The 116,974-nt window shown below is 46.6% G+C and overlaps 3 protein-coding genes across 5 annotated transcripts; 1 reads left to right on the top strand and 2 right to left on the bottom strand.

The window, feature by feature from the left end:
* Positions 1-4,736: 4,736 nt before the first annotated feature.
* Positions 4,737-15,952, bottom strand: LOC139233077 (torsin-1A-like). Its single transcript, XM_070863597.1, has 4 exons — positions 15,820-15,952; positions 13,653-13,897; positions 12,951-13,126; positions 4,737-7,027 (listed from the first exon to the last, which is right to left on the bottom strand). The coding sequence occupies exons 1-4, from the start codon at positions 15,950-15,952 to the stop codon at positions 6,757-6,759; spliced, it is 825 nt and encodes a 274-aa protein (XP_070719698.1). The 3' UTR covers positions 4,737-6,756.
* Positions 15,953-19,342: 3,390 nt separating this feature from the next.
* Positions 19,343-57,741, top strand: LOC139233155 (torsin-1A-like). Its single transcript, XM_070863733.1, has 5 exons — positions 19,343-19,536; positions 35,905-36,170; positions 38,338-38,513; positions 39,759-39,886; positions 57,402-57,741. Exons 1-5 carry the CDS (start codon positions 19,356-19,358, stop codon positions 57,662-57,664), a joined length of 1,014 nt encoding a protein of 337 aa, XP_070719834.1. The 5' UTR covers positions 19,343-19,355; the 3' UTR covers positions 57,665-57,741.
* Positions 57,742-77,636: 19,895 nt separating this feature from the next.
* Positions 77,637-106,922, bottom strand: LOC139233154 (torsin-1A-like). Of its 3 annotated transcripts, none has more exons than XM_070863729.1 (6): positions 106,867-106,922; positions 103,814-103,971; positions 101,537-101,802; positions 92,446-92,621; positions 88,570-88,697; positions 77,637-84,134 (listed from the first exon to the last, which is right to left on the bottom strand). In XM_070863729.1, the coding sequence occupies exons 2-6, from the start codon at positions 103,935-103,937 to the stop codon at positions 83,890-83,892; spliced, it is 939 nt and encodes a 312-aa protein (XP_070719830.1). In that variant the 5' UTR covers positions 103,938-103,971; positions 106,867-106,922; the 3' UTR covers positions 77,637-83,889. The 3 variants fall into 3 exon arrangements, with proteins under 3 accessions (XP_070719830.1, XP_070719832.1, XP_070719831.1); XM_070863731.1 differs by having other exon boundaries at positions 103,856-103,971; XM_070863730.1 differs by having other exon boundaries at positions 106,863-106,871.
* Between the last annotated feature and the right edge of the window lie 10,052 nt (positions 106,923-116,974).

Here is a 116,974-nt window from a genome sequence, read left to right as displayed (position 1 = left end):
CCCCTGATCCCTGTACCTGGCCCCTGATCCCTGTACCAGGCCCCTGAGCCCTCTACCCTGATCCCTGTACTTGGTTCCTGGCCCTGCACCTGGCCCCTGATCCCTGTACCTAGTTCCTGATCCTGTAGCTGGCCCCAGATCCCTGTACCAGGCCCCTGAGCCCTCTACCCTGAACCTGGTCCCTAACCCTGTACGTGGCTCCTGACCCTGTACCTGATCCCGTACCTGGCCCCTGACCCAGTACCTGGCCCCTGACCCTGTGCCTGGTCCCAGACCCTGTGCCTGGCTCCTGATCTCTGAACCTGACCCTGTACCCAGCTCCTAATACCTGATCCCTGTACCTGGCTCCTGCTCCTGTACGTGGCTCCCAACCCTGTACCTGGCTCATGATCCCTGTCCACTAGACCCTGGTCTCTGTACCTGGCCCCTGACCCTGTCCCTGGCCCCTGTACCTGGCTCATGATCCCTGTCCACTAGCCCCTGATCTCTGTACCTGGCCCCTGACCCTGTACCTGATCCTGTACCTGGCCCCTGACCCTGTACCTGGCTCATGATCCCTGTCCACTAGCCCCTGGTCTCTGTACCTGGCCCCTGACCCTGTGCCTGATCCTGTACCTTGACCCTGTGCCTGGTCCCAGACCCTGTGCCTGGCTCCTAACCCCTGTACCTGACCCCTGATCTCTGAACCTGACCCCTGTACCCAGCTCCTAATACCTGATCCCTGAACCTGACCCCTTTGCCTGACCCCAGTACCTGATCCCTGCCCCTTGCCCCTGTCACATTCAGCGGGATCCAGTCCTCGGTGCAGCATTCCTTTGGTCGAGATTTTAAACGTTCATCGGCAGCGGAGGCAATTCCGGCAAAGAAACCGAACGGGGGGAGGGGCGGAAGTCGAGCGCGGCGGCCAGCGGCGGGGTGAGGGTGAGGGTGAGGCCCAGGGCCAGGCCCAGCAGGAGGCGGCGGCCAATCTCCACCTGACAGCGGCCGGCCCGTAACCCGGCAACACACCGGGCGCTTCACAGAAGTGTTATAAAACAAAACAAAATTTTACCACCGAGCATCAATAAAAGAAACTCCGCTAAAAAGCTCCCGGAATGTGCCCCAAGCAGAATTGGGAACCGCACCATCGAGGCCTGAGCCGCGACCCCGCCCCCCCTCATTGCATATGCAGATATGGAAATACTGACTCCGCCCCCGCGGTTGACCAATGAGCGGGGAGGCTGGCTGCGGGCGGATGTGGGGTGTTGCCGGGTTACGGGCCGGCCGCTGTCAGATGGAGATTGGCCGCCGCCTCCTGCTGGGTCTGGCCCTGGGCCTCACCCTCACCCTCACCCTCATCCCGCCGCTGGCCGCCGCGCTCGACCCCTTCGGTTTCTTTGTCGGAATTGCCTCCGCTGTCTATGAACGTTTAAAATCTCGACTAAAGGAATGCTGCACCGAGGACTGGATCCCGCTGGATGTGACAGGTACAGGATCAGGGGCCGGGGACTGGGATCAGGGGTCAGGGATCAGGAGCCGGGGACAGGGATCAGATGCCGGGGTTAGGGATCAGGAGCCGGAGTCAGGGATTAGATGCCAGGGTCAGGGATCAGGAGCCAGGGCATGGATTGGGGTCAGGGATCAGGAGCCGGGGGCAGGGATCAGATGCCAGGGTCAGGGATCAGGAGCCAGGGTCAGGGATCAGGAGCCAGAGTCAGGGATCAGGAGCCAGGGCATGGATTGGGGTCAGGGATCAGGAGCCGGGGTCAGGGATCAATGCCGGGGTTAGGGATCAGGAACCGGAGTCAGGGATTAGATGCCAGGGTCAGGGGTCAGGAGCCAGGGCATGGATTGGGGTCAGGGATCAGGAGCCGGTGGCAAGGATCAGATGCCAGGGTCAGGGATCAGGAGCCAGAGTCAGGGATCAGGAGCCAGGGTCAGGGATCAGGAGCCAGGGATCAGGAGCCGGGGTCAGGGATCAGGAGCCGGGGTCAGGGATCAGGAGCCAGGGTCAGTGATCAGGAGCCAGGATCGGGGCCAGGGATCAGGAGCCAGGGTCAGGGATCAGGAGCTAGGGTCAGGAGCCAGGTACAGGGCCAAGGGTCAGGAGCCAGGTACAGGGATCAGCAGCCAGTGGATAGGGATCATGAGCCAGGGTCAGAGGTCAGTACCATGGATAAGGTCAGGACCAGATACAGGGTTTGGATCGGGTGGGCTACGCACATCTGCAAACTCTGCCCTGGCTGTGGTCAGGATCGCTGTTGGTATTTAATATTCCTTAAGGCTGGCTGTTTTTGGTGCATCTCAGTTTGGCCATTCTTGGAAAATCACTATGTAATGTTTGAGATAACATTTGTAAAAGGTCAATTTTAAACCAAAAGATTTTGAAAATTAAAGTTTTTATCATTTCCTCCCATTTTCTCTCTATTGTACATTATTTTTTCCACTAATCCTTACACTACACACATTTTAATTTTAATTTTTTTTTCTTATATTTAAAGTTTAAGTGATATTGCCGGATTTTTTTGCTGACCTTTTTCCGTCAGAAAACCCCCTCCCCAACAAACATTCTGTCTCTCATGTACTTTGAAACTGGACCAAGTTGTCGGCAGGTGATGTGAGTGCGGATTCACTGCCAGCGTTTAAAAGGGAGCTGGACGAGTTCTAGAGATTGTCCACCGTAACTGCTTATAGAAAGTAGGTGGGTCATTGGGGGATGTGTCACCCATTCCCCAAGGTCTCCTCGAAATTGGTTGCACACCTTTTGGGGTCGGAGAGGAATTTTCCAGAGTTTTTTTCCAAAATTGATCTAAAGTATTTTTTTGCTTCTCCCAGGAGATTGCTGGTCTGGTGGGGTTGGGGAATAATGGCATGTAGATGTTCCACCGTGACCGTATAGGACATGCTTGATGGGCCAGCTGCTCTTTACCTGATCTGTGTCGTATGTTCAAAGCACCTTGGCAATGTAAAGCAACAATAATGAGATTATTTGAGGTGGGTGGGGTGGCTTGACCCATCCACCTCCACGGAGGTGTGTGGGGGGCCTGACCCATCCACCTCCATGGCACGAACCTGGTATTGCAGTACTTCCAGGAACGGTGCAGTGGCTCTAGGCCTTTTGGCTAAGAGCATTGGCGCAGAGTGATCCTTGATGTGTGCAAGGTGACCTCTGTGATTTGACAAAGAATTGGAAAGATTGGCTACGAATTTAAAAAAAAATGAGATTACCAGAAGTGCTTACCCGCTTCAAGGAAATGTTGGGCGGGGCAGGAAAATAAACATTTCTTGTGCAGGTATTTAAAAAAATTTATTATCAGATGTGGGTATGGCCGGCATTTATTGCCCATCCCTAATTGCCCTTGAGAAGGTGGTGGTGAGCCACATTCTTGAACAGCCGCGCTGAAGGTTTCTTTGCATACTTCTTTGTAGCCATTTGGTACTATTTGATCGCTAATTTCAGGTGACAGTTAATCCAGACCGGGTAAGGACAGCAAATTCCCCAAAGGCCATTATAGAATCATAGAAATTTACAGCACAGGAGGAGGCCATTTTGGCCCATTGTGTCTGTGCCAGCCGAAAAAGAGCTATCCCACTTTCCAGCTCTTGGTTGTAAGCCCTGTAGGTTACAGCACTTCAGGTGCACATCCAAGTACTTTTTAAATGTGGTGCGAGTTTCTGCCTCTACCACCCTTTCAAGCAGTGAGTTCCAGACCCCCACCACCCTCTGGGTGAAAAAATTTCCACTCAAATCCCCTCTAAATCTCCTAGCAATTACTTTAAATCTATGCCCTCTGGTTATTGAACCCTCTGCTAAGAGAAATAGATCCTTCCTATCCACTATCTAGGTCCCTCATAATTTTATACACCTCTATAAGGTCTCCACTCAGGCTCCTCCATTCCAAAAAAAACAAACCCAGCCTATCCAATCTTTCCTCATAACTAAAATTCTCCACTCCAGGCAACATCCTCGTAAATCTCCTCTGTATCCTTTTTAGTGCAATCACATCTTTCCTGTAATGTGGTGACCAGAACTGCACGCAATAATTAGCTGTGACCTAACGACTGTTTTATACAGTTCAAGCATAACCTCCCTGCTCTTGTATTCTATGCCACGGGTAATAAAGGCAAGTATTCCGCATGCCTCCTTAACCACCTTATCTACTTGGTCTGCTACCTTCAGGGATCTGTGGTCCTGCGCTCCAAGGTCCCTTTGTTCCTCTACACTTCTCAGTGCCCTACCATTTAATGTGTATCCCCTTGTCTTGTTAGCCCTCCCCAAATGCATTATCTCACACTTCTCCGATTGAATTCCATTTGCCACTGTTCTGCCCACCTGACCAGTTCACTGATATTTTCCTGCAGTTTACAGCGTTCTTCTTCATTATCAACTATATGGCCAATTTTAGTATCATCTGCAAACTTCTTAATGATACCCCCTATATTCAAGTCTAGATCATTGATATATACCACAAAAAGCAAGGGATCTAGTATTGAGTCCTGAAGAACCCCACTGGAAACAGCCGTCCAGTCACAAAAATACCCATCAACCATTACTCTTGGCTTCCTGCCTATGAGCCAATTTTGGATCCAACTTGCCACTTTGCCCTGGATCCCATGGGCTTTTACTTTCGTGACCATTCTGCCATGTGGGACCTTATCAAAAGCCTTGCTGAAATCCATACATACTACATCAAACACAGTATGTCGAAATCTCGACCTCCGAAAAGAATGACTCCGACACTTACAGCTCCGGCAAGGGGCAGGTCACACTCAGTCAAGGGCTAAGTGAACACCTCCGAAATGGTACAGTTTCACAAGATATTTATACAGTAAAACCCAAGTTATGGCCTCTCCCTGTGTATTGCTCTGTCTCACAGTCAGTGAATACAGATTACTATATCCTGGTCCTGACATGGTTTACAGATATTTCCTTTTGTCAGGGTTATCAGTTGGCCAGCCGGCCATTACTCCATGAGTCATAGGTAATGGGCTATCACCTGTCTTGTATTGTGTCAGGATTGTTCAATTTCCTGGTCAGTTTATCGTTTACATCAAAAGGATGAGATCTCTACAAGAGATAGTGGCTGGTGGAATGGAGTACATAGGAAAGGGTGGGGTGACATGGAACTCTTGTCGTGTAGACAATAGGAGAGCACCATGGGGGGGGTACTTGTCTCAGCATGACTTGTCTCCTAGCTGTCTGATGGCCATCAGCCATCTCAAACCAGGTTTAGCTGTTTATGCAAGCTGACTGCTAAAATGCAGAAAGTTCTGGAAAGACCAGGACTCCATTTTGATATATATATATTGCAATGGGCACACAAATACCGTATGGTATCACTTAGATAAAAATACATTTCCACATTCCCCCATTTTGTCCTTCACAAGGACAACTCAATCCATTCTGATCTTGTACAGTCTCTCCATTTCCATTTCCACACAAGAGCCTTCAGCAGTTGTTGCTACCATAACTCTAGCCGTGGTCTCGGTAGGTAACATAGTTTCTCCCACCCTGGCACAGCAACACTTAATGACAACAAATAATAGATACAGGGCGAAGACTATCAGCAGGAATATGATCAAACCCTGTACCACAGATTTCCCCAGGGCTCCCAACCATTCTGATGCCCAACCCCACAAGGTGATACCGTCCTGGCCAACTGTCTGTTTATACTCTATTACCTTTTTCCTGATGTTTTCAGCTAGACTGCCGATATCTTCTGAGTTATCTGGGATGTACGTACAGCATTCTTCACCTATTAATGCGCATGTCCCTCCCTCCTTGGCTAGGAGATAATCTAAGGCCATACGATTTTGGAGAGCCACTGTTCGAATAGCTACCATTTCATCATTTACCCCTTCAAAGGCTTGGGAAGTTGCGTTGGCTACTGATTCGACTAAGTTAGCCAGTTCCCGTAACTGCCATTCGGTCGATGCTATTCCATAGGGTGGCACCATTACCTTGAATATTCCGTTTAGCCACGTCAAATCCCGTTTAAATCTGTGACTTCCATAGGCCTCCCTTAGAGTCTTTACTGATCTGATAAGGGGTACCACATATCCTAAGTAACAGGACCCTGTCCAGTTGGCTGGAAACCATGGGTAGGCTTTATGGCCACAAATAAAGTAGGTGCAATTATAGGACGTCAGCTCCTGGTCCTTTCGCACTATCCCTACTCAAGTGGTCTCATCTTCCCCTGGGGCTTTGTTATGGACCATTGTCCAGCCAACGGTTGCTATCTTTCTCTCAGTGGGATTAGTTGTGGCTTGCCATTTAATCATTTGGGAACACTTGCTGCGTCCCATTTCTGGTCCTTTAGTCTCATTACTCACTAGACATATTATACCTTCAGGATTTCCTATTCTGGGAGTAATGCTTAGGAAGGGAGGCTGATGGTTATTATCATAATTGGGCTGGTACCATCCCTGGAAGGCTGTAAGTTTATACCCTGCCGACCTCCATTCTGTTTGCTCCTTCGTTTCTGGCCCCTTAGTTAGGTTTGTCCTATTTTGCACTGTCAACCATTCTACCATTTCTGATTCGTTAAAGGGGACAGATCTCGGGAATACCCCCTTTGGAGTGGACAGGCACATGGGAACATATCCAACAACTTGACCAGTTTCTTTCTTGAGCATACCTATGACTCAGTGCCATAAATACGTTTACGTGCAATTCCCTTCGGTGGCGGGTCTGTACCCCTGGTGTAATCAATAATGCGAAGTAAAACCCTGTCAAGCCCAGCACCATCAGTCCCCATAGTTCATACAGTTCCTTATTCAGACTTCCTTTTTCTGTTCCTCTGATTCCTTCTTCCCTTCCTCCTGGTCGGGTGCCCTTTTGCAATGGGATGCGTAGATCCATGTTGGTCTTTCCTTTACCTTGATTGCAGTATTGGTCGCCAGCAAGACCTGGTATGGTCCTTCGAATCTTGGCTGCAGACTGCTTTTTCTTTTAAAAATCTTGATGTAAACGAATTCCCCTGGCTCCAGGTTATGACACTTCCCTTCCGCTGGCTTGACTTGGGCTTCCTTTACCTGTGAATGAAAGCTGGAAATACATTTGGTTAATGCAATAGTTAGGCCCAAGTTTCCACGAGAAAAAAAACGGCGCCCCTCCGAGCTGGGCGCCCGTTTTTCGCACCTAAAACGGCGCCTAAAAAAATCCTCGGTATTCTCCACCTACCTGTAGGTCCTCTGGCCCTCGGCGCAGCCAGCACGAGCTGTGTGGGGGGGGCGGAGCCAGGTCCCGGCGCTGAAAACAGTGCCGGGACCTCTGCACATGCGCGCTATAGTCGGCACGCAAGTGCAGTAGCTCCAGGCGCCGAACTGTGTGGGAGGGGCCTGAAGCACGCAGCCCCTAGCCCTGGCTGAATGGCCTCACTGGGACTGCGTGAATGAGGCTCCCCCCCCCCCCCGACCAGACCCGACACTCGCTCCCACCCCCCCCCCCCCCGCCACCCCGACCCGACACCCGCTCCGCCCCCCCCCCCCCGCCCCGACCCGACACCCGCTTCCCCCCCCGACTGACCCGACCCGCGCTCCTGTCCCCCCCCCGCGCTCTCTCTCTCTCCCACCCTCCTCGCTCTCCCTCCCTCCCTCTCTCTCCCACCCTCCTCTCTCTCCCTCCCACCCTCCTCTCTCTCTCTCTCTCTCTCTCTCTCTCTCTCCCTCCCTCCCTCCCTCCCTCCCTCCCTCCCTCCCTCCCTCCCTCCCTCCCTCCCTCCCTCCCTCCCTCCCTCCCTCCCTCCCTCCCCTCCCTCTCTCTCTCTCTCTCTCTCTCTCTCCCTCCCTCCCCCCCCCCCCCTCTCTCTCTCTCTCTCTCTCTCTCTCTCCCCTTCCCGCTCAGCGGCACGAACGGCTGCAGAATTCTCCCTGGCTGAAGCACTTTCACACAGGTAGTAAGATGGTTTATTTAATCTTTTCTTGGCTTATAAATGTTTATTCAGGTTGGATTTATTTGTATAATATTTGTAGAAGTATAAATAAGGATTTATTGTAGAATTTAATGAGTTCCCTTCCCCCCCCACCCCCCAATCCCCCCCACCTCGTTCTGGACGCCTAATTTGTAACCTGCGCCTGATTTTTTAATGTGTAGAACAGGTTTTTTCAGTTCTACAAAAATCTTCACTGGCTCCATTCTACTTTAGTTTGGAGTACGTTTTCACTGTGGAAACTTTCAAATCAGGCGTCAGTGGCCGGACACGCCCCCTTTTGAAGAAAAAATTCTGTTCTAAACTAGAACTGTTCTACCTGACTAGAACTGCAGAAAAAAAAATGTGGAGAATTGCGATTTCTAAAATAGTCTGTTCTCCACCAGTTGCTCCTAAAAATCAGGCGCGAATCATGTGGAAACTTGGGCCCAATAATTCAACATATTTTCCTCCATTTTGTGGATGTCCATCTGTTTTGCAGTAAATGGTGCTGTAAAAGGTAGTCGTTGGGGACGTCCCATAACTATCTCATGCGGTGACAGGCCTGTTGTTCTGTTGGTTGCAGATCGCATTACCATCAAAGCTAAGGGCAGCAGTTCTGTCCATTTCAGTCCAGTGTCATTGCATAGTTTTGCCAGCTTATTTTTAAGCATTCCATTATATCTTTCAACAAGTCCAGCTGATTGTGGATGATAACTGCAATGAAAACGTTGATTAATCTGCAAAGCTTTACACATTTCTCTTATAACAGTTCCCGTGAAATGTGACCCGTTATCACTAGAAAGCTTAGCAGGGATTCCGAAGTGCGGTACAATTTCCTTTAACAAACATTTAGCAACAGTAGTGGCATCGGCCTTTTTACATGGAAAGACTTCAATCCATCTAGAGAACACATCTACAATAACTAATACATACTTGAATCCCATACACATAGGTAATTCAATAAAATCCATTTGTAAATGTACAAAAGGCCCGACTGGGTTTGGGTGGGAGGCAGATTCTACTTTTTCCGTCTTACCCAGATTCATTGTCTGACAGGTATCACAATTTCCACCGATTTGTTTTGCAATTGCCGAAATACCTGGTGCATACCAAGTTGCCAAAATATAATCTGCCAATCCCTCTTTGCCTGCATGTGTGAATGTATGAACACATCGGGCAATCCATGGAAGTAAGGATCTGGGGGCCACCAAGCAGCCGTCGTGGTGAACCCATATTCCTTCTGGATTTTTATAACATTGATCCTTCGTCCAGGTCACCACCTCCTCCGTACTGGCCTGTGTCTGAAAGGTCAGCACGTCATTAATAGTGGGTGGTGGGTCTGAGCAATTATTTTTCCTTAGTGGGAACAATGACACCTGCATCCCCCCTTTTGACAGAGCTGCTGACTTAGCTGCATTATCAGCTCTGGCATTCCCAAGTGCCACTTCATTCGACTGGCCTGTATGTGCTTGGCATTTGATAATGGCGAGTTTCAAGGGGCATTGAATGGCTCGCAGGAGATTTTCCACTTGTTCTGCATTTTTGATAGGGGTTCCTGAAGAAGTCAGGTACCCGTGAATCTTCCAAATTTGTCCATAGTCATTTGATACCCCAAAAGCATACCTGGAGTCAGTGTAGATATTAACTGTTTGTCCTTCAGCCAGAATACAGGCTCGAGTTAACGCAAACAATTCGGCTTGTTGGGCTGAAAAGGAGTCTGGAAGAGAGGCTGTTTCAACAACATTAAACTGAGTTACAATTGCATAAGCCACTCTAGGTTGGCCCCTATCATTTCATAGGGCTGATCCATCAACATAGTACACTAGATCAGGGTTACACATTGGTACATCTGTTAGATTGATACGTGGTTTAGTCACTAATTCGGTTACCATTTCACATGAATGGGGTTCGCCGTCTTCTTCCGTGGGGAGTAGAGTGGCTGGATTTAAGGTAGTGCATCTTTTGATAAGGTTCGGATTTGATAACAGTTCGACTTCATATTTAGTGGTTCTTGCAGAGGTTAGGTGTTGGGTGGCACATTTAGTAAGTAAAATCTCGACAGAGTGTGGGATATACAAAATGGTCTGATGATTTAGGGTTATTGCCTGAGCCTGTCGCATAGCATAATAAGCTGCTGCCAGCGAAGGAGGACATCCTGGTAGTCTGCATGCCACTGGGTCTAGTTGGGTACTGAAATACGCTACCGGTCGCTGCCTGTCCCCATGTAACTGAGTCAAAACAGATTGTGCAAAACCCGACTTGTGATGCACAAATAAGTTGAATAGCTTAGTGTAATCTGGTAATCCCAAGGCTGGTGCTGAAGTGAGGGATTGCTTAAGACTCTGGAAAGCATTCCGGGATACTTCATTCCACATCCTTCTTTAAGCATTGTGAGAATATAGTAGATTCATTCACAGCTCGTAGAGCAGCAAATATGTAGGCAAATTGCCATGAAGTCCAAAAACCATAGGGTAGAAAATAGTAGGGGAATTTAACTATCCTAATTAATTGGGCCAAATTTAGTGTGAAGGGTATAGAGGGTGCGGAATTCTTGAAATGCATTCAAGAGAATTTTTTTAGTCAGTGTGTAGCAAGCCCAACAAAAGAGGGGGCGGCCTTGGATTTAGTTTTGGGGAATGAAGTGGGGCAGGTTGAAGGGGTATTAGTGGGAGAACACTTGGGTACCAGTGACCATAATTCAGTCAGATTCAAATTGGTTATGGATAAGGACAAGAATAAGCCTGGAATAAAAGTTCCGAATTGGGGAAAAGCTAATTTTGCTAAGTTAAGGAGTGATTTGGCCATAGTGGACTGGAAACAGTTACTTGCGGGTAAATCAGTGTCGGAACAGTAGGAGGAGATCTGGAAGGCTCAGGCCAAACATGTGCCCTTAAAGAAAAAGAACATAAGAAATAGGAACATACGGCCCCTCGAGCCTGCCCGCCATTCAATAAGATCATGGCTGATCTGATCATTGACTCAGCTCCACTTCCTCGCCCGCTCCCCACAACCCCTAATCCCCTTATCATTTAAGAAACTGTCTATTTCTGTCAAATTTATTCAATGTTCCAGCTTCCACAGCTCTGAGGCAGTGAATTCTACAGATTCACAACCCTCTGAGAGAAGAAATTTCTCCTCATCTGTTTTAAATGAGCAGCCCCTTATTCTAAGATCATGCCCTCTAGTTCTAGTCTCCCCCATCAGTGGAAACATCCTCTCTGCATCCACCTTTTCAAGCCCCCTAATAATTTTATACGTTTCGATAAGATCACCTCTCATTCTTCTGAATTCCAATGAGTAGAAGCCCAACCTACTCAACCTTTCCTCATAAGTCAGCCCCCTCATCCCCAGAATCAGCCTAGTGAACCTTCTCTGAACTGCCTCCAAAGCTGTGGAAGCTGGAACCAAAACTGCACGCAGTATTCCAGGTGTGGCCTCACCAATACCTTATATAGCTGTAGGAAGAATTCCCTGCTTTTATAATCCATCCCCTTTGCAATAAAGGCCAAGATACCATTGGCCTTCCTGATCACTTGCTGTACCTGCATACAATTCTTTTGTGTTTCATGCACAAGTACCCCCAGGTCCCGCTGTAAGACTGGGAAAAATAATTCTAGAGCCTCCTGGATGTCTAGGGACTTACAAGGGAGGATTAAGAAAAAAAGGCACGCTTATGTCATATACCAACGGCTAAATACTTTAGAATCTTTAGAGAAATATAGAAAGTTAAAAGGCAAAATTAAAAAGGATGTTAGGAATGCTAAGAGAGAGCAAGAGAAATTCTTGGCCTGTAAAATTAAGGAAAACCCTATGATGTTCTATAAATATATTAAGAGTGAGAGGGTAACTAAAGAAAGGGTAGGGCCTATTGGAGACCATGAGGGTAATCTTTGTGTGGAGGCGGGAGATGTTGGTAGGGTTCTTAACGAATACTTTGCATCCGTTTTCACAAAGGAAAAGGGTAATGCAGATACTGTTATCGAGGAGAAGTGTGATATTCTGGATGAAATAAATATAGTGAGAGAGGAAATATTAAGGGGTTTAGCAGCTTTGAAAGCAGATAACTCCCCAGTATCGGATGAAATGCATCCCAGACTGTTGAGCGAAGTAAAAGAGGAAATAGCTGGGGATACTCCCTATATTCAAATCTAAATCGTTGATATATACCACAAAAAGCAAGGGACCCAGTACTGAGCCCTGTGGAACCCCACTGGAAACATCCTTCCAGTCACAAAAACATCCATCAATCATTACCCTTTGCTTCCTACCTCCAAGCCAATTTTGGATCCAACTTGCCACTTTTCCCTGTATTCCATGGGCTTTAACCTTCATGACCAGTCTACCATGTGGGACCTTATCAAAAGCCTTGCTAAAGTCCATATATACTACATCATACGCACTACCCTCATCAACCCTCTTGGTTACCTCCTCACAATATTCAATCAGGTTAGTTAAACCACGATCTTCCTTTAACAAATCCGTGCTGACTGTCCCTAATTAATCCTTACCTTTCCAAATGCAGATTTATCCTGTCTTTCAGGATTTTTTCCAATAATTTTCCCACCACTGAGGTTAGGCTGACAGGCCTGTAATTACTCGGCTTATTCCTTTCTCCCTTCTTAAACAAGGGTGCTACATTAGCAGTCCTCCAATCCTCCAGCACCATGCCCAAATCCAAAGAGGACTGGAAAATGATGGTCAAGTTGCAGACAACACTAAAATTGGCTGTGTGGTTAATAATGAAGAGGAAAGTCATGTGTCCATCAGGCAACTCTTGTCCACTTCTTGGCAGCTGGGCAAGATCACCAGAAAAACATAAGAACAGAAGAACTTCAGAATTAGGAGCAGAAAGAGGTCATTCGTCCCCTCAAGCATGCTCCACTATTCAATAAGATCTCAACTCCACCTCCTCCTACTATCTCCAGATCCCTCGATTCCCCTAGAGTCCAGAAATCTATCGATCTCAGTATTCAGGAGCAGGCTGCATGGCCCGCCCAATCAGACAAAAAAGGCCCACACCTCACAGGTGCTACAGACCCAAAATCAGCTCACACTTACCTCAGGAAGATGAATATGGCCTTTCGATAGCTCACTCCATCGAGGTGTTTGTAATTACCCAGGAACGGTATAATGGAGTCAATGACGTCTGGGTGCATTTTGTCCATTTCGTCAAAAATAAACATGGACCGCTCACATGCGCTAACATTTCCATGAATCCCCTCCTGCAACTGTTGCTGAATTCATGAATGGAGGAAAAAATATTTTTGAATGCATGCCAAGCCCTCTTTTTAAAAAAATATCAATTCTATTGACAACAGGGTTCTTTGTGGTTCTAACTTTGGCACTATTTCCTTTAAGGTTCTTGCAGACAATATTCTTTACAATAGGCAAATAATTCACATTTGCAAATGCAAATATTTGTTTCCACATGCAAATATTTGTTTCCACAATTAAGGGAATTCAGGGAGCTTTACCTTGTATCTAACCCGTGCTGTACCTGCCCTGGGAGTGTTTGATAGGACAGTGTAGAGGGAGCTTGACTCTGTATCTAACCTGTGCTGTACCTACCCTGGGAGCTTTTGTTCTAATCTTGAATCGTATATAAGGGACACACTACTCCTACAGAGAAGAGCAAGAGGCTGATAATTACCTTGTACTGGCTGGTATGTTGAACATTGGGAAAGTGATAAGCAGCCACAAAGAGATGGACGTATTTGCTGTCCATTCCCTCCTTATAAAGGCTTTTAGCTATTATTTTACTGATAAAGATTTTGCCAGTACCACTCCAGCCATAGATAGGGTGAAAGCCTTCTGCGGTTCAGAGTTACTCAAGAAACCTTTAATCACCTTCGGAATCACATCGATTGCAATGTGCTTTCCAAACAGATTCTTCCTCAAGTCTGTTTCTAATCCTATTTTAAAACCGAACAAAAAAGTCTGGTAATTATACAAGCAGGACACTGTCGATATAAGCAATTGTATCACAACAGTATAAGGGATCAAGCCTCAGAATTCTATCCGATATTTGCTGAAAACCTAAAACATTGGAGAAGTTGTTCCGGGACACCCGGCAGGCAAGTTACACAGTCCCCTCGGCCTAATTAGGATTTCCAACCCTCCAGGATTGGCTCGGAGACTCCAGGAATGCTCTACTACACTGCGGTGAGCAACACCAGGAGAAAAAGCATTACGTCAAAAAAAATTGTGTTTTAAAAAAGAATTCTTTGAACACCAGAAATGGGGGAGACGGTGGGGGTTGGGGAAAACTGTTTGGGGTAATGGAGAGTCTATTTGCTTTTCCATTGGCTGTGGGCGACCAATGGCAACAAAGTATGGGCTGATTGGGCGATCGATGGCGGGAGTGTGGGGCGGGGCGGTTGAAGGCAGGACGTCATGTGATGACTCCTCCAGCAATACATCCAATCAGAGTTGGCCGTCCTAGGCCTAATGCGTGTCCCAGCAAGAGGCAAAAAAACTTTGGGGGTTTTGCTTTTACAGAAAAATTGGACATAATCATAGAATACAATCCTCAAAACATCAGTAAAAGATCCTGGAAACGAACTCACATTCTAACTCGCTGCAGAAAGTCAAGTCTGCTAATTAAGAGCGTAAGCAGCCTTATACCATTGTGATAATTGTCAATGCAAGGCCAATTAACCTCTCTGGCCCAGAAAGGGAAAAACGTCGTACTTCCAGCAAGTGATGGCACGTTAAAAATTTCCAGCTGAAGGATGCAGAACAAAGTCGAACTAACTCTGTTGTGCCGCTCCGGCAATATCTGGCCCAATGATGAGGGTTTAATGTCTCATCCAAAAGACAGCACCTCCAACAGTGCAGCACTCCCTCAGTACTGCACTGAATTGTCAGCTGAGATTGTTATGTTGATCCCTCAATCATATGCTCGTTGCAACAGGGATAAGCTCATTCATACCAACAATGCTCGGGTAAATGGGGCCGAGGCTACCCTTCGCATACACCACAGTCGCCAAGTGTACATGCTCTTATCTATAGCACAGATGTAGGCAAATTTCTGAGCAGTGCAAAAACTATAAGGCAGCAATAGTAGGGGATTTCAACGACCCGAATATTCAGTGGGATAGAATTAGTGTGATATGTATAGAGGGTGCAGAATTCCTAAAATGCATTCAGGAGAACTTTTTTAACCAGTATGCAGCAAGCCCAACAGGGGAGGGGGCAGTTCTGGACTTAGTTTTAGGGAATGAAGCTGGGCAGGTGGAAAGGGTATCAGTGGAAGAGCAGCTTGGTGTTAGTGATCATAATTGAGTTAAATTTAGGGTAGTTATGGAAAAGGACAAAGATAGACTAGGAATAAAAGTTCTCAATTCGGGGAAAGCCAATTTTACTGAGCTGAGACTTGATTTAATCAAAATGGACTGGAAACAGCTACTTGAAGATAAATCAGTGTCAGAGCAGTGGGAGGCATTCAAGGAGGAGATCCTGAGGGTTCAGAGCAAGTATGTTCCCTTAAAGGAAAAGAGTGGGCCGAACAAATCTAGAGTTCCCTGAATGTCAAGGGGCATACTGTGTGTATGGAGTCAGAAGACATGGGTATGGTTCTTAATGAATACTTTGCGTCTGTTTTCACAAAAGAGAGGGATGATCCAGACATTACAATCAGGGGGAGTGGAGTGTGAAATATTAGATGGAATAAACATAGTGAGAGAGGAAGTTTAGCAGCTTTGAAAGTGGATAAATGCCCAGGCCCGGATTAAATGTATCACAGGCTGTTAAGAGAAGCAAAAGAGGAAATATCAGAGACTCTGACCAACATTTTCCAATCCTCTCTGGCTACCGGTGTGGTGCCGGAGGACTGCTAATGTTGTGCCTTTGTTAAAAAAGGGAGAAAGGGATAGACTGTGTAATTCCAGCGGGATCCAGTTCTCGGTGCAGCATGCCTGGTGTCGACAGTTGAAATAATCATAGACAGAGGACAGCAGTCTGGCCACGACGGAGGCGGCACTGAGGGGCTCGAGCACGGCGGCCTGCGGCGGGGCGACGGTGAGGCCCAGGTCCAGTGGGCGGCGGCGGGCAATCTCCATCTGACAGCGGCCGGCCCGTAACCCGGCAACACACCGGGCGCTTCACAGGAGTGTTATAAAACAAAATAACAGACTCCAGCATTTTCCCAAACGAAAGATGTTCAGCTAACTGGCCTATAGTTTCCTGCTTTCTGTCTGCCTCCTTTTTTAAATAAATGATTATTTTCCTGCCCCGCACAACATTTTCCTGAAGCGGGTAAGCACTTCTGATAATCTCATTCTTGTTGCTTTACATTGTCAAGGTCTTTTGAACGTACAACACAGATCAGGTAATGAGCAGCTGGCCCATCAAACTTGTCCTATACTGTCACGGTGGAACATCTACATGCCATTATTCCCCAACCCCACCAAACCAGCAATCTCCTGGGAGAAGCAAAAAAGAAACGTTAGATCAATTTAGGAAAAAAACTCTGGAAAATTCCTCTCCGACCCCAAAAGCTGTTCAAACGAGTTCGAGGAGACCTCGGGGAACGGATGACACATCCCCCAATGACCCACCTACTTTTTATATGCAGTTGCCCATGGTCGGCGCATGGCAAAAAGGGGCCACGGACAGCGTGGCGGCCCCGACCTGCGAGAGACCAACAGCGGCAGGTCGGGGCCATAAAAGGAGCGGCGATCCTGGGCATCGTGGTGGTGTGCCACGGCAAGGTACAGCGCGAGCTGGTCCAGGGGGGGGGGGCGACGGCAGCGAAGATGGATGTCATCAAGGCTCAGGTCGGTGATTGGAGCGTGGGCAGGTAGAGTAGGAGCGGCGAGGTCGGGGCGAAGGGGCGGTGAGAGATTGTAGAGCGACGTGATCGGGGCCCAGGATAGGCACGAGTTCGGGGCCAGAAGAGGCGAGGGCCCCAAGGGCAGTATGGGCCAGCCCACACTGCGATATGTGCACGCACTAGGTCCGTGCAGCAGAGCTGGTCTCCAGTCGACTTGGTTAACCCTTGCCACTGGACCAAGACCTAGCTCTGTCAAACCCATGTGATGGCTGGTGTGCAACGGCCACCCCGCGTTAAAAAAGTCCACGCACAGGCATCTTCCACCCTACACTATGTAGCTCAGGACCTGGAATATTAGGTCCTTCATTGAAATACCTGTGAACTCATCTCTTTTTTGGCGTGGAAGCAAGTCATCCTCGTTTCAAGGGACTGCCTATGATGATGATGAAGATGATGATGTGCAGTTACGGTGAGCACTCTCTGGAATCCGTCCAGCTCCCTTTTAAACGCTGGCAGTGAATCTGCACTCACATCACCTGCCGACAACTTGGTCAAATTTCAATGTAAGTGAAGGACAGAATGTTTGTTGGGGAGGAGGAATGCAGGCGGGAAACGGTCAGCAAATAAATCTGACAATATCACTTAAACTTTAAATGTAAGAAAGAAAAATGAAAATTAAAATGTGTAGTGTAAGGATTAGTGGAAAAAATAATGTACAATAGAGAGAGAGAAAATGGGAGGAAATGATTGAAAAATAACGTTTTTTAAACTTTTGGTTTAAAATTGACCTTTTACAAATGTTATCTCAAACATTACATGAGGAATTTCTAAGGATGTCCGAACTGAGATGTATCAAAAACAGACAGCCATAAGGAATATTAAATACCGACAGCGATCCTGACCACAGCCAGGGCAGAGTTTGCAGCTGTGTGTAGCTACCCAGATCCTGACCCTGTACCTGGCTCCTGACCCTGTACCTGGCCCCTGATCCCTGTACCTGGCCCCTGATCCCTGTACCTGGCCCCTGATCCCTGTACCTGGCCCCTGATCCCTGTACCTGGCCCCTGATCCCTGTACCAGGCCCCTGAGCCCTCTACCCTGATCCCTGTACTTGGTTCCTGGCCCTGCACCTGGCCCCTGATCCCTGTACCTAGTTCCTGATCCTGTAGCTGGCCCCAGATCCCTGTACCAGGCCCCTGAGCCCTCTACCCTGAACCTGGCTCCTGCCCCTGTACGTGGCTCCTGACCCTGTACCTGATCCCTGTCCACTAGTCCCTGATCTCTGTACCTGGTCCCTAACCCTGTACCTGGTCCCAGACCCTGTACCTGATCCTGTACCTGGCCCCTGACCCAGTACCTGGCCCCTGACCCTGTGCCTGGTCCCAGACCCTGTGCCTGGCTCCTGATCTCTGAACCTGACCCTGTACCCAGCTCCTAATACCTGATCCCTGTACCTGGCTCCTGCTCCTGTACGTGGCTCCCGACCCTGTACCTGGCTCATGATCCCTGTCCACTAGCCCCTGATCTCTGTACCTGGCCCCTGACCCTGTACCTGGCTCATGATCCCTGTCCACTAGACCCTGGTCTCTGTACCTGGCCCCTGACCCTGTGCCTGGCCCCTGTACCTGGCTCATGATCCCTGTCCACTAGCCCCTGATCTCTGTACCTGGCCCCTGACCCTGTACCTGATCCTGCACCTGGCCCCTGACCCTGTACCTGGCTCATGATCCCTGTCCACGAGCCCCTGATCTCTGTACCTGGCCCCTGACCCTGTACCTGTACCTGGCTCATGATCCCTGTCCACTAGACCCTGGTCTCTGTACCTGGCCCCTGACCCTGTACCTGGCCCCTGTACCTGGCTCATGATCCCTGTCCACTAGCCCCTGATCTCTGTACCTGGCCCCTGACCCTGTACCTGGCCCCTGTACCTGGCTCATGATCCCTGTCCACTAGACCCTGGTCTCTGTACCTGGCCCCTGACCCTGTACCTGGCCCCTGTACCTGGCTCATGATCCCTGTCCACTAGCCCCTGATCTCTGTACCTGGCCCCTGACCCTGTGCCTGGCTCCTAACCCCTGTACCTGACCCCTGATCTCTGAACCTGACCCCTGTACCCAGCTCCTAATACCTGATCCCTGAACCTGACCCCAGTACCTGATCCCTGCCCCTTGCCCCTGTCACATTCAGCGGGATCCAGTCCTCGGTGCAGCATTCCTTTGGTCGAGATTTTAAACGTTCATCGGCAGCGGAGGCAATTCCGGCAAAGAAACCGAAGGGGGGGGGGGGGTCGAGCGCGGCGGCCAGCGGCGGGGTGAGGGTGAGGGTGAGGCCCAGGGCCAGACCCAGCAGGAGGCGGCGGCCAATCTCCACCTGACAGCGGCCGGCCCGTAACCCGGCAACACACCGGGCGCTTCACAGAAGTGTTATAAAACAAAACAACATTTTACCACCGAGCATCAATAAAAGAAACTCCGCTAAAAAGCTCCCGGAATGTGCCCCAAGCAGAATTGGGAACCGCACCATCGAGGCCTGAGCCGCGACCCCGCCCCCCCTCATTGCATATGCAGATATGGAAATACTGACTCCGCCCCCGCGGTTGACCAATGAGCGGGGAGGCTGGCTGCGGGCGGATGTGCAGATGTGCGAGGCGGATGTGGGGTGTTGCCGGGTTACGGGCCGGCCGCTGTCAGATGGAGATTGGCCGCCGCCTCCTGCTGGGTCTGGCCCTGGGCCTCACCCTCACCCCGCCGCTGGCCGCCGCGCTCGACCCCTTCGGTTTCTTTGCCGGAATTGCCTCCGCTGTCTATGAACGTTTAAAATCTCGACTAAAGGAATGCTGCACCGAGGACTGGATCCCGCTGGATGTGACAGGTACAGGATCAGGGGCCGGGGACTGGGATCAGGGGTCAAGGATCAGGAGCCGGGGTCAGGGATCAGATGCCAGGGTCAGGGATCAGGAGCCAGGGCATGGATTGGGGTCAGGGATCAGGAGCCGGGGTCAGGGATTAGATGCCAGGGTCAGGGATCAGGAGCCAGGGCATGGATTGGGGTCAGGGATCAGGTGCCGGGGGCAGGGATCAGATGCCAGGGTCAGGGATCAGGAGCCAGAGTCAGGGATCAGGAGCAGGGGTCAGGGATCAGGAGCCAGGGTCAGGGATCAGGAGCCAGAGTCAGGGATCAGGAGCCAGGATCAGGGATCAGGAGCCGGGGTCAGGGATCAGGAGCCAGGGTCAGTGATCAGGAGCTAGGGTCAGGAGCCAGGTACAGGGCCAAGGGTCAGGAGCCAGGTACAGGGGTCAGCAGCCAGTGGATAGGGATCATGAGCCAGGGCCTTTTGGCTAAGATCTGCATAACTAACCTGACCAGCCACCATGACGTCCGGGTGGTTCCTCCCTGGTCAGGAAGGTATATGCTTACATTTTTGTAAACAGGAGGTGGGTGGGATTGGTGACCCATCCACCTCCACGGAGGTGTGTGGGGGACCTGACCCATCCACCTCCATGGCACGAACCTGGTATTGCAGTACTTCCAGGAACGGTGCAGTGGCTCTAGGCCTTTTGGCTAAGAGCATTGGCGCAGAGTGATCCTTGACTGGTGCAGGGTGACCTCTGGCGTTTGACAAAGAATTGTAACGATTGGATAACGATTGGACATGAATTTAAAAAAAAAAAAAAAAAAAAGAGATTACCAGAAGTGCTTACCCGCTTCAAGGAAATGTTGGGCGGGGCAGGAAAATAAACATTTCTTGTGCAGGTATTTAAAACATTTTATTATCAGATGTGGGTATGGCCGGCATTTATTGCCCATCCCTAATTGCCCTTGAGAAGGTGGTGGTGAGCCACATTCTTGAACAGCCGCGCTGAAGGTTTCTTTGCATACTTCTTTGTAGCCATTTGGTACTATTTGATCGCTAATTTCAGGTGACAGTTAATCCAGACCGGGTAAGGACAGCAAATTCCCCAAAGGCCATTATAGAATCATAGAAATTTACAGCACAGGAGGAGGCCATTTTGGCCCATTGTGTCTGTGCCAGCCGAAAAAGAGCTATCCCACTTTCCAGCTCTTGGTTGTAAGCCCTGTAGGTTACAGCACTTCAGGTGCACATCCAAGTACTGCACCGAGGACTGGATCCCGCTGGATGTGACAGGTACAGGATCAGGGGCCGGGGACTGGGATCAGGGATCAGGAGCCGGGGTCAGGGATCAGATGCCGGGGTTAGGGATCAGGAGCCGGAGTCAGGGATTAGATGCCAGGGTCAGGGATCAGGAGCCAGGGCATGGATTGGGGTCAGGGATCAGGAGCCGGGGTCAGGGATCAGATGCCGGGGTTAGGGATCAGGAACCGGAGTCAGGGATTAGATGCCAGGGTCAGGGGTCAGGAGCCAGGGCATGGATTGGGGTCAGGGATCAGGAGCCGGGGGCAGGGATCAGATGCCAGGGTCAGGGATCAGGAGCCAGAGTCAGGGATCAGGAGCCGGGGTCAGGGATCAGGAGCCAGGGTCAGGGATCAGGAGCCAGAGTCAGGGATCAGGAGCCAGGATCAGGGATCAGGAGCCGGGGTCAGGGATCAGGAGCCAGGGTCAGTGATCAGGAGCCAGGATCGGGGTCAGGGATCAGGAGCCAGGGTCAGTGATCAGGAGCTAGGGTCAGGAGCCAGGTACAGGGCCAAGGGTCAGGAGCCAGGTACAGGGATCAGCGGCCAGTGGATAGGGATCATGAGCCAGGGTCAGAGGTCGGTACCAGATACAGGGTTGGGATCGGGTGGGCTACGCACAGCTGCAAACTCTGCCCTGGCTGTGGTCAGGATCGCTGTTGGTATTTAATATTCCTTAAGGCTGGCTGTTTTTGGTGCATCTCAGTTTGGCCATTCTTGGAAAATCACTATGTAATGTTTGAGATAACATTTGTAAAAGGTCAATTTTAAACCAAAAGATTTTGAAAATTAAAGTTTTTATCATTTCCTCCCATTTTCTCTCTATTGTACATTATTTTTTCCACTAATCCTTACACTACACACATTTTAATTTAAATTTTTTTTCTTATATTTAAAGTTTAAGTGATATTGCCGGATTTTTTTGCTGACCTTTTTCCGTCAGAAAACCCCCTCCCCAACAAACATTCTGTCTCTCATGTACTTTGAAACTGGACCAAGTTGTCGGCAGGTGATGTGAGTGCGGATTCACTGCCAGCGTTTAAAAGGGAGCTGGACGGGTTCTAGAGATTGTCCACCGTAACTGCTTATAGAAAGTAGGTGGGTCATTGGGGGATGTGTCACCCATTCCCCAAGGTCTCCTCGAAATTGGTTGGACACCTTTTGGGGTCGGAGAGGAATTTTCCAGAGTTTTTTTCCAAAATTGATCTAAAGTATTTTTTTGCTTCTCCCAGGAGATTGCTGGTCTGGTGGGGTTGGGGAATAATGGCATGTAGATGTTCCACCGTGACCGTATAGGACATGCTTGATGGGCCAGCTGCTCTTTACCTGATCTGTGTCGTATGTTCAAATCACCTTGGCAATGTAAAGCAACAATAATGAGATTACCAGAAGTGCTTACCCGCTTCAAGGAAATGTTGGGCGGGGCAGGAAAATAAACATTTCTTGTGCAGGTATTTAAAACATTTTATTATCAGATGTGGGTATGGCCGACATTTATTGCCCATCCCTAATTGCCCTTGAGAAGGTGGTGGTGAGCCACATTCTTGAACAGCCGCGCTGAAGGTTTCTTTGCATACTTCTTTGTAGCCATTTGGTACTATTTGATCGCTAATTTCAGGTGACAGTTAATCCAGACCGGGTAAGGACAGCAAATTCCCCAAAGGCCTTTATAGAATCATAGAAATTTACAGCACAGGAGGAGGCCATTTTGGCCCATTGTGTCTGTGCCAGCCGAAAAAGAGCTATCCCACTTTCCAGCTCTTGGTTGTAAGCCCTGTAGGTTACAGCACTTCAGGTGCACATCCAAGTACTTTTTAAATGTGGTGCGAGTTTCTGCCTCTACCACCCTTTCAGGCAGTGAGTTCCAGACCCCCACCACCCTCTGGGTGAAGAAATTTCCACTCAAATCCCCTCTAAATCTCCTAGCAATTACTTTAAATCTATGCCCTCTGGTTATTGAACCCTCTGCTAAGAGAAATAGATCCTTCCTATCCACTATCTAGGTCCCTCATAATTTTATACACCTCTATAAGTCTCCACTCAGGCTCCTCCATTCCAAAAAAAACAAACCCAGCCTATCCAATCTTTCCTCATAACTAAAATTCTCCACTCCAGGCAACATCCTCGTAAATCTCCTCTGTATCCTTTTTAGTGCAATCACATCTTTCCTGTAATGTGGTGACCAGAACTGCACGCAATAATTAGCTGTGACCTAACGACTGTTTTATACAGTTCAAGCATAACCTCCCTGCTCTTGTATTCTATGCCACGGGTAATAAAGGCAAGTATTCCGCATGCCTCCTTAACCACCTTATCTACTTGGTCTGCTACCTTCAGGGATCTGTGGACCTGCGCTTCAAGGTCCCTTTGTTCCTCTACACTTCTCAGTGCCCTACCATTTAATGTGTATCCCCTTGTCTTGTTAGCCCTCCCCAAATGCATTATCTCACACTTCTCTGATTGAATTCCATTTGCCACTGTTCTGCCCACCTGACCAGTTCACTGATATTTTCCTGCAGTTTACAGTGTTCTTCTTCATTATCAACTATATGGCCAATTTTAGTATCATCTGCAAACTTCTTAATGCTACCCCCTATATTCAAGTCTAGATCATTGATATATACCACAAAAAGCAAGGGATCTAGTATTGAGTCCTGAAGAACCCCACTGGAAACAGCCGTCCAGTCACAAAAATACCCATCAACCATTACTCTTGGCTTCCTGCCTATGAGCCAATTTTGGATCCAACTTGCCACTTTGCCCTGGATCCCATGGGCTTTTACTTTCGTGACCATTCTGCCATGTGGGACCTTATCAAAAGCCTTGCTGAAATCCATATATACTACATCAAACACAGTATGTCGAAATCTCGACCTCCGAAAAGAATGACTCCGACACTTACAGCTCCGGCAAGGGGCAGGTCACACTCAGTCAAGGGCTAAGTGAACACCTCCGAAATGGTACAGTTTCACAAGATATTTATACAGTAAAACCCAAGTTATGGCCTCTCCCTGTGTATTGCTCTGTCTCACAGTCAGTGAATACAGATTACTATATCCTGGTCCTGACATGGTTTACAGATATTTCCTTTTGTCAGGGTTATCAGTTGGCCAGCCGGCCATTACTCCATGAGTCATAGGTAATGGGCTATCACCTGTCTTGTATTGTGTCAGGATTGTTCAATTTCCTGGTCAGTTTATCGTTTACATCAAAAGGATGAGATCTCTACAAGAGATAGTGGCTGGTGGAATGGAGTACATAGGAAAGGGTGGGGTGACATGGAACTCTTGTCGTGTAGACAATAGGAGAGCACCATGGGGTGGGTACTTGTCTCAGCATGACTTGTCTCCTAGCTGTCTGATGGCCATCAGCCATCTCAAACCAGGTTTAGCTGTTTATGCAAGCTGACTGCTAAAATGCAGAAAGTTCTGGAAAGACCAGGACTCCATTTTGATATATATATATTGCAATGGGCACACAAATACCGTATGGTATCAGCTTAGATAAAAATACATTTCCACATTCCCCCATTTTGTCCTTCACAAGGACAACTCAATCCATTCTGATCTTGTACAGTCTCTCCATTTCCATTTCCACACAAGAGCCTTCAGCAGTTGTTGCTACCATAACTCTAGCCGTGGTCTCGGTAGGTAACATAGTTTCTCCCACCCTGGCACTGCAACACTTAATGACGACAAATAATAGATACAGGGCGAAGACTATCAGCAGGAATATGATCAAACCCTGTACCACAGATTTCCCCAGGGCTCCCAACCATTCTGATGCCCAACCCCACAAGGTGATACCGTCCTGGCCAACTGTCTGTTTATACTCTATTACCTTTTTCCTGATGTTTTCAGCTAGACTGCCGATATCTTCTGAGTTATCTGGGATGTACGTACAGCATTCTTCACCTATTAATGCGCATGTCCCTCCCTCCTTGGCTAGGAGATAATCTAAGGCCATACGATTTTGGAGAGCCACTGTTCGAATAGCTACCATTTCATCATTTACCCCTTCAAAGGCTTGGGAAGTTGCGTTGGCTACTGATTCGACTAAGTTAGCCAGTTCCCGTAACTGCCATTCGGTCGATGCTATTCCATAGGGTGGCACCATTACCTTGAATATTCCGTTTAGCCACGTCAAATCCCGTTTAAATCTGTGACTTCCATAGGCCTCCCTTAGAGTCTTTACTGATCTGATAAGGGGTACCACATATCCTAAGTAACAGGACCCTGTCCAGTTGGCTGGAAACCATGGGTAGGCTTTATGGCCACAAATAAAGTAGGTGCAATTATAGGACGTCAGCTCCTGGTCCTTTCGCACTATCCCTACTCAAGTGGTCTCACCTTCCCACCCTTTACCTGGGGCTTTGTTATGGACCATTGTCCAGCCAACGGTTGCTATCTTTCTCTCAGTGGGATTAGTTGTGGCTTGCCATTTAATCATTTGGGAACACTTGCTGTGTCCCATTTCTGGTCCTTTAGTCTCATTACTCACTAGGCATATTATACCTTCAGGATTTCCTATTCTGGGAGTAATGCTTAGGAAGGGAGGCTGATGGTTATTATCATAATTGGGCTGGTACCATCCCTGGAAGGCTGTAAGTTTATACCCTGCCGACCTCCATTCTGTTTGCTCCTTCGTTTCTGGCCCCTTAGTTAGGTTTGTCCTATTTTGCACTGTCAACCATTCTACCATTTCTGATTCGTTAAAGGGGACAGATCTCGGGAATACCCCCTTTGGAGTGGACAGGCACATGGGAACATATCCAACAACTTGACCAGTTTCTTTCTTGAGCATACCTATGACTCAGTGCCATAAATACGTTTACGTGCAATTCCCTTCGGTGGCGGGTCTGTACCCCTGGTGTAATCAATAATGCGAAGTAAAACCCTGTCAAGCCCAGCACCATCAGTCCCCATAGTTCATACAGTTCCTTATTCAGACTTCCTTTTTCTGTTCCTCTGATTCCTTCTTCCCTTCCTCCTGGTCGGGTACCCGTTTGCAATAGGATGCGTGGATTCATGTTGGTCTTTCCTTTACCTTGATTGCAGTATTGGTCGCCAGCAAGACCTGGTATGGCCCTTCGAATCTTGGCTGTAGACTGCTTTTTCTTTTAAAAATCTTGATGTAAACGAATTCCTCTGGCTCCAGGTTATGACACTTCCCTTCCGCTGGCTTGACTTGGGCTTCCTTTACCTGTGAATGAAAGCTGGAAATACATTTGGTTAATGCAATAGTTAGGCCCAAGTTTCCACGAGAAAAAAAACGGGCGCCCCTCCGAGCTGGGCGCCCGTTTTTCGCGCCTAAAACGGCGCCTAAAAAAATCCTCGGTATTCTCCACCTACCTGTAGGTCCTCTGGCCCTCGGCGCAGCCAGCACGAACTGTGTGGGGGGGCGGAGCCAGGTCCCGGCGCTGAAAACAGTGCCGGGACCTCTGCACATGCGCGCTATAGTCGGCACGCAAGTGCAGTAGCTCCAGGCACCGAACTGTGTGGGAGGGGCCTGAAGCATGCAGCCCCTAGCCCTGGCTGAATGGCCTCACTGGGACTGCGTGAATGAGGCTCCTCCCACGGCCAGCTCCTGCTCCCCCCCCCCGACCAGACCCGACACTCGCTCCCACCCCCCCCCCGCCGCCGACCCGACCCGACACCCGCTCCTCCCCCCCCCCACCACCCCGACCCGACACCCGCTCCGCCCCCCCCCCCCCCGCCCCGACCCGACACCCGCTTCCCCCCCCGACTGACCCGACCCGCGCTCCTGTCCCCCCCCCCGCGCTCTCTCTCTCTCCCACCCTCCTCTCTCTCTCTCTCCCTCCCTCCCTCTCCCTCCCTCCCTCTCTCCCTCCCTCTCTCTCTCTCCCTCCCTCCCTCCCTCTCTCTCTCTCCCTCCCTCCCTCTCTCTCTCTCTCTCTCTCTCTCTCTCTCTCTCTCTCTCTCTCTCTCTCTCTCCCTCTCTCCCTCCCTCCCCTCTCTCTCTCTCTCTCTCCCTCCCTCCCTCCCCCCCCCTCTCTCTCTCTCTCTCTCTCTCTCCCCCTCCCCCCCCCCTCTCTCTCTCTCTCTATCTCTCTCTCCCCTTCCCGCTCAGCGGCACGAACGGCTGCAGAATTCTCCCTGGCTGAAGCACTTTCACACAGGTAGGAAGATGGTTTATTTAATCTTTTCTTGGCTTATAAATGTTTATTCAGGTTTGATTTATTTGTATAATATTTGTAGAAGTATAAATAAGGATTTATTGTAGAATTTAATGAGTTCCCTTCCCCCCCCACCCTCTCCCCCCACCTCGTTCTGGACGCCTAATTTGTAACCTGCGCCTGATTTTTTAATGTGTAGAACAGGTTTTTTCAGTTCTAGAAAAATCTTCACTGGCTCCATTCTACTTTAGTTTGGAGTACGTTTTCACTGTGGAAACTTTCAAATCAGGCATCAGTGGCCGGACACGCCCCCTTTTGAAGAAAAAATTCTGTTCTAAACTAGAACTGTTCTACCTGACTCGAACTGCAGAAAGAAAAATGTGGAGAATTGCGATTTCTAAAATAGTCTGTTCTCCACCAGTTGCTCCTAAAAATCAGGCGTGAATCATGTGGAAACTTGGGCCCAATAATTCAACATATTTTCCTCCATTTTGTGGATGTCCATCTGTTTTGCAGTAAATGGTGCTGTAAAAGGTAGTTGTTGGGGACGTCCCATAACTATCTCATGCGGTGACAGGCCTGTTGTTCTGTTGGTTGCAGATCGCATTACCATCAAAGCTAAGGGCAGCAGTTCTGTCCATTTCAGTCCAGTGTCATTGCATAGTTTTGCCAGCTTATTTTTAAGCATTCCATTATATCTTTCAACAAGTCCAGCTGATTGTGGATGATAACTGCAATGAAAACGTTGATTAATCTGCAAAGCTTTACACATTTCTCTTATAACAGTTCCCGTGAAATGTGACCCGTTATCACTAGAAAGCTTAACAGGGATTCCGAAGTGCGGTACAATTTCCTTTAACAAACATTTAGCAACAGTAGTGGCATCGGCCTTTTTACATGGAAAGACTTCAATCCATCTAGAGAACACATCTACAATAACTAATACATACTTGAATCCCATACACATAGGTAATTCAATAAAATCCATTTGTAAATGTACAAAAGGCCCGACTGGGTTTGGGTGGGAGGCAGATTCTACTTTTTCCGTCTTACCCAGATTCATTGTCTGACAGGTATCACAATTTTCACAGATTTGTTTTGCAATTGCCGAAATACCTGGTGCATACCAAGTTGCCAAAATATAATCTGCCAATCCCTCTTTGCCTGCATGTGTGAATGTATGAACACATCGGACAATCCATGGAAGTAAGGATCTGGGGGCCACCAAGCAGCCGTCGTGGTGAACCCATATTCCTTCTGGATTTTTATAACATTGATCCTTCGTCCAGGTCACCACCTCCTCCGTACTGGCCTGTGTCTGAAAGGTCAGCACGTCATTAATAGTGGGTGGCGGGTCTGAGCAATTATTTTTCCTTAGTTGGAACAATGACACCTGCATCCCCCCCTTTTGACAGAGCTGCTGACTTAGCTTCATTATCAGCTCTGGCATTCCCAAGTGCCACTTCATTCGACTGGCCTGTATGTGCTTGGCATTTGATAATGGCGAGTTTCAAGGGGCATTGAATGGCTCGCAGGAGATTTTCCACTTGTTCTGCATTTTTGATAGGGGTTCCTGAAGAAGTCAGGTACCCGTGAATCTTCCAAATTTGTCCATAGTCATGTGATACCCGAAAAGCATACCTGGAGTCAGTGTAGATATTAACTGTTTGTCCTTCAGCCAGAATACAGGCTCGAGTTAACGCAAACAATTCGGCTTGTTGAGCTGAAAAGCAGTCTGGAAGAGAGGCTGTTTCAACAACATTAAACTGAGTTACAATTGCATAAACTGCTCTAGGTTGGCCCCTATCATTTCATAGGGCTGATCCATCAACATAGTACACTAGATCAGGGTTACACATTGGTACATCTGTTAGATTGATACGTGGTTTAGTCACTAATTCGGTTACCATTTCACATGAATGGGGTTCGCCGTCTTCTTCCGTGGGGAGTAGAGTGGCTGGATTTAAGGTAGTGCATCTTTTGATAAGGTTCGGATTTGATAACAGTTCGACTTCATATTTAGTGGTTCTTGCAGAGGTTAGGTGTTGGGTGGCACATTTAGTAAGTAAAATCTCGACAGAGTGTGGGATATACAAAATGGTCTGATGATTTAGGGTTATTGCCTGAGCCTGTCGCATAGCATAATAAGCTGCTGCCAGCGAAGGAGGACATCCTGGTAGTCCGCATGCCACTGGGTCTAGTTGGGTACTGAAATACGCTACCGGTCGCTGCCTGTCCCCATGTAACTGAGTCAAAACAGATTGTGCAAAACCCGACTTGTGATGCACAAATAAGTTGAATAGCTTAGTGTAATCTGGTAATCCCAAGGCTGGTGCTGAAGTGAGGGATTGCTTAAGACTCTGGAAAGCATTCCGGGATACTTCATTCCACATCCTTCTTTAAGCATTGTGAGAATATAGTAGATTCATTCACAGCTCGTAGGTCATGGACAAACCTCCATTTGTATGGGCTTCTGAACTGGACAAATCTGTGTGTTACACGGACTTCTCATTTATGCTTATAGTGATTCACAGATCACAGAATGTAAAGTACTTGTTTTCTAATCTTATTAAAAGGCTTCCAAACCCAAGATTTTTCCAATACACCCAAAATGTTGATCAAGGAGATCACATGAAATATCTCAAAATCCCAATTCAACTATTGTACTGCCACTCTTTATCTAAAAAAAAATCCTCTTACTGAGCTAGAAGCTTTTGTACCAAGATTTTACACCAAGGACAATGAGAGTGTACTCCCCCAGCCTGCACCTCGAGAGACCCACAGAGGCTTTTTAAAAAAAAAGGCATTACAACTTCCCAAGGCATTACAACTTTTAACCATCGGGACCATGTCTCAACAAACCTATCCTTTGTGCATTTCCTAGCTCCGTAACTTCTCATCCGAATAAATCCACACCTGCGCTTCTAACTTAAAATGTCTTAAACTTCCCACATACAGGACAACACTATGAAGGGTTAAAAAACTTCACTTTGTTTGAAAAAGTGGGTGGAGCTAAAACAAACAGGCAGCTCCACAACCTTTCCAAACAGGTTACCAGACACAAGGAAAAAACACAGAAGCACTCTCATTCAAAGACAAGACATTCACAAAAGTCTCTCTCCATTCAATAAAGCTTTTTTTTTTGGCTAGCTTTATTTTTTTTGAATCCATAAGTCACTTTCAGGTTCTCTTTTTTTTATTTTACATTTTATTTACTTCCTCTGTTAATTTTACATGGGCTTGAAGAATCGGAACCCAGGCCTTTTCTATTACTTTCCTTTTTTTTTCTCTTCTACCTGGATCTCTGTTTATAAGACACTCCTCTAGACATGTTGTTCTCTCTAAATTAAATGAACCATTGGGTGGAAATGGCCTGTTTTCACCCTTAGTCCACTTTACCGTTTTTATTTCTTTGGTCAATTGAAGACTGACCACAATTCTGGAGCATGACATAGGCTGGTGTGCCTTTTGTGGTGTTTTAACTTGCTCCGGCACCCATTCTGGATGATTAAGATTTTCCAGTTTCTGATCTCACAATCCTTTCGGCCAACCGAGTTCTCTACGCCCACCTCTCCTGGCCGTTACGTGGCCTGAAAAGGCTCTTAATTCGGGCTCAGTCTGGGTGTGTGAGATATGTTGGCACGAACCAACCGTAGTTGATCAATCAGTTACTGTTTCTTTTCTTAATCACAATTTTCCCTAGTGACTCTTCCCGTTTCTCTAATGGCAATCTCTCACAAAGGTATTGCACACAACAGTATAACAAGGACAACAAACAATATTCCCGCGAGTACACAAATCATAACCTTACACCTTATCTAAACAAATTCTCAGTCTGCGTTGTACGCCACTACAGACCGAGTCCTTAACTTATCCTAATAAAAAAACTGATAAAACTTATGGTTCCATACCCAAACTCTTATCACATAAGAACCTTTGATCGATTGCGCTTTCTTTTTTTTTCTACTCTTATCACATAAGAACCCCTTCCGAATTAAAAACATTAAAAATCTTATCACATAAGAACCTTCGATCGATTAGCGCTTTTCCCTTTAAAGCAATAAAAATCTTATCATATAAGAACCTTCAGGAACCTTTTTCGATCGACTAGCGCTCCCTTACCTACTGAAACCTTCCCCGGGCTGTTTTGAGATTTTTTCCAGAACCTGTTCTCTTCTGCTGGCGAGCTGAGAAAGAAATGGTTATAAAACAATAACTTTAGCTTTTAAATGTCGAGTCTTGTAGATTGCAGTACCTCCCCTGTGGACAACAGATTACATATGCGATTCAACAGTGAAGAAACCTCTTGTGAGCAAAAGGCTCACCTTGTTTTGGCCACTGAAGCCTTTCACTGGAGAGGCACTATGCCTGTATCCGTTTTACTCACAGGACAGAGAGTATGCAATCTCGGTGGAACCTCCAAGAAGTAACTGTCGAAATCTCGACCTCCGAAAAGAATGACTCCGACACTTACACCTCCGGCAGAAGTTTCTTTAATTCGCTTGCTAGCAAGGGGCAGGTCACACTCAGTCAAGGGCTAAGTGAACACCTCCGAAATGGTACAGTTTCACAAGATATTTATACAGTAAAACCCAAGTTATGGCATCTCCCTGTGTATTGCTCTGTCTCACAGTCAGTGAATACAGATAAAGAGTTAATTACTATATCCTGGTCCTGACATGGTTTACAGATATTTCCTTTTGTCAGGGTTATCAGTTGGCCAGCCGGCCATTACTCCATGAGTCATAGGTAATGGGTTATCACCTGTCTTGTATTGTGTCAGGATTGTTCAATTTCCTGGTCAGTTTATCGTTTACATCAAAAGGATGAGGTCTCTACAAGAGATAGTGGCTGGTGGAATGGAGCACATAGGAAAGGGTGGGGTGACATGGAACTCTTGTCGTGTAGACAATAGGAGAGCACCATGGGGGGGGTACTTGTCTCAGCATGACTTGTCTCCTAGCTGTCTGATGGCCATCAGCCATCTCAAACCAGGTTTAGCTGTTTATGCAAGCTGACTGCTAAAATGCAGAAAGTTCTGGAAAGACCAGGACTCCATTTTGATATATATATATTGCAATGGGCACACAAATACTGTATGGTATCAGCTTAGATAAAAATACATTTCCACAACTACCCTCATTGACCCTCCTTGTTACATCATCAAAAAACTCAATCAAGTTAGTTAGACACGACTTTCCCTTAACAAATCCATGCTGACTGTCCTTGATTAACCTGTGTCTTTCTAAAGGAAGATTTATCCTGTCCCTCAGAATTTTCTCCTATAATTTTCCCACCACCGAGGTTAGGCTGATTGTCCTGTAATTACACGGTCAATCCCTTTCGCCATTTTTAAACAAAGTTACAACATTGGCATTTCTCCAGCACCGCACCTGTAGCCAGAGAGGATTGGAAAATGTTGGTCAGAGCAACTGCTATTTCCTCTTTTGCTTCTCTTAACAGCCTGGGATACATTTAATCCTAAATCCTCTTTCAAAGCTGCTAAACCCCATAATACTTCCTCACTCACTATTTTATTTAATCTAATATTTCACACTCCCCCTCTCTGATTGCAATGCCTGCTTGTCCTTCTCTTTTGTGAAAACAGACGCAAAGTATTGATGAAGAACTATACCCATGTCTTCTGCCTCCACACACAGATTACTGTGATGGTCTCTAATAGGCTCTACTCTTTCTTTAGTTATCCTCTTGCTCTTAATGTATTTATCAAACATCTTTGGGTTTTCCTTGATTTTACTTGCCAATTTTCTTTCATGCTCTCTCTTTGCTTTCCTAATTTTCTTTTTAATTTCACCCCTGCACTTCAAATACTCCTTTCAAGCTTCCTACAGTATTGAGCTCTCGGTATCTGTCATAAGCATCCCTTTTTTCCTTTATCCTACACTGCATGCCCCATGCCATCCAGGGAGCTCTAGATTTATTAGTCTCACCCTTTTTCTTTAAGGGAATATACTTGCTCTGAACCCTCAGGATCTCCTCCTTGAATGCCTCCCACTGCTCTGACATTGATTTACTTTCAAGTAGCTGTTTCCAGTCCACTTTGATTAAATCACGTCTCAGCTTAGTAAAATTGGCTTTCCCCAAATTGAGAACTTTTATTCCTGGTCTATCTTTGTCCTTTTCCATAACTACCCTAAATCTAACTGAATTATGATCACTAGCACTAAGATGCTCTCCCACTGATACCCCTTCCACCTGCCCAGCTTCATTCCCTAAAACTAAGTCCAGAACCACCCCCTCGCTTGTTGGGCTTGCTGCATACTGGCTACAAAAGTTCTCCTGAATGCATTTTAGCAATTCTGCACCCTCTATGCTTGTCACACTAATTCTATCCCACTTAATATTAAAGTAGTTGAAATCCCCTATTATTTGCTGCCTTATAGTTTTTGCACTTCTCAGAAATTTGCCTACGTTAGTGAACCAGATGGGTTTTTATGACAATCCAGCAGTTTCATGGTCACCATTATCAATACTAGCTTTTTATTCAAGATTTATTTAATTTACTGAATTTAAATTCCCCAGCTGCCATGGTGGGATTTGAACCCATGTCTCCAGATCACTCGTCTATTCCTCTGGATTACTAGTCCAGTAACATAACCACTATTCTACATTAGCTGTTGTATGCACATTGGAAGATGAAAGACCATGTAACGTGTACAGTGCAGATGGAATTAAATTATGTTGATTAAAGGTTATGCTGAAAGAGTTAGATGAAGTAGTGGTTGGAGGAGGCTCGTGTGGAGCATAAACGCCAGTATAGACCAGTTGAGCCTGTTCCTGTGCTGTACACTCAACGTAACTTTATGATTGTGTCACAAGTGGTTTGTTTTCTATAATCCTAAATTGGCTTTCATTACAGGGCATTTACTTAAGATTTCTAGTTGTGTTTGTTTTCTGTCTTGTGTAGAGGTAGGGGCAGCTGGCCCCTTGATATTAGTCAGGTTGTTTTTAACTAGGATGATTAAATCCTTCCTTCACAGTGGGGAGCTCCCAGATTGGGCAGAATGGAGATCGAGGAAAGATGAGCAGGGAATGAAAGAGAGAGAGGGGCAGACTATTGGAGTACCCTGAGGGGGTAAGTCAATTGATGGGTTAGCCGGAAAGGACCGTGTGATAATGAATTATGGAATAGTTCCCAGAGTTACAGGTACAATCCATGGAGAACAACCCAGTGCTGTCATGCCTATCTGTGCTATAGATAAGAGCATGTACACATGGCGACTGTGGTGTATGGGAAGGGTAGCCTCGGCATCATTTACCCGAGCATTGTTGGTATGAATGAGCTTATCCCTGTTGCAACGAGCATATGATTGAGGGATCAACATAAAAATCTAAGCTGACAATCCAGTGCAGTACAGAGGGAGTGCTGCACTGTTAGAGGTGCTGTCTTTTGGATGAGACATTAAACCCTCATCATTGGGCCAGATATTGCCGGAGACTTTGTTGAGCATCCTTCAGCTGGAAAATTTTAACGTGCCATCACATGCTGGAAGAGCGACTTTTTTCCCTTTCTGGGCCAGAGAGGTTGATTGGCCTTGCATTCACAATGATCACAATGTTATAAGGCTGCTCACTCTCTTAATTAGCGACTTGACTTTCTGCGGCAGGTTAGAATGTGAAATAGTTTCCAGGATCTTTTACTGGTGTTTTGAGGATTGTATTCCAAGATTATGTCCATTTTTTATCTGTTTAAAAAAAAACAAATTTGATTGCCTCATGCTGGGACACGCATTAGGCCTCGTGTGGACAATTCTGATTGGATGTATTCCTGGAGGTATCATCACATGACCTCCTGCCTTCAACCGCCCCGCCCCACATTCCCGCCATTGGTCGCCTAACACACCCATACTTTCCCACCATTGGTCACCTAACACGCCCATACTTTCCCACCATTGGTCACCTAACACACCCATACTTTCCCACCATTGGTCACTTAACACGCCCATACTTTCCCACCATTGGTCACCTAACACACCCATACTTTCCCACCATTGGTCACCTAACACACCCATACTTTCCCACCATTGGTCACCTAACACACCCATACTTTCCCACCATTGGTCACCTAACACACCCATACTTTCCCACCATTGGTCACCTAACACACCCATACTTTCCCACCATTGGTCACCTAACACACCCATACTTTCCCACCATTGGTCACCTAACACACCCATACTTTCCCACCATTGATCACTTAACACGCCCATACTTTCCCACCATTGGTCACCTAACACACCCATACTTTCCCACCATTGATCACCTAACACGCCCATACTTTCCCACCATTGGTCACCTAACACACCCATACTTTCCCGCCGTTGGTCGCTTAACACGCCCATCCTTTCCCGACATTGGTCGCCTAATACGGCCATCCTTTCCCACCATTGGTCGCCTAACAGACCCATCCTTTCCCACCATTGGTTGCCCAACACACCCATCCTTTACCGCCATTGGTCGCCCAACACTCCCTTTCCACATCCAATAGCAAAGCGAATAGACTCTCCATTACCCCATTGGATAATTCTTGACTCAGTCAAACAGCCTTCCCCCGCCGCCCCTCGCCACCTCCCCCCGCCCCACCCATCCCCCATGTCTGGTGTTCAACAAATTATTTTTTTTTTACAGAATTTTTATTGCCCTAATTTTTTCTTCTGGCTGTTGCTCACCCAGGGTACAGCAGTGTACTGCAGAATTCTTGGAGACTCCAGTACAATCCTGGAGTGTTGGAAATCCTAATTGGGCCGAGGGGACTGTGTAACTTGCCTGCCAAGTGTCCCAGAACAACTTCTCCAATGCTTTCTGTTCCTTTCAGCAAATACTGGATAGAATTCTGAGGCGCTGTCCCGTATACTGTTGTGATACAATTGCTTATATCGACAATGTCCTGCTTGTATAATTACCAGACTTTCTGTTCGATTTTAAAATAGGATTAAAAGCAAACTTGAGGAAGAATCTGTTTGGACAGCACATTGCAATTGATGTGATACCGAAGGCGATTGAAGGTTTCTTGAGTAACTCTGAACCGGAGAAGTCTCTCACCTTATCTATACATGGCTGGACTGGTACTGGCAAAAACTTTGTCAGTAAAATAATAGCTGAAAGCCTTTATAAAGAAGGAATGGACAGCAAATACGTTCATCTCTTTGTGGCTTCTTTGCACTTTCCCAATGCTCAACATACCAGCCAGTACAAGGTAATTACCAGCCTCTTGCTCTTCTCTGTAGTAGTCGTGTGTCCCTCATAAAAGATTAGAACAAACACTCCCAGGGCAGTTACGGCATGGGTTAGATTAGAGTAAAGCTCCCTCTACACTGTCCCATTAAACACTCTCAGGGCAGTTACGGCATGGGTTAGATTAGACTAAAGCTCCCTCTACACTGTCCCATTAAACACTCCCAGGGCAGTTACGGCATGGGTTAGATTAGAGTAAAGCTCCCTCTACACTGTCCCATTAAACACTCTCAGGGCAGTTACAGCATGGGTTAGATTAGAGTAAAGCTCCCTCTACACTGTCCCATTAAACACTCTCAGGGCAGTTACAGCATGGGTTAGATTAGAGTAAAGCTCCCTCTAAACTGTCCCATCAAACACTCCCAGGGCAGGTACAGCACAGATTAGGTATAAAGAAAGGTTCACTCTACACTGATTCATCAAACACTCCCAGGGCAGGTACAGCACGGGTTTGATACAGTTAAAGCTCCCTCTACACTGTCCCATCAAACACTCCCAGGGCAGGTACAGCACGGGTTTGATACAGTTAAAGCTCCCTCTACACTGTCTCATCAAACACTCCCAGGGCAGGTACAGCACGGGTTTGATACAGTTAAAGCTCCCTCTACACTGTCCCATCAAACACTCCCAGGGCAGGTACAGCACGGGTTGGATACAGAGTAAAGCTCCCTCTACACTGTCCCATCAAACACTCCCAGGGCAGGTACAGCACGGGTTGGATACAGAGTAAAGCTCCCTCTACACTGTCCCATCAAACACTCCCAGGGCAGGTACAGCACGGGTTGGATACAGAGTAAAGCTCCCTCTACACTATCCCAACAAATCTGGAATGTGTAAATTGAAGCAGTCGGGCTGTAGATAGATAACTGCATTGAAATTCTCCATTGACTTCAACACAGCACAGCACCATCGCTTTGGCCGGGCTTTGAGCAACATCATGCATGTCATTGGCCTGGCAGCGGTGTCAATATTCACTCTGTTTCAGTGTTTCACTGCCACTTCTCTCCCAGGCCCTGACTCGATTTCCGTTGTCTCTTTTACCCTGTTCACCTTCATTGCTTTCTGCTTCCCTTCTCTCATTTGATTGCATGTTTGCTAATACTCGCTTTCACGCATCGCTTTCAACACCGCTACATCTGTTTTATCAGCCACTGTCTTGCAGCCTTCCGGCCTTAACAGCATGTTTAACAACTTTAGATCTTAACCAGCACTCCTATTTTAACTGGCTATTGGAGGATGGCTGCAGCAGAGCCCCTGGGAGTGGAGGAGATGTGGGCTGATGCTTGTGGTGGGAATCATCATCAAAGGCAGTCCTTCGGAATCGAGGAAGACTTGCTTCCACTCTAAGAGTGAGTTCTCAGGTGACTGAACAGTCCAATATGGGAATTACAGTCTCTGTCACAGGTGGGACAGACAGTCGTTGAAGGAAAGGGTGGGTGGGGAGTCCAGTTTGCTGCACGCTCCTTCTGCTGCCTGCTCTTGGTTTCTGCATGCTCTCGGCGACGAGACTTGAGGTGCTCAACGCCCAGTCGGTACACGGCCGGTGGGGTGGTCCGCACTCCTTGGGTCTTCCTGCCTTTCTTCCGCCACATTCCCAGGCTAGGGGAGCTTTCTCCTCTGATAGATTTTCCATGTTTCTCTCCCCCTCTGCTATTCCACTCTAACCATTTACACCTCCTCTGAACCCATCTTTTCTTTCGATACTTGTCCCACTGTGTGATTGGCCGCGGAATGAATCAGTCATTTCCATTCTGGCCAGGAATAGTGTTGTCACAACTGGCAGTCACATACTAGTAGCTGTATTGGTTGTCGATAGTGCCCGCTCTGGGCAATGGTTTGATTTATCCCTGCATAAATATGATTTATGATATTAAACATATTATCCATGATATTAAAAGTACATTCCCATGAATTAATTTTATCAGCACAAGCAAATATTTGCACTTGCAAATGTGAATAACTTGTCTCTATTGTAAATAATAGCGAAGCCTGCAAGAACCTTAAAGGAAAAAGTGGCAGAGTTAGAACCACCAAGAACCCTGCTGTCAATAGAATTGATATTTAAATAAGGGCTTGGCGTGCACTCAAACACTTTTTAAAATATTTTTTTCCTCCATTCATGAACTTAGCAACAGTTGCAGCAATGGATTCATGGGAATGTTAGCGCATGTGAGCGGTCAATGTTTATTTTTGACGAAATGGACAAAATGCACCCAGACGTCATTGATTCCATTAAACCATTCTTGGATTACTACAGCCACCTCAATAGAGTGAGCTATCGAAAGGCCATATTCATCTTCCTGAGGTAAGAGTGAGCTGGTTTTGGGTGTGTAGCACCTGTGAGGCGTGGGCCTTTTTTGTCTGATTGGGCGGGCCATGCAGCCTGCTCCTGAATACTGAGATCGATAGATTTCTGGACTCTAGGGGAATCGAGGGATCTGGAGATAGTACAGGGAGGTGGAGTTGAGATCGAAGATCAGTCGTGATCTTATTGAATAGCGGAACAGGCTTGAGGGGCCGAATGGCCTCTTTCTGCTCCTAATTCTGAAGTTCTTCTGTTCTTATGTTTTTCTGGTGATCTTGCCCAGCTGCCAAGAAGTGGACAAGAGTTGCCTGATGGACACATCCCGCATGACATTGCTTGTGGGCTTTCCTTTTTTTCTCTCCCCTCTTGTGCAAGGCACGAAGGGACTTCCCCTGGAAAGGGGTCATGTTTACTTTGGGCAGTCGTGTAAAACCGGTGATATCAGAGAAACCGCCCATTATACACCTCTCCCAATGGAAATGGAGGATCGGGAATGATGTTTAACAACAACAACTTGCATTTATATAGCGCCTTTAACATAGTAAAACGTCCCAAGGAGTTATCAAGAAAATTGGACACCGAGCCACATAAAGAGATATTAGAACAGGTGCACAAAAACTTGGTCAAAGAGCCCCTTCAATCTTTCAAAGGGTATCCAAGATAATATAACACCCAGCTGAGAAGAAACCCCCAAATTAAAGCTGCTAGAACTTGCATATCTGAAAGGGCTACTGAGAAATGTCATTCTATTTCAAAGAGATGGTGGATTTAAACCATTGCTATTGTCTTGTGAATGTACCAGATGGGAACTAATATTGAAAGTGAAGGTTGTATTATGTAAAGAGAAACTACAAAGAAAGAAGTTATTTGCTTCATCCTTGAAACCCTGGAGATTGGGTTGAATTGTGGGACAATGATGCCTTTATTTTACAGAATCTTACAGCACAGGAGGAGGCCATTCGGGCCCCCCCCGTGCCAGCTCTTTGGCAGAGCGGTCCAATTTAGACCCACACCCAGCTGTTTCCCCAGAACCAGCAAATTATCCTCTTCAAGTACATGTCCAATTGCCTTTTGAAAGTTCCAATGGAATCTGAGCTTAACAACCCTCTGTGTGAAGAAAATTCTCCTCATTTCCCCTCTGGTCCTTTTGCCAATTACTTACGTGTGTTCCTACCTACATTCTTGAAATAAACACTGGTTGAAGAGAACGGAAATAATACATGTCTGTGTTGCCTTTGTTGATAGCAATGCCGGTGGTGTGAAGATAAATGAAGTTGTGCTAAATTACTGGAAGCGTGGGATGAAAAGGGAAGATATTCGATGGAATGACTTGCAAGACCATCTGGCCTTGGAAGTCTATAACAACAAAAACAGTAAGTGTTTGTTTGACATTTTTTGAGCAGGGAACGAAGAGGTGATGTGATGTGGAAACTTCGTCTCCCTGACAACAAACATACTGACTGACCAACCCATTGGCGTCCCTTCAAATTAATTTCCATGTTCAGCGTCCCTGGAAATGGCTCCAAAGCCATCACATTATACTGCTGCTTTACAGCATTTCCTGCCACTTATTTTTGAAATTTTCCATTTGTTTCCAATTTCTGTATATTTTTCTTAATAAAAAAATAAAAAGCAGTCCCACTACTATTCAAAAATTCTGTAAATGAGAAGTCTGAGATCATCAGACCGAATACCAGAGAGCTGTAGAGGCTGAGTCATTGAATAATTTTAAGGTGGAGATAGACAGATTTTTGAACGATAAGGGAGTCAAGGGTTATGGGGAGCGGGCAGGGAAGTGGAGTTGAGGCCAAGATCAGATTAGCCATGATCCTTTTGAATGGCGGACCAGGCTCAAGAGGCCAGGTGGCCTACTCCTGCTCCTATTTAATATGTTCTTCTGTTCAGCTATTGTGAATATTTATTTCCCAGGCTGACGATTTTCTCATACTATTGCTTTGCCCATTTATAAAATCTTCCAGCAGAGGGAGGCCATTTGGTCCATCGTGCCTGTGTCGACTCTTTTAAAAGAGCTATCCAATTAGTCCACCTCTTTCCCCATCGTCCTGCTGTTGTAGAGCCACCTAGTGGAGTACTGATGTAATAACAATAAAGCCATGTGCTGCATCAGGTTTTACTCAGAAGCCATGTTATGCAGTTGTCTGTAATGCTGTGCCTCAAGATACCACAGAATTGGTGATGATGGATGCGACTACGGAATCCCTTGCTGAAATTTTTGTTGGAGGATAATCCTGCCAACTGACGGAGGAATTGTTAGAGGTTCTTCATTTCGTGACCGAGAGATTTTAGGAGCATATGTGGAGCGGCTAGAAATATTTTTCACCACGAATAATATCGTCGAAGACCCCGATGATGTAAACTGTAACCAGGCGGTTTTAGAAATGAATGGGCTATTTTCTTGACTGAAGCTGGCCCCGAGGTTTATGAAATCCTGAAAAATGTGCTTGTTCCTGCCAAGCCGAAGGATGCACCACTGAAGGAGATTCTAACCAAGTTCGACAGCACTACAGTCCTGAGCCCCTGGAAATTGCTGAAAGGTATCGTTTTGGAACACGCAATCAATTAAATGTCGAGGGTATGCATCATTTTAGAAACTTTCAGAATCGAGCTTTGTTTGTGTGTTGAAAAATGAATGAATCAGAAGTCAATTGTTGACAACCCCTAACTTGACTTTTGATTTAGCTTGTCAGATGGCTATGTCGATGGATATGGCCGACCAATACTCCCGAGAGTTTCACGCCATTTTCAGTCGTCAGACAACTGAGGTGAATTAGCTGCGGGCTAAAAGTAAAAGGCAGTTGGGCCCCAAGGCCCCAGAAACTGGCCACGGTGCATTGAAGTTGTGCTATCAGTGCCTGGGGCAACACATTGCCCAAAGCTGTCCATATGTGAAGGCAGTGTGTTTCTACTGCAAGAAAACTGCGCAGGCGTGCCGACAGAAGAGTAAACCAACTCGCAATGCTAGAAGTAGAGATCGCCTGACACGACATAGTGTTGAAGAGAAGCAGCAGGAGGTTCTGGTGATGCACATCATCATGAGCACGAGGGTGTCTTAACAGCGATTCACAAAGTATCGTCATTCAAGTAGAAGTCGCAGGAACCAGGATACCCATGGAAATCGACACTGGTACATCCGCGAACGTAGTACTGGAATCGCTGTACAGGCGCAGCGTTGAGAATCAGGAACCCTCGGGACTGAGGCCGTTCCGGATTCCAGGCTTTTCCGGATCTTCGATCGTCTTTCTGACATCACGAATCCGGAAACACCTGAGCTCAGGTTTGGGTATTTCCGAATTTCGGAATGTCAGAAAGGCGGGGGGGGGGGCGGAGGTGGGGAGCTGTTCAGGCCAGCGGGCCCCGTCAAGTAGATCGTCGGGCAGGCCCCGCCGTGGAGATGGTGTTCGGGCGGACCCCGTCAAGTAGATCGTCGGGCAGGCCCCGCCGAGGTGGTGTTCGGGCGGACCCCGTCAAGTAGATCGTCGGGCGGGCCCCGCCGAGGTGGTGTTCGGGCGGGCCCCGCCGAGATGCTGTTCGGGCGGGCCCCGCCGAGGTGGTGTTCGGGCGGGCCCCGCCGAGATGCTGTTCGGGCGGGCCCCGCCGAGATGCTGTTCGGGCGGGCCCCGCCGAGGTGGTGTTCGGGCGGGCCCCGCCGAGGTGGTGTTCGGGCGGGCCCCGCCGAGGTGGTGTTCGGGCGGGCCCCGCCGAGGTGGTGTTCGGGCGGACCCCGCCGAGGTGGTGTTCGGGCGGACCCCGCCGAGGTGGTGTTCGGGCGGACCCCGCCGAGGTGGTGTTCGGGCGGACCCCGCCGTGGAGATGGTGTTCGGGCGGACCCCGCCGCCGAGGTGGTGTTCGGGCTGACCCCGCCGAGGTGGTGTTCGGGCGGGCCCTGCCGATGAGGTCGTTGGGTGGGCCGGTGAGCAGGCGTCGGCGGGTCCGGATTGCGGAACATTTTACAGATTCTGGATGACCCTGCCACCGATCATCCCAGATTCCGAAACATTCCAAATTCTGTAACTCCGGATTTTTGACCCTGCACCTGTATCACGACAAGTTGCCTGATTTATCGACGAGAGAAATCAAAGATAAAGCTGATAGGCTACACAGGAGAGCAAATCCCTGCAGTAGCAAGTGTCACCATACAAGGATCAGTATCAGAGCTTGCAGCTCATTGTAGTGGCAGGAGACAAGCCTGCCTTGATTGGTTGGGTTCACTGAAGCTGGATTGGAGGCGGGAGTCCAGAGAGGCAGCGGCCTATAAAAGGCTCAGCAGTCCGGGGAGCGTCGAGAGAGGCGGGAGTCCAGAGAGGCAGCGGCCGATAAAAGGCTCAGCAGTCCGGGGAGCGTCGAGAGAGGCGGGAGTCCAGAGAGGCAGCGGCCTATAAAAGGCTCAGCAGTCCGGGGAGCGTCGAGAGAGGCGGGAGTCCAGAGAGGCAGCGGCCTATAAAAGGCTCAGCAGTCCGGGGAGCGTCGAGAGAGGCGGGAGTCCAGAGAGGCAGCGGCCTATAAAAGGCTCAGCAGTCCGGGAGCGTCGAGAGAGGCGGGAGTTGAGAGAGACGTAGCGGTGCAGCTCCAGCTGGGAGAGAAGGCAAAAAAGAAGTAGAAGGAAATCAAAAGGTGACGTCACAGCCAACGTGGTAAGTGATTGGCTGCTGATTGGTGAGTAGTTTTTCTTTTTCTTTATTAGTCAGTAACTTTTAACATTGTTGTCGGCAATTTAAGTGTATCTAAGGGTTAAGTCATGGCAGGACAGCTCGGTCACGTGATATGCTCCTCCTGTACCATGTGGGAACACGGGGACAACACCAGTGTCCCTGACGACTACATGTGCGGGAAGTGTGTCCACCTCCGGCTACTGACGGTCCGCGTTGCGGAGTTGGAGCTGAAGGTGGATTCACTCTGGAGCATCCACGATGCTGAGAATGACGTGAGTATCACGTGTAGCGAGTTATTCTTACTGCAGGAGAAGGGTCCACAGCCAGCGAGGGAATGGAAGACCAGCAGGAAGAGTAGTGCAAGGAAGGTAGTGCAGGGGTCCCCTGTGGTCATCCCACTGCAAAACAGATACACTGCTTTGAGTACTGTTGAGGGGGATGACTCATCAGGGGAGGGCAGCAGCAGCCAAGTTCATGGCACCGTGGCTGGCTCTGTTGCACAGGAGGGCAGGAAAAAGAGTGGAAGAGCGATAGTGATAGGGGATTCAATTGTAAGGGGAATAGATAGGCGTTTCTGCGGCCGCAACCGAGACTCCAGGATGGTATGTTGCCTCCCTGGTGCAAGGGTCAAGGATGTCTCGGAGCGGGTGGAGGACATTCTAAAAAGGGAGGGAGAACAGCCAGTTGTCGTGGTGCACGTTGGTACCAATGACATAGGTAAAAAAAGGGATGAGTTCCTACGAAATGAATTTAAGGAGCTAGGAGCTAAATTAAAAAGTAGGACCTCAAAAGTAGTAATCTCGGGATTGCTACCAGTGCCACGTGCTAGTCAGAGTAGGAATCGCAGGATAGCTCAGATGAATACGTGGCTTGAGCAATGGTGCAGCAGGGAGGGATTCAAATTCCTGGGGCATTGGAACCGGTTCTGGGGGAGGTGGGACCAGTACAATCCGGACGGTCTGCACCTGGGCAGAATCGGAACCAATGTCCTCGGGGGAGTGTTTGCTAGTGCTGTTGGGGAGGAGTTAAACTAATATGGCAGGGGGATGGGAACCAATGCAGGGAGATAGAGGGAAACAAAAAGGAGGCAGAAACAGAAGACAGAAAGGAGATGAGTAAAAGTGGAGGGCAGAGAAACCCAAGGCAAAGAACAAAAGGGGCTATTGTACAGCAAAATTCTAAAAGGACAGAGAGTGTTAAAAAAACAAGCCTAAAGGCTTTGTGTCTTAATGCAAGGAGTATCCGCAATAAGGTGGATGAATTAACTGTGCAAATAGATGTTAACAAATATGATGTGATTGGGATTACGGAGACGTGGCTCCAGGATGAGCAGGGCTGGGAACTCAACATCCAGGGGTATTCAACATTCAGGAAGGATAGAATAAAAGGAAAAGGAGGTGGGGTAGCATTGCTGGTTAAGGAGGAGATTAAGGCAATAGTTAGGAAGGACATTAGCTTGGATGATGTGGAATCTATATGGGTAGAGCTGCAGAACACCAAAGGGCAAAAAACGTTAGTGGGAGTTGTGTACAGACCTCCAAACAGTAGTAGTGATGTTGGGGAGGGCATCAAACAGGAAATTAGGGGTGCGTGCAATAAAGGTGCAGCAGTTATAATGGGTGACTTTAATATGCACATAGATTGGGCTAACCAAACTGGAAGCAATACGGTGGAGGAGGATTTTCTGGAGTGCATAAGGGATGGTTTTTTAGACCAATATGTCGAGGAACCAACTAGGGGGGAGGCCATCTTAGACTGGGTGTTATGTAATGAGAAAGGATTAATTAGCAATCTCGTTGTGCGAGGCCCCTTGGGGAAGAGTGACCATAATATGGTGGAATTCTGCATTAGGATGGAGAATGAAACAGTTAATTCAGAGACCATGGTCCAGAACTTAAAGAAGGCTAACTTTGAAGGTATGAGGCGTGAATTGGCTGAGATGGATTGGCGAATGATACTTAAGGGGTTGACTCTGGATGGGCAATGGCAGACATTTAGAGACCGCATGGATGAACTACAACAATTGTACATTCCTGTCTGGCATAGAAATAAAAAAGGGAAGGTGGCTCAACCGTGGCTATCAAGGGAAATCAGGGATAGTATTAAAGCCAAGGAAGTGGCATACAAATTGGCCAGAAATAGCAGCGAACCTGGGGACTGGGAAAAATTTAGAACTCAGCAGAGGAGGACAAAGGGTTTGATTAGGGCAGGGAAAATGGAGTATGAGAAGAAGCTTGCAGGGAACATTAAGACGGATTGCAAAAGTTTCTATAGATATGTAAAGAGAAAAAGGTTAGTAAAGACAAATGTAGGTCCCCTGCAGTCAGAATCAGGGGAAGTCATAACGGGGAACAAAGAAATGGCGGACCAATTGAACAAGTACTTTGGTTCGGTATTCACGAAGGAGGACACGAACAACCTTCCGGTTATAAAAGGGGTCGGGGGGTCTAGTAAGGAGGAGGAACTGAGGGAAATCCTTATTAGCCGGGAAATTGTGTTGGGGAAATTGATGGGATTGAAGGCCGATAAATCCCCAGGGCCTGATGGACTGCATCCCAGAGTACTTAAGGAGGTGGCCTTGGAAATAGTGGATGCGTTGACAGTCATTTTCCAACATTCCATTGACTCTGGATCAGTTCCTATGGAGTGGAGGGTAGCCAATGTAACCCCACTTTTTAAAAAAGGAGGGAGAGAGAAAACAGGGAATTATAGACCGGTCAGCCTGACATCGGTAGTGGGTAAAATGATGGAATCAATTATTAAGGATGTCATAGCAGTGCATTTGGAAAGAGGTGACATGATAGGTCCAAGTCAGCATGGATTTGTGAAAGGGAAATCATGCTTGACAAATCTTCTGGAATTTTTTGAGGATGTTTCCAGTAGAGTGGATAAGGGAGAACCAGTTGATGTGGTATATTTGGACTTTCAGAAGGCGTTCGACAAGGTCCCACACAAGAGATTGATGTGCAAAGTTAGAGCACATGGGATTGGGGGTAGTGTACTGACATGGATTGAGAACTGGTTGTCAGACAGGAAGCAAAGAGTAGGAGTAAATGGGTACTTTTCAGAATGGTAGGCAGTGACTAGTGGGGTACCGCAAGGTTCTGTGCTGGGGCCCCAGCTGTTTACACTGTACATTAATGATTTAGATGAGGGGATTAAATGTAGTATCTCCAAATTTGCGGATGACACTAAGTTGGGTGGCAGTGTGAGCTGCGAGGAGGATGCTGTGAGGCTGCAGAGCGACTTGGATAGATTAGGTGAGTGGGCAAATGCATGGCAGATGAAGTATAATGTGGATAAATGTGAGGTTATCCACTTTGGTGGTAAAAACAGAGAGACAGACTATTATCTGAATGGTGACAGATTAGGAAAAGGGGAGGTGCAAAGAGACCTGGGTGTCATGGTACATCAGTCATTGAAGGTTGGCATGCAGGTGCAGCAGGCGGTTAAGAAAGCAAATGGCATGTTGGCCTTCATAGCAAGGGGATTTGAGTACAGGGGCAGGGAGGTGTTGCTACAGTTGTACAGGGCATTGGTGAGGCCACACCTGGAGTATTGTGTACAGTTTTGGTCTCCTAACCTGAGGAAGGACATTCTTGCTATTGAGGGAGTGCAGCGAAGGTTCACCAGACTGAATCCCGGGATGGCGGGACTGACCTATCAAGAAAGACTGGATCAACTGGGCTTGTATTCACTGGAGTTCAGAAGAATGAGAGGGGACCTCATAGAAACATATAAAATTCTGACTGGGTTAGACAGGTTAGATGCAGGAAGAATGTTCCCAATGTTGGGGAAGTCCAGAACCAGGGGTCACAGTCTAAGGATAAGGGGTAAGCCATTTAGGACCGAGATGCGGAGGAACTTCTTCACCCAGAGAGTGGTGAACCTGTGGAATTCTCTACCACAGAAAGTTGTTGAGGCCAATTCACTAAATATATTCAAAAAGGAGTTAGATGAGGTCCTTACTGCTAGGGGGATCAAGGGGTATGGCGAGAAAGCAGGAATGGGGTACTGAAGTTGAATGTTCAGCCATGAACTCATTGAATGGCGGTGCAGGCTAGAAGGGCCGAATGGCCTACTCCTGCACCTATTTTCTATGTTTCTATGTTTCTATGGAATGAGATTTTTCGTGCGGAAGCGAAATTGGCATCGAAAGATGATGTCATCAAGCAGTATCCGAAGGTGTTCCGCTAAAACAGGCATTCCGATCCAAGATTTCAAGGCAAGAGTGTCAGAGTGCAGAAGGATGCAAGACCAGTTTACTGCAAGCCACGTCCCGTACCATATGCACTCAAGGAGAAAGTTGAGTAAGAACTCAACAAACTAGAAACTGAGAACATTATCTCTAAGGTAGATCTGAGTAATTGGGTTACACCCATTGTTGTTGTACCTAAGTCAGATGAATAAAAGTAAAACTTGTATTTATATAGTGCCTTTCATGACCACTGGATGTCTCAAAGTGCTTCACAGCCAATTAAGTACTTTTGGAGTGTAGTCACTGTTGTAATGTAGGGAAATGCGGCAGCCAGTTTGCACACGGCAAACTTCCACAAAGAGCACTGTGATAATGACCAGATAATCTGTTTTGTTATGTTGGTTGAAGGATAAATATTGTCCAGGACACCGGGGATAACTTCCCTGCTCATCTTCAAAATAGTGCCATGGGATCTTTTACGTTCACCTGAGAGAGCAGACAGGACCTCATCCGAAAGACAGAACCTCTGACAGTGCAGCACTCCCTGAGCACTGCACTGGACTGTCAGTCTAGATTTTTGTGCTCAAGTCCCTAGAGTGAAACTTGAACCCACAACCTTCTGACTCTGAGGTGAGTGAGCTAACCACTGAGCCACAGCTGACACTGTGGTAAGGTAAGATAGTATGGTAAGGTTGTGTGGTGTTTATAAGGTAACCATAAACTAGGTTCCAGAGTGTAATCTATCCAATACGTTGCCAAATGTGGAAGATTTGTTCACAGCACTGACAGGTGGCCAGATCTTTTCAAATTTAAATATGACAAACGCCTATCTACAAGTTGAATTAGATGAAGAGTCCAAGTCGTGCTTGACTATAAATACTCACCTAGGCCTATATCAGTTCAATAGGCTACCATTGGAGTGTCTTCCACCTCCAACATATTCCAGGGGGTGATGAACCAAATATCGCAAGGGATTGAATGGGTTGTGTGTTATTTTGATGACATATTCATTTCAGCCCCAAATAGGCAAATCCATGATAAGGTGTTGAATGAAGTGCTCAAATGGCTAGAGAAGCACGAAGTACGAGTGACTGCTCACAAGTATGAGATGTTTCAAAACTCAGTTGAGTACTTAAGGCACAGAGTAGACAAAGATGGTTTACATCCAACCAAGGGAAAGCTGGTTGCAATCAGAATTGCCCCCACACCCAAGAATGTCTCTGAACTTCGATCATTTTTGGGTCTTTTGAATCATTACAAAAGTTCCTTCCAAATTTAGCTACAGTGGGCCCAAGTTTCGGGCCGTGCCTAGAACGGCGCAGCCTCGACCTGGACGCCCGTTTTTCACGCTGGAAAGTGCGCCGAAAAAATACTTGCATATTCTCCGGCTCCCTGCAGGTCTTCAGCAGCTTGGCGTGTCGCGCACAGAATAGCGGGGGGCAGAGCAAGAGACTCGCGCCGATTCTACAAATAGTGGGAGGTGGGCTCTAATTTAAATAAGGCAACGTTGTGCCGGCAACCCTGCGCATTGGAGCGTGCGCGCACGCGCAGTGGCACATAAGCATTGGCACTCGGCCATTTTTAAAGGGACTAGAGGAAAAGGGAAGATTTGTCTCGTGGACCCCTGGAAAGGCTTGTGATTTAATTTTAGTGATTTTTTTGTGTCTGAAGGAGTGCTTGCTCTTTCTTCGGCTGCCGTCCAGCCACTTACACCGCCCCTATCGCGTGGCCGAATGGCCTCAGTCCCCTGCAGCTCGAAAGCTGCTTGCTCTTTCTTCGGCTGCCGTCCAGCCACTGATGGAAGGAAGGCCTGCCTGAAGCACTGCAGCTTGAAGGCTGCTGCTGCTTCACACAGGTAGGAACATGGAATATTTAATCTTTGCTGTGTTTATAAATTTTTATTCCGGTTGGATCTTTATTTGTATAAGTATGACTGTTGAATGATTGTAGAATTTAATTACTTCCCTTCACCTCCCCCCCCCCCCTCCCGCCGTTCCCTACGCCTGATTTGTAACGTGTAGGCAAGGTTTTCTGAGCGTACAAAAATCTTCACTTACTTCATTCTAAGTTAGTTTGGAGTAAGTTTTCACTGCCTAAACTTTCAAAACAGGCATAAGTGGCCGGACACGCCCCTTTTGAAAAAAAAATTCTGTTCCAAACTGAAACTGTTCTAACTGACTAGAACTGGAGCAATCTAAATGCCGAGAATTGCAATTTCTAAGATACTCCATTCTAAAACCAGTTGCTCCCAAAAAACAGGAGCAACTCAGGCCGAAACTTGGCCCCATCGTTACATCCACTGAATGAACTGTTGAGAAAACAGGTCCCTTGGAAGTGGTCAAAAGAGTGCAACACAGCATTCAAGGAGTGTAAAGGTTGCTAGAGAGTACCATGTTAGATCATTATGACGTATCTAAGGCAATCAAGTTGGTGTGTGACGCCTCTCCATACGGAGTTGGGGCAGTGATGTCTCATGTACTAGATAGTGGGGAGGAGAGACCAATTACTTTTGCTTCACACACTCTCAGTGCCAGTGAGCGGAATAATGTGCAGATTGAAAGGAAAGCTTTGGCATTGATATTTGGGGTCAAGAAGTTTCACAAATACTTGTTTAGTCATAAGTTTACCACAGTTACTGTCCATAAGCCCCTGACAGCAATTCTCCATCCAAAGTCCCTAGTTCAAATCTTAGCTGCAGCTCGAATGCAGAGATGGGCTTTGATTTTGTCAGTATATATGCATGACATGAGCACAGATCATCAGCTAATCACAGTAATACTGATCCTATGTCCAAGTTACCATCCCCATCACAAGTTACACCCAATAGGGAAGTGTTCTATTTCCCATACATTGATGAGTTGCCAGACACAGCTGAAGAGATTGGTAGGGCAATCAAATGTGACCCAGTTGAGTCGGGAGCAGTGTGGAGAGGCCTACAAAAGGCCGCGAGGTCGGGCGGTGCGTCGCTGAGTCGGGAGCAGCGTCGGAGGTGCGTGGAGAGGCCTACAAAAGGCGTGCTTGTGCAGCGACAGGGAGAAGGCAAAAAAGAAGCAGAAAGAAATAGAAAGGTGACGTCACAGCCAAGGGGGTAAGTGATTGGCTGGTGATTGGTGAGTACTTTTTCTTTTTTCTCTTCGAGAACAGTGAGTAAACTTTAGCATTGTTGTTGCCAATTTAAGTGTATCTAAGGGTTAAGTCATGGCAGGAGAGCTCGGTCACGTGATATGCTCCTCCTGTACCATGTGGGAACTCAGGGGCACTTCCGGTGTCCCTGACGACTACGTGTGCGGGAAGTGTATCCGCCTCCAGCTCCTGACGGACCGCGTTGCAGAATTGGAGCTGAGGGTGGATTCACTCTGGAGCATCCACGATGCTGAGAATGACGTGAGTAGCACGTCTAGTGTGTTGGTCTTAACGCAGGTGAAGGGTCCACAGCAAGCTAGGGAATGGAAGACCAGCAAGAAGAGCAGTGCAAGGAAGGTAGTGCAAGGGTCCCCTGCGGCCATCCCCCTGCAAAACAGATACACCATTTTGAGTACCATTGAGGGGGATGACTCATCAGGGGAGGGCAGCAGCAGCCAAGTTCATGGCGCCGTGGCTGGCTCTGCTGCACAGGAGGGCAGGAAAAAGAATGGGAGAACAATAGTGATAGGGGATTCAATTGTAAGGGAAATAGATAGGCGTTTCTGCGGCCGCAACCGAGACTTCAGGATGGTATGTTGCCTCCCTGGTGCAAGGGTCAAGGATGTCTCGGAGCGGGTGCAGGACATTCTGAAAAGGGAGGGTGAACAGCCAGTTGTCTTGGTGCACATTGGTACTAACAATATAGGTAAAAAAAGGGATGAATTTAAGGAGCTAGGAGCTAAATTAAAACGTAGGACCTCAAAAGTAGTAATCTCGGGATTGCAACCAGTGCCACGTGCTAGTCAGAGTAGCAATCGCAGGATAGCTCAGATGAATACGTGGCTTGAGTAGTGGTGCAGCAGGTAGGGATTCAAATTCCTGGGGCATTGGAACCGGTTCTTGGGGAGGTGGGACCAGTACAAACCGGACAGTCTGCACCTAGGCAGGACCGGAACCAATGTCCTAGGGGGAGTGTTTGCTAGTGCTGTTGGGGAGGAGTTAAACTAATATGGCAGGGGGATGGGAACCAATGCAGGGAGACAGAGGGAAACAAAAAGGAGACAAAAGCAAAAGACAGAAAGGAGATGAGTAAAAGTGGAGGGCAGAGAAACCCAAGGCAAAAAACAAAAAGGGCCACTGAATCTAAAGGCTGCAGGAGGGGTCAAAACTAAAAATCATGGTTTTAAAAACTAGTATTAAAACACTCTACCTAAACGCACGCAGCATTCGAAATAAAGTAAATGTGTTGACGGCACAAATCATTACAAATGGGTATGATTTGGTGGCCATTACAGAAACGTGGTTGCAGGTTGGCCAAGACTGAGAATTAGACATACAGGGGTATCTGACGATTCGGAAAGATAGACAAGAAGGGAAAGGAGGTGGGGTAGCTCTGTTAATAAAGGATGATATCAGGGCAGTTGTGAGAGACGATATTGGCTCTAATGAGCAAAATGTTGAATCATTGTGGGTGGAGATTAGAGATAGTAAGGGGAAAAAGTCACTGGTGGGCGTAGTTTATAGGCCCCCAAATAATAACTTCACGGTGGGGCGGGCAATAATCAAGGAAATAATGGAGGCATGTGAAAAAGGAACGGCAGTAATCATGGGGGATTTTAACCTACATATCGATTGGTCAAATCAAATCGCACGGGGTAGCCTGGAGGAGGAATTAATAGAATGCATACGGGATTGTTTCTTAGAACAGTATGTCACAGAACCTAAAGGGAGCAAGCTATCTTAGATCTGGTCCTGTGTAATGAGACAGGAATAATAAACGATCTCCTAGTAAAAGGTCCTCTCGGAATGAGTGATCACAGTATGGTTGAATTTGTAATACAGATTGAGGGTGAGGAAGTAGTGTCTCAAACGAGCGTACCATGCTTAAACAAAGGGGACTACAGTGGGATGAGGGCAGAATTGGCTAAAGTAGACTGGAAACACAGACTAAGCTGTTGCACAATTGAAGAACAGTGGAGGACTTTTAAGGAGCTCTTTCATAGTGCTCAACAAAGATATATTCCAGTGAAAAAGAAGGGCAGTAAGAGAAGGGATAACCAGCCGTGGATAACCAAGGAAATAAAGGAGAGTATCAAATTAAAAACTAATGCATATAAGGTGGCCAAGGTTAGTGGGAAACTAGAAGATTGGGAAAATTTTAAACAACAGCAAAGAATGACTAAGAAAGCAATAAAGAAAGGAAAGATAGATTACGAAGGTAAACTTGCGCAAAACATAAAAACAGATAGTAAAAGCTTTTACAGCTGTATAAAACGGAAAAGAGTGACTAAAGTAAATGTTGGTCCCTTAGAAGATGAGAAGGGAGATTTAATAATGGGAAATGTGGAAATGGCTGAGACCTTAAACAATTATTTTGTTTGGGTCTTCACAGTGGAAGACACAAAAATCATGCCAAAAATTGCTGGTCATAGGAATGTGGGAAGGGAGGACCTTGAGACAATCACTATCACTAGGGGGGTAGTGCTGGACAGGCTAATGGGACTCAAGGTAGACAAGTCCCCTGGTCCTGATGAAATGCATCCTAGGGTATTAAAAGAGATGGCGGAAGTTATAGCAGAGGCATTCGTTATAATCTACCAAAATTCTCTGGACTCTGGGGAGGTACCAGCGGATTGGAAAGCAGCAAATGTAACGCCTCTGTTTAAAAAAGGGGGCAGACAAAAGGCAGGTAACTATAGGCCGGTTAGTTTAACATCTGTAGTGGGGAAAATGCTTGAAACTATCATTAAGGAAGAAATAGCGGGACATTTAGATAGGAATAGTGCAATCAAGCAGACGCAGCATGGATTCATGAAGGGGAAATCATGTTTAACTAATTTACTGGAATTCTTTGAGGATATAACGAGCATGGTGGATAGAGGTGTACCGATGGATGTGGTGTATCTGGATTTCCAAAAGGTATTCGATAAGGTGCCACACAAAAGGTTACTGCAGAAGATAAAGGTACACGGAGTCAGAGGAAATGTATTAGCATGGATAGAGAATTGGCTGGCTAACAGAAAGCAGAGAGTCGGGATAAATGGGTCCTTTTCGGGTTGGAAATCGGTGGTTAGTGGTGTGCCACAGGGATCGGTGCTGGGACCACAACTGTTTACAATATACATAGATGACCTGGAAGAGGGGACAGAGTGTACTGCAACAAAATTTGCAGATGACACAGAGATTAGTGGGAAAGCGGGTTGTGTAGAGGACACAGAGAGGCTGCAAAGAGATTCAGATAGGTTAAGCGAATGGGCTAAGGTTTGGCAGATGGAATACAATGTCGGAAAGTGTGAGGTCATCCACTTTGGGAAAAAAAACAGTAAAAGGGAATATTATTTGAATGGGGAGAAATTACAACATGCTGAGGTGCAGAGGGACCTGGGGGTCCTTGTGCATGAATCCCAAAAAGTTAGTTTGCAGGTGCAGCAGGTAATCAGGAAGGCGAATGGAATGTTGGCCTTCATTGCGAGAGGGATGGAGTACAAAAGCAGGGAGGTCCTGCTGCAACTGTATAGGGTATTGGTGAGGCCGCACCTGGAGTACTGCGTGCAGTTTTGGTCACCTTACTTAAGGAAGGATATACTGGCTTTGGAGGGGGTACAGAGACGATTCACTAGGCTGATTCCGGAGATGAGGGGGTTACCTTATGATGATAGATTGAGTAGACTGGGTCTTTACTCGTTGAAGTTCAGAAGGATGAGGGGTGATCTTATAGAAACATTTAAAATAATGAAAGGGATAGACAAGATAGAGGCAGAGAGGTTGTTTCCACTATTCGGGGAGACTAGAACTAGGGGGCACAACCTCAAAATACGGGGGAGCCAATTTAAAACCGAGTTGAGAAGGAATTTCTTCTCCCAGAAGGCTGTGAATCTGTGGAATTCTCTGCCCAAGGAAGCAGTTGAGGCTACTCATTGAATGTATTCAAATCACAGATAGATAGATTTTTAACCAATAAGGGAATTAAGGGTTATGCGGAGCGGGTGGGTAAATGGAGCTGAGTCCACGGCCAGATCAGCCATGATCTTGTTGAATGGCGGAGCAGGCTTGAGGGGCTAGATGGCCTACTCCTGTTCCTAATTCTTATGTTCTTATGTTCTTATATCAAAGGTGTATATTACATAGCAAATGGATGGCCAAACCAGGTATCCGAGGAAGATATTCATCCATACTTCGTTCGTAGGAAGGAATTGTCAGTGGATAAATACTGTATCATGTGGGGAGCAAGATTGGTTATCCCATATAGTTTCAGATCTAAATTGTTTGGAGATCTTCATGGCCAGCAGCTGGGAACGTGCTTGACCAAGAGTTTTGCTGCAGTTACTTATGGTGGCCAGGTTTAGATAAAGAGTACATCGTCAGTCAGTGTACAACATATCAATCGGTGAGCAAGAAACCACCATCAGTACCATTACAGCCATGGAAATGGCCTCCCAGGGTGTGGCAAAGGTTACATGTAGATTTTGCTGAGCTAGAAGGATTGTTCATAGTGATAGATAGTCATTCGAAATGGGTAGAGGTGTTTCTGATGCAGAAAATAACAAGTAAAACACTAGACAATTTATGAAGATTTTTTTCTTCATATAGCCTCCCAAATAAATTGTGTCAGATAATGGGCTGCAATTTTGTTCAGAAGAGTTCACACAGTTCATGAGCAGAAACGGTGTGAAACATACCAAAGTTCTACTGTAACTCCCTGCTTCAAATGGTGCAGAAGATCGCACAGTATAAATTGTAAAACTTGTCTTATCAACCAAATGTTGGATCCAAATCCAAAGAAAGGTCAGTTGTCACTGGACCACAAACTGGCAAATTTTCTGATTAGCTATCAGAATATTCCTCATATCACTACTGGTAGAAAACCAGCAGAGTTGTTTCTCAAATGCCAGCCACGAACCAGGTTCTCGTTGTTAAAGCCAAACTTGGCACAGTCAGTAGAAGTCAAACAGTCAAAGTAGAAAGAGAATCATGATAAAGGTAGGGTTAGAGAGAGAAGTGTGAAATTGAAACAGAAGGTAAGAGTGAAGAACCATCATCATAAATGGTTAAAGTAGTTACCAGGAAGAGTAGTGAAAATATGTGGCTCTCGCACATGTTTGGTCAAGATATTTGATCATAGAAAAGTTAGGTTTGTTCACATTGATCATAACTTACCTACAGATATGGAAGGAGATGAAAGTTGGATGATTCAATTTATTCTGATGAGTCAAATAGTCTTGTTACAAGTAGAGTACCAGTAGCAAATCCTCCATCAAATGTACAAGAAACAAGTCCAAGAAAAAGTTCTTATGTCTGAGTCTGAGTCAGGCAGACAAACAGTCTGAAAGTATAGAAAGTCTAAATGCAGATCAAGGTCAGCCCTTGGAGAAAAAACCTCCTCGGGCTCAGCCTAGAAAGAAAGTATCCTGTTCGAAACAAAGCCAGTAGTTAAGCTTCATCTGTAAATATGGAAAATAAGTTAATATATTTTGTTTGTGTTACAGAATTCTACAGTAGAATTTGGAAACATAAAATGGGTTCCATTTGAGAAATGTATACCAAGAGTTGTGTATACTATGCAAGTCATGTACAATGATTATTTGTTATGATTAACTTCTTCAATAAGGAGGGATAAGTGTTGTCTAGCCACCTAGTGGACTACTGATGTAATAACAATAAAGCCATGTGCTGCATCAGTGTTTATTCAGAAACCTTGTTGTGCAGTTGTCTGTAATGCTGTGTCTCAAGATACCACACCTGAATTTTTTTCCTTTCAAGCGACTTTCAAAAAAGAATTCATAGCACTGTTTCGAAGAAGAGCAGGGGAGCTATCCCCAGTGTCCGAGCCAATATTTATCCCTCAATCAACATAACAAAGACATTTTATCTGGTCATTATCACATTGCTGCTTGTGGGAGCTTCCCATGTGCAAATTAGCTGCAGTATTTCCTACATTACAACACTTCAAAAGTACTTCATTGGCTGTAAAGTGCTTTGGAAGGCCCAGTGGTTGTGAAAGGTGCTATTTAAATGCAGGTCTTTTTGGGGTTTTTTCTGAGCGGGATTGACATGGTGGATGCAGACAGGATGTTTTCCCTCGTGGGAGAATCTCGAACTAGGGGGCATCGCTTCAGAATAAGGAGTCGCCCATTTCGAACTGAGATGAGAAGGAATTTTTTCTCTCAGAGGGTTGTAAACCTGTGAAATTCTCTGCCCCAGAGAGCTGTGGAGGCTGGGTCATTGAATATATTTAAGGTGGAGCTAGACAGATTTTTGAACGATAAGGGAGTAAAAGGTTATGGGGAGCGGGCAGGGAAGTGGAGTTGAGGCCAAGATCAGATCAGCCATGATTTTATTGAATGGCGGAGCAGGCTCGAGGGGCCAAATGGCCGACTCCTGCTTCTATTTCTTATGTTCTTAGATAGAACTTTGGATTCTTGGGAATCAAGGGATGTGGGGATTGTGCAGGAAAGTGGAGTTGAGGTCGAAGATCAGCCATCAGATCTTATTCAATGACGGAGCAGCTTGAGCGGCCATATGGCCTACTCCTGCTCCTTATGTTCTTGTGTTTGTTGCACTGCCTCTAAGGCAAGTATGTCCTTCTTCAGAAAAGGAGACCAAAACTGTGCACAGTACTCCATGTGTGATCTCACCATAGCCCTGTACAACATTACAGCAGTGACTACACTTCAAAATAGTACTTCATTGGCTGTAAAGAATTTTGGGACATCATGGAGTTGTAAAAGGCGCTCTATAAATGCAAGTTCTTTTTTTTATTACTGCAATATCGCAATTTATTTCAGTGTTATATTGTACAAGCCGAAAACTTCTATATTACAGAATCGGAGCAGCCTGCAGTCTAAGAATTCGATGAATGTGACTGAAATGCACTTTTTTCTTGTTTTATTTCCGCAGCTGGATTCTGGCACGCTAGCCTCATCGACATGAACCTAATAGACTATTTTATTCCTTTTCTCCCATTGGAGCACAGACATGTTGTGTTGTGTGCAAAAGCTGCGATGCAATCGAGACATTTTAAAGATGTTGAGCAAGTGGCAATCAAAGTGGCAGAAGAAATGATGTACTTTCCAAAGGACGAGAAGATATTTTCGATTCGGGGCTGCAAACAAGTGGCTACAAAAGTGGATTATTGGACAACTGCGGATAAAGAAACATAGAATAATGCCTTTTATTTTTGTAGTAAATCCCTTTAAGTATCATGGTGTGGCAAATTAAATGGTATCTTAGCTTTTTATTTGGACAAGTTGGGATTCAACTTTTTAATATTTACATAAATGGCAGACTTGATCCTACATTTTAAAAAAACTTTTAAAGCTCTCCTGCACGTAACTTAGCATTTTAGGACATTTCGAAACCAAAAATTTGAGACCAGGAGATTGTGCCCTTTTTATATTTTAGTATAAACAGGTGACCCTTGGAAACTTGATTGAGCGAAAATCCAAACTGAAATGAAATTTCAAGGACAAAGCAGCCCGCTTGATTAGCACTCCATCCACCACCTTAAACATACACTCCCTCCACCACCGGCGCATCTACAGGATGCACTGCAGCAACTCACCAAGAGGTCGACAGCACCTCCCAAACCTGCGACCTCTACCACCTAGAAGGTCAAGGGCAGCATGCGCATGGGAACACCATCACCTCCATGTTCCCCTCCAAGTCACACATCATCCTGACTTGGAAAAATATCGGCTGTTTCTTCATCGTCGCTGGGTCACAATCCTGAAACTCCCTCCCAAAAGCACTGTGGGAGCACCTTCACCATATGGACTGCAGCGGTTCAAGAAGGCGGCTCACCACCACCTTCTCAGGGGCGATAGGGATGGGCAATAAATGCTGGCTTTGCCAGCGACGCCCACATCCCATTAATGAATAAAAATTGCACTGAAGGGAAAGTGGGTGGGAGGGAAACTCCTGTTAATTGTGGGGAATGCTCTGTTTCATTTTAGCTCAGATTTTATTTAATTCAGTTTTAAATTCCCCAACTGCCGTGGTGACATTTGAACTCATTAGTCCAGGCCTCTGGATTAGTAGTCCAGTAACATAACCACTATGCGACCCCCCACCCCACAGGAGACAGAGGCACTCAGACCATTGTGCTGACTGACTAGTTCAGGGTTTTCCGCATAGGAAGGAAAAAGTTTTTAAAACATTAAAAAAAAACAAGTTAAGCTAAGATATGAAATTCGGATTGGATGATTTTCTATGCATTGCAGTAGAAATCAGTTTAACTTCTAATATGATGGGACATAGGGCTCAATTTTCCTCAGATTTGCGCTGTTTTTTTTTGGAGCAGGCTGCTTTTTCTGGCCTAACTTAAAAATCCCCAGTTTCCCCAATCAATTTGCACCAGTGTAACTCAGTTAGTTACGATTTTTTTAGGTCAGTTTTTTTTTCAGCCAAAGGGGGCGTAACCAGCCAACTACGCCACTTCTGGCCATTTAGGGAAGTTTGGCCAGCTGAGAGTTACTCCAGTTCTGATTAGGCCAGCGTATGCGGCCTGTCCTGAAAAACCTTCCCTCGAGTTAAGAAAATCGGCGCAGGTAAGGAAAGCGGCGCAGCAGATGTCCGGATACACTGACAGAATTGAAAAACACATAGCAGCAACTTACCTCCAACCCCGCCCGAGGGCTGTCCGGTCCCATTCTCGGTCACTGGTTCATGAGAGAGAGAGAGAGAGAGAGAGCGTGATCCAAATCAGCAACCGAGAATGGGACCGGACTGCACAGCCTTCAGGCGGGGTTGGAGGTAAGTTGCTGCTATGTGTTTTTCAATTATTTTAATGTGTTGCGAGGTGGCTGTATGCTTCACTTTGAAACCTTAAGTCACATTGTGTCCCTGGTTACAATGGCAGCCCGATCTTTTTGGTACGCATCAAGGCTCCACCCCCATCGGGTTAGGCCACGCCAAAATGAAGAGATTCAACAGGGAAACTTACAACACTTTTTTTTTTGGCGTTCTTGGTCCACAAAAAATGGGGCGTAACTCTTCAAGTATGCCAAAAAAATGCTTCGGGGAAAATTGAGCCCAATATGTTAGTCTTAAGACAATCTGATTGGGTCTACGTGATTATGCTATGGTTTATGCTGTTAAGCACTTATTCCTGTAGAGCGGGATATTTACAGTGAGAAATGTGTCAATACCAATAAATGAAGGTCATATTTTAACATAGGAAAGAATGTTTAATCAACCTGTGACAGATCAAGCTCTGAATCCTGGCTTTGGATTTAGCCTCGATCAATGGGATAAATCTTTTTCTTTTCTGTGTGTGTGTCTCTTTCTCGCCCCGTCTGTCTCTCTTGCCCTGTCTCTCTCTCTCTCTCTGTCACTGTCTTTCTTTCACCATCTCTCTCTCTCTCTCTCACCCTGTCGGTCTCTCTCTCTGTCTGTCTTTCTCTCTCTGTCACCGTCTCTTTTTCTCGTGCCGTCCCTCTCTCTCGCCGTCTCTCTCTCTCACACCATCTTTCTTGCACTCATGCTCATTGTGCTCACCCCGCCCATTGCCTTTTCTCTTATAAATATCAAATGTGAAATGAGTTTCGACAATCTTAGTCTAGCTCCCAGTGGGCTCGGCTCCGCAGCACAAAAACGTCTACAATTTTGCACTAGAGATTTTGTTCAGACTAAGTCTGGGAGATGTGTTACTGAATCTTCTCGAATAATCGCCGTATATTTAAATACATTTTGTCTCCAGTTTTCTTGTGTATATTATTTGTGGATTAAATTCACCTTCAAAAAATACTTTTGACAAGGAAATCAAATGTTGACACTGAAATAAACACACACAGGGACCTGAAGAATCCTCATTTCCTGAGGAAAGGTCATGCCTGCAGATTTCTCATGGCCATTCTGACAATGAGAGCGCTTGATGCTGAGACACTGGGTGACCAAAACTGCAAACTTATCGAACTAATAACCGAGGAGCTTGTTTTTTGTGACGGTTTTGGTTTTCTATGTGAACATATATATATATATTTCTACCTCAGCAATGAGCCACACTGGTTTTAATATTGTTTTCGCACTATTGCTTTTTTACCCATATTTGTGAAAATGTTGACTCAAATTTTCATTAAAAAAAAACTATGCAACACAGTCCTGGCTGCAGTGTGTTTATTTGCTGCATGTTATAAACTAGTCCGGAAAGGATTTTGTGTATTGGATTTCTTTCCCTGTTGTTGAATGGCCAATATCAGATAGGTCTCTCCCAATTTATCCTCGATTTCATACGGACCTTCCCAGTTAGCATCCCAGCCCCAACCCTGCCACTTTAACAATTCCAGCAGCTCACACAACAACAACTTGTATTTATATAGCGCCTTTAACGTAGTAAAATGTCCCACGGCACTTCACACGAGTATTACAAGACAAAGATTTGGCACGAGTCACATAAGGTGAAATTAGGGCAGGTGACCAAAAGCTTGGTCAGGTAGGTAGGTTTTAAGGAGCATCTTAAAGATGGAACAAGAGACGGAGAGGTGTAGGCAGGGAATTCCAGAGCTTAGGGCCCAGGCAACAGAAGGCACGAAACAACAGGAGATATTCCTCCTTTGTTTTTGTAGCTAGCAACAAATCAGCTACATACGCCAACGGGCGTTCTGGTTAAGCCAGCCTTTTTGCTCAAAAGCAGATTGAACTGCCAGACGCTCTAAAGATGTGACACCAAATTCTTTAAAAAAATCTAGTACAGCGAGCAATTAACTCCGCTTGTCAAACCGTAGTCAACAATCACACAATAGCAGTTTGCAGAGCTGTATTTTTTTCACTTTTTAAAACTCTTTTTGCATATTTAACACTTGTGTTTCAGTTGAAATGAATCCACACTGCGCGTCTTCAACTTAAAATGTTTAAAGCCAATTTTCCCTAAACTCTCCCATTCCTGGCTGTAATGTGTGCCCCTGTGAGTGTGCCCACAGGCTGGGAGTGGCTTAGCCAGTCATGTGATGTTCACAAGACTCAATAAAACCCCAGCCAGTTGGGTTCAGGGGGATCCACGACGAGGCAGGTGGTTGGGAGCCTGGTGGATGATAGAGTATTCAAACAGGCTCATTTAGACAGACTGAAAATTCACAGACCCCCAAGTCAAGGCTGCTACGTGCTGCTCAGCATGTTGCATTAACTCATCAATCAATTTGACATTTTTGGACCTTGGGTAGCGAGCCAATAAAACGTTAAAAGACTTTCAATTGAGCCAATAAGGTCAAAGAAGGCGAGTTCTTTTCTGTAAATTGATCCAGGTATAAAGTACAGCCATTTTGACCAGGTGTCTCAGTAAGACAAAGAAACTGGCAATCAGCCAGCAGTTTGTTGCTCTCTGCCAGTATTAAAAAGTTAAAACTACCATCGGAGTTCGTATTTCATTGGAAATTAAGAGATCTAACAATTTTGGCACTGCGAGCAGGGTCGCTGAGGAAAGAAACTGAATTTTGGACATCAGACCTACATACTGAGGTAAGGACACCTCTTTTTAAAAAAAAAGTCCTCGGTCAAAAGTCTAAATTCGCCTCTCCTTCTACGCGATTCTGAAAGCCTCCGGTTTGCGAACCCTCCGGTTGGTAGTCGGCTCGAGGTCCCATAGACGTCTAAACTTCGGCGGTGTGTTAGTTAATTAATCACCGACCTACTGATCGGCTAACAGGCCTACAACTCGAGACCCCAGTAAAGAACTCAGTAAAGAAATGGCAGCAGGAGATAAGGGCAAAGAATTGCCTACAACTGTTAAAGGTGGGCAGGCACCACCTCAAGTTTCACTAGATTTAATTCTCGAACAGTTGAAAGAATACATAGAGCAACAATTCAACTTATCTAAAACCTGTATTAAGATCGAACAAAAGTACGGAACCTCCAAAGGACAATGGTCCTTGGACGAGATTAAAAGGGTCTGGGGAAAAACGACCCTTATGAAAAATAAAGAGCGAACTAGATGGTCCCTAGCGGTTATGGGCCAGATCCGAAACCGGAATGAAATTATAATGCGTTCCCAACATGATCGAGAACTGACCAGTACAAAGGATCAATTGCAAGCTGTTTGTGCACAGCTGCGACAGAAAAAGCTTGAACTTGAAAAGCTGGAAGCGGAAGTTAAAGATCTTAAAGGTGAAATTAAAGAATGGAAAAAATCATTAGGTCAAGAGACAGTAATAGGAAAAGGAAAATGTATTGATCAATTCCCAGGGTACCCATGTTTGGATAAATTAAAAGCGCAAACCCGAAGACACGACCGAGGAATAGATACGGTTTCTGAATCCTCCGACGATACAGTGTCGGAGGAGGATGAAGAATTAGGGGTGCGCTTTGCCCCGTTTAAAAAAAGACGAGTTGTAGTCAAATCAGAAGAGACTGCGGATGAGGGCGGAACCAAAAAAACAAAGAGAAGGGTGTACGAAGAATACTTAGTTCATGCTCCGGCAGACCCAGAGAAAATTGATAAATGGTCCAAGGAATTGCCCAATCCAAAGAAAGGAGGAGTAAAAACGTGGGACCAATTGGACCGCTTAAGAAATATATATCAACTTCATCCCTGGGACGGAGTGCAAATTTTGACCATAATGGTGCCAAAAACACAGGGAAGAAAATTGCACGACAAGGTAGATGAAGCTTTGGGGCAGGATGAGCAAGAATTAGACGCAGGATGGGAGGCGATTAAACACTGGCTGCAAGCCTTCAGTCCAGCTAAGACAGACTGGGGAAAAATTGCAGCCTGCCAACAGAAAGGAACAGAGGAGGTCCTGGAGTATGACGAGCGGTTTAGATGCACGTGGCTAGAACATTCGGGTATGAATAATACGGATGAGGAAATGGATGAACAAGTGTTTGGACCCCTGAAAGCAGCTTTCGTGGCAGGTCTAAAGCCAGAACTGTCCAAAATGCTTAAGGTAGTGTTACCGGACTGGGAAGGTAGAGGAACTACCTTTGCAGCATTGGTGGATTGATGTAATCAATTAGATCGGGATATGGGAGCTAAAGTCCGAGCTGTACAGGCTATGGGATGGAAATCCCAGGATTCCGATAAACAGTCATTCGGAAAATTACCCGGAAAATGTCATTATTGTGGGAAAGAAGGTCACTGGGCCAAGACGTGCAGGGCAAAACAGCAAGGTCGTGGCTGGGGAAGAGGACGCAGCCAGGGATACAATTCAGCCAACAAGCCAGGCTTGTCACAAGATAACGACCTCATAGAAGCATTTAAGCGACTGACAATACAACAACAGAAGGAGTTACTTGGGATAGCAAAACACGATTAGAGCCCACCCTGGCCCCCCTCCTCGCACTAATACAACAAAGGGGAGATGGGCTATATATAACTGTGAGGGTGGGCGATAAGGATGTGGACTGTCTTTTAGACACAGGGGCGGAATTAACATGCTTACCCCTACAGTATGGAGATTTTTTGCCGTTGGATTGTAGAGCACGTACAGCCTATGGAGTTGGGGGCCATAAAATGGAAATTAAAAGGACAACACCGGTACTTATAGGGCTGGGTCCACATGAACTAACCATGCCGGTCTGGATAGGCCGAGTAGATCAACCCCTTTTGGGAATGGACGTTCTAATCCAAATAGATTCATCGTTGCATTTCGAGGATGGTCGGGTGACATGGTCAATTAGAACTTTGAAGAAAGAAGAATTGAAGGAACACCCGATATGGGCTAAAGATAAGAACGATTGTGGCCTACTCCAGATGAAGCCTGCGTCATTTACAGGGACCAGGCCTCCATGCACTAAACAGTATCCCATCAGTCCAACTGCCATCGCGGGAATCTTACCGGTTATTCAGCAATTGGAGAAAGAAGGGGTGCTTATTAAAACGCATAGCTCCTCCAATAGCCCCGTGTGGCCGGTACAGAAATGTAATGAGACTTGGCGTTTGACTGTCGATTATAGGAAAGCTAACCAGTGTATTGATCAAAAAGCTCCTTTGGTCGCAGATCCCTCCACCATTTTTAATGCCCTCAAACCGGAACATAAATATTTCTCGGTTATAGATATGGTCAATGGATTTTGGTCGTGCCTCTGGCACCGGAGGTTCGACAGTGGTTTGCATTCACAGTCCAAGGACAACAGTATACTTGGACCCGGTTACCGCAGGGTTTCCACAACAGCCCTACAGTATTCCACATGGCTTTACAAAGCCATTTGCGAGAATTACCTCCCCTGTCATCCACAGTCATCCAATATGTAGACGATATCCTGCTAGCTTCAAACACGGATGAACAGCATGAACAAGATTTACGAGCTTTGCTGGATCACCTTCGGCTGAAAGGACATAAAGCCAGCATCGACAAAGCACAAATCACCAAGCAGGAACACCATGGCCCTAGGCACTACCAATAGTGCTATGTAGCATTAGGGCAACCCCGAACAGAACTACAGGTCTAAGCCCATTTGAAATTATAACAGGAAGACCCATGTCGCTGCCAGGAACTGTCGATTTACGGAAAGCTGATGTTCACTTAATGAGTGACACTTTGTTATCATACTGTCAGAACTTAACCAATGCTATTAGTTCTGTTTCCCGACAGGTATCAGCAGCTTGGGGTAATCCACCCGAAGGAGGACACAACATCATCCCGGGAGTCTTGGTGTATGTGAAAATGTTGCACAAAGAACCTTTGGGTGCCAAGTGGGAGGGACCTTATCAAATGTTATTGACCACTCAGGCAGCTGTTAAAGTCCAAGAAAAGAAAGCCTGGATCCACGCTTCACACGTTAAACGAGCACCCGTAACTGAAGCTGAAATCTAATAAGGACAATAGTAGGGCAGCAAGGGAATTACATGTAAATACCTTTTTATATATGTCATACATTTATGCCAAACAAGGTAACATTTCTAGTTGTTGGGTGTGTGCGCATATTCCTATTCACTCAAAGGGAGGGATTCCCTTGAAAATTAGAAACATAGAAAATAGGTGCAGGAGCAGGCCATTCAGCCCTTCTAGCCTGCACCGCCATTCAATGAGTTCATGGCTGAACATGAAACTTCAGTACCCCCTTCCTGCTTTCTCGTAGTAAGGACTTCATCAAACTCCCTTTTGAATATATTTAGTGAATTGGCCTCAACTACTTTCTGTGGTAGAGAATTCCACAGGTTTACCACTCTCTGGGTGAAGAAATTTCTCCTCATCTCGGTCCTAAATGGCTTACCCCTTATCCTTAGACTGTGACCCCTGGTTCTGGACTTCCCCAACATTGGGAACATTCATCCTGCATCTAAACTGTCTAAACCCGTCAGAATTTTAAACGTTTCTATGAGGTCCCCTCTCATTCTTCTAAACTCCAGTGAATGCAAGCCCAGTTGATCCAGTCTTTCTTGATAGGTCAGTCCCACCATCCCAGGAATCAGTCTGGTGAATCTTCGCTGCACTCCCTCAATAGCAAGAATGTCCTTCCTCAAGTTAGGAGACCAAAACTGTACACAATGCTCCAGGTGTGGCCTCACCAAGGCCCTGTTCCCTTGAATATCTCGGAAATGGCTGAGTGGATAATAAAACAGGCAATGCGTTTCAGGATACGGAAAACTGGGCACGTAAATGGAAGTCAGCAGGTTACAATTTGACTACCTTTGAAGGGGGATACCAACCGTGGTACAATAATTCCAAACGGCCCCCATTTTTTGTTATCACTAATACAATGGGAAGAGGAAGACCGGGGGAATCGGTCTGTCCGATTAGAAACATCAAAGGAGGCCAAAATATGGGGTATAGTAACTGCTCCCGGAATTATAATATAATCAAGCCACAGAACCGTCCAAACTGGGCCGATGTGGGAATTTTTAACGTAACGGGGATTCTGAATAAAACAGATGGAAAAGCCTGGACAGGCCCCGGAGTGTTGCTGACAAAGAAACAGCTAACATTCATTGCATATAATGGCACCTATTGGGTGTGTGGCCACAAGGCCTACCCTTGGCTGCCCCAGAATTGGATGGGATCCTGCTATTTAGCCTACATTGTGCCTTATATGTATCATATAAAGTCACTGTCGGAACATTTACACCGTCCTAAGAGAGCTATCACAGAAACAGAGAGGTTCTTTGCCATTCTGATCCCTGGGTATGGGACCGCCAAACTGGCAAGGGAATCCATTAACATGGCATCCATTGTGGAACGAGTAGCCAATGATACCTCAGAGGCCCTAGTTAAAATCAATGTAGAAATGGTAGCAATCCGCACAGTAGCCCTACAGAATAGACTGGCCCTTGATTACATCCTGGCTGAAAAGGGAGGTACTTGCGCCCTACTCGGAACTGAGTGTTGCACATATATCCCAGATAGCTCCGAAGAAATTACCCACATATCCAAAAGGAGGTAGCAAAACTTAAGCAACCCCCGTCATTCACTTTGGGGAGTGGAGCCACTGAATGGCTAGGTTCAATAGGAACTTCATTGGTGGAAGGTTTAATTCTATTTGTTGTAATTGTTTTACTTTTATATTTTAGAAGGAAACTCTATTAACATGTATGAAATTATTTTATAGAATGTTTAACCAGTGATACCTGATGTTTTATGATTCAGTTTGTGAAAGAATCAAAGGGGGGATTGATAGAGTATTCAAACAGGCTCATTTAGACAGACTGAAAATTCACAGACCCCAAGTCAAGGCTGCTACGTGCTGCTCAGCATGTTGCATTAACTCATCAATCAACTTGACATTTTCGGACCTTGCGTAGCGAGCCAATAAAACGTTAAAAGACTTTCAATTGAGCCAATAAGGTCAAAGAAGGCGAGTTCTTTTCTGTAAATTGATCCAGGTATAAAGTACAGCCATTTTGACCATGTGTCTCAGTAAGACAAAGAAACTGGCAATCAGCCAGCAGTTTGTTGCTCTCTGCCAGTATTAAAAAGTTAAAACTACCATCGGAGTTCGTATTTCATTGGAAATTAAGAGATCTAACAGTGGATGAACTAGTAATGTGTAATGCGATTATTAAACCTTTTGCTAATAAACCAACTAGTTCTTAATAGCAAAGAGTTGCTATGAATTTTTAAGCAAAGAACCCATGAAGCAAATACATTACATTGGGGGTACAACATTAAATTGAACAACCATTCACACATTCCTGCACCGTACTCATTTTTTATTTATTTGTTCATGGGATGTGGACATTGCTGGCAAAGCCAGCCTTTATTGCCTGTCCCTAAATGCCCTTGAGCAGGTGGTAATGAACCACTGGAATCCTTGTGCACTTCCACAGCTGAATTTTTCACAGTGGTTTGGTTCAACTGATTGGTTTGCTGGGTCATTTAAGAGTCAACCACATTGACTGTGGGCCTGGAGTCACATATATAGGTCAGATTGGGTAAGGACGGCAGGTTTCTTTCCCTAAAGAACACTACTTGACAATTCGCTAGTTTCATGGTCCAGATTTATTTAATTAACATGAATATAAATTCTCACAGCTGCTGTGGTGGGATTTGAACTCGCGTCTCTGGACCATTGGTGTGCTTGGATGTGCACTTGAAAGTGCTGTAACCTGCAGGGCTACGGACCAAGAGCTGGGAAAAGGGATTAGGGTGGATAGCTGTTTGTTGGCCGGAACCAACATGATCGGCCGAAATGGCCTCCTTCTGTGCCGTAAAATTCTATGATTAGTCCAGCCAGCAACAGTGTCAGCTGTGGCTCAGTGGGTAGCACCCTCGCCTCTGAGTCAGAAGGTTGTGGGTTAAAGTCCCAACTCCAGGGACTTGCATACATAAATGTAGGCTGACACTCCCAGTGCAGTGCTGAGGGAGTGCTGCACTGTTGGAGGTGCTGTCTTTCGGATGAGACGTTAAACCGAGGCCCCGTCTGCTCTCTCTGGTGGAGGTAAAAGATCCCACCGCACTATTTCGAAGAAGAGCAGGGGAATTATCCCCGGTGTCCTGGCCAATATTTATCCCTCACTCAACATGACAAAAACAGATTATCTGGTCATTATCACATTGCAGTTTGTGGGAGCTTGCTGTGCACAAGTCAGCTGCCGCGTCTCCCACATTACAACAACGCCTACACTTCAAAAGTACTTCATTGGTGCTTTGGGACGTCTGGTGGTCGTGAAAGATGCTATATAAATGCAAGTCTTTCTTTCATAACCAATATGCTACTGTAACCCAGTGGGTAAGGAGCTCGGAAAATGACAATATTTTTCCCTGATAATCCCAAGTGGCACATTTGGGGACTATGCACACAATTTGTGCTACTGGCTGTCTGCAGTGTAAATCCACAGAAAACCAGTTTCATAATTTAATCAAACACTCGAGTGAATTACTCCAAATCAGTTCAAAACAGAAAATAGCGGCACTTTCTGCTAACCAAATTACCAGTTGATGACATCCCTGTTAACTTTCAGGAACCTGTAGCCGGCAGCGAACTTTCACACATTTGCGCACACGTTCAAAGATGGTGGCGGTAGAATGCAGCTTGTAGCACCCAGGGCCCCATTATCAGAGGAAGTGGGTCCCAGTGGTGGTGGTGGAATGCGGTGTGGAACACCCAGGGCCCCATTATCAGAGGAAGCGTGTCCCAGTGGTGGTGGTGGAATGCGGTGTGGAACACCCAGGGCCCCATTATCAGAGGAAGCGTGTCCCAGTGGTGGTGGTGGAATGCGGTGTGGAACACCCAGGGCCCCATTATCAGAGGAAGCGTGTCCCAGTGGTGGTGGTAGAATGCAGTGTGGAACACCCAGCGCCCCAGTGTCAGAGGAAACGGGTCCCAGTGGTGGTGTTGGTGGTGGTAGAATGCAGTGTGGAACACCCAGGGCCCCATTATCAGAGGAAGCGTGTCCCAGTGGTGGTGGTAGAATGCAGCTTGTAGCACCCAGGGCCCCATTATCAGAGGAAGCGTGTCCCAGTGGTGGTGGTAGAATGCAGCTTGTAGCACCCAGGGCCCCATTATCAGAGGAAGCGGGTCCCAGTGGTGGTGGTGGAATGCAGTGTGGAACACCCAGCGCCCCAGTGTCAGAGGAAGTGGGTCCCAGTGGTGATGGTAGAATGCAGTGTGGAACACCCAGCGCCCCAGTGTCAGAGGAAACGGGTCCCAGTGGTGGTGTTGGTGGTGGTAGAATGCAGTGTGGAACACCCAGGGCCCCAGTGTCAGAGGAAGCGGGTCCCAGTGGTGATGGTAGAATGCCGTGTGGAACACCCAGGGCCCCAGTGTCAGAGGAAGTGAGTCCCAGTGGTGGTGGTGGTGGCGGTGGAGGAATGCAGTGTGGAACACCCAGGGCCCCAGTGTCCCACCCTGAGCCTCGCACTGGAGTGGTGCCACGAGGCAGTGCCTGGGGGAGAGTAAGGAGAACCCGAGTAGACTCTCCTGAGATGCAGCGTTCAACAAATGGGCTTGACGTTATTGCATTGGGTGTGGAGGGCAATGACCTTACCCATTCACTGGAGGGCACCATCAGAGGGGTTGGTGATGAGTTGACAGCACTGTGTGGGCAAATAGCAGTTATGCCATGTGACCTAAGTGCGGGAATGGCACGGCCAGTGCAAATGCTGGCAGAGGAAAGTTAGCTGCTGCAATAAGCGCACACCTCCCTGCCAATCAAATGCCCCTCCCACTGCAATCCCAGTATCAGCCTCTGTAGAGATCCAAGCAGGGACCCCCCCTCTCTCCCCCCCCCCCCCACTCTCTCTCTTCCCCTATCCACCCTCTCTTCCCCCCACCACCCCTTCTCTTCCCCTACTATACCCCCCCACCCCTTCTCTTCCCCTACACCCCACTCCCCATGAGGCAGTGCACATGCACCGAGATGTGGATGAGAGCTGGGTGCAGCCTTTCTTTGCTGCTGGTGTTGATGTAGTAGATTTGATGCCACTGTTGGAAATATTTACAAATTGAAATTGTGTACTAAGTTTTGTAACTGTACAAGTATATAAGTGATCATAGAGTTTTTAAGTGATCTTAGTAAGTTGTTTACATTTACCGCATTAAAGTTATCTTATGGTTGTTCAGTAATTCTGTTTACAGATTGAAATTGTTTACTACGTTTTCTAACTTTAGAACTATATAAATGTTTGGGGTTGTTAAGTGATCGGAAAGAGTCAAATCAAAATTGATACACCAGTGATTTTATTGCAGTAAAGTACATTGTAAAGATTTCAATGAAATGTATTGTACATTGAGACAGAATCATGACCAGAATGGTTTTATTATTATTGAACTAAAGTAAAGTACATTGTAAGCATATCAATAAAGTTCATTACTTAACATTACAACTGATTCCTGGTCCATTAACATACCAAACACAATCTTTAAGGAACACCTGCAAAAGATATACATCCCTCATCCCTTCAGTCATGCGTGCCTCCTGCACCTAGCCATGACCGAGGGGCATGCTGGTGTGGTGTGTCGTGGCTCGGAGATCTCTCCTGCTGCAGTGGGATGGGTGTCCGTGGACCGAGGAAGCCAGCGACTAATTGCACTACAGTATCTGAAACACACAGATTGGTCCTGCTGCTGGCTGCGAGGGGTTGGGTTGGGGGCTGTGGGGTGGAGCGGGGAGGGGAAGAGTGCTGTTGGGAGTGCAGGAGTGAGGAGGGACACACGGAGCGAAGGGTTGGGTCATGGGGGGGCGGGGGGGGGGGGGGAGTGCTGCTGGGGGTGTGGGAGACAATGGTAGGTTAGGGTGGCTTACAACACGTTACTCTAACAGTCTGTCCCTGACGGAGGCACAATGCCAAACAGTTAGTTTTACAAATGAGGTGAGTCATTCAAGTAATAGGTTGGACTAATGGGGTATGATGATTTCCAAAGGATCAAATTAGACATAATTAGGTGTTGATGTGCCTGCCTCAGCCAGGAGACTACACTTGTTTATTTATAAAAAGAGAAGCAACTATCCTCATTCAGCAGATATAAGGCAAGATATAATCAAAAGAGGTTTTTGGATATTTTAAGTGATGTGTTTAATGCTGCAGTCCTTTTTGTGTTTAATTCCCACCCGCCCTCTCCGGCTGTGCCTGCACTGAGCTTACCTCTAGGTAAGGTTGTTCTGAACTTACAAAAGTGGGCACTTACGCCAGCCTAAGTTAGTTTGTAGTAAGTTTTCACTGCCGAAACTTGCAAAACAAGCCTGAGTGGCTGGACACACCCCCTTTTGAAAAAAAAATACCTTACCTAAAGCCAGCCTCAACTAACTCACTAGAACTGGAGCAAACTAATATCCGAGAATTGCAATTTCTAACATTCTCCAAACTAAACTAGTTGCTCCAAAAAACTAGGAACAACTCCACCCGAAACTTGGGCCCTCAATCAGAATTCAGCAGCCTCTTCCTGTTTAAATAAAAAATAGAAAATGCTGAAAACGCAATTTCTCACTGCAATTGTAACTTCCACTGTGGGCATTACTGTCAGCCTCTGAGTCAGAAGGTTGTGGGTTCAAGTCCCCATTCCAGAGACTTGAGCTCAAAAGATCTAGGCTGACTCTCCCGGTGCAGCGCTGAGGGAGCACTGCACTATTTGGTCTGCCTTTCTGCTCAAAAGTAGAATGAACTGCCAGAAGCTCTAATGGTATGAGACCAACTTAATTAGATGATTGCAGACATTCTCAGGGGCGAGGGTGAACAGCCAGAGGTTGTAGTCCGTGTTGGTACTGACGACATAGGTAGAAAGAGGGATGAGGTCCTATTGGCAGATTTTATGGAGCTAGGAGAGAGATTAAAAAGCAGGATCTCAAAGGTAGTGAGTTCAGAAATAGGAGGATAGAGCAGATGAATGCGTGGCTGGAGAAATGGTGCAGGAGGGAAGCCTTTAGATTCCTGAGGCATTGGGACTGTTTCTGGGGGGAGGTGGGACCTGTACAAGCCGGCAGGTTACATCTCAACAGAGCCGCAACCAATATCCTCGTGGGGTGGGGGAGGTTGCTGTTGGGGAGGGTTTAAGCTAGCTAGGCAGGGGAATGGGAACGTGAGGATAGATTCAGAACGGAGAGAAGCAAAGTTGGCTTTGGAAAGTAGAAAATTAGAAGGTGAATTTGGAAGGCAGAGGAAACAAAGGCTAGAAAATAGGCAACAAGGGAGTTTGGCAGTGCTAAATGGTATATACTTCAATGCAAAGAATCTAGGGAAAAAGACAGATGAGCTGAGAGCACAGACACTTGGGAGTACAATATTATAGCTATTACTGAGACATGGCTGAAAGAAGGGCAGGTATGGCAGCTCAACATTCCTGGTTACAGGGTTTTCAGACGGGAGAGAGAGGGGGATAAAAAATGGAGGGGGGTATCAGTATTGATTAAAGAAACAATTACAGCTGTGAGGAGGAATGATATGTTATAAGGATCATCAAATGAGTAGAATTGAAGAACAAAAAAAGGGGCGATCACACTGCTGGGTATGTAATATAGACCCCCCCGAAACAGTCCTAGGGAGATAGAAGAGCAAATATGTAGGCACATTTCTGAGAGGTGCAAAAACTATAGGGCAGCAATAGTAAGGGATTTCAACTACCCTAATATTAACTGGAATAGAATTAGTGTGAAAGGTATAGAGGATGCAGAATTCCTAAAATGAATTCAGGGGAACTTTTTTTTACCCAGTATGTAGCAAGCCCAACAAGGGAAGAGGCGGTTCTGGACTTAGTTTTCGGGAATGAAGCTGGGCAGGGGGAAGGGGTATCAGTGGGAGAGCATCTTGGTACCAGTGATCATAATTCAGTTACATTTAGGGGTACATAAGAACATAAGAATTAGGAACAGGAGCAGGCCATCTAGCCCCTCGAGCCTGCTCCGCCATTCAATAAGATCATGGCTGATCTGGTCGTGGACTCAGCTCCACTTACCCACCCTCTCCCCGTAACCCTTATTTCCCTTATTGGTTAAAAATCTATCTATCTTTGACTTGAAAACATTCAATGAGCCAGCCTCAACTGCTTCCTTGGGCAGAGAATTCCACAGATTCACAACCTCTGGGAGAAGAAATTCCTTCTCAACTCGGTTTTAAATTGGCTCCTCCGTATTTTGAGGCTGTGCTCCTAGTTCTAGTCTCCCCCACCAATGGAAACAACCTCTCTGCCTCTATCTTGTCTATCCCTTTCATTATTTTAAATGTTTCTATAAGATCACCCCTCATCCTTCTGAAGTCCAAGGAGTAAAGACCCAGTCTACTCAATCTATCATCATAAGGTAACCCCCTCATTTCTCGAATCAGCCTAGTGAATCTTCTCTGTACCCCTTCCAAAGCTAGTATATCCTTCCTTAAGTAAGGTGACCAAAACTGCACGCAGTACTCCAGGTGCGGCCTTACCAATACCTTATACAGTTGCAGCAACACCTCCCTGCTTTTGTACTCCATCCCTCTCGCAATGAAGGCCAACATTCCATTTGCCTTCCTGATTACCTGCTGCACCTGCAAACTAACCTTTTGGGATTCATGCACAAGGACCCCCAGGTCCCTCTGCACCACAGCATGTTGTAATTTCTCCCAATTCAAATAATATTCCCTTTTACTGTTTTTTTTCCCAAGGTGGATGACCTCACACTTTCCAATATTGTATTCCATCTGCCAAACCTTAGTCCATTCGCTTAACCTATCCAAATCTCCTTGCAGCCTCTCTGAGTCCTCTACACAACCTACTTTCCCACTAATCTTAGTGTCATCTGCAAATTTTGTTGCATTACACTCTGTCCCCTCTTCTAGGTCATCTATGTATATTGTAAACAGTTGTGGTCCCAGCATTGATCCCTGCGGCACACCACTAACCACTGATTTCCAACCGGAAAAGGACCCATTTATCCCGACTCTCTGCTTTCTGTTCGCCAGCCAATTCTCTATCCATTGCTAATACATTTCCTCTGACTCCACATACCTTTATCTTCTGCAGTAACCTTTTGTGTGGCACCTTATCGAATGCCTTTTGGAAATCTAAATACACCACATCCATCGGTACACCTCTATCCACCATGCTCGTTATATCCTCAAAGAATTCCAGTAAATTAGTTAAACATGATTTCCCTTTCATGAATCCATGCTGCGTCTGCTTGATTGCACTATTCCTATCCAGATGTCCCGCTATTTCTTCCTTAATGATAGTTTCAAGCATTTTCCCCACTACAGATGTTAAACTAACCGGCCTATAGTTACCTGCCTTTTGCCTGCCCCCTTTTTTAAACAGAGGCGTTACATTAGCTGCTTTCCAATCCGCTGGTACCTCCCCAGAGTCCAGAGAATTTTGGTAGATTATAACGAATGCATCTGCTATAACTTCCGCCATCTCTTTTAATACCCTGGGATGCATTTCATCAGGACCAGGGGACTTGTCTACCTTCAGTCCCATTAGCCTGTCCAGCACTACCCCCTAGTGATAGTGATTGTCTCAAGGTCCTCCCTTCCCACATTCCTGTGGCCTGCAAATTTTGGCATGGTTTTTGTGTCTTCCACTGTGAAGACGGAAGCAAAATAAATGTTTAAGGTCTCAGCCATTTCCACATTTCCCATTATTAAATCCCCCTTTTCATCTTCTAAGGGACCAACATTTACTTTAGTCACTCTTTTCCATTTTATATATCTGTAAAAGCTTTTACTATCTGTTTTTATGTTTTGCGCAAGTTTACCTTCGTAATCTACCTTCCCTTTCTTTACTGCTTTTTTAGTCATTCTTTGCTGTTGCTTAAAATTTTCCCAATCCTCTAGTTTCCCACTAACCTTGGCCACCTTATACGCATTGGTCTTTGATTTGATACTTTCCTTTCTTTCCTTGGTTATCCACGGCTGGTTATCCCTTCTCTTGCCGCCCTTCTTTTTCACTGGAATATATTTTTGTTGCGCACTATGAAAGAGCTCCTTAAAAGTCCTCCACTGTTCCTCAGTAGTTATGGAAAAGGACAAAAAGAGATCAGGAATAAAAGTTCTCAATTGGGGGAATGCTAATTTTACGAAGCTGAGGTGTAATTTAGTCAACGTAGACTGGAAACAGCTACTTGAAGGTAAATCAGTATTAGAGCAGTGAGAGGCATTCAAGGAGGAGATCCTGAGGGTTCAGAGCAAGTATGTTCCCTTGAAGAAAAAGGGTGAGACTAATAAATCTAGAGCCCCCTGGATGTCAAGGGGCATAGAGGGTAGGATAAAGGAATAAAGGGATGCTTAAGACAGATACCGAGGGCTCAATACTGCAGAAAGCCTAGAGGAGTGTAGAAACTGCAGGGGTGCAATTCAAAAAGGAAATTAGAAAAGTAAAAGATGAGCATGAAAAAATGTTGGCAAGTAAAACCCCAAAGATGTTTTATAAACACATTAAGAGCAAGAGGATAACTAAAGAAATAGTAGAGCCTATTAGAGACCATAAAGGTAATCTGTATGTGGGTATGGTTCTTAATGAATACTTTGCATCTGTTTTCACAAAAGAGCGGGGCGATGCAGACATTGCAATCAGGGAGGAGGAGTATGAAATATTAGATGAGATAAACATAGTGAGAGAGGAAATATTAAGGGGTTTAGCAGCCTTGAAAGTGGATAAATCCCCAGGCCCAGATGAAATGTATCTCAGGCTGTTAAGCGAAACAAAAGAGGAAATAGCAGAGGCTCTGATCATCATTTTCCAAATCTCTCTGGCTACAGGTGTGGTGCCGGAGGACTGGAGGACTGCTAACATTGTACCATTGTTTAAAAGGGGAGAAATGTATAGACCGAGTAATTACAGGCCAGTCAGCCTAACCTTGGTGGTGGGAAAAATATTGGAAAAAAATTTGAGGGACAGGATAAATCTTCATTTAGAAAGACATGGATTAAGTAAGGACAGTCAGCATGGCTTTGTTAAGGGAAGATCGTGTCTGACTAACTTGATTGAATTTTTTGAGTAACAAGGAGGGTTGATGAGGGTAGTGCGTTTGATGTAGTGTATATGAATTTTAGCAAGGTTTTTGATAAGGTACCTCATGGCAGATTGGTCATGAAAGTAAAAGTCCATGGGATCCAGGGCAAAGTGGCAAGTTGGATCCAAAATGGCTGAGAGGCAGGAAGCAAAGTGTAAAGATTGATCGGTGTTTTTGTGACAGGAAGGCTGTTTCCAGTGGGGTTCCGCTGGGCCCCTTGCTTTTTGTGGTATACACCAATGATTTAGACTTGAATATATGGGGTATGATTAAGAAGTTTGCAGACGATACAAAATGTGGCCGTGTAGTTGATAATGAAGAAGAAAGCTGCAGACTGCAGGAAGATATCAATGAACTGGTCAGGTGGGCAGAACAGTGGCAAATGGAATTCAATCCGGATAAGTGTGAGATAATGCATTTGGGGAGGGCTAACAAGGCAAGGGGATACACATTAAATGGTAGGGCACTGAGAAGTGTAGAGGAACAAAGGGATCTTGGAGCGCATGTCCACAGATCCCTGAAGGTAGCAGGCCAGGTGGATAAGGTGGTTAAGAAGACATACGGAATACTTGCCTTTATTAGTCGAGGCATAGAATACAAGAGCAGGGAGGTTATGCTTGAACTGTGTGAAACACTAGTTAGGCCACAGCTAGAGTGCTGCATGCAGTTCTGGTCACCACATTACAGGAAAGATGTGATTACACTAGAGAGGGTACAGAGGAAATTTATGAGGATGTTGCCAGGACTGGAGAATTTTAGCTAGGAGGAAAGATTGAATAGGCTAGGTTTGTTTTCTTTGAAACAGAGGAGGCTGAGGGGAGACCTTATTAAGGTGTATAGAATTATGAGGGGCATAAAATTATGAGGGCCTAGATAGGGTAGATAGGAAGGACCTATTTCCCTCAGCAAACGGGTCAACAACCAGGGAGGCATAGATTTAAAGTAATTGGTAGGAGGTTTAGAGGGGATTTGAGGGAAATTTCTTCACCTAGAATGTGGTTGGGGGTCTGGAACTCACTGTCTGAAAGGGTGGTAGAGGCAGAAACCCTCATAGCATTAAAAAAGAACTTGGATATGCACTTGAAGTGCCGTAATCTACAGATCTATGGACGAAGAGCTGGAAAGTATATGTTCTTTATCCTGAGTCTTGCTGCGTAGTTATCGCCGTGGGTTGTTGATGGCGGAGACAGTATACCTCCGGCCCCTGGGATCGAGTCCTTGATCTAGGCATGAGTTCAACTGTCCCCGTTTTCAAAAAGCTGCAAGTTCAGGTTGGGGCTCGCTCGCCAATCTTAAATTATTCTTCACTTATCAAGTTGAAATAAGCATGAGTCTTAAGACACCAGACATTTCCTGTTTCAGTTTTATTAAGCTCAGCCGGAAGACAAGAAGCAGAGTACAATCAGGCGTAGTCACGCACCCTCCAGATACGGATGCCCTTCAGGTATTACACCAGGCATCTCTGGGTATTGTACAACTAAACATCACAGCCTATTTACACGTTAATGAGTTCCACCAAAATCCCTCGTTCTCCCGTTAGCTCTCTATTGCCACATGACTTCATACGGCGCTTCCCCTTCAGTAATTTTCCTTTGTTAGTGTCAGCCGTGGCTCAGTGGGCAGCACATTTGCCTCGGAGTCAGAAGGTTGTGGGTTCAAATCCCACTCCAAGGACTTGAGCACAAAATAAATCTAGGCTAACACTCCAGTGCAGTGCTGAGGGATTGCTGCACTGTCGGAGGTGTCGTCTTTCGGATGAGACGTTAAACCGAGGCCACGTCTGCTCTCTCAGGTGGATGTAAAAGATCCCATGGCACTATTTCTAAGAAGAACAGGGGAAGTTATCCTGGCCAATATTTATCCCTCAATCAACATAACAAAAACAGATTATCTGGGCATTATCACATTGCTGTTTGTGGGAGCTTGCTGTGTGCAAATTGGTTGCCGCATTTCCCACATTACAACAGAGACTACACTTCAAAAGTACTTAATTGGCTGTAAAGCGTTTTGAGACGTCCGGTGGTCGTGAAAGGCGCTATATAAATGCAAGTCTTTTTTTCATGCCTGGATTTTCCTTTCATCATGAGCAATTTCCTGTCTTTCTATCGCAAGTTGTCCAATCAACTGTGGCTAGACTAATTCATTCAAAACATTGTTTCGGATGAGATGTTAAACCAAGGCCCCATCTGCCCTCTCAGGTGGATTAAAAGATCCCATGGCCCTATTTTGAAGAAGAGCAGGGGAGCTATCCCCGGTGTCCTGGCCAATATTTATCCCTCATCCCACAAAAAACATTATCTGGTCATTACCATGTTGCTGTTTGTGGGAGCTTGCTGTACGCAAATTGGCTGCCATATTTCCCACATTATGAGGAGAGATTGAGTCGACTAGGCCTATACTCTCTAGAGTTCAGAAGAATGAGAGGTGGTCGCATTGACACATACAAAATTCTTACAGGGCTTCACAGGGTAGATGCAGGGAGGATGTTTCCCCTGACTGGGGAGCCTAGAAACAAGGGTCACAGTCTCAAAATAAGGGGTCGGCCATTTAGGACTGAGATGAGGAGAAATTGCTTCAATCAGAGGGTAGTGAATTTTTGGAATTCTCTACCCCAGAGGGCTGTGGAGGCTCAGTCATTGAGTATATTCAAGACAGAGATCGATAGATTTTTGAATATTAAGGGAATCAGGGGATATGGGGATAGTGCAGGAAAGTGGAGTTGACATAGAAGATCAGCCATGATCTTAGTGAATGGTGGAGCGGGGCCAAATGGCCTACTCCTGCTCATATTTCTTATGTTCTTATTACAACAGTGACTACACTCAAAAAGTACTTCTCTGGTTGTAAAGCGCTTTGAGCCGTCCTTTGGTCGTGTAAGGTGTCAAATAAATGCAAATCTTTCTTTGGGGGTGTCGTAGACACAGGCAATATTATTATTTAATTTTATAAGATTCCTTTGTCTTTAAATTTAATTCTCTATTATAATTAAACCAGAAAAATGTTGGAAATACTTAGCAGGTCTGGCAGCATCTGTGTCGGGGAGGGAGAGAGAAACAGAGTTAAGGTTCCTCGTTCTACAGGCAACTCTTGATTATCCGTATACGGATCTAACGGAGAACCCACTGCAACGGCACTGTGATTCTGGCCCGTGTACAGCTGCACACAACCATTAAACCCACCCCACACACAGTCCTGCGCTGACACACAGCATTATCACTACACACAGAGGAAGGGCTTTATTTTATAATAAAGTTTAATGCTGTCTCGACCTTAAAGGAATCCTTGTCGAGCAACATGTGTACTTATTGAGCTTGTGCGCTAAGCATAGATCCAACCAATAATGAAATATGACTAGGGATGGCACGCAGTTCGGGAGCCAAGCCTATGCACACGGGTCCCTTCTTAATTCCAATTTATATATTTATAAAACTTCCAATCAAACTCGTCAATCAAATTAACTCGGATCTGGACAGTCTGTCCGCTCATACTGCAACCCATCCTCACGTATCACTGAGGGTGCCGCCCGGCCTTGGGGGTAAGTAAAGCCGAGTCTCATTCGACCTCCAGCGGTTGAAGCCTTTAGACTGGCCATTTTAAGAAACAGTAGACACAGTATAACATGGGTCTCTTCACTTTGTATTAAAATGAATAGGTGGACAATCCCATCCTGGAGTGCACAGAAGCAGAAAAGCATGAAAGTATAAATTTGGGACCCAAACATTCTCGGCAAGTACGTGCACTCGCCCTAGCGGCAAAATCGTTTACCCGGAATAGCCCGATCCCCGAGGGCCCCGGATAATCGACAGTTGCCTGTATTACAAGTTGTTGTTGTAGTTTTTGCCCCGCACAAAGGTAGCGCCCATAGTGTCGGTGAGGGGGGCTCAGCGGGCCACAAGTGAGGGCGGCTGGTTTCCGACCGGGTGTCGGAAGACCGGTGGCTGTTGTACGGAGCGGCCTTAGCAAGCGTGCAGGAAAGATTTACGATAATGGTTCCAGGGATGAGGGACTTCAGTTACGGGGATAGACTGGAGAAGCTGGGGCTGTTCTCCTTGGAGCAGAGAAGGTTGAGAGGAGATTTGATAAGAGGTGTTCAAACTCATGAGGGGTCTCGACAGAGTAGAGAGAAACTGTTCCCATTGGTGGAAGGGTCGAGGACCAGAGGACACAGATTTAAGGCGATTGGCAGAAGAACCAAAGGCGACACGAAAAAAACGTTTGTACGCAGCGAGTGGTTAGGATCAGGAATGCACGGCCTGAAAGGGTGGTGGAGGCAGACTCAATTGCGGCTTTCAAAAGGGAACTGGATTTTTGGTGGGCCAATGGGAAAGGATGGGGGAGTGGGACTAGCTGAAGTGCTCTTGTAGAGAACCGGCATGGGCTGGATGGGCCGAATGGCCTCCTGTGCTGTAACCATTCTATGATTCTATAACATTGCTTTGTTTTAAGGTTTAATTCTTTACTATAATTAAACATGAAAAACGCTGGAAATGCTCAGCATGTCAGGCAGCATCTGTGTGAAGGAACAGAGTTACGGTTTGAGCCTTTTTCTGTTTGTGGGTTCAAGTCCTGCTCCAGGGACCTGAGCACAAAATCTAGGCTGACACTCCAGTGCAGTGCTGAGGGAGTGCCGCACTGTCGGAGGTGACGTCTTTCAGATGAGACGTTAAACCGAGGTCTGGTCTGCTCTCTCCAATGGACGTAAAAGATTCCATGGCACTATTTTGAAGAAGAGCAGGGGAATTATCCCCGGTGTCCTGGCCAATATGTATCCCTCAATCAACATAACAAAAACAGTATTCTTTCTTTACGAGCCCAGAGAGGAATCTCTCCCCCATCAGACGCTTCGGAATGTTTTTTCATTTTGGCCAATCAATCATGTTCTTAGTTGATGCAGATTCATAAGCACAAAAACCATCACTGCCCCAAAAACTCCGTCTACCCACTGTTGCTCCATATCCCTTAATACTTTTAGTAGCTGGAGCGCCGGGCCCTGGAACATCGTGGGCGGAGGTGCGGCGAATGAGGGTACGGGGCCCAGAAGAGCCGAGGGCCCAGGGCCAGCACGGGCCCAGCCCACACTGCGATATGTACGCGCACTAGGTCAGTGCAGCAGAGCAGGTCTCCAGTCACCCTGGCTCAATCCTTGCCACTGGACCAAGACCTAGCTCTGTCAAGCCCGTGTGGCGGCTGGTGTGCAACAGTCACCACACGTTAAAAAAAAATCCAAGCACAGGCATCTTCCACCCTCTCAATTTGAGTTCAGGACCTGGAATATTGGGTCCTTCTTTGAAACATCTGTGAACACTTGTGGAAGCAAATCTTCCTTGTTCGAGGGACCGCCTACGAATACTTTAAGTGAACAGAAATCTATCAATCTCAGATTTAAAATTAACGATTGACCGAGCATCATCTGCCATTTGTGGAAGAGTTTCAAACTTTTACCACCCTTTGTGTGTAGAAGTGTTTCCTAACTTCACTCCTGAAAGGTCTGGCTGCAATTTTTAGGCAATGCCCCCTAGTCCTAGACTCCCCACCAGCGAGAATCGTTTCTCTCTATCTACCCTCTCAGTTCCCCTTAATATCTTGAAAACTAATCGAATTACCCTTTAATCTTCTAAATTCCAGAGAATACAACATGGCTTCTATCCCCTTGTAATCTCGTCCTTTAGATATAAAGGCCAGCACTCCATTAGCCTTTTTAATGATTTATTGTACCTGTCCACGACATTTTAATGATCAATGTACAAGGGACCCTAAGTCTCTTTCGACCTCCACTGTTTCTAGCTTTTTACCATCAAGAAAGTACTCTGATCGATCCTTTTTAGATTTAACGTCGAGAAACTCACACTTGCCTCTACTGAAATCCGTTTGCCACAGTTTTGCCCGTTTACACAGTCAATCAACACAGCATCCACAAATAATGGGGGGGGGGGGAGGAGGGGGGGAGAAACACAACCGTATAAAATTGCCCTAAACTGGGACAGGTACCGTTGTACCTCATCAACCTGAACTAGGCTGCCCATGTACGTTGGACCTGTTTTTGTCATAAGCTGAAAGTCAGTGTTGACACAGACCCGACAAAAATTACTCCTACTTAATTGCCCCTCCCGGAAGCAGAGCTTTCAATTTCATGAGCACAAATAGCAAATTCATTGGTACAGGAGTAGGCTGTTGGCTCATTGAACCTGCTCCACCTTTTGTGTTCTTTTTAATCCCAATTGTGTTCTGCATCTCCCCGAGTACACCTGCCTCCCGAGTAAGCATCTATCTGCTCTTTGAACACCTCAACTGACTTTGCATCTATGGCCTTACTGGGACAATGCATTCCACATGGTTACAACCCTTTATGCAAGGAGGCATTTTCCCAGAGTGTGTCACGGCCAGTTGATATCACTATTATGTTGCATTCTTACCTTTCCCGGCCTGCCACAGGCTGCAACACCACTTTTACAACCGTTACCTGTGGCAAGCTAATTCACGGGGAGTCAAGGGTTATGGGGAACGGGCAGGAAAGTGCAGTTGAGGCCAAGATCAGGTCAGCCATGATCTTATTGAATGGAGGAGCAGGCTCGAGGGGCTAAATGGCCTGCTCCTGCTCCCATTTCTTATATTCAATTGGATACTTGCTTTCACAGAGTGCAACATCCCCACCAACACCTGGGAGTCCCTGGCCAAAGACCGCCCTAAGTGGAGGAAGTGCATCCGGGAGGGCGCTGAGCACCTCGAGTCTCGCCGCCGAGAGCATGCAGAAACCAAGCGCAGGCAGTGGAAGGAGCGTGCGGCAAACCAGTCCCACCCACCCTTTCCCTCAACGACTGTCCGTCCCACCGGTGACAGGGACTGTGGTTCTCGTATTGGACTGTTCAGTCACCTAAGAACTCATTTTTAGAGTGGAAGCAAGTCTTCCTCGATTCCGAGGGACTGCATGATGATGATGATTTTCGATCCGGTTAAAGGAAGCTGGGATCAGTTTGAAACTTTAGCACAGAGGTCGAACACCTCTGCTCTGCACATTTTTTTTGAAAAAACAGAATAATTTACACATGGTATCCAATATTTTGGACCATGTTGTTTCTCAATAATCAACCATGGGTTATCAATCAATAAATTTGCAGTGATTATGTCGAAATCAATAATCCTTCATTGTGTGTGTCTTTGTATACCAGTTACACAGAATCCATTGACAACTGACTGACACCATGACTCCAAGTGCCAGCACATCGAACACGCTCAAATTGGACTAACATTGCATTCGCAGTATTGCTTCAAAGAAGTTGATCTTGGGATGAGAAAATGGGTATAAACCACCTTGAACCTTTCACTCACATTTCACGGCAAAATTCAACTTTTATGACTGAAATTACTTGCCATCGCCCCTCCCCGGATATAATTTAGATATTTTCCACGACATTAATTCTTTAATGTGCACAAGACCACCTGTTCAGCATTGTAATGGCAATTTGTCAATAACTCATTTGTTTGGCGGGATTCTCAAAGGCCTTTGGGATTCAGTCGACAAGAGCCTTAAGTGAATCAATACCTCGTTAATCAGTCCACGGTAGTCTGAGGTATGTGAAACCTTCCCCCTGTAAACTGCCCGCCCTAGTAATATAGGTTCACTTTGGAAGCCACAGTCTTGCAGCCTTTCAGTGACAATATCTTTTCCTCTTTCGGATAGTAGACCATTGTGCTCGCTATTGTGGTGATAATGTTCTCATTGCCTTCCACACCTTTGGATGCAAGTTCAGCTCTCACGCATAACACAACATGTTTAAACTCCAGTGGCAGAAAGGGAATAAAATGATCAATCAAGTTGGCTTGGATGAGGTTAGTCTGCCAGAACCCACCTGCAAGGGAAATGTTAAAACAAATAAAATTAACATAACCAACAGAGTAGATCATTCTGTTACAAAAGCAAAATACTGCAGAGGCTGGAATCTAAAATAATTCTAATTTCTGAAACAATCCCAAGTCGGCCCATCATCCCTTTTGTCTCTCTAATCTCGCCTGTCTTCCATCCTATCGCAGACATAGAAATATAGAAACTTATAGCGCAGAAGGAGGCCATTTCGGCCCATCGTGTCCATGCCGGCCGACAAAGAACTGCACAGCCCTCGGTCAGCAGCCCTGAGGTTACACATAAACCTATGAACAATGGCGAAAAGGCAAAGAGCACCCAACCCAACCAGTCCGCCCCACACAACTGCGACACCCCTACACTCCACCCCAACTCTAGCCATGTGATCTCCTGGGAGAGGCAAAAAGCAGATAAAAACCCCAACCTTCCCTTTTGTTCTTTCCTCCCTTTCAGTGCTCCTTAAGAATCTGTTCATTTCAAATATTCGCCAGTTCGGACGAAGGATCATCGACCCGAAACGTTAACTCTGCTTCTCTCCACAGATACTGTCTGACCCGCTGAAATTTGCATCATGCTGCTTATCTTTATGATTCCCAGAGCGAGAAAAAATTTTTCTACTCTCCTTTCTGTGCCAATTTCCCCCCATCCTCCTCTCCTATAGGCATTGACTATGATTGCTCGAGTGTGCTGGAGGGCTGGTTGGCCACCAGTGCCTTGCCCATAGAGTACAACAAAGGTTCACCAGACTCATTCCTGCGGTGGGGAGATTGTCCTATGAGGAGAGATTGAGTAGACTTGCCCTGTATTCTCTAGAGGTCAGATGAATGAGAGGTGATCTCATTGAAATATATAACATTCTTACAGGGCTCAACAGGATAGCTGCAGGGAGGATGTTTACCCCTGGCTGGGGAGTTAGAACCAGGGGTCACAGTCTCAGAATAAGGAGTAGGCCATTTAGGACTGAGATGGAGAGAAATTTCTTCATACAGAGAGTGGTGAATCTTTGGAATTCTCTACCCCAGGCTCAGTCATTGAGTATATTCAAGACAGAGATCGATAGATTTTTGAATATTAAGGGAATCAAGGGATATGGGGACAGTGCAGGAAAGTGGAGTTGAGTTAGAAGATCGGCCATGATCTTATTAAATGGCGGAGCTGGCTCGAGGGGCCTAATTCTTATGTTCTTATGATCACGTGAACCTTGGCAGTGAGTGTTAACAGCCTGATCCTACCCTCAACCGATTTCTACACATGAACATTTTCAGCAGACGTCACTGTATCGAACCTTGGTTAGACCACATTTGGAGTGCTGTGTACAGTTCTCGTCACCATATTATAAAAAGGATATAGAGGCACTGGAGAGGGTGCAAAGACGATTTACAAGGATGATACCAGAAATGCGAGGGTACACCCATCATAGAATCATATAAATTTACAGCACGGAAGGAGGCCATTTTGGCCCATCATGTCCGCACCGGCCGACAAAGAGCTACCCAGCCTAATCCCACTTTCCAGCTGTTGGTCCGTAGCCTTGTAGGTTACGGCATTTTAAGTGCATATCCAAGTATCTTTTAAATGTGGTGAGGGTTTCTGCCTCTACCACCCTTTTAGGCAGTGAGTTCCAGACCCCCACCACCCTCTGGGTGAAGAAATTTCCCCTCATAGCTCCTCTAAACCTCCCCCCCCCATTACTTTAAATCTATGTCCCCTGGTTGTTGACCCCTCTGCTAAGGGAAACAGAGCCTTCCTATCCAATCTATCCAGACCCCTCATAACTTTATAAACCTCAATCAAATCTCCCCTCAGCCTCCTGTTCCAAAAAAAACAGACCAAGCGTCTCCAATCTTTCCTCATAATCAACATTCTCCAGTACAGACAACATTCTTGTAAATCTCCTCTGCATTCTTTCCAGTGCAATCACATCTTTCCTGTAATGTGGTGACCAGAACTGCACACAGTACTCCAGCTGCGGCCTAACCAGTGTTTTATACATATATACAGTGTTTTATACAGTTCAAGCATAACCTCCCTGCTCTTGTATTCCATGCCTCGACTTATAAAGGCAAGTATTCCATATGCCTTCTTAACCACCTTATCTACCTTCAGGGATCTGTGGACCTGCACTCCAAGATCTTTTTGTTCCTCTACACTTCTCAGCCCTACCATTTAATGTGTATTCCCTTGCCTTATTAGCTCTCCCCAAATGCATTACCTCACACTTCTCTGGATTGAATTCCATTTGCCACTGTTCTGCCCACCTGACCTGTTCATTTATATCTTCCTGCTGTCTACAGCTTTCTTCTTCATTATCAACCACACGGCCAATTTTTATATCATCTGCAAACTCCTTAATCATAACCTCTACATTAAAGTCGAAATCATTGATGTATACCACAAAAAGCAAGGGACCTAGTACTGTGCCCTGCGGTACTCCACTGGAAACATCCTTCCAGTCACAAAAACACCCATCAACCATTGCCTTTTGCTTCCTGCCTTTGAGCCAATTTTGGATCCAAATTATCACTTTGCCCTGGATCCAATGGGCTTTTACTTTCATGACCATTCTGCCAGGTGGAACCTTATCAAAAGCCTTGCTAAAATCCATATACGCTACATCAAATGCACTGCCTTCATCAACCCTCCTTGTTACCTCCTTGAAAAATGCAAGCAAGTTAGTCAGACACGACCTTCCCTTGACAAATCCATGTTGACTGTCCTTGATTAATCCAAATGAAGATTTATCCTGTCCCTCAGGATTTTTTCCAATATTTTTCCCACCACTGAGGTTAGGCTGACTGGCCTGTAATTACTCGGTCTATTCCTTTCTCCCTTTTTAAACAAAGGTACCATGTTAGCAGTCCTCCAGTCCTCTGGCACCACACTTGCAGCCAGAGAGGATTGGAAAATGATGGTCAGAACCTCTGCTATTTCCTCCTTTGCTTCTCTTAACAGCCTGGGACACATTTCATCCAGGCCTGGGGATTTATCCACTTTCAAAGTTGCTAAACCCCTTAATACTTCCTCTCTCACTATGTTTATCTCATCTGATATTTCACACTCCTCCTCCCTCATTGCAAAGTCTGCATCGCCCCTCTCTTTTGTGAAAACAGATGCAAAGTATTCATTAAGAACCCTACCCACCTCCACCTCCACACACAGATTTCCTTTATGGCCTCACGCTTTCTCTAGTTATCCTCTTGCTCTTAATGTATTTATAAAACATCTTTGGGTTTTCCCTGATTTTACTTGTCAACATTCGTTCATGCTCTCTCTTTGCTTTCCTGATATCTTTTTTAATTGCACCCCTGCACTTCTTATACTTCTCTAGAGTTTCTGCAGTGTTGCGTTCTCGGTATCTGTCATAGGCTTCCCTTTTTTCTTTACCTTACCCGGTATGTCCCTTGACATCCAGGGGGCTCTAGATTTGTTAGCCCCACCCTTTTTTTTAAGGGAACATACTTGCTCTGAAACCTCAGGATCGCCTCCTTGAATGCCTCCTACTGCTCTGACACTGATTTACCACCAGTTCTAGTCCACTTTGGCCAAATCCCACCTCAGCTCAGCAAAATTGGCTTTACCCCAATTGAGAACCATTATTCCTGGTTCCCCCTCTGTCCTTTTCCATAACTACCCTAAATCTTACTGAATTACTGTGATCACGAGCACCAAAATGCTCTTCCACTGGTACCCCTTTCACCTGCCCCTCTTCATTCCCCCAAACCAAGTTCAGAACTGCTCCCTCCCTTGTTGGGCTTGTTACATATTGGCTGAGTAAGTTCTCTTAAATGCATTTTAGAAATTCCGCACCCTCTGTACCATTCACACTACCTTTTTCCCCAGTTAATATTAGGTTACTTAAAATACCCCCTATCAGGAAAGGATGAACAGGCTGGGCCTCTTTCCTCTTGAAAAAAGAAGGTTGAGGGGTGATGGAATAGGATTTTTTTTAATTAAGAAAGGTTTTGATAGATTGGATACAGAGGAAGTGTTTCCACTTGCGGGGAAGGGCAAAAATAGAGGCCACTGATGTAAAATAGTCACCAAGAAATCAAATAAGGAATTCAGAATAAACTTTTTTAGCCAGAGTGGTGAATATGTGGAACTCGCTACCAAAGGGACTGGTTGAGGAAAATAGTACAGGTGCATTTTATGGGAAGGCTAGATAAGCACGTAAGGGAGAAGGGAATACAGGGTTATGTTGATAGAGTTTGATGAGGAACGACGGGAGGAGCATGAACGGTTGCATGCATTGGTTGGGCCGAATGGCCCGTTTCTGTGTGGTATATCCTATGTAATCCTATGAACTGGGCTGTAGTGCGATGCGTATGTGAAATAACAACAGGGTCACAGACAGAATGCGGTTCTGTCAACTAAGAATTTTGGTGCACTGGTCTATTCTCCAGCCGTGAGTGATGCAAACTTACTGTTGTTATTGTTGAAGACCGCCAGGGAGAGGTCCTCCTCCAGGTGATCCAGCTTAATGCTCTCCCTTTCCTTTCCATCCATCAAAAAGCCCAAGGTAAATTCACTGATCTTGTCGCCACCAGTATTGCTGTTAGGGGGGGGGGGGGGCAAACAGAATCAGATGTCACTCAGCATCCTCGGCAGGTCATGCACTTGGGGAGGGCTAACAAGGCAAGGGAATACACATTAAATGGTACGACACTGAGAAGTGTAGAGGAACAAAGGGACCTTGAAGTACATGTCCACAGATCCCTGAAGGTAGCAGGTCAGATAGATAAGTTAAGTTAAGTTAAGAAGGCATACAGGATACTTGCCTTTATTAGTTAAGGCATAGAATAGAATCATAGAATCATAGAAATTTACAGCATGGAAGGAGGTCATTTCAGCCCATCGTGTCCATGCCGGCCGACAAAGAGCTATCCAGCCAAATCCCACTGTCCAGCTCTTGGTCCATAGCCCTGTAGGTTACGGGACTTCAAGTGCACATCCAAGTACCTTTTAAATGTGATGAGGGTTTCTGCCTCTACCACCCTTTCAGGCAGTAAGTTCCAGACCCCCACCACCCTCTGGGTGAAGAAATTTTCCCTCAAATCCCCTCTAAACCTCCTACCAATCTATGCCCCTTGGTTGTTGACCCCTCTGCTAAGGGAAATAGGTCCTTCCTAGCCACTCTATCGCGGCCCCTCATAATTTTATACACCTCAATAAGGTCTCCCCTCAGCTCCTCTGTTCCAAAGCAAACAAACCCAGCCTATCCAATCTTTCCTCATAGCTAAAATTCTCCAGTCCAGGCAACATCCTCGTAAATCTCCTCTGCACCCTCTCCAGTACAATCACATCTTTTCTGTGCACAGTACTCCAGCTGTGGCCTAACTAGATGAACAAGAGCAAGCAATAGGGAATTCAGGAAAAACTTCCTTGCCCAAAGAGCGGTGAGAATGTGGAAAGCATGACCACAGGGAGTGGTTGAGGCGAATAGTATCTATGCACTTAAGGGGAGGCTGGACAAGCACATGAAGGAGAAGGGAATAGAGGGTTACGCGGATAGATTTAGATGAGGAAAGACGGGAGGAGACTCGAGTGGAGCATAATTGCTGGTATAGACCAGTTGGGCCAAATGGCCTGTTTCTGTGCTGTAGACTCGAAGGCCGGAATCTTGCCAGCCCTGCCAGTGCGGGTTTGGAGGCGGGCCCGCTGTCAAAATGGCTGTGATTGACAGGGGGCGGGACCCCATTCTGAACCCGCCTCCGTGTCGGTTTCTCAATTCTCGGGTCTGGCTGCGGATCACAGACCCGACACCAATTAAACATCATTCAGAGGTAGTTTAAAAGGTATTTAAAAATGTTACCAGGTACTTACCATTTATCCAAGTTTTTCAGCAGCTTCCCGTCCCTCGGGTTTCACGTCAGGTAAGTGTGTCGGGTTCTCAGTGGCTGTCCATTGCTTTGGCTAGTTGACAGCGGCAGAAGTGGTATAACAGCTACCATTTCACAGCTGTTCACTTTCCAATCTCAGAAGCTGAAGCCTTGAGGGTTTGCAAGACACTTTTGAGCTGTATGCAGTTTGAAAGTGTTTGCAGTGAACTCTCTGCCCACTGTCACCTCCTTGGAGTAACCTCTCTCACCAATGACAGATCACTTCTGTCATCTCAACTTCAGCTGCCATCTATTCCAGCAACATCGGTTGACGTGAGAAAATCTCACCTGGGTCCTCAGAATCCTATCACGATCAGCCCCAACATCACTAAACACACCAGCATCACCATCAACACCACCAAATTTCTCCGCAATCACCTGGTGCTGCACAGGACACAGGACATCAGCACCCGACCACATTGCTGCCCGGGACGCCAGGGATGACCTCACCATGGCCACATTTACTTCACTTGACGCTGTGCACCATGGCTGCCACATAATGCGGCAGGTTGGCACCACCCCACACCAACACCATAAATATCCCTACAATGTCCAACCCATTCCTTTCACACTCATCACCATTGCGGGGGTGGGGGGGGGGGGACGACACACCCTTATGTCTCACCATTCACTACAACTGTAACTTCCAAAGGTGCACACAAATCTGGCCAAAACAAAGATTTCAATGTTTGACAACACATTACCAGAAACTCTACATGAACAGTCACGAAAAGACCCAAGTGCCTACCCTTGTGTGTTGTTAGTTGGTATGATTAGAAAAGGATGAGTGTGAGGCTAGTGAGATGGGGATGTGATAATGTAGATACAGAGGGTTGGTTCGAGGCACAAGGTAAGTTGGTGAGAATAAGGATGAGCAGGAATAGGGTAGGGAAGGCAGAGTGATGGGGATATGATGAATGGCACAGCAGGATGAGGTTGAGTGTGGCTTTGCAGTAACGTTTCGTGATCTACTGACATCATTGAAAGGTTTGTGCCACTGCAGCCTGGTCCTCCTGATCACGTCCCTGTTTGTGTCCTCCTGTGCAATGTGAAACTAGTCTGCGTTGGTCTCCTTGGTAGGTCTCTTCCGCACATAGGAAGGGAAGAAAACTTCCCTGCATGCTGTGACTCCCTCCATAAGCATCTGGAGGGAGCGATGGGAGAGCCTGGGTACAGCCATACGCCTCTGTGCCATGCTTGTCAGTATTTGCAGCAGCTCAATGCTGTAGGACACTGACAGAACAACTGTCAAAATCAATGTGGCCATGGTCCCTTTAAGGAAACCGGCTGATGACGCGTCATCAGATGACGTCATCAGACCCACTTCATGCTATTGGCTGGGAACCTCGCAGGGCAGGCTTAACAAACCCAATCTAGGGAAGATTCTTCACACAGTGCGGGCTGGAGCTAGGAACGGCTTTGCACCCCCCCCCCCGCCCCCTCCCCACTACCGTTCGTCCCGGACTCGCCACAGTTGGCGAGATCGCGGTCAATATAACTCAATGCAACACGGTGGCAGGAAGAGGTACTTCTGAAGCCATTCGAGACTTCTTCTACTCCACAGGAGAACTTTTACATTTAACCTCCTCCTGGAGCCTGCCAAAATGGGAGGGGGAGGGGGAGGGGGAGAATTTGAACCTAACTCGCGGGGGGGGAATCCCATGGGATCGGGTAGAGCGGCGGTTTTATACTCCGCCCAATATTACAGTCGGACGGAGACTAAAACCGGGACTGGGTGTGAAACCAGCATTGCTCTCGATCCCGTGGGTGTCCCTGACGGAAGGGTTAGGTTAGAATAGCCCCCATTGTGTCTGATACTTAGAAATTACTCTTCACCAGGATTATTGCTTAATGATCACTGTGATGTATTATCACATGGTCTGGTATGTCATCATGTCTCTGTCCTTCCAGGATCCCTAAACATGGCTTCGGGATCCCATCCTCGGCGCCAGAATATAACATGTGTGGGGAGAGCAAATAAAGGACAGAGACACGACGAGTTGCTAGTCCATGTGCTTGCTTTATTAGGCCAGAGTGAACAGAGCATGCTCATACCAAACCATGTGACAATCCATGTGATAATACATTACAATCACAAGCGAGAACCCAGCTGTAATGTAGGCACTGTGAGTATGCTGACAGGTTTGTAGAGCTGTTGAGTTGGGAGTGGCTTAGCCAATCACGTGTTGTTCGCAAGACTCAATTGGGTCTAGGTCATCCACGATGAGGCATGCAGTTGTGAGCCTAGTGGATGAACTGGTAACGTGTAGTGTGATTGTTAAACCTTTGTTAATAAACGAGCTAGTTCTTAATAGCAATGTGTTGCTATGAATTCTTAAGCAAAGAACCCATGAAGCAAATATATTACACCGGCCCAATTTCTGCCGTCCCGAACCTAACTGTTACTTGGTGCGTACTTGCCTCAAGAAGATGAAGATTGCTTTTCGATAATCCACTTTGTCAACGTCATTGGTGTATTCCAAGAAAGGTTTGATTGCATTGATGAGGCCTGGATGCATTTTGTCCATTTCATCAAAGATAAACATTGACCTCGGACATTTTGTAACATTTCCACGAATCCATGCCCGCAACTCATTCTGCAGAAACATAATATAAAGTCGTACAATAGTGGACTAGCCTCAAATCAACATTTTTTATTTTACATCGCTTATTTGACATCTTGAGCTTCTTGAAAAATAAATTACAATAACCAATATTAATCACCATACTGTCATTTAAAGACAAATCACCTGAATGTTGGGGAAGTCCAGAACCAGGGGTCACAGTCTAAGGATAAGGGGTAAGCCATTTAGGACCGAGATGAGGAGAAACTTCTTCACCCAGAGAGTGGTGAACCTGTGGAATTCTCTACCACAGAAAGTTGTTGAGGCCAATTCACTAAATATATTCAAAAAGGAGTTAGATGTAGTCCTTACTACTAGGGGGATCAAGGGGTATGGCGAGAAAGCAAGAATGGGGTACTGAAGTTGCATGATCAGCCATGAACTCATTGAATGGCGGTGCAGGCTCGAAGGGCCGAATGGCCTACTTCTGCACCTATTTTCTATGTTTCTATGAAATTGAGTAGAATGGGCCTATATTCTCTGGAGTTTAGAAGAATGAGAGCTGATCTCATTGAAACGTGTAAAATTCTTAGCGGGTTTGAGAGGGGAGATGCTGAGAAACTATTTCCCCCTGGCTGGAGAGTCTAGAACTCGGGGTCACAGTCTCATGACAAGGGGTCGGCCGTTTAGGACTGAGATGAGGAGAAATTTCTTCACTCGGAGGGTTGTGAATCTTTGGAATTCTCTATCCCAGAGGGCTATGGATGCTCAGTCGTTGACTATATTCGAGATCGATAGATTTTTGGACACTAAGGGAATCAAGGGATATGGGAAAGTGGAGTTGAGGTCGAAGATCAGCCATGATTTAATTGAATGCGGAGCAGGTTCGAGGGGCCGAATGGCCTACTCCTGCTCCGATTTCTTATGTTCTTATAAATTGGATGCTCTCGATGGATTAGTCTTTTTTTTAATTCATTCTTAGGATGTGGGCCTCACTGGCAAGGCCAGCATTTATTATTACCCATCGCTAGTTGCCCTTGAGAAGATGGTGGTGAGCTGCCTTCTTGAACCGCTGCAGTCTGTGAGGTGAAGGAACTCCCACAGTGCTATTAGGGAGGGAGTTCCAAGATTGTGACCCAGCGACCATGAAGGATCGGTTCAGCCATGATCTTCTTGAATGGTGGTGCAGGCTCGAAGGGCCGAATGGCCTACTCCTGCACCTATTTTCGATGTTTCGATAACCTCCAATTATTAGTGCATGTTCTAGCAGACCCATGAAAATGAGAGAGCAAAAATAATAAATTACCACAAACTTATGAATGAGAACAAATTGCAAAGATCATTTGCTCCCAGTATCACCAAGAAGTAACTGGTAGAATATATCATGTCTGCTGTTGCATGGCAGCTAGCTAAGATTTTACAGTAAGTTGAGGGTTCCATCCTTTGGTTTGGACCATGTACTCACCCAGAGGGCAGTTAAGTCACCTACTCCCAGCGAATTATCAAATCTGCTCTGGTATCTAGCCAGCTGCATGTCCCGGGAAATCTGACAACCAACTTTTCCCACCTCCTACTCCCCCCGACTCTCTGCAGCAAAACACCAAACATCTGCATGACCCTTGATCTCCTGGAAATGCACGTCACAGAGAGATGTGGCTCACAAAGCATAAAGCTTGGCACAACGTATTGGCAGGAAAAATATATATATAATCGCGGTGTCGCTCTAGCTCACAGCCTCGAGCTTCCATTTGGGATGGGAGCATACTTTAAAGTCCAATCTTGGAGGAAATTGGAGGGACCACACCTAGTGTTGGCGAGGCCACACCTGGAGTACTAAGTACAGTTTTGGTCTCCTTATTTAAGGAGGAATATATTTGCATTGGTGGCAGTTCAGAGAAGGTTCACTAGGTTGATTCCGGGGATGAAGGGGTTGTCTTATGAGGAAAGGTTGAGCAGGTTGGACTTTTACTCTTTGGAGTTCAGAAGAATGAGAGGTGATCTTATTGAAAAATATAAGTTTCTGAGGAGGCTGGACAGGGTAGATGCAGAGAGGATGTTTTCCCTCATGGGGGAATCTAGAACTGGGGGACATAGTTTTAGAATAAGGGGTCGCCCATTTAAAACAAAATTGAAAATGACCCATTGATCCCAACTCTCTGTTTTCTGATGGTTAGCCAATCCTCTATCCATGCTAATATATTACCCCCAACCCCATGAACTTTTATCTTGTGCAGTAACCTTTTATGTGGCACCTTATCGAATGCATTCTGGAAATCCAAATACACCACATCCACTGGTTCCCCCTTATCCACCCTGCTCATTACATCCTCAAAGAACTCCAGCAAATTTGTCAAACATGATTTCCCTTTCCTAAAACCATGCTGACTCTGCTTGATTGAATTATGCTTTTTTAAATGTCCTGCTACTGCTTCCTTAATAATGGACTCCAGCATTTTCCCAATGACAGGTGTTCGGCTAACTGGTCTGTAGCTCCCTGCGTTTTGTCTGCCTCCTTTTTTAAATAGGGGCATTACATTTGCGGTTTTCCAATCCGCTGGGACCTCCCTAGAATCCAGGGAATTTTGGTAGATTACAACCTGTCATGTATCTCACAGTACTGTACATAACTGTATCTTACCATGCTATACATGACTGTAACTAGGGATGACCTGTAACCACTAGCTTACCTTACCACCAGGGGTACACTTGCAGGAGACAGGTATATAAGGACAGGTCTCAGGCAAGTGTGGCATTTGAGAGCTGTGTAATAAAGGTGCAGGTCCTGAGTGACCTTGTGTGAGTCTGTACTGCAGGGACAGGACATTACAGTGGCGACGAGTTACGGGATTACAGAATCCACAGAATGGCGACCAATGGCTCAGATGAAAAATACAATGCTGGAGATAATTGGGAGGACTTGATAGAAAGGCTCCAGCAAAGCTTCGTAACCAAAGACTGGTTAGGCGACGATAAGGCAGACAAGAGAAGAGCCCATCTCTTGACCAGCTGTGGCTCGAAAACAAACGTCTTAATGAAGGACCTGCTGGCACCCGAGAAGCCAGTAAGCAAGTCGTTTGAAGAGTTGAGCACACTGGTAAGAGACCACCTGAAGCCAGCGAGCAGCCTACACATGGCCAGACACAGGTTCTACAACTACAGACGCTGTGTGGGCCAGAGCATACCCGATTTCGTGGCGGAACTTCGGAGGTTGGCTAGCTTATGTGAGTTCTCCGATGAACTAAGGAGAGAAGTACTGAGAGACTTTTTTATTGAAGGAATAGGCCACGTAGGCATATTCCGAAAACTCATAGAGACCAAGAACTTGAACCTAGAGGCAGCAGCACTGGTTGCACAGACATTCTTGGCAGGAGTAGAAGAAACGAGGTTAGTCTACACTGTGGGTACGACAACTAACGAAACATCGGAACAAGGGGTTCACAGCGTGAAACAAGCCGCTACCCCCACACACAGACAAAGGCAGGAGAGCAGGCCCTCAACAGCAGGCAGTGGCGCCAGAAGCCATCAAGGGCCACATGAACGGCTGTTCAAACCTCATCAACTCACAATGCGAGCAATCAACTACAAACTGAGAGAAGCTGAAGAGAGATCAGCCAGACGCAGCTCATCCTTCGGAAACAATGGAAGCGGTCTGTGCTGGAGATGTGGGGGAAGGCACTCAACAAGGGGGTGTCGATTTCAGCATGCCGTTTGCAGAAACTGCGACTATACAGGGCATCTGGCCCGCATGTGCAGAAAAACAGCAGCTCGGCTGGTATACGAATTGGAAGGGTCGGAAAGCGGACCAGAAGACGGTGGGGACAGTACCCGGGACACCAAGGTACAGTGGGTCAACACGATCAATGGCCACTGCTCTTACAACAAGACGCCTCCAATAATGATGAGGGTCCTACTCAACGGGATACCCGTCAACATGGAGCTGGATATGGGAGCGAGTCAATCTCTCATGAGCGCTCAACAATTTGAACAGCTGTGGCCGCACAAAAGAGACAGACCAAAACTCACAAGGGTCGACACCAAACTAAGGACCTATACCAAAGAAATCGTCCCAGTCCTTGGCAGCACCATGCTCTCAGTCACACACAAAGGGACAGTGAACCGACTTCCCCTGTGGATTGTCCCCGGAGATCTCCCAGCACTGCTGGGTAGAAGCTGGCTGGCAAAATTAAACTGGAAATGGGATGATGTTCACGCCATGTCGTCAGAGGAACGGACCTCCTGCTCAACAGTTCTAAGTCGATTTGAACATCTCTTTCAGCCAGGTGTGGGCATCTTCAAAGGGGCTAAAATCAAAATCTACATCACACAGGACGCTAGTCCGGTCCATCACAAGGCTAGAGCTGTGCCTTATGTGATGAGGGAAAAGATTGAATACGAACTGGACCCGCTTCTGCGGGAAGGCATTACTTCACCCGTGGAATTTAGCGACTGGGCAAGTCCCATCGTCCCAGTCATGAAGCCTGATAGATCCGTACGAATCTGTGGGGACTACAAATCTACAATAATCAGAGTCCCCCTACAGGACCAATACCCGCTGCCCAGAGCGGAGGACTTATTTGCCACATTGGCTGGAGGAAAACTTTTCTCAAAACTAGATCTCACATCTGCGTATATGACGCAAGAATTGACCAACGAGTCTAAGCTACTCACCACCATCAACACACATCGAGGCCTTTTCATGTACAATCGATGCCCATTCGGCATCAGGTCGGCAGCTGCTATATTCCAGCGCAACATGGAGAGTCTGCTCAAGTCCATCCCGGGGACGGTTGTATTTCAAGACGACATACTTATCACGGGCAGGAACACCGACTCCCATCTCCGTAATTTGGAGGAAGTACTAAAGCGGTTGGAACGGGTAGGCCTACGAGTCAAGAAATCCAAGTGCCTGTTTCTCACGCCTGAGGTTGAATTTTTGGGCAGAAGGATTGCCGCTGATGGAATCCGCCCAACAGAATCCAAAACAGAAGCAATTCGCCTGGCACCCAGGCCCCGGAATGTCTCGGAACTGCGCGCCTTTCTCGGGCTACTCAATTACTTTGGGAACTTTATGCAGAACTTAAGCACGCTGCTGGAGCCTCTCCATGTGCTACTCAGAAAGGGGTGCGATTGGTTTTGGGGGGACGCCCAGGAACGCGCCTTCAATAAGGCACACAATCTTCTGAGAGCAAGGCAATAAACGCCAACGCCTCGGCGCGCATTCAATGGTGGGCACTCATGCTGGCGTCTTACGATTACACCATAAAGCACAGACCAGGCACAGACAACTGTGCCGACGCGCTTAGCAGGCTACCCCTGGCGACCACGGAAGGGTCTGACGAACAGGACTGTGAGATAGTCATGGCAATCAATGCCTTTGAATCCACAGGTTTGCCCATGACAGCTCGCCAAATCAGAGCCTGGACGACCAGCGACCCCACGTTATCCCTGGTAAAAAGATGTGTCCTAACTGGTGACTAGGCAGAGGCTCGCGATGCCTGCCCCGAGGAGATCAAACCTTTCCATAGGCGCATGCATGAGCTGTCACTACAAGCAGACTGCCTGATGTGGGGCAGCCGAGTAGTTATGCCTCTGCGAGGCAGAGAGGCATTTGACCGGGAGCTCCACCGCGAGCACCCGGGAATCGTTCTCATGAAGGCCATAGCCAGATCCCACGTCTGGTGGCCTGGCATTGACGCGGACTTGGAACTCCGCGTCCGACGGTGCACCATTTGTGCCCAACTCAGTAATGCCCCCAGGGAGGCTCCCCTGAGCCCCTGGTCCTGGCCCACCAAACCGTGGTCGCGGGTGCAAGTAGATTATGCGGGCCCATTCATGGGCAAAATGTTCCTCGTAGTTGTAGATGCATTTTCAAAGTGGATCGAATGCACCATTTTAAACTCGAGCACCACCTCCACCATGTTCGCAACGCACGGCATTCCTGACATTTTGGTCAGTGATAATGGTCCGTGCTTCACCAGCGCAGAATTCCAAGATTTTATAAGTGACAACGGCATAAATCACGTTAAGACGGCACCGTTCAAGCCGGCCTCCAACGGCCAGGCGGAGCAAGCAGTGCAGATCATTAAACAAGGCATGCTCAAAATCCAAGGTCCCACGCTGCAGGGCCACCTGTCGCGACTGCTGCTGGCATACAGAACTCGTCCACATTCATTGACTGGTGTTCCCCCCCGCGCAACTATTGATGAAACGGATCTTAAAGACAAGGCTCTCATTAATCCTCCCAGACATGCATGAAATTGTTGAGGCAAAGCGCCGTAAGTTAACCGAGTACCATGACCGAAATTCGAGGGGGAGGTGGAATGAGATAGGGGACGAAGTATTTGTGCTAAACTATGGCAGGGGTCCCAAATGGCTTGCAGGGACAGTAACAGGCAAGGAAGGAAACAGGCTACTGGTAGTACAAATGGACAATGGCCAAACCTGCCGGAGGCATGTCGACCAAGTCAAAAGTAGATTTACCAACAACACTGCTGAACCAGAGGCAGAGTACAATGTGGAACTCACACCACACCTGGTGGACAGACAGAGGAAACAACCTGATGAAAGGGCAACCACAACAGACAGCCCAGGCGAGATACCAACAATCATACTGAACGAAACAGACAGCCCAGGCGAGATACCAGCAATCGCACCGAAAGAAAAACAGGCACCAAGGCAAACAACTGAACCACAACTGAGACGTTCCACGCGAGAGCGTAGACCACCTGAGAGACTGAACCTATAAAGACAATAAGACCTTGGGGGAAGGTGATGTCATGTATCTCACACTACTGTACATAACTGTATCTTACCATGCTATACATGGCTGTAACTAGAGATGACCTGTAACCACTAGCTTACCTTACCACCAGGGGTGCACTTGCAGGAGACACTGGATACCTGTCCCAGACAGGTATATAAAGACAGGTCTCAGGCAAGTGTGGCATTCGAGAGCTGTGTAATAAAGGTGCAAGTCCTGAGTGACCTTGATTTCAGCATGTGCCTCGTGTGAGTCTGTACTGCAGGGACAGGACATTACACAACCAATGCATCCATTATCTCTACAGTCACTTCTTTTAAAACCCTAGGATGCAAGCCATTAGGTTCAGGGGACTTGTCCGCCTTTAGTCCTATTATTTTACCGAGTACTACTTCTTTAATGATCGTGATTATAGTAAGTTCCTCCCTTCCTATGGCCCCTTGATTATCCACTATTGGGATATTTTTAGTGTCTTCTACCGTGAAGACCAATACAAAATATTTGTTCAACGTCTCTGTTGTTCCTTATTATTAATTCCCTAGTCTCGTCTCTAAGGGATGAACATTTACTTTAGCCACTCTTTTCCTTTTTATGTATCTCTAGAAACTATTGCTATCTGTTTTTAAATTTTGTGCTAGTTTACTTTCATAATCTAGTATCCCTCTTTATTAATTTTTTTGTCGTTCTTTTCTGGCTTTCAAAAGTTTCCCAATTCTCTGGCCTCCCACTAGTCTTGGCTACTTTGTATACCCTTATTTTCAATTTGATACCATCCTTTATTTCCTTAATTAGCCACGGAATGTTATCCCTTCTCTTACAGTCTTACCTTCTCATTGGAATATATTTTTGTTGAGAGTTATGAAATATCTTCTTAAATGTCTGCCACTGCTCATCAACCATCTCATACTTTAATTTATTTCTTCAGTTCACTTTAGCCAACTCTGCCTTCATATCTTTGTAGTCTCCTTTATTTAAGTGATGTATCTGTGGATTATTGATGCAGGTTGAACCTCTGTGGTCTGGCACTCTTGGGACCTGGCTGGTGCCGAAACAAGAGAATTTTCCGAACCACGGGAGGTCAGTGCTGGCGATCGCTGAGTGAGGGAGGAGAGGCGGGGAATGTTGGGGATCGGTAATTTCTCTGTGTGTCTCGGGTCTGATGCCCCTTCACTGCACCATCAAGTTGCACAATACGACAATGAGGAAGCAGAGTGAGATGCTGAATGTCACGGGAGCGCTCAACAGTGAGCTCCAATTCCAGGCCCTGGAAAGTGGTAGTAGCACCACGGATGCCGAACCACGGATGTTTCCGGACCTGAGAGGTTCAACCTGTACCATCAATCTATCATATGAACATAAGAAATAGGAGCAGGAGTAGGCCATAGGCCATATGGCCCCTCAAGCCTGCTCCGCCATTTAATACGATCATGGCTGATCCGATCATGGACTCAGGTCCACTTCCCTGCCCGCTCGCCTTTATTCCCTTATCGGTTAAGAAACTGTCTATCTCTGTCTTAAATTTATTCAATGACCCAAGTTCCACAGATTTACAACCATCTGAGAGAAGAAATTTCTTCTCATCTCAATTTTAAATGGGTGGCCACTTATTCTAAGATCATGCCCCCTAGTTCTAGTCTCCCCCATCAGTGGAAACATCCTCTCTGCATCCACCTTGTCAAGCCCCTTCATAATCTTATACGTTTCGATAAGATCACCTCTCATTCTTCTAAATTCAAATGAGTAGAGGCCCAACCTACTCAACCTTTCCTCATAAGTCAACCCCGTCATTTCCGGAATCAACCTAGTGAACCTTCTGTGAACTGCCTCCAAAGCAAGTATATCCTTTCGTAAATATGGAAACCAAAACTGCACGCAATATTCCAGGTGTGGCCTCACCAATACCCTGTATAACTGGAGCAACACTTCACTGCTTTTTTACTCCATCCCCTTTGCAATAAAACCCACGATTCCATTGGCCTTCCTGATCACGTGCTGTATCTGCATACTAACCTTTTGTGTTTCATGCACCAGGACCCCAATGTCCTGCTGTACTGCAGCACTTTGCAATTTTTCTCCATTTAAGTAATAACTTGCTCTTTGATTTTTGTCTGCCAGAGTGCATAACCTCACACTTTCCAACTATCGTTACATTGAAGGTCTTACTAACCTCGATAATAACAGTGATTACCTGGTACTGGTCAATGAGTTGAAGATGAGGGAAATGGAGGGTTGACACGAACATGTGAATGTGCTGGCTCTCCATTCCATTTTTATAAAGGTTCTTCGCTATCAGTTGACTGGCAAAGTTTTTGCCGGTGCCGCTGTTACCGTGTAGAGACATGGTGAGGGGTTTCTTGGGAACAGGGGTACTTAAAGAACCTTTAATAGCTTTCAGGATCACTTCATTGGCAATGTGCTGTCCAAACAGTTTGTAGGCGAGGTCGTTCTCCAGCCCTGTGTTACCAATCCACAAAGAACAGTCATGTTGCTGCACGTACACAGGGGCAATGCTCAATACATAGCATTATAGACATTTACGGCACAGGAGGAGGCCATTTGACCCATTGTGTCCGTGCCGGCCAACAAGAGGCTATCCAGCCTCATCCAACTTTCCAGCTCTTGGTCTGTAACCCTGCAGGTTACGGCACTGCAAGTGCATATCCAAGTACTTTTTAAATGTGGTGAGGGTTTCTGCCTCTACCACCCTTTCAGGTAGTGAGTTCCAGACCTCCACCACCCTCTGGGTGTAAAAGATTCTCCTCAACTCCCCTCTAATCCTTCTACCGATTACTATAAATCTATGCCCCCTGGTTGTTGACCTCTCTGCTAAGGGAAATAGATCCTTCCTATCCACTCTAACTGCATAATTTTACACACTGATGCAGGCTGGCAGGCAGCATTAGGCTATCAGATTCAGGACATTACAAACTGAACCCAATACCCGCTTTTACCATGACGGGATCTTCGATGTAATGGCGAATGTCTGTGACAATCTATAGTCAACTGAGTCCATTGTTCCATTGTTTACCATGAAGTACAAGAAAGCAAGAGGTTTTTTTTTACCAATGGGACTTAGAATCATAGAATGATTACAGCACAGAAAGAAAGCCATTCGGCCCCTCGAGTCTGTGCCGGCTCTCTGCAAGAGCACTTCAGCTAGTTCCACTCGCCCGCCCTTTCCCCGTAGCCCTGCAAGTTTTTATCCTTCAGGTACTTATCCAACTCCCTTTTGAAAGCCATGATTGAGTCTGCCTCCACCACCCTCTCAGTCAGTGAATTCCAGATCCTAACCACTCGCTGCGTAAAAAAGTTTTCTCATGTCGCCTTTAGTTCTTCTGCCAATCACCTTAAATCTGTGTCCTCTGGTTCTCGGCCCGTCCTCCAATGGGAACAGTTTCTCTCTATCTACTCTATCCAGACCCCTCATGATTTTGAGCACCTCTATCAAATCTCCTCTCAACCTTCTCTGTTCTAAGGAGAACAACCCCAGCTTCTCCAGTCTATCCACGTAACTGAAGTCCCTCATCCCTGGAACCATTCTCGTAAATCTTTTCTGCACCTTCTCCAAGGCCTTCACATCCTTCCTAAAGTGTTCTGCCCAGAATTGGACACAATTCTCCAGTTGAGGCCGAGCCAGTGTTTTATAAAGGTTCATCATAACTTCCTTGCTTTTTGTACTCTTGACATCCTTTGGTTCACAAGTATTTTCTCGAAAATGGACTTTTAGTCAGTTGTGCGTGATGTCACAATGGTGGAAGACGAATGTCGGTCAAACGTTACATGTCAGGATAAACATATCTGCACATATAAGAACAACAACTTGCATTTATATAGCGTCTTTGACGTAGTAAAACATCCCAAGGCGCTTCACTGGAGTGTTATCAAAGAGCCACATAAGGAGTTATTAGGGCAGGTGATCAAAAGCTTGGTCCAAGAGGTAGGTTTTAAGGAGAGTCTTGAAGGAGGAAAGAGAGGCGGAAAGGTTATGGGAGGGAATTCAAGAGCTCGGGGCCCAGGCAGCTGAAGGTATGGCCGCCAATGGTGGGGCGATTAAAATCGGGGACGCGCGAGAGGCCAGAATTGGAGGAACGCAGGGATCTTGGAGGGTTGTAGGGCTGGTGGAAGTGACATCGATAGGGAGGGGGGAGGCCCACGGAGAAATGGGAATTTTAAAACCGTGGCGTTGCCAGACTGGGAGCCAATCTAGGTCAGCGAGCACAGGGTGAATGGGACTTGGTGCAAATTAGGTCAAGGGCAGCAGAGTTTTGGAGGGTGGATAATGGGAGGCCGGCCAGGAGAGCGTTGGAATAATCGAGTTTGGAGGCAACAAAGGCATGCTTCACATCTTCCCTAGCCATCGACAATTCAATAACAACAATTAGCAACACTAGCCCAACAATCCCAAAGTAAAACATACAGTCAGAAAGCAGCTTAAATCATAAGTATTTAACAATTAATGCTTGACCTTTTCTATTCAGTGATATCCAATTATCATTGCAGCACTCACTGCTTTGGAACCAATTGTTGTAAAGTCCCACCAGTGCCATCACCAGTGCTAAGCCTATTCCAATAAGATACATATCACTCATGTCTGGTAGGTATGCTCCTGGAATGTGTGACTGACTGAAAAACAAATAAAACAGTTTGAAAAATTAAGTAGCAGATCAGAGGAATTTTCTAAAGATACCAAAGCTTTTAACATCAGAACTGCACTTGCTGTCGGGCAAGCCAAGTGCTAAACTCTTCAAGTGTGTCAGCTGTGATTCAGTGGGCCGCACACTCGCCTGAGTCAGAAGGTTGTGGGTTCGAGTCCCACTCCAGAGACTTGAGCACAAAAATCTAAGCTGAGGGAGCGCTGAACTGTCGGAGGTGCCGTCTTTCGGATGAGACGTTAAACTGAGGCCCCGTCTGCTCTCTCTCTCTCTCTCTCTTTCTCGAGTGGATATAAAAGATCCCAGGGCACTATTTCGAAGGAGAGCAGGGGAGTTATCCCCGGTGTCCTGGCCAATATTTATCCCTCAACCAACATCACTAAAACAGGTCATCTGGTCATTATCACACTGCTGTTTGTGGGAGCTTGCTGTGCACAAATTGGCTGCCGCGTTTCCCACATTACACTCCAAAAGTACTTCATTGGCTGTAAAGCGCTTTGGGACGTCCAGTGGAAGGCAAGTCTTTCTTTATTTCTTTCTATGATGGCATTTTTGCTCCACTCAACACAAGATAAAAGTTCATGGGGTTGAGGGTAATATATTAGCATGGATAGAGAATTGGCTAACTAACAGAAAACAGAAAGTCGGGATTAATGGGTCATTTTCCTGTGGGGTGCCGCAGGGATCGGTGCTGGGTCCTCAACTATTTACAATCTATATTAATGACTTGGATGAAGGGAGCGAGTGTAATGTAGCCAAGTTTTCTGATGATACAAAAAATCTGCAAAGGGATATAGACAGGCTAAGTGAGTGGGCAAAAATTTGGCAGATGGAGTATAATGTGGGAAAATGTGAGGTTATCCACTTTGGCAGAAATAATAGAAAAGCAAATTATAATTTAAATGGAGAAAAATTGCAAAGTGCTGCAGGATAGAGAGACCTGGGGATCCTTGTGCATGAAACACAAACAGTTAGTATGCAGGTACAGCAAGTAATCAGGAAGGCAAATGGAATGTTGGCCTTTATTGCAAGGAAGATGGAGTATAAAAGCAGAGAAGTCCTGCTACAACTGTACATGGTATTGGTGAGGCCACACCTGGAGTACTGCATACAGTTTTGGTCTCCTTATTTGAGGAAGGATAGACTTGCATTGGAGACTGTTCAGAGAAGGTTCACTAGGTTGATTCCGGGGATGAGGGGGTTGACATAGAAACATAGAAAATAGGTGCAGGAGTAGGCCATTCGACCCTTCGAGCCTGCACCACCATTCAATAAGATCATGACTGATCATTCACCTCAGTACCCCGTTCCTGCTCTCTCTCCATACCCCTTGATCCCTTTAGCCGTAAGGGCCATATCTAACTCCCTCTTGAATATATCCAATGAACTGGCATCAACAACTCTCTGCGGTAGGGAATTCCACAGGTTAACAACTTTCTGAGTGAAGAAGTTTCTCCTCATCTCAGTCCTAAATGGCTTACCCCTTATCCTTAGACTATGTCCCCTGGTTCTGGACTTCCCCAATATCGGGAACATTCTTCCTGCATCTAACCTGTCCAGTCCCGTCAGAATTTTATATGTTTCTATGAGATCCCCTCTCATCCTTCTAAACTCCAGTGAATACAAGCCCAGTCGATCCAGTCTCTCCTCATAGGTCAGTTAGGCAGATACGTTGAGTAGCTTGGCCCTCTACTCATTAGAGTTCAGAAGAATGAGAGGTGATCTTATTGAAACATAAGATAATGAGAGGGTTCGACAAGGTGGATGCAGAGAGGATATTTCCACTCATAGGGGAAACTAAAACTGGAGGACATAGTCTCAGAATAAGGGGCCGCCCATTTAAAACTGAGATGAGGAGAAATTTCTTCTCTCAGAGGGTTGTAAATCTATGGAATTCTCTGCCCAGAGAGCTGTGGAGGCTGGGTCATTGAATATATCCAAGGTGGAGACAGACAGATTTTTGAGTGATAAGGGAGTAAAGGGTTATGGGGAGCGGGTAGGGAAGTGGAGCTGAGTCCATGGTCTGATCACCCAAGCTCTTATTGAATGGCAGAGCAGGCTCGAAGGGCCAAATGGCCTACTCCTGCTCCTATTTCTTATGTTCTTATGTTCACACGAGCCTATCTCACTCCTCTCCATCTAACCCCATCAGCATATCCTTCTGTATTTTTGCATCAAATGCATCTATGCTATTCGTCTCAACAACTCCCTGTGGGAGCGCGTTCCACATTCGAACCATTCTTTGAGTAAAGAAGCTTCTCCTGAATTCCCTATTGGATTTGTTGGTGACTACCTTTTATTTATGGCTTCTAGTTTTGGGCCCCGCCACAAGAAGAAATATCTTCTCGACGTCTACCCTATCGAACCCTTACATTATCCGGTCATTATCACATTGCTGTTTGTGGGAGCTTGCTGTGTGCAAATTGGCTGCTGCGTTTCCCACATTATAACAGTGACTACACTTCAAATAAAATACTTTATTGGCTGTAAAGCGCTCCGGGACATCCCCAAAAGTGAAAGTCTTTGAAAAGGAGTAATTATCTATCTCAAAAGGTGACAACTGTCAACAAACCCAAAGACAATTAAAAAATTAAATATAATTAGTTTTTAAAAGTACAAAGTTACATTTGTTGTTAAATTAAGAATACATCTTTAAGGCCACTGGTCTCAGAGTGGCCCATCCAGCCCCCAACAGCTCGTTCAACCTGCTTCTATGTTGATGCAAAAGCGGAAATGCATCGCATCAGGAAAGGGAGAGGAAGTTTTTACACTTTCTCAACAAAGTCTCCAAACTTCTGGCGCCGCGACTCCCACCCGCGCAGTAAATTAAAACTCATCGTGATTCCAACAAACAAAACGTACTTACTGGATCCCGGAGTCCGCATCGAAACTGGTGCAGGAAGAACGAAAGAGAAAGAGAAAGTTTGAATTCACTTCCTGGCCGGGCCAGTCCTTCCCTGCTCACAGACCGACACAGGGGCAGGACCGAGAAACGGGTCCGCTTCTTCCTCAAACCCACCTTCAACCCCCTCATTCACCCCTAATTCCCTTAACCCCTCATTCACCCCTCAACCCCACCCCCTCATTCACCCCTCAACCCCATCCCCTCATTTACCCCTCAACCTCCTCATTCACCCCTCAACCCCACCCCCTCATTCACCCCTCAACCCCACTCCCTCATTCAACCCCATCCCCTCATTTACCCCTCAACCTCCTCATTCACCCCTCAACCCCACCCTCTTAACCCATCCCCTCATTCACCCCTCAACCCCACCCCCTCGTTTACCCCTCAACCCCACCCCCTCATTCACCCTTCAATGCCACCCCCTCATTTATCCCTCTACCCCACTCCTTCATCCCTCATTTACTGCTCAATCCCACCCCATCATCCCCTCAACCACCTCTTTCACCCCTCAACACCCCCTCAACCCAATCATTCACCCCTCAACACCCCCTCAACCCAATCATTCACCCCTCAACCACACCCCCTCATTCACCCCTCAATCCCCTCGTTCACCCCTCAATCCCCTCATTCACCCCTCAACCTCCCCATTTACCCCTCAACCACCCCCCCACATCCACTCCCACCCCCTCAACTATCTCGTTCCCCCCTCAAACCCACCCCCTCATTCACCCCTCAACCCCATCCCTCATCCCCTCATTTACCCCTCAACCTCACCCCCTCATTCACCCCTCAACCCCACCCCCTCATCCCCACCCCCTCATCCCCTCCCACCCCCTCATTCATCCCTCAACCCCGCCCCTCATTTCCTCACATCCACTACTCCCCTCAACCCCCTCATTCACACCTCAACCCAACCCCTTCATCCCCTCCCACCCCCTCAACTACCTCGTTCCCCCCTCAAACCCACCCTCTCATCCACCCCTCAACTCCCTCATTACCCCTCTCAACCCCACCCCTAAACCCCCTCATTCACCCCTCAACTCACTCATTCCCCCTCAACTCCCTCATTTCACCTCAACTCCCTCATTTCCCCTCAACTTCCTCATTCCCCCCTCAACCACCCCCTAATTCCCCCCACATCCCCTCAGACCCATCATTCCTCTCATTCCTCCCACCCCTTCCTTATATCCCCCCTCCTCATAACCTCCCCCTCATATATCTATCCTCAAATATCGCCCCTTGTATCTCCCCTCATATCCCATATCCCAACTCCCTCATCCCCTCCAACACCCTCAATGCCCTCATCCCCCCTCAACCCCAACTCATCATTCACCTTAACACCTTCAATCCCCCAACCCCCTCATACCCTTCAACCCACCCATCCCCAACTCCTCATCCCCCTCAACCCCCTATCCCCCCAAACCCCCTCATCCATTCCCCAACCCCTTCATCACCCCCGTGGAATGGTGAAGATGAAGGGTAGTTGATGGGAACAAAGGGTGGAAAGCACTGTCTGAGAGGGCGGTTCAATTTTGCTTTCAAAAGTGAATTGGATAAGTACCTGAAGGAAAAAAATTTGCAGGGCTACGGAGAAAGGGCGGGGGCGTGGGACTAGCTGAAGTTGGGTTGGCGAGGCGTGAGTCCGGGGTCGGAGGCCTATAAAAGGCCGCGAGAGGCGTCGGGAGTTCGTTGGTGAGGCGTGAGTCCGGGGTCGGAGGCCTATAAAAGGCCGCGAGAGGCGTCGGGAGTTCGTTGGCGAGGCGTGAGTCCGGGGTCGGAGGCTTATAAAAGGCCGCGAGAGGCGTCGGGAGTTCGTTGGCGAGGCGTGAGTCCGGGGTCGGAGGCCTATAAAAGGCCGCGAGAGGCGTCGGGAGTTCGTTGGTGAGGCGTGGCTTGTGCAGCTACAAGGAGAAGGCAAAAAAGAAGTAGAAAGAAACAGAAAGGTGACGTCACAGCCTAGGGGGTAAGTGATTGGCTGGTGATTGGTGAGTAGCTTTTCTTTTTCTTTTTATATTAGTCAGTAACTTTTAACATTGTTATTACCAATTTAAGTGTATCTAAGGGTTAAGTCATGGCAGGAGAGCTCGGTCGGGTGTTATGCTCCTCCTGTACCATGTGGGAACTCAGGGACACTTCCGCTGTCCCTGGCGACTACGTGTGCAGGAAGTGTATCCTCCTCCAGCTCCTGACGGTCTGCGTTGTGGAATTGGAGCTGAGGGTGGATTCACTCTGAAGCATCCACGATGCTGAGAATGATGTGAGTATCACGTGTAGTGAGTTGGTCTTACCGCAGGAGAAGGGTCCACAGCCAGATAGGGAATGGAAGACCAGCAGGAAGAGTAGTGCAAGGAAGGTAGTGCAGGGGTCCCCTGTGGTCATCCCCCTGCAAAACAGATACACCGCTTTGAGTACTGTTGGGGGGGATAACTCATCAGGGGAGGGCAGCAGCAGCCAAGTTCATGGCACCGTGGCTGGCTCTGCTGCACAGGAGGGCAGGAAAAAGAGTGGGAGTGCGATAGTGATAGGGGATTCAATGATGAAGGGAATAGATAGGCGTTTCTGCGGCCGCAACCGAGACTCCAGGATGGTATGTTGCCTCCCTGGTGCAAGGGTCAAGGATGTCTTGGAGCGGGTGCAGGACATTCTGAAATGGGAGGGAGAACAGCCAGTTGTCGTGGTGCACATTGGTACCAACGACATAGGTAAAAAAAGGGATGAGGTCCTACGAAACGAATTTAAGGAGCTAGGAGCTAAATTAAAAAGTAGGACCTCAAAAGTAGTAATCTCGGGATTGCTACCAGTGCCACGTGCTAGTCAGAGTAGGAATTGCAGGATAGCGCAGATGAATACGTGGCTTGAGCAGTGGTGCAGCAGGGAGGGATTCAAATTCCTGGGGCATTGGAACCGGTTCTGGGGGAGGTGGGACCAGTACAAACCGGACGGTCTGCACCTGGGCAGGACCGGAACCAATGTCCTAGGGGGAGTGTTTGCTAGTGCTGTTGGGGAGGAGTTAAACTAATATGGCAGGGGGATGGGAACCAATGCAGGGAGACAGAGGGAGACAAAAAGGAGGCAAAAGCAAAAGACAGAAAGGAGATGAGGAAAAGTGGAGGGCAGAAAAGCCTAAGGCAAAGAACAAAAAGGGCCACTGTACAGCAAAATTCTAAAAGGACAAAGGGTGTTAAAAAAACAAGCCTGAAGACTTTGTGTCTTAATGCAAGGAGTATCCGCAATAAGGTGGATGAATTAACTGTGCAAATAGACGTTAACAAATATGATGTGATTGGGATTACGGAGACGTGGCTCCAGGATGATCAGGGCTGGGAACTCAACATCCAGGGGTATTCAACATTCAGGAAGGATAGAATAAAAGGAACAGGAGGTGGGGTAGCATTGCTGGTTAAAGAGGAGATTAATGCAATAGTTAGGAAAGACATTAGCTTGGATGATGTGGAATCTATATGGGTAGAGCTGCAGAACACCAAAGGGCAAAAAACGTTAGTGGGAGTTGTGTACAGACCTCCAAACAGTAGTAGTGATGTTGGGGAGGGCATCAAACAGGAAATTAGGGGTGCATGCAATAAAGGTGTAGCAGTTATAATGGGTGACTTTAATATGCACATAGATTGGGCTAGCCAAACTGGAAGCAATACAGTGGAGGAGGATTTCCTGGAGTGCATAAGGGATGGTTTTCTAGACCAATATGTCGAGGAACCAACTAGGGGGGAGGCCATCTTAGACTGGGTGTTGTGTAATGAGAGAGGATTAATTAGCAATCTCATTGTGCGAGGCCCCTTGGGGAAGAGTGACCATAATATGGTGGAATTCTGCATTAGGATGGAGAATGAAACAGTTAATTCAGAGACCATGGTCCAGAACTTAAAGAAGGGTAACTTTGAAGGTATGAGGCATGAATTGGCTAGGATAGATTGGCGAATGATACTTAAGGGGTTGACTGTGGATGGGCAATGGCAGACATTTAGAGACTGCATGGATGAACTACAACAATTATACATCCCTGTCTGGCGTAAAAATAAAAAAGGGAAGGTGGCTCAACCGTGGCTTTCAAGGGAAATCAGGGATAGTATTAAAGCCAAGGAAGTGGCATACAAATTGGCCAGAAATAGCAGCGAACCCGGGGACTGGGAGAAATTTCGAACTCAGCAGAGGAGGACAAAAGGTTTTATTAGGGCGGGGAAAATGAAGAACGAGAAGAAGCTTGCAGGGAACATTAAGGCGGATTGCAAAAGTTTCTATAGGTATGTAAAGAGAAAAAGGTTAGTAAAGACAAACGTAGGTCCCCAGCAGTCAGAATCAGGGGAAGTCATAACGGGGAACAAAGAAATGGCAGACCAATTGAACAAGTACTTTGTTTCAGTATTCACTAAGGAGGACACAAACAACCTTCCGGATATAAAAGGGGTCAGAGGGTCTAGTAAGGAGGGGGAACTGAGGGAAATCTTTATTAGTCGGGAAATTGTGTTGGGGAAATTGATGGGATTGAAGGCCGATAAATCCTCAGGGCCTGATGGTCTGCATCCCAGAGTACTTAAGGAGGTGGCCTTGGAAATAGCGGATGCATTGACAGTCATTTTCCAACATTCCATTGACTCTGGATCAGTTCCTATCGAGTGGAGGGTAGTCAATGTAACCCCACTTTTTAAAAAAGGAGGGAGAGAGAAAACAGGGAATTATAGACCGGTCAGCCTGACCTCAGTAGTGGGTAAAATGATGGAATCAATTATTAAGGATGTCATAGCAGCGCATTTGGAAAATGGTGACATGATAGTTCCAAGTCAGCATGGATTTGTGAAAGGGAAATCATGCTTGACAAATCTTCTGGAATTTTTTGAGGATGTTTCCAGTAAAGTAGACAAAGGAGAACCAGTTGATGTTGTATATTTGGACTTTCAGAAGGCTTTCGACAAGGTCCCACACAAGAGATTAATGTGCAAAGTTAAAGCACATGGGATTGGGGGTAGTGTGCTGACGTGGATTGAGAACTGGTTGTCAGACAGGAAGCAAAGAGTAGGAGTAAATGGGTACTTTTCAGAATGGCAGGCAGTGACTAGTGGGGTACCGCAAGGTTCTGTGCTGGGGCCCCAACTGTTTACATTGTACATTAATGATTTAGACGAGGGGATTAAATGTAGTATCTCCAAATTTGCGGATGACACTAAGTTGGGTGGCAGTGTGAGCTGCGAGGAGGATGCTGTGAGGCTGCAGAGTGACTTGGATAGGTTAGGTGAATGGGCAAATGCATGGCAGATGAAGTATAATGTGGATAAATGTGAGGTTATCCACTTTGGTGGTAAAAACAGAGAGACAGAGTATTATCTGAATGGTGACAGATTAGGAAAAGGGAAGGTGCAACGAGACCTGGGTGTCATGGTACATCAGTCATTGAAGGTTGGCATGCAGGTGCAGCAGGCGGTTAAGAAAGCAAATGGCATGTTGGCCTTCATAGCGAGGGGATTTGAGTACAGGGGCAGGGAGGTGTTACTACAGTTGTACAGGGCCTTGGTGAGACCACACCTGGAGTATTGTGTACAGTTTTGGTCTCCTAACTTGAGGAAGGACATTCTTGCTATTGAGGGAGTGCAGCGAAGATTCACCAGACTGATTCCCGGGATGGTGGGACTGACCTATTAAGAAAGACTGGATCAACTGGGCTTGTATTCACTGGAGTTCGGAAGAATGAGAGGGGACCTCATAGAAACGTTTAAAATTCTGACGGGTTTAGACAGGTTAGATGCAGAAAGAATGTTCCCAATGTTGGGGAAGTCCAGAATCAGGGGTCACAGTCTGAGGATAAGGGGTAAGCCATTTAGGACCGAGATGAGGAGAAACTTCTTCACCCAGAGAGTGGTGAACCTGTGGAATTCTCTACCACAGAAAGTTGTTGAGGCCAATTCACTAAATATATTCAAAATGGAGTTAGATGAAGTCCTTACTACTCGGGGGATCAAGGGGTATGGCGAGAAAGTAGGAAGGGGGTACTGAAGTTTCATGTTCAGCCATGAACTCATTGAATGGCGGTGCAGGCTAGAAGGGCTGAATGGCCTGCTCCTGCACCTATTTTCTATGTTTCTATGTTTCTATGTAAGTGCTATTGCAGAGAGCCAGCACGGGCTTGACGGGCCGAAAGGCCTCCTTCTGTGCTGTAATCATTCTATGATTCTATGTTTACAAGGTGGTTTCAAATCCTTAATGGAGGCTTGGACAGTAAGTTGATGTACATTGTCTTTCATGTTTGGTACTGCATTTGAAGAGAGAATAGATGCGTGGCTTGTTATGTATGCATTTCAATGATGTACTCTAAGACTAGACCTAAATGTACCTTCACCCTGTATATGCCGTACCTGTATACCAGAGGGTGCTGCTGCTGGAGACCTAAGGGTCACCTGTACACTGCAGGTAACCCAGTATAAAAGGGAGCTCACCTCTTGGTGTCCTCACTCTAGGAGCTGCAATAAAGGACTACCGTCCGTACAGTTCAAGTGCTATACCCCTGCCTCATAGAGTCATTAACAGAGTGCTTACATGCACAATAACTGGCGACGAGGTTACGAATTCCATGCACAACATGTCTAATCTCAGCAACTTCCAACAATTCGCTGATGGGAAAGATTGGGATGCGTTCGTGGAAAGGTTAGAACACTTCTTCATCGCAAACGACCTGGCTGGGGACTCACCAATCTCGCTGGCGAACAAGCGCAGGGCCACCCTGCTCAGCATAGTGTGGGCCCACTATCCATGGCCTCGTCAGGGACCTGCTAGCCCCAGCGAAGACAACAACCAAGAGCTATGCTGAACTCGTAACTTTAATACAAGAGCAACTTAAACCCAAAGAGAGCATCCTCACAGCCAGGCACCGGTTTTACACTCACGGCTGGTCCGAAGGCCAAGAAATTGCTAAAGTTTGCTGCAGATCCAAGAAGATTGGCTGCACCGTGCGACTTTGGCGACCACCTCACCGAAGCACTAAGGGACATTTTCGTTATTGGAATTGGCCACGAGGGTCTCCTCCATAAGCTGCTCTCTCAGGAAACTACGGTCAACCTGCAGAAGGCAATCTAAGTGAGCCAGGCCTTCATGATTTCGGTCTGCGACTCCAAACGAATGATGACCCACACCCAGGACTCTAACCCGACGAGCACGGTGAGCAGAATGGCGACTTTCAGAGGCAAGAATGCTGCCCCGAGTCCCGCAACCCTGAGTCCGCCACATGGGGCCAACCCGGCTAGCCCCGTGCTGGCGCTGTGGCGGAAAGCACAGGGCCCACCAGTGCCGATACACAGACTATAACTGCAAAGGCTGCAACATGAAAGGTCACCTTCAGCGAATGTGTAGAAAATGTTTTACTCACCGCGTCGCTGAAGAGTTGGCCGATCACCCGGGTTCCAACACTGATGAAGACAAAGCTGCTCAGCCCCTGGAAGAAGAGTACAGAATATATACCTGCTCCACCGAGAGTTCCCCGTGGAAAATGGAAGTGGACATCGACGGGGTTCCAGTTTCGATGGAGATCGACACGGGGGCAAGCCAGTCGCCGATGAGTCAGACGGCCTTTGAAAAACTCTGGAACAATCCCGCCCAGCGGCCAAAACTGTCCCCAATCCAGGCAAAGCTGCTCACCGATACAAAAGGCACCATTGCCGTCGTTGGCAGCGTGGAGGTCCAGGTGTCCCATGGCGGCGCGATGTACGAGCTCCCCTTGTGGATCGTTGCCGGTGATGGTTCAGCGCTGCTGGGAAGAAGTTGAATGAAGCAGGTCCAAATCGGTCAGAACGACGACAGCCTCCGGGCCCCCAGCGAGAAACATCCTACGCGGCCCCAAACTTGGATCCATCGCAGCACCTAGAAATCCTACCGGCCAGCTCGACTGCGTGGCGACGACACAGACTGCACAACACCGCGGCGAGATGATCCAACCCGAGCGACCAGACCTCGCCTTCCGGGCCATGGCAGGACTCCGACGGAAGAAGATCGGTGTAGAAGGTGGATTTCCAGCGCCTGTGGCCAAACCTGGGGAGAAAAGGATCACCACAGCCGACCTCGAGGAGGGGCAGAAGATGGCGGCCACACCACGAGGCGAAGAACTGGCCGCGACCAGACCACGAGGGGCAGCGTTGGAGGAGCAACAGGTGGCACCAAGCGGCGAACCGGATTGGGGTAAAGATTGCAAGGCCCTCTTAAAAGAGACTGGCAACCCAAGGCAATTAAAGGGACAGTTCCACTCTCGGCACAGCGATGCCAAGGACACTAAAGTTAAAAGTGCAGTAAGCGAATGCAGGTATGCAAATGTAATGTTAAATGGTGATGCCGGAAAAACTAATGGAAAAAATGTAATGAATGCTTTTAAATGTGATGTGAGTAACAAGTTTGTACCGTTGAATAGTGATGCCAGAAATGTTAATATGATAAATGTAACCCTGAATGGAGATACCGATACACAAGAAAGTGCAAAATGTGATAATGTGAAGAGAGATAACAGTGTAGAATCGACTAGTTGCGATCGGAGCCAATGTGTCATGCATGTAAAAAGTAGAATGTTAAATGACACCGGGCTCTACAGGTATAATGTCAATGCCAGAGGAAACCCCCCCGTGGGAGGCCCCCAGGTCCAGCGGGCTACCTGACAATGTAGCCTGGGCTTTTGGAACAAATGTGATGCCCCAGGAAGGGTTCACACACACCCAGTGGGATCAGACCCACTGCAGGGACAGTGGTCAATGGGCAATGTAAGGGCGAAAAACCTTAAATAGGGGTAAAGTAATTCGGGGTAATTAAAATAAAGTAAGAAAGACTGAGAGTAAGGTTTAAAATGCATTCATGGTAGAATAGCTGAATTAGGCAGAAATACTAAGGTCAGACAAATTCTCTTAGGAGATAAGAACACCCACAAGATTTATGTAGACAGCTCACAACAATAATGAGAAGAAACCACTATGTTCCAGTCACACGAGATAGCAGGCCTCTTTGAACTGCTTACAGACAGGTGGTTGGCCAAGGACACAGCCTGAGAACCAGTATGGGAACGCGTTCACAAAAAGGTAACACATTACCTATAGGGGAGGGGGGGGCTTTTCCCGTAGCAACAGTGATGTACCAATGGAATCATTAGAAATTACTGTAACCACGAGAATCATTAGAAACTACTGTAACCAATGATATTGCCTGTAACCTGTATTAACCTGTATTGAGGAAGGACATTCTTGCTATTGAGGGAGTGCAGCGAAGGTTCACCAGACTGATTCCCGGGACTGACCTATTAAGAAAGTCTGGATCAACTGGGCTTGTATTCACTGGAGTTCAGAAGAATGAGAGGGGACCTCACAGAAACGTTTAAAATTCTGATGGGTTCGGACAGGTTAGATGCAGGAAGAATGTTCCCAATGTTGGGGAAGTCCAGAACCAGGGGTCACAGTCTAAGGATAAGGGGTAAGCCATTTAGGACCGAGATGAGGAGAAACTTCATCCAGAGAGTGGTGAACCTGTGGAATTCTCTACCACAGAAAGTTGTTGAGGCCAATTCACTAAATATATTCAAAAAGGAGTTAGATGTAGTCCTTACTACTAGGGGGATCAAGGGGTATGGCGAGAAAGCAGGAATGGGGTACTGAAGTTGCATGTTCAGCCATGAACTCATTGAATGGCGGTGCAGGCTCGAAGGGCCGAATGGCCTACTCCTGCACCTATTTTCTATGTTTCTATGGCCCCAAGTTTCGTCCCGCGATGAAAACGGCGCACCTCCGAGCTGGGCGCCTGTTTTTCCCGCCGAAAACTACGCTTAAAAAAAACTCCGATATTCTGGAGCTCGATGTCTGCTTGGCACGGCGCGCTCTTCGCAGCAGGGGACGGAGCCTAACACTCGCGCCGATTTTCTAGGTAGCAGGGGGCGGGTACAATTTAAATTAGCCTTTGTGGTGCCGGCAACCCTGCGCATGCGCGTTGGAGCGTGCGCGCACGCGCAGTCTCACACAAACATTGGCACTCGGCCATTTTTAAAAGGACTGCAGAAAAAGTGAAGATTTGTTTCTTGGACCCCATGCAAAGGCTTGTAATT

This window comes from Pristiophorus japonicus, chromosome 20 (assembly GCF_044704955.1).
Source record: "Pristiophorus japonicus isolate sPriJap1 chromosome 20, sPriJap1.hap1, whole genome shotgun sequence".
NCBI lineage: Eukaryota > Metazoa > Chordata > Chondrichthyes > Pristiophoridae > Pristiophorus > Pristiophorus japonicus.
This window is presented reverse-complemented; position numbering and strand designations above follow the sequence as displayed.

Bases quoted from the DNA above. Each gene is read 5' to 3' on its own strand.
- LOC139233077 (XM_070863597.1), bottom strand. From the start codon at position 15,952: ATGGAGATTGCCCGCCGCCGCCCACTGGACCTGGGCCTCACCGTCGCC. The intron at 13,898-15,819 runs GTCGACACCAGG...TAGAATTCTGAG, and splicing joins TGTCTATGATTATTTCAACT to GCTTGATCCCTTATACTGTT. The intron at 13,127-13,652 runs GTAAAATAATAG...TCATGAATTCAG, and splicing joins TACTGGCAAAATCTTTATCA to CAACAGTTGCAGGAGGGGAT.
- LOC139233155 (XM_070863733.1), top strand. From the start codon at position 19,356: ATGGAGATTGGCCGCCGCCTCCTGCTGGGTCTGGCCCTGGGCCTCACC. The intron at 19,537-35,904 runs GTACAGGATCAG...ATTTTAAAATAG, and splicing joins GATCCCGCTGGATGTGACAG to GATTAAAAGCAAACTTGAGG. The intron at 39,887-57,401 runs GTAAGTGTTTGT...TTATTTCCGCAG, and splicing joins AGTCTATAACAACAAAAACA to CTGGATTCTGGCACGCTAGC.
- LOC139233154 (XM_070863729.1), bottom strand. From the start codon at position 103,937: ATGAGTGATATGTATCTTATTGGAATAGGCTTAGCACTGGTGATGGCA. The intron at 101,803-103,813 runs GTCAAGCATTAA...TTGGTAACACAG, and splicing joins GATATCACTGAATAGAAAAG to GGCTGGAGAACGACCTCGCC. The intron at 88,698-92,445 runs GCAAGTACGCAC...CCCCCCTAACAG, and splicing joins GCAATCTTCATCTTCTTGAG to CAATACTGGTGGCGACAAGA.